The sequence below is a fragment of the Populus trichocarpa genome, chromosome 17 (assembly GCF_000002775.5).
Source record: "Populus trichocarpa isolate Nisqually-1 chromosome 17, P.trichocarpa_v4.1, whole genome shotgun sequence".
Lineage (NCBI taxonomy): Eukaryota > Viridiplantae > Streptophyta > Magnoliopsida > Malpighiales > Salicaceae > Populus > Populus trichocarpa.
The window spans coordinates 11,519,673-11,637,932 of record NC_037301.2 but is presented as its reverse complement, the minus strand read 5'-3'; the positions used below and the strand labels follow the sequence as shown (position 1 = coordinate 11,637,932).

The 118,260-nt window shown below is 34.6% G+C and overlaps 12 protein-coding genes and 2 long non-coding RNA genes across 23 annotated transcripts; 6 read left to right on the top strand and 8 right to left on the bottom strand.

The window, feature by feature from the left end:
* The first annotated feature begins 9,601 nt into the window (after positions 1-9,601).
* LOC18107446 (protein GLUTAMINE DUMPER 3) lies at positions 9,602-10,227 on the top strand. Its single transcript, XM_006373453.3, has one exon. It carries the CDS (start codon positions 9,716-9,718, stop codon positions 10,043-10,045), a length of 330 nt encoding a protein of 109 aa, XP_006373515.1. The 5' UTR covers positions 9,602-9,715; the 3' UTR covers positions 10,046-10,227.
* A 6,616-nt stretch (positions 10,228-16,843) lies between these two features.
* Positions 16,844-19,039, bottom strand: LOC112324715 (uncharacterized). The gene is made up of 4 exons (XM_024588883.2): positions 18,633-19,039; positions 17,777-17,948; positions 17,401-17,627; positions 16,844-17,288 (listed from the first exon to the last, which is right to left on the bottom strand). The coding sequence occupies exons 1-3, from the start codon at positions 18,948-18,950 to the stop codon at positions 17,608-17,610; spliced, it is 510 nt and encodes a 169-aa protein (XP_024444651.1). The 5' UTR covers positions 18,951-19,039; the 3' UTR covers positions 16,844-17,288; positions 17,401-17,607.
* Positions 19,040-24,753: 5,714 nt separating this feature from the next.
* On the top strand, positions 24,754-25,634 carry LOC18107449 (protein SOB FIVE-LIKE 4). The gene has a single exon (XM_024588820.2). It carries the CDS (start codon positions 25,025-25,027, stop codon positions 25,418-25,420), a length of 396 nt encoding a protein of 131 aa, XP_024444588.1. The 5' UTR covers positions 24,754-25,024; the 3' UTR covers positions 25,421-25,634.
* A 1,941-nt stretch (positions 25,635-27,575) lies between these two features.
* Positions 27,576-30,418, bottom strand: LOC18107450 (6-phosphogluconate dehydrogenase, decarboxylating 2). Of its 2 annotated transcripts, XM_006373457.3 has the most exons (3): positions 30,173-30,418; positions 30,011-30,061; positions 27,576-29,377 (listed from the first exon to the last, which is right to left on the bottom strand). In XM_006373457.3, exon 3 carries the CDS (start codon positions 29,368-29,370, stop codon positions 27,904-27,906), a length of 1,467 nt encoding a protein of 488 aa, XP_006373519.2. In that variant the 5' UTR covers positions 29,371-29,377; positions 30,011-30,061; positions 30,173-30,418; the 3' UTR covers positions 27,576-27,903. The 2 variants fall into 2 exon arrangements, with proteins under 2 accessions (XP_006373519.2, XP_024444587.2); XM_024588819.2 differs by lacking the exon at positions 30,011-30,061 and having other exon boundaries at positions 30,173-30,399.
* A 1,107-nt stretch (positions 30,419-31,525) lies between these two features.
* On the bottom strand, positions 31,526-36,005 carry LOC18107451 (probable galacturonosyltransferase 9). 3 transcript variants are annotated; one of them, XM_052448684.1, is made up of 4 exons: positions 35,663-36,005; positions 34,310-35,548; positions 33,894-34,218; positions 31,526-33,444 (listed from the first exon to the last, which is right to left on the bottom strand). In XM_052448684.1, exons 1-3 carry the CDS (start codon positions 35,822-35,824, stop codon positions 33,943-33,945), a joined length of 1,677 nt encoding a protein of 558 aa, XP_052304644.1. In that variant the 5' UTR covers positions 35,825-36,005; the 3' UTR covers positions 31,526-33,444; positions 33,894-33,942. The 3 variants fall into 3 exon arrangements, with proteins under 3 accessions (XP_052304644.1, XP_024445103.1, XP_024445102.1); XM_024589335.2 differs by lacking the exon at positions 31,526-33,444 and adding an exon at positions 33,753-33,786; XM_024589334.2 differs by lacking the exon at positions 31,526-33,444 and having other exon boundaries at positions 33,753-34,218.
* A 3,242-nt stretch (positions 36,006-39,247) lies between these two features.
* LOC18107453 (basic leucine zipper 43) lies at positions 39,248-40,267 on the bottom strand. The gene has a single exon (XM_006373460.3). It carries the CDS (start codon positions 40,142-40,144, stop codon positions 39,563-39,565), a length of 582 nt encoding a protein of 193 aa, XP_006373522.2. The 5' UTR covers positions 40,145-40,267; the 3' UTR covers positions 39,248-39,562.
* A 9,748-nt stretch (positions 40,268-50,015) lies between these two features.
* On the bottom strand, positions 50,016-53,616 carry LOC112324720 (uncharacterized). Its single transcript, XR_002978731.2, has 2 exons — positions 52,365-53,616; positions 50,016-50,272 (listed from the first exon to the last, which is right to left on the bottom strand). It is a non-coding gene; the product is annotated as an uncharacterized LOC112324720 (long non-coding RNA).
* A 2,299-nt stretch (positions 53,617-55,915) lies between these two features.
* On the top strand, positions 55,916-59,978 carry LOC18107455 (disease resistance protein RPM1). The gene is made up of 2 exons (XM_006373462.3): positions 55,916-56,061; positions 56,897-59,978. The coding sequence occupies exon 2, from the start codon at positions 56,972-56,974 to the stop codon at positions 59,696-59,698; it is 2,727 nt and encodes a 908-aa protein (XP_006373524.2). The 5' UTR covers positions 55,916-56,061; positions 56,897-56,971; the 3' UTR covers positions 59,699-59,978.
* Positions 59,979-61,099: 1,121 nt separating this feature from the next.
* On the bottom strand, positions 61,100-68,137 carry LOC18107456 (WPP domain-interacting tail-anchored protein 1). 2 transcript variants are annotated; one of them, XM_024588320.2, is made up of 5 exons: positions 67,981-68,137; positions 64,790-65,385; positions 63,173-64,380; positions 61,968-62,123; positions 61,100-61,479 (listed from the first exon to the last, which is right to left on the bottom strand). In XM_024588320.2, the coding sequence occupies exons 2-5, from the start codon at positions 65,352-65,354 to the stop codon at positions 61,291-61,293; spliced, it is 2,118 nt and encodes a 705-aa protein (XP_024444088.1). In that variant the 5' UTR covers positions 65,355-65,385; positions 67,981-68,137; the 3' UTR covers positions 61,100-61,290. The 2 variants fall into 2 exon arrangements, with proteins under 2 accessions (XP_024444088.1, XP_006373525.2); XM_006373463.3 differs by having other exon boundaries at positions 67,873-68,105.
* Positions 68,138-75,720: 7,583 nt separating this feature from the next.
* Positions 75,721-79,998, top strand: LOC18107457 (amino acid transporter AVT6A). The gene is made up of 6 exons (XM_006373464.3): positions 75,721-76,395; positions 76,500-77,020; positions 77,238-77,390; positions 78,018-78,221; positions 78,659-79,124; positions 79,546-79,998. The coding sequence occupies exons 2-6, from the start codon at positions 76,600-76,602 to the stop codon at positions 79,682-79,684; spliced, it is 1,383 nt and encodes a 460-aa protein (XP_006373526.1). The 5' UTR covers positions 75,721-76,395; positions 76,500-76,599; the 3' UTR covers positions 79,685-79,998.
* Positions 79,999-81,630: 1,632 nt separating this feature from the next.
* LOC18107458 (biogenesis of lysosome-related organelles complex 1 subunit 2) lies at positions 81,631-82,244 on the top strand. The gene is made up of 2 exons (XM_006373465.3): positions 81,631-81,808; positions 81,885-82,244. The coding sequence occupies exons 1-2, from the start codon at positions 81,698-81,700 to the stop codon at positions 82,164-82,166; spliced, it is 393 nt and encodes a 130-aa protein (XP_006373527.1). The 5' UTR covers positions 81,631-81,697; the 3' UTR covers positions 82,167-82,244.
* Positions 82,245-83,034: 790 nt separating this feature from the next.
* On the bottom strand, positions 83,035-101,945 carry LOC18107459 (cell morphogenesis protein PAG1). Of its 2 annotated transcripts, XM_006373467.3 has the most exons (19): positions 101,789-101,945; positions 101,568-101,703; positions 101,396-101,425; positions 101,229-101,305; positions 99,438-99,483; positions 97,412-97,484; positions 97,271-97,328; positions 96,820-96,915; positions 95,716-95,833; positions 95,375-95,641; positions 94,926-95,027; positions 94,408-94,765; positions 94,194-94,307; positions 92,907-93,532; positions 92,577-92,773; positions 91,285-91,507; positions 88,281-88,400; positions 86,539-87,306; positions 83,035-86,245 (listed from the first exon to the last, which is right to left on the bottom strand). In XM_006373467.3, the coding sequence occupies exons 2-19, from the start codon at positions 101,673-101,675 to the stop codon at positions 83,204-83,206; spliced, it is 6,423 nt and encodes a 2,140-aa protein (XP_006373529.3). In that variant the 5' UTR covers positions 101,676-101,703; positions 101,789-101,945; the 3' UTR covers positions 83,035-83,203. The 2 variants fall into 2 exon arrangements, with proteins under 2 accessions (XP_006373529.3, XP_024444807.2); XM_024589039.2 differs by lacking the exons at positions 95,716-95,833; positions 96,820-96,915; positions 97,271-97,328; ... (4 more) ...; positions 101,568-101,703; positions 101,789-101,945 and having other exon boundaries at positions 94,408-94,770; positions 95,375-95,422.
* A 3,484-nt stretch (positions 101,946-105,429) lies between these two features.
* LOC112324648 (uncharacterized) lies at positions 105,430-106,303 on the top strand. Its single transcript, XR_002978628.2, has 3 exons — positions 105,430-105,556; positions 105,680-105,765; positions 106,119-106,303. It is a non-coding gene; the product is annotated as an uncharacterized LOC112324648 (long non-coding RNA).
* Positions 106,304-107,426: 1,123 nt separating this feature from the next.
* Positions 107,427-117,542, bottom strand: LOC18107462 (DNA-directed RNA polymerase 2, chloroplastic/mitochondrial). Of its 5 annotated transcripts, XM_052448370.1 has the most exons (21): positions 116,280-117,539; positions 115,906-115,966; positions 115,119-115,357; positions 114,896-115,029; positions 114,732-114,798; positions 114,426-114,484; positions 112,712-112,829; positions 112,389-112,502; positions 112,128-112,259; positions 111,627-112,043; positions 111,190-111,240; positions 110,836-110,906; positions 109,915-109,999; positions 109,572-109,721; positions 109,395-109,469; positions 109,176-109,265; positions 108,985-109,032; positions 108,477-108,591; positions 108,285-108,388; positions 107,753-107,855; positions 107,427-107,551 (listed from the first exon to the last, which is right to left on the bottom strand). In XM_052448370.1, the coding sequence occupies exons 1-21, from the start codon at positions 117,093-117,095 to the stop codon at positions 107,508-107,510; spliced, it is 3,093 nt and encodes a 1,030-aa protein (XP_052304330.1). In that variant the 5' UTR covers positions 117,096-117,539; the 3' UTR covers positions 107,427-107,507. The 5 variants fall into 5 exon arrangements, 4 of the variants coding, with proteins under 4 accessions (XP_052304330.1, XP_052304331.1, XP_052304332.1 ...); XM_052448371.1 differs by lacking the exon at positions 115,906-115,966 and having other exon boundaries at positions 115,119-115,340; positions 116,280-117,456; XR_008057721.1 differs by lacking the exons at positions 107,427-107,551; positions 108,477-108,591 and having other exon boundaries at positions 116,280-117,541.
* Between the last annotated feature and the right edge of the window lie 718 nt (positions 117,543-118,260).

The following is a 118,260-nucleotide window of genomic DNA, read 5'->3' as shown; positions in this document are numbered from 1 at the left end:
GTCTTTGAGTTTGAGGAGCTTTCTGGCTTCTCACATCCCACATCAATAACCAAAAAGGAGCAACAGCCTTTCCATGTCCGCACTCTGCATGAGAAAAAAAAGGAAATTAGGGTCCTTCTCCCAAAACTAAGACACATGCAAAAACCAGAACAGTGTCACTCAAACTCCAGTTGCTACTCCATGCTTTAGAGTCTAAAAAATAACAAATCTCAGCAATTAAGCTCTACAAAATTAGGCTCCTGAAGTTATTCACCATTCTGTACAGTTCATTAACCATAGAGTTCATGTTTAAAATTATGTATTGAGATAAGGCGAAGTAAACGCTAGTCAGAGGCCAGCATTCGTCGAAACTCACTTGTAGAACTAAGGCTGTGCCGTGACTTAAAGAAGAAAAGACGGAGCCAACTATTCTTGAAAGCAAACTATTGCTTATATCTTGTTCATAGACTCCTATTTTTCAAAATATTGAATAACATGGCATAGAAATCATGGACTTGAAGGTCTGGCCCTCCTCCTGCAGAGCCAACATATCTACTTTCACCTAGCAGCCAAAAAAGGAAAACAGAGAGGAAAATTATTTACCATTGAGTGCATGGTATATTCTATCAAAGTATTCAGAGGTTCCTCAAAAAGGAGATTGTGACTTCTGCTGTCATGTTGTAAACAAGTGAAACAGAGGAAAAACACAATATTCAGCAAGACTGGGCTATGTAAGATGTATCTTGGATGATAACACTTCATTGGTGCGACGCTTGATAGTTGATACCTTCGTATCCTATTCAGAGAACACGGTATTCAACATATCTACTGATTGTAGACACTATGAAGTATCCATTTCTACAACGCCATTTGTCGGGTATCAGTGCTTTCTCTTCTCCACCCAGTAAGCATTGGAAACCATGATTCTTAATTTTTGTGAATGATGCTGCGTGACCGCCCACCACTCAGCAGAAATCAGATAATGACATACCTAAGGGTAAAGTGACGCTGAGAAAGAAGTTAAAAGAGTTTTTTTAACCTCCAAACACAAAAAGAAACTGGAGTTTTTCATGTTATAAAATTCCTAAATCATAAAAAATATTTCAATCCAATACAACAACGAAATAAGAAAAAAAATATATGCCCAGCCCTTTTCTTTAAAACAGACTGCACTTTTCTTACTTTCCGGTGGACGTGTGAATGACGAAGTTTTTTGCCAGAGAAAGAAACTCGTAACAATCTCAAGGCCTCACTTCAAATATAAAAAATTACGATACCCTCTTGTCTGAAATATTGGTACTTAAGCTTTTCAAGCTTTAGAGCTATTTATTTGTGTCGCTTGTCAACTTTAATGCCCTCAATCAGCAAGCTTCGTTAAAATCCTCCACTAAGTAGGAATTGGCTTCAGACTCTTGCTTGGTTGCCACTTTGTGCTTTTTCTACCACAGAAATCCACATTTAGCAGGAGTCTCTGTACGTTCAAAATTCAATGTGAATCAGTTGTCACATGTACTCACTGATGTTCTAGAAAGTCTGCTCACCTCGAGGCTCTGAGCATAAGATGTTCGTGATGAAATTCCTTTCCACAAAAGCTTGTGTCTAGTGAGATCGAATATCAGTTGCCTAATATGGACTGATAATAAGCAGGCTCTTTCAACCAAATAATGAAGTTTGGAGGAGATATAGGAAAATTTCAGACTAGGGTGTAACTCAACACAATTTCAAGACAGAATCTTCTACTGTATTCTCAGATTTATAATTCAATTCAACATATAAACCTTGATGATGCAACCTTTTCTTTGGAAATACAGAGCAATTCTTGATTTTGAAATAATGGTCCGTTGCACTTCGGATTTTGAAATGAAATATATCTGAAATAAACTTTTTAAGAATCTAAAAACCTATAAAAGCTTAAAAAAACATTTAAGGAGCATGGACTGGAACGTAGTATCAAGAAGCATGGGCTCAGGCAAACATCCCGAGTCCATACAAGGTGTATGCCCAGCGGAGATGTGACATGCTCAGCCTTGCTGGGCATGCACCCCAGCACTTTGCTCTGCGTGCTGCCCAGCACCTTTTAAACTTCTGCTGCTTTAATTTGCTTCATGTGGACATATTTAAGGAAAGATATTTTCTAAGTAATAATAACAGTAACAATTAGGAAGCACGTTCAGGTCATGTGGACATATTTAAGGAAGAAGGCTCCTTAACTGACAGCTTCAGAGGTAATGCTTTATTTGGATTTCTCATCCATTTTATATGCTAATCCATTCTTTTGGCATGTCCTACCTCTTTCGAGTAATCTTGGCAAGAGATTCCATCAACAAAATGTTCAATAGCAATTTATAAGCCCTTAACACTCATAACAAAATGTTGAGAAAGACACCTATATAACCAAATTCACAATACATAATTTCCAATTCTTTTCCATTTTGTACAATTAAAATTCGGGTAAACTAATCAATAAAATTAAACAAGAAATCATAATAAATTAATAAACATCAAGATTTTTACGTGAAAATTATCGATATAAGAAAAAATCATAAGACCGTAATCCACTCAAAAACTTTCACTATCAATAAATAATGAGATCACAAATTATTATTCATTGGTTAAAAATAAGAGCTATAATATAAATAATTAAGAACAACTTTCTCGGAATACCCCTATGTGGACTTTCTTGGGGTATTAGCTTAATTCAATGGTAAATAATAATTTTCAGCTTAATTCAATGAGAGCTATAATATAAAATTATAATTAATTTTAGCTTAATTCAATGGTAAATATCCCTATGTGGATTTTCTAGAATCAACATTACCAGCTATATTTACATATATGTGTCCATCCAACATAAAATTATTGTTTTCCAAACATAAATTAAGATTAGAAGTATCGTTGAGATATATATCTAAATATTTATTTTATTATTGATTGATGTTCTTTGCCAGAAGTGGAGAAGAACCGACAAACCACATCAATAATATAAGTTATATTTGGTCATATCAAACCTTGACATAAATCAAGTTACTATTTGCATAAACATAAGAAGCCTTTTTCATTTTATTTTTTTCTTTATCACTTGAAGGATATTATAAACAATCCTTAATGTTGAGGTTCAATTTGGAGGTGGCAAGTAAGGAAACAGGGAGGACTGTCCTTAAATGCAGCCCGAAATTCCGTAGTATTATTATTCTAACAAAATGTGAAAAGAGAATTCATGAAACACGTTTCGTTTTCAAATACCACGTTACTGTTTCTCCTCGAAAGCATGTTGCTTGCTGTAAAAAAAACCTGCTAATGTCAATTCATATTTTCTCAGAGAACGCAAGAAGTTCCAAAACTCAATTTAGTTGAGTATAAGGAAATGGAAAAGTTTTGCTTATTGAATCCATTATTTTTCCCATAGAAAATCAAGGCATACGTGAGAATAAAGGAGATGTTTAGTGGCCTTGTAAAGACGTTTAGTGGGCCTATATTACTAAATTGGATAAGCAGTGGCATTATAATTTTGAAACCCGGCTTGATGGGTCGACTTGAGACCCGATTGATCCGGAGCTGGAACCGAGCCGAGTTGAAAAAAAAATAGGGAAAGAAAAAATCCAGTGTGACCCGGTTGACCTAGCAAGACTCGGTCAAAAATCCGGTTGCAACCCATTGATTTTTGTGGGCGATCCAGTGATCCGGTCAAAATCTAAAATTCAGATCTTAAACCGGATTGAGTCTGAAAACTACGAGAAACCTTTTGGAGGTAAATTCACGCTCACTCCTATATATTCTGCCGGTGGTTTCTTCATCCCTGCAACTTGAATTTCCTATCACCAAATTTACACAAATATCCACAAATGTATTGCAATTAACTTTTCTAGAACCGTCGGCCAAATTAATTACTAACTTCTTCATATATGCTAAGCAAGTTGATATAATTAATTATCAAAATGAACATGTCTTAGTTTCTTTTCGTGGGCTTCATGCCCCTTCCTTTACTACCCTAAGAAATAAAAGAAAAGAAAATAGATTATCAAGATGAACATGTCTAGAAATTAAATCCCACCAACCTTAATCAAGAACTGAAAACGATTTTTTGTGTGGAATATAAACCAAAAGAATCTAATTAAGGCAACAAAAGTAAAATTAAAGAAAATACATACACATGAATTTAATTGGAGGTTTAATTAAAAAATGATTTTGGAGCCGCCTAAATATGCTTAACAGCAACCCAATTACTATTCTGAAGTCATATCCTCAACTTGATTTGATAGAGCTAAGGATTCATGAGTTAGTTACCAGGTTAGGCAATTGTTTTTCAGGGACAAAGAATGGTATTTTAGGCTCTTCCTTGTCAATCAATGTTCCCCTAAAGTATAAGTAGAGCCCAAGAGAGAATCATAATCATTCCATCATCTATTCTTGCCAAAACCAACGGCAATGAGATGACTTTCCTGTTCAACTCCCTTGTTCTCATCCTACCACGGTGGAACTTTAACTAATGGTGCTATAAATACAGAACGTTGCCAGCTTCATCATCCTGCACTAACAAAAAAAAGGAGAGAGTAGGAAGAACAGGAGAGGGAAGAAAAAAGACCATCTTGGAAGAGAAATTAATGAGGCCTGCGTTCAACTCTACTGCACCTGCTGTTCATGCAGGATATCAAGATAGGAATTCTCCAATCCCATACCTTTTTTCTAGTATAGGTTTAATGTTTGGACTTGTTGCAGTGGCATTGATGATTCTAGCTTGCTCCTATAGAAAATCTTCTTCGACTTCGGCTACTGATCCGGAGGTTCAAGAAAAATCTGCTAACCAAGTTGAGATGAAAGCAGAAATGGAGCCAAAGATTGTTGTCATCATGGCTGGTGACGATAGGCCTACATATTTGGCCAACCCAGTTTCTTGCAATTGCCAAAGTGATGAACAAGTTTAAGACAGTGATTTTTGTTTTAGTATTTTCTAGTTTTTTTCCTCTCGTGCTGGATTCAATATGTAAATTGATTGGAGTGGTATAAAGGGTGTTGATTTATTACATTTTTCTTTGTTCTAATTTACTAGACTTGTCGTCGTTCAAGAATAAATTTATAAGATTTACGTAATATTTGCTGGCCAAAAGGATAAATCTTGCTTTTAGGTTTGGATTGATAAATTATGCTGCAAGTTCAACCCAAGGAAGCTAAAGTTGCCGTTTGCAAACAGCTTTGAAGGCAAGGCAAGGCAAGAGATATTCGAAGAGCTACCAAGCTAGCTAGCTCCAAAGCGTTTTTTTTTTTTTGGTCTTTTCCTCTCTTGTTGTTGCATGTGGGGATTTTGAGTGAAAATGTTAACTGGGTAGAAGAACTGTTCTAAGCCATGAAATGAAATTAATTAAAATACCAGAAATCGAATCCTGAAAACTATCATCAGCAGCCTCTTACACTATCTGTGTGTTTTGTAAGGTGGTATATGGTGCTTTTTAAATATAAATTTTTAATTAAAATAATATATATTATATTAGAGTACAGATAAATGAACAAGTCATGTCAGTATTAGTCTATTTGTGTTGAAAAAGCAAGTGCAAAGTGCGTTATTTAGAGTCTATAACCATCGACTAGAAATTGAAGATTGTCTGATACGGTTAGGTGACATATATTATTATTATTAAGCCCCCTTTTACTTCTATTTTACCAATTAATTTCGTATTTTTGTTACATTTCAGAATTTTTTTAACAGTTATTTAGGTTGCTTTTAAATCGGTAAATCAACTAAATTATATTGATATAATTCTTATAAAATTTAATTTTAAATTAAGATTAGATAAGGAGTCAGGTCAAAAGATTTGTTTTGATCAATTTCATCATTTTTATTTTTATTTTTGTTCTTGGACTTTTTTTCTGGTCAGACATGTTGTTTTTGGATCGGTCAAGCTGACCGAATCACGTCGAAAAAACTCTCACACAATTTAATTTTAAAATTTATCCTAAGGTTTTTTTTTTAGTCGACCGGGTTGTTTTTATATCGGCCAAGACAACTGGGTCATATCAGACCAATTTCTACACAATTTAATTTTAAAATTAAGCTAAGCAAGGAGTTGAGGTTTTAAAGTTGACTTGTCGAATCAAATTTAATAAAAATACTAAGTAGTTTTCATGGCTTAAATATTTTTTGTTATTTTAAAAAAACATTTGATCCCTCCTATGATAGAGCAAGCTTAAAAAAAAGATCGTAACTACTTAATTACCACAAAAAAATAAAATAAAAATAATATCAAAGTGAAAAGAAATTACTCAATTTATTTAACTGTGCTATTTTACTAAAATTCTTTTGCATATATACCCCTGAATAATGTGCCCTAATCAACTTCTAATTTAAGATTTAATAGTCGACATCATGATGACTGATAGATCATATATTGTGATAGAAAATTCTCTTGTGGATAATGATGAAAGCCGAGAACCGGTACGCAGTTTCCGTCGGTAAAAGTAAAGGTAGAAAAACTGGAATTGTAGAGACATCTATCCATAAACTTTAGAAGCTGCAGGCTGACATACTCATGCCCAGGTCCTCAAATATTATCTGAAATAGTCACCGAGTGGGTCCTTACCAGCACCATTTTCTAGTGTCATTAGCCCAACTATCTTTGACAAGAGGAGGAAAGATTTGGAATTTAACTTCCTGATTAATTGCTGGATTAAACGTACGTGGCCACTCGGAATGTCTGCACGGCAGATTATGGCACCTGGAATGTCTCTTTGAAAATCCTTGAGAACTTTTGTTGACTGATGGTCTAAAGAATGGAGCCAGGATCAGGCTTCTAATTCAAACTAATTCTAATTAGAGGAAGAGATAATATAATTTTATGTTTTCATACGAATTTATCTCGTGCTTGATGAAAGCAATCATCTACTACTTGACCTAAACTTTTATATATATATATATATATATATATATATATATATATAGGTTGGAATTTTCAAATGATCAATTAAATGAAGAAACATGGATGACACTGGGTGCATGAACTTAATTTATTTTGTAAACGATTTTCTTCCCATATGGTTTCGGAGGTTAATTTTCGTTATGAGGTCTTAATTACGTACGATCTTAGGATAATCAATGTTTAAATATTGATTAAATTTCTTTCCTTTTGCGAAGCATTTTCTAGAAATTCCCTATGTCAGTACTATATATATTATATGTCCCTTACATATAACTAATATTTACCATCCCTGTATCAATTAATTAAAAATAAAAAAACTTTTTAAATACACGAACTTTCCTGCTACTCTTCTCCCAAAGCAAAACAAAAGTGGAACAACATATTTTATGCCAAACGGTGGACGAAATGTGATATCAGCAGCCAACAGATTTGGCACAGATAAAGTTTCCGAACGAGGGGATCATCAAGTTTCATAGCATGGTTGAATCTTCCCTTGATTAATCTCCACTACTTTATGTCTGGTTCATGATCTAGACTAGAAAGCAATCTATCCATATATAATCTAACATGATCTCGTGCAAGTTGTACCAAGATGTTTTCTAAGTTCTTAATATAATATTTGCCATGCCTTTTGTTGTCTGAAGTTATGGAGTACAGACTCCGGCCGGATTCGACAAGCAAATCTCAAAGGAAAGGAAACATGTGTTTGAATTTGTACATGATCGATGTCTATACTGGCCAGAAGCCGTCAAGTGGAATTGATACACAATTGAATGAATTAGCTAGAAATGTTGTGGAACTGAGGAGGCCAATCATGCAAGTGTTTCTCCTGTTCCCTCTTGGTTTGTAATAGAGATCAAGACATCTTGTTGGGAAGATGGAAATGTTGGGACGGAGAAAAGCTTTAAATTGAATTTGGGTTAATCTTAGAGCACATTTATGAAATGTATCTATATATTTATAAGATGAAAATGTGCATTTTAAATATGAAAAATGTTGATATCTTTATGGATTATTTAGCTCACTATTCTCATTAGTGGACTCCCTTTTAAAGTTATTCTTTCCCACTTCCCCACCCTCTTTGTGTAGGGCTTTAGCCTTGAGATAATAAATGAATTAAAAATCTATAAAATGTATTTCTGTTTAGGATTGTTGTTGTGAAGATGAATGTTTTTTATTTAAAAATATATTAAAATATTTTTTTAAAATTTATTTTCGAGATCAATAATTCAAAATTATTAAAAAGTTTTATCTAAAAATGAAAGGTATAATGGGTTTTGGTAATCCCATAATGTGAACTCTACGCACACCAAATGGTCCCATTCTAGCCACCTAATCACAAAAGCTTGATGGTGGGGTGAAGTTGTTTTACAATTAGAACAAAGAAAATATAAAATAAATCCCTCCACCTTAAAAAAAAACTTTAGTGGATCGATGCTCATCCACCAAGATTAATTGCCATAGCAAGTACTAACCCACATGATATGTTGGCCTAGTCATCCTCCAAAAAAAGCCTTTACTCGGTGCGCACTATAATTTAATTTAATTGTCGGTATGCCACAAAACTTGAATGATGCTAGCAGATGTTACATGATTGACAACAACGTCTAGCTAGAAGCTTATTCCAGAATATAGCAGGAGATATATATGTGGATGAGATTTATGCATATTGAAACAATTGTAAACCATGCCATGCCATGCTTTACAGATTGATTGGTTGATATATAGATGGTAACTGCGAGCAAGATAGAGGGTAAGATCTTATGCAGTGTCTCTACCGACGATATATTTCTGTTAATATCAACCGACAAAGTTAGTAATAGAAAAAATTCGGTCAATAAAGATAAATATTGATGGAAAAAATCTGTTGATATTTTCGTTTATATTTATTAATTTTCTGATAGTAATTTCAAACATTAAATTTAGTTAAATTAATAAGCTCCTCAACGCAACTTTCCTACAACATGGATGTTCAGATGAGTTCCATGTGCTATGGTGGAATGGAATCTGAAAGCGATCTAAAGCTCCCTTCAATCCCAGTGGAAGGGGCGAAACTTGCCTGGTTTAATTAAATTTAGGATTGGACCTGACAAAATGTGAAACACAGAGGGACCATGTCTGATTTTTCAGCCAGAAACTTCAATGGATAGAACAAATTGAAAAACTATAGATATGCCGGTTCAGTTTCTTTCACACACGTCTAATTTGAGTCTCATCATCTCGTATTTGAATAATATATCACATATACCTTGTGGTTTTGGTGCTTTATTTATGGCCATAGTTTCACTATGCACCCTCATGCACATTAAACATTCTAAGAATGATATTCCTCATAAAGGAAATGTGCCGCTAATCGATGTAGCCATGCCTTTGGCTAGACAGGAATCTAGCTAGCTAGGCATCTCTCATGGACTTGGTCTTTATGATTAGAGGGTATTATAATATTATTTTTGTTTTTCCTGTAATTTTCTATTTGATGTTTTCTTCCTCCCTTTTTTCTTCTTTTTTATACTATTGGTCGATTTTTGATAGTGGATGCGGCTGCTTGGAAACGCCAGCAGTTCAATGATTGTTTGCTTGAACTTGGTGGGAAAATGGGTCTTTACTAAGTGAGACAACAGTCGCAGAATTATAGTGCACACCAAGAAAGAATCAATCTTTTCTTTATAAAACCAGCGGCTTCTTGGTAACAGAACAAAAGCAACTTGTTAGTTCTAAGCACTCTACCACTTTAACTTTTGTCCTATAAATACAGGGCCTTTCATCAAGCTCATCACATTGCACTGACAAAAAAACAAGAGAGATAAAAGGAGAGGGAGTTCTTGGAAATGAGGCCAGCAACCAACCCATCAGTAGGAGGTGGCGGTGCTCATGGGGGATTCTGGCATTGGAATTCACCTGTTGCTTACGTCTTTGTTGGTCTAGCACTTATGTTGGGGCTTATAACAGTAGCGTTGATAATTCTTGCTTGTTCTTATAGAAAATCTCTGTCCAACTCTTCAAGAAGGGAGGCTGAATTAGATGAAAAACCAGCAAAGCAAGTGGAAATACAGGTTGATTTTGAGCCGAAGGTTGTTGTTATCATGGCCGGGGATGAGAATCCTACATACCTGGCAAAGCCTGTTTCTTGCAACTGCAAAATCGGCGAAAAAGCTTGAAGTCTCTCTTGCAGTCTAGCTAGCAATTTAAGTAGCTCCAATTTTGAAACTAAAGACAGGACACCGTCTTTTTGTAGTTCTGCTCTTCAATTTTGGCCCTTTTTTTATGATTCTTGCGGGAATATATATATTAAATGATGAGTATTAATAGATAAATGAAGCTATTTTTCTTGGTTCTTTCATTTCCAATTTTCCTGGTTGTGAGATTTTTTATTGCTTTGTTTCACTGGTTCTTCGATCTTAATGATGCTGCAGTTTGTCAAATAAAAAAGAAAACAAATCAAAGGAGGAAGGACTGTCTAATTTGTTATCCAATTAAATAAAGATAGATAATCTTCAATATTTGCTCATCAAAGCCGTCAGAATCAGGTTGGAGTCTGTTCAAAAAGCAGCTGCATCTAGTTATTGATCTTGTTCGGTATTAAAGTTTAGCCGTGTTTTTGAAAATTATTGATTTTTTTAAAAAATTTTAAATTAATTTTTTAAATCTACATGTTAATATCAAAAATAAATTAAAAATTAAAAATACTTCAAAAAAAACCAAAAAGCAATATATTAGGTAACCAAAGCAACGGCTGGAGAATAGAATGTAAAGTTTTGCTGGATGTGGTCACTTTTATCTTTTGGGGGGTCATAATCTATCATGCATCAAATGACAGCTACCCTCAGCTGTAAAATGTTCAAGGTCACCACACACACACAGATATATATATATATATATATATATAATCAATCAATATTAACTGTGGCTGCTTTACTATGCGAAGTAACTAGGGTTACACCTCAAATCTTTTAGTATAATAGTTAATGTATTCTTAAATTGCCATTAAAGAGACTCTTCGTTAAGAAGTTGCTGCCACGTATGGAGGCCGGAGCGGTGACCTGGATATCTGAGAACAAGATAAAAGGAAGCAGACGACGTCATAGAAGAGGTGGTCAATCGCCAATAGTGAAATATATTACAGATAAAAAATATTTGGAGTATATAGATCATGTGAAATGACCTAACACTAAAATAACCAGCTGCAGGCTCACCTTTCTCATTCCCTGGTCTTTAACGACCTCATTTTCTTGCATTATAGCCAACTATCTTTGACAAAAGGGATAAGATTTGTGCTCTTAACCTCAATATTTCCTCCTGGATAAGGTTAATAAATTAGGTGTCCACTCAATACAGATCATGATGACAGAGAAAAGAATTGAAATTAATTCTTACATGTGTTTATTTTGCAGAAAAGGGATATGGAAAGGAGAGTAATATCAAGAAAATTCAACACTTCCTTTTTATTTTGTTTGCATGTTAAAATTCTTATTAGAAATGAATGAAGGGAAGAAAAAAGTGGAGAAATTAAATTAATTTCCTTTTTATGCACGAACGTTTTTCCGTCCAAATGGAGAGGAAAGAAAAGAAAAGAAAAAGAAAAATTAATTGAATTTTATTCATTGTCTCCTTCAAAAAATTATTTTACTTTATTTTCTAGCAAAACTCAACAAGCCGCCGTGACTGATGGCAGTCAGAATGTTAGGGTGAGTTTATACAATAATCCTTGAAGCGTTGACTTCTTTTTGCTGAGGGAAGAATAATCCAGAGGGTGGAATCTCTCCACTTCAACTTCGTAGTGGGAGATACGCATATTAATTGAGCTGTTTATTTCAATAAGAAATTTCTCTCTTCATGAGCAACTCCATCATCAATTTATTCACCAAAAAAACAAATTTATACTTAGAACTTCACACAATCTTTTTCATGAACATGAAGCACATGAGGCACAGTGCTTCGAACTTCTAAGCAAAGTAATAGCATTTAATTTGTCCAATGGGTTACAAATTGAAGTATTGGCCAACAAATTTTGAATTGACACCAGTTTTCTGATGGGCTATAAGAGGCAAAGAAGAAAACAGATAGGATCATGGAAGAATTGCTGGGATACAGCAATGAAGCTTCCCTAAAATCACGACCACTTTCTGTCTGTTTCAGCTTGCCGCAAAGGTACGTAATTAATGTTCATGTAATCTACCATGTCTTGCAAGTTGTACCACGATGTTTTTGTTTTCTTCAAACTTTTGCTTAGATTTTACGGCACAGCCATCCTCCCTCCCTCTCTATCCATATTAGACGAATGAATATACAAAGAATTGGAAAATGTGTTCGGAATTGCAGACACTGGTGGTTTGGTCGACGCGCGCGGTCACCTGAATCCGTCAATTTATTCCACCACTTTGGCCCCACCAGAAATTACAAACAAAAGATAGTGGCTTTGAACTTGTTTCACATACAGGAAATATTAAAACAGAACACTAAAATCTACAGTACTATTCCAAAACTCAGTGGAAACGACCACAATATACATGCTGATCATGGCTTACGACCTGATGTCTCTCTTCTTCCGTACCGCACCTATCTCCATAATATGATGGGCCTTCGTCATCCTCCGAAAGGGTCCTATGCTGAAGTGACATGACAAGCACAGGACGCTTAATGTTAGTTGTATTTGAATTGTAGGTTAATAATTTATTGGAATGAGTAAGGAGAGCTGCTACATGAATAGCAAGAACGTCTAGCTACCCACCCATAATAGAACAGGAGATATATCTAGATAGAAATATATGCAATGCAACTGCTGTAGAACACATCACAAATTGTAAGACTTGTAAAATTACAATTAATAATGTGATGGAGTGATTTTGATTGTTATGGTAGAATATTCTTAGTTATAGGATTTAAACTTTAGATTATAATAGAAAAAAGAAAATAGGAATAGCAATGAGTGGGTATCTGAACCATTATATATGCAAATCTCATATCATACCCTATATATATATATCTTTGATTGATATTAGTTAAGTGACTAGTCTGTATTGCTTCTAGGTAAAAAAAAAAATATTAATGTAAAAAAATATTTAAGCCACAAGAAATTATTTGATATTTTTATTAAACATGTCTTAGCAGGTCGACTTGAAATCTCCCAATCCAACTACTTACATGAATTTGGTTTAAAATTAAACTATTTGAGGTTCGTTTTGATATTACATAGTTAACTTGATAAGTCCAAAAGCAACTGGACAACTGGTAATTAAAGTGTGGTTTAACTAAAAAAGCCTTAAGATGACACTCTTTTTTAAATATTGAGATGGTGATATATTAGATCAATTGAGGCTTAATCCTCCAAACCCAGGACTCAGGTCATTAACTTTATTGGGTTTAAAAACTTTGTTTTTTTAAACTGTGTTTTACTTAACTATATGATAACAAAAATAAACACTCGCAAAATCAAGTTCATGCCGAATATTAATTATAATGTTTGTTTGAAAATGTGATAACCTCAGAAAAAGCAAACCAAAACAAATTATGAAGAAAAACTAAAAATAAAAAAAATATTAAATAATGAAATTAAAAAAACAAGGAAAAAAAAAGTTGCCAATGAGGGGATGTTCATTGTTGATATGAATAATGTTTTTTGACATTATATTATTCATTGGAATAGTTTTTTTTATTTTTCTTTGTTTTTTTAATGTTTTTTATCGTAAAAAATAAAAGAGGACAATATTTTATCATACTCTGATCACATTACACTATTCACTAGAATAATATTTTTTATTTGTTTTTTTAATTTTTCAATCTATGTTTTGTTTTTCAAATTCAATTTCGTTCTTCAACATTTGATTTATTAGGGATTGATCTTCATACTTTATTTATTTATTTTTTATGATATTATCTTAGATTTATGACCGAGGCCACATGTTTGACCGGTTCACTTGGTTGATACAATTGTTTTCATTTTCTTAATTGATTTTTTTTTTAATTTTATCCTTCAACATTAGATTAATTAAAAATTAGGCTTTGGGATTTATTTATTTATTTGCTTTCTATAAGGTTATCCTCATCTCATGAATCAGGTCACGAGTTTCACAAGTTAATCCTGGTTGAGTCGAATAATTTTTTGTGTCCTTTCTTTAATCAATTTTGTTTTCTAATTCATCTTTCAACATTGGATTGATTGAGAATTGAACTTAATAATTTGTTTTAATTTACTTTCTATTGAGTTATTACAGTCTCATAAACCGGATAGTAAGTTTGATAGGTTAACTAAGTTGACTCAAGTTATATTTTTTATAATTTTTAATTGATTTTGTTTCAATATCATCATTTAAAATTGAATTTATTGGAAATTGAGTTTCATAATTTATTTAAATTTATTTTATATAGAGTTATTATAATTTCATGACTTGATATGCGGATTGACAAGTTCACCCGAATCGATCTAAAATGTTATTATCTTAATGTTTATTAAAAACATTATCTACAAAATTTATTGAGTCAAATTAAATTTAATTATTGTCTCGAAATCTTATTATGAATATATAAAAACTCACTTTAAAATTTTCCTAAAAACAAATTAATTTTTATCTTCATTTATATCTTTTTACTCAAACATATTTTAGTTCCTTATATCTTAAAACATTAACTAAACATAAACTAAATTATATTTACTAGTTAATATGATTGATAAACATTGCACTATCTTTTTCATGAACATTAAGCACATGAGGCACAGTGCTTCTCATATTGTTGGTGTACTTCTAAGCAAAGTAATAGCATTTAATTTGTCAATGGGTTACAAATTGAAGTGTTGGCCAACAAATCTGGAATTGACACCAATTTTCTGATGGGCTACAAGAGGCAAAGAAGAAAACAGATAGGATCATGGAAATATTGCTGGGATACAGCAATGAAGCTTCCCTAAAATCACGACCACTTTCTGTCTGTTTCAGCTTGCCATAAAGGTACGTAATCTACCATGTCTTGCAAGTTGTACCACGATCGATGTTTTTGTTTTCTTCGAACTTTTTCTTAGATTTTACGGCACTGCCATCCTCCCTCCCTCTCTATCCATATTAGACGAATGAATATACAAAGAATTGGAAAATGTGTTCGGAATTGCAGACACTTTGTGGCGCGCGGTGACCTGAATCCGTGGAGTGGAATTTAATTGGTGACGGCAAAGTTCAATGAATCAGAAAAGTTCTGAGATGAGGAAAACCAGTTACATATTGAAAAATAACATTAAAAGAAAGGTGAATTAACTAAAATGCATGCATATACGGGCTGATATACTTGATGGATAAAACTCCACAATTTATTCCACCACTTTGGCCCCACCAGAAATTACAAACAAAAGATAGTGGCTTTGAACTTGTTTCACATACAGGAAATATTAAAACAGAACACTAAAATCTACAGTACTATTCCAAAACTCAGTGGAAACGACCACAATATACATGCTGATCATGGCTTACGACCTGATATCTCTCTTCTTCCGTACCGCACCTATCTCCATAATATGATGGGCCTTCGTCATCCTCCGAAAGGGTCCTATGCTGAAGTGACATGGCAAGCACAGGACGCTTAATGTTAGTCGTCTTTGAATTGTAGGTTGATAATTTATTGGAATGAGTAAGGAGAGCTGCGATATGAATAGCAAGAACGTCTAGCTACCCACCCATAATAGAACAGGAGATATATGTGGATAGAATTATATGCAATGCAACTGCTTTACACCACATCACAAATTGCAAGCAATTATAGGGGTCCAAGCTTGAGAGTTATTGAAAAAACAAACAGCAAAATATCGATTAATCATTGTTGAAAAATATAGCAAAAGGAAAAAAACAATATAACCATGCCTAGAAAACTTGTATCACTAGCTATAATCACATAGAATAATAAAAAATTATAGTTTTTATTTATCATATAAGTGTAACTTATTTGGAGAAACAATTATTCTAAAATTCTTTTGAACTTGGTAGTGGACGCGGCTGCTTGGAAACGCAAACATTAATTCTAATCATGTCTTGCTTGAACTTGGTAGGAAAATGGGTATTGAGAAAATGGGACATTTGTGGGAGAATTGGTACGCCCAAGAAACAATCAATCTTTTCTTCACAAAACCATTAAATTACGAAAGCACTATTTCTTGGAAAATGCACGAAAGCACTATTGCTTTGTTCTAATCCAATATTTACTGTGGAACTCCAGCTTTCATGCTATAAATACAAGGTCCATCATCCCCATTATATTGCACTAAAAAAACTAAAGAGAGAAAAGAAGAGAGGCCCTTATTGGAGATGAGATCTGCCACCAACTCAACAGCAGTAGATGGTACTCATGGGGGATTCTGGCATTGGAATTCACCGGTTGTTTACTTCTTTGTCGGTCTAGCGTTCATGCTGGGGCTAATCACAGTTGCACTGATCATTCTTGCTTGCTCCTACAGAAAATCTTTGTCCAGTTCATCAAGAAGCGATGCTGGAGATGAAAAACCAGCAAAACATGAGGAAATTCAGGTGGATCTTGAGCCAAAGATTGCTGTAATCATGGCTGGGGATGAGAATCCTACATACTTGCTCAAGCCTGTCTCTTGCAATTGTCCCAGTGAACAAGTTTAGGCTCCCAAACATCTAGATTCAAATAATGAAGACACCGTCCTTTTGTAGTTCTCTTTAATTTGTTTCGTAGTAATTCTGTTTGTGCTTTTTTTTCAATTTTATTTTTTTTGAAATTTACGGGAATATGTAAAATCACGAGTATAGAAATGAAACGTTGGTAATTAATTATATTTTGGGATTGCTCTGTTTACTGTTTCTTTGATATCATATTAGTGCAAGAATCAAGCCGTAACTCGTCATATTCGCTGAATCATCCATCTCTTTTCTTCTGAATTCGCTAAAACAGTTGATGCTAAAGAAAGCTTGCAGGAAGCTCTCAAACATTAGCAAGACAAGGGAAAGAGAACACTATGCAGGGAAATCTTCAACATTTATTAGTGCGTTAGAATGAGGTTGTTTACATTTATTCGTTTTTGAAATTAAAGCAGGCTATTGCTAGAGATGGCTAAGGGAGAAAGGGATGAGTCTGCTACCAAGGACTAGACAAAATAGAATGAAGAATCCTCTACTGATATTGTCAGTATGCTCTTCTACGGCTCATAATCATTCACACATCAAATGACAGCTATCTGACATGTTGGTTCCATAAAATTCAAGGTTTCACATCTTGATCAGCTTAATCTATGAGAAACTGGGCACCAGCTGTATAACCTGAAAAGCATATCTTTGAGGCATGAAATTTCCTCTGGGAATTGACATCAACAGGACTATTCCAAGTGTCATTCTTTTCACGGCTTCAAAGCATGCACGAGGCACAGAATCATAAAATCTGTTCATCCATAGTAACAACAAGATCCTGTCCCAGTGTTTCATACAAATTACTGGCAATCAATATAGAAATTCTTGGTATTGCACAGTCAAAAGAAAAGACAAAAAAAAAAAAAATGAATGACAATAACGTGCCTTACCTTTTAGTACTTTAGTCACTTGCCCGTCTTCGCTCGTAATTTCTCAAAAGTCAGTCTTCAAATTATACTATTTTAATAATATTGTAGCGTTCGCAAAACTATGGCTGACGGAAGGAATGAAAAATGTGATCTGATTTCTGTATTGGATTAGGTTAACGACAGGCGTGGCGGCTCAAAAACGTATTTTGATGCTGTTAGTGATAGGAATTAGCCAAGGAAAATTGAACCTGAAAGATCAGCACAAATAGAATAGAAACAAGAGTAAGTGAAAAGAGAGTGAGTGGTACTTTTTGAAACTTGGCCTGCAAAAGTCTAAAGAAGAGTGCTTTTCCACATCATCTTTCATCAGTTCGAGCAAAATACTATGCAACAGTACCTCCATTAATCCTTCTAGAGATAGATATTGACCCACATCTTTCTGTCTTCACACGTTTTAGCCATGCCGGCGTTGCCATGAAATGAACCATTTCATGGAAACGAAACATATATATGTCTGGCGAGTCTTGCTGGGAACAGAAACTATGCCGTCGCGTGGATATAAACAAAACCTGTAATTCCCAAAATAATTTCATTAAAAAATGATAATAACAACAAAATAATCACTTAAATTATTTTGTGAGCTTTTTTTTGCATCTTCTGCCTGATGAAGACTTGGCAGATACGGGTCTTCAATCAATGAAATTTAGTAGAACGACGAGTTTCTCACTGATTCAACTCATCTATGACCATGTGTTACTACAAGTTCTTGTAAAGGAGACTCAAATTTAGGAGTTCTAGAAAGTTTAGTTTAGTTTATTAGTTTTTATCGTTGTTGCTATTAGAGGATGAATCATCAAATGTTGTCGTTCTTGTTGTTGGATCATGGAAAATACACGGTTAAGGGATGGGAGAGGATCAAGTAACATTATCTGATCTCTGGTGTTTGAGTATGAATCAGACAAACCCATAAGGAATTGAATGACACAGTCTCGGTCATATCGATCATGAAGGATTTTTAATTTCCCACATACACAATCGGGAAGGGGGTCATAAATAGCAAGTTCATCCCACAATGCTTTGAGGTGACCAAAATAGGTGCTGATATTATCTTGGTTTTGAGATAAGCTAGCTAAATCACGTTTGAGTTGAAAAATTCGAGGGCCATTTTGATGGGTAAAACGATCCCTGAGTTCCAGCCACAATACTCTTGAATCCTCAACTAAAGCAAGACTAGATTTAACAGAAGAACTTACAGAATTTTGTAGCCACGAAACAACCAAGTCATTGCATCTCTCCCAAGCTTCAAAAAGAGGATCTGAGATATCAGTAGGTTTAGACAATGTACCATTAACAAAAGCAAGTTTGTTCTTCGCGCGAAGAGCTCGAGAAATCGCACGAGACCAACTGACATAATTATCAGCAGTCAAGAGTTCAGAAACGAGAGCAGCAGCTGGGTTATCACCATTCTCAATTCGGAATGGATTGAAAGGGTCAGAGAAATTGAGGTATTTGTTTTTGGGGTTTGTATCGTTGAAGGACTGAGAATCATTTTCTGTATGAGCGTTGGCCATTGATCGGCAGCTCTGATACCATGAAACAAAAGAATGTGAAATAGAGGAAAACAGAATTGCAGAGAGAAATTCCTCATGTATATTGAATGATGCAGCTCGTCCAATTATATACAGCAAGCAAAGAATATTCTAACTAACTTATCCCATGCAATGTCAACATTACCCTTTATGTACAGCTCATTACAGAAGCAACAAATAATAAGTAACAGAGTAACAGAATTCAGGTAACCATGCCATCCTTCTCTTTAGTGACGTGGGGAGGTGATGATTCATCCTCTAATAAGGAATCTTCTTCTCAAACGCAAAGGCAATTCTATATATATAAATACATGATACACCTAGCTAGCTACCTCATTTCCCTGCACTCGCAAAACCCTCCATGCATCTCCATCTCTAGAAGACAAATAAAGAGCGACCAAGAATTCAAAGAGATAAACTGAAGAGAGAAAGATCGATGAGGCCTTCAAGTGATTCTACCTCAACCATCAATGTATGGCGTTCTCCAACACCTTACCTGTTTGGCAGCCTAGGCCTGCTGTTAGCAATCATTGCTGTGGCATTGACATCTTTGGCATGTTCTTACTACAGAAACTCATCAGGTGATGAAGAAGAAAAGCCAGCCGCGATGCTCTCAAGCATGCCGGTTCTTCATGCGGAGCCAGAGATTGTTGTCGTCATGGCCGGAGAGGACAAGCCAACGTATCTAGCAACACCATTGTGACCAGCTAGTATAGATTTCTCTTTTCTTGGCTCAATGTCAATGGCCAATACTATGCTAATATTGTAGCAGCCTTATCTATATATGTTATGACTTGACAAAGTTTTTGTTCAATTTGTAATTATGGCATTTGTTCTTCAACATTTTCAGTTTCAATCTGTTCACCTCCTCTTCTTTCATTCCTTTTTCCTCTCCAGATTCATATATTTTTTTTTTTCACCAAGTATAGGAAGAAGGTCCTTGTATACTTGGACGGGCTACAGTAATGTTGACTTATGATTACTAGCTAAAAATGAAATGAGAATGGGCAGTGACGGAGCCAGAATTTTTTAAATGAGGGGATAAATTATTAACAAATACTATATTATATAAACATGCATTAGAAATTAATTCAAAATATATATATTAATTCAAGTAAAATTAATTTAAAAATACTTTTAAAATAAAAAAACTTACATTATAATTATTCTCTTAGAATTTCAATAAACTACTCTGTCAATGCAAGAGATGTCAAGAATATTGGTTTTGCATGAATATTAATCTATTTCTTTATAATAAAAAAAACACTTAATTGATTAAATTAGCAGATTTAAACATTTATTTTGAACATATTTGAATATATTCATAACAAAACTTCTAAATTATCATAAACCCTAATATTTTTAATAACTAATTATAAAAAAATAAAATTAAAATTAGACAATAAAATAAATAGAAAAAATAAAAAAAAATTACCTAAAGCATAAATTAAAAGGCACAAAAGATTAATTGATGAGAAATTTGTGTATAGAAAAGACACAACAGCAGCTGAAAAAAACCCTCTTTATTTTGTTATACAGGAAAAGATAAAGAAATAAAAGGGAAAAGAGGAAAAATTAGGGAGCTTTTTATATATATATATATTAACATATTAACATATGAGTCAAGTTAATATTTTAATAAATAAAAAATTAAGGGGGCAATTGCCCCCTTTTGATCCATTGTGGCTCCGCCACTGAGAAGGGGACAGTTTTTCTAAAAAAAATTTAGAACAAACCATCGTTCTTTTTTTGTGTTTTCAAAGAAAATGGTCTTCAATTTGAAGCAAAATCTCAAGTTTAATCACTAAGTTTTGTAACTTAAACCCATGATTGCTTGGAAACTTAAAAGGGATCTAGGGAGATGTTGATCTTGGACTCCAATCTTTTCGTTCAAGGAAGAGATAAATTGGAAGGAAAAAAAAAAGAAATAAATAAATATATTAGTGTTCTTGATGGGAGACTAGATTCAATGAATCATGGATGCACCCTGTTGATTCTTGCTCTATTGTGACTTAAAATTGTTACGGAGATCACATTCTGAAGTTTTTTTTAATAAAAATCGATGTATTATTAAGCAAATAATCATGTGGAAAAAAGGAAGAGTTTCAGAGAATATGAACCAAAATAAATCTAAAAATTAAGAAACAGTAGGAAAAAAAATAATTTAATATATTAGTTACTCATATTTAAAGTTTTTTTTTTAATTATTAAAACTTCTTTCAAGATTGCCAAATTTTGTTAAATGATGTTGGGCAGCATTACATTGTTGATGTTGTAGTTAAAAATAATATAATAATCTCTTTATAATAAGATTTAAAAAAAAAAAAGTTATTATAAAAAAATTGATCGAGATTATTTAATCTCTCTCTCTCACACAGCATGTAAGCTAATCATCAGAGTCTAGAAAAAAAAAGGGCTTGTGGCAGAGAAATGTGGTAAAATAATAGCACGAGGGGTTGTTAAAGAGGTATTAATTAATTAGATTATGTAATTATTTTTAATTAAAAGCAGCATCAGCTTAAACATTCTGAGAATTATACCCCTTGCTGAAGAACTGACCCTTCATAGTGATCTACTATGTCGATAGAAAGATCTTCTGCCGCAAAGTCTCAGAGATTTTCTTTTCAGTCACCGGAAAATATAATTGGATAACAAGGCATCTAGACATGTGAAAGCCTTGGAGTCTATTTTCACCTAAATTCCATCACAGAGTGGTGGCTGGAAAACCATATATACTGTATTTTATTGGATGTAAAATCAATATTTTTAAATATATTTTTATTTAAAAACACTTAATAAACACTCTTAAAATCTTAATAAATTAATCTATTAAATATGAAAAACATTAAAATTAGTTAAAAACACAAAATCAACTAAAAAACAAAAAACTTTCTCAACTTCGATCTATTTTTTTCGGCAATATAAAAGATCAAAAATATATTAATAGCACTCCTCTAGTCAAGAAGAGCACATCAACACAAATTTTGCTTTTCTTTATCGACAAAACGTGATCAATCGATCATTTTCTCTCTTCTTCGTTGTTTTTTTTTATAAGTCTCTCTCTTCTTTCTCAAACTTGAAGATCAGAATGCAATAAAATAAAATTTATCAGTTTATCAAACTAAAGGGATCAGAAATGAATTTGGTCATATTCTTTTGGTGAAAATCTTCAAAAAGACGTGTTTTAAATAGTAATTAACAAATACCCAAACTCTTGCCTCGTGGTAGATCCTGTCCTCAAAATTGTTTTTATAACCAATAAAATAATATTTTTTTATATAAAAAATTAAACATCAATTCAATATTAAAAAGTTATTAATTTTATCATTAGAATTCTCCCATAAAAAAATAAATAAAAACAAATCATCCATTCCAATTCCAAATCCAATCCAATATAAAAGTTCAAACATGTTAGAAAAAAATTCAAATGACCAAAAAAGAGTGAAGAGACTTGAGTCTAGAGGTGTACAATACACAACACAGTATTTTTAACACATCCTTTAATTTTCTTTTTTCTTTTTTAATTTTATTTGACAATATTGGATAGTCTGAGTCTGAGTGGATGTGGCGGCGTGAAAACGCAAAAGGGTTAATAATGGCGTCATGGAAAAGAAGGCAGGTCTATGAACTGTGGACAGTGGGAGACATTTGTGTTCTAATAGTAGCAGTAAGTGCAAGAACTGTCTCCAGGTTTTAACATATTCTTGGGATATTCCATGCCGTATCAACTTTATAAGATTTGCATTCCGAGGAGCAAGCCAATTGATAACGGGTTGAATTTGATCCGGATATGATAATTTCTAGTGTTTGATATCATGATAATAATTATTTTTAAAAATATTTTTTATTTGAAAATTTATTAAAATAATATTCATTAAAAAAACAATAAAATACTATAAAATGACAATTTTGTCAAATATTTTTAGAAGCACCGGAGCAAACTGATTGATAATGGATTGAATTTGATCCATATATGATAATTTCACTCGAGATTATCAAGGTGGTGTTTGAGGTTATAGTAGTGGTTGTTTTTTAAAGTGTTTTTTGCTTGAAAATATATTAAAATAATTTTTTTTATTTTTTTAAATTTATTTTTATCATCAACACATCAAAATGATCTAAAATTATAAAAAAATTAATTTGAAAAAAAAAACTAAAATCTAAAAAAAAAACACTTTTTAAATGCTAAAATTGAATCTAAATCATAACAAACTTTTATAAGCAGAAGACCACAAGTCATTTGCTTTACTGAAAATAGAAGACAAATCATTTACACAACTGGGAAATAGAAGACAGGTCGTTTAGATGATTTTGGTCCTACACTATTATGTAGCCCGGGCCGCACTATCAAGTTGGAGTGGGCCTTGGGCCAATTGTATCATGGTTAGATTTGTTTGCCTCTCCTTATCAATCATATTTTGTTATATCAAGATAATATAGTTATTTTTTAAAAACAATTATTTATGATATTAATATATTAAAATAATTTAAAAACATTAAAAAATAATTTTAAAAAAATAGATTTAATTTTTTATAAAAATACTTTCCAACCGTAAAAATAAACAGAATTTAAATTTAACTTAAATAATTATTTTGTTATTCTATGTGTAGCGAGTGTTTTTAAGCCTTAAATAAATTTCTAACAATTAAATTTTTTTTTAGTAATAATCCAGGATTAAAATTGAAACACTCACTCCACTCATCATTTTCTTGCCACTGAGTTCTTGCTTTTCAATTTTGATATAATGCTCAGATGGAATTTCTCAAAAACTAAAATTATAGCAAACAAGTGCAAATCAGGGATTCACCAATCGATCTTCAATGTCTTGTTTTGAAACCGAAAACCTCTTGAATTCTAATCCTGTAAAGAAAGATTTGAACGCAGAAGCTACGACTTGTGCAATCAGTATCCATGGTTAGTCTATAGTGAGAAATATTAATCAGTGTTTTGATTTTAATAAGGTATTTTCGGATCTAATTTTATATATCAAAACTACCAGGAACATGACAGCAACCACAAGCGTCATCTTTCACTCCAGATTTTCTGCAAGTTTTTGTCGAGTCTCTGATGTAAACAGAGTAATAACACAGTAATCCTGACGTAACAAAGCCACTATCATTCATTTCCTATCAGCTTTCTTACAAATAAACAAAACTGAAAAGTGTAACGTAAATATTCTGAAAGTAGGATTGTTTCAGATGACGTTAACTTCACTTTTTAACTATGATCCAGTGAGACCAAGAAGAAGCTCTGCTTCATTCTTATCCAAGTGGCTAGAAGTCACTAGCCAGCTTTAAAAGCAGCAAACAAGAAATGACCGAACAAAAGCAAGGAGATCTTAGGTAGTCCCCATATTTTTAATGTAGAATATCAATAACCTGTTAGGTACCTCTCTGCAGATTTTGTCCACAAGAGCTGACCTTTCTTTCTGACATGAAAGAGAATTGAAGGCTTGAAAGGAAAATAACAAGTAGGGAGGCTATGCTCTAACATGCTTAAGGATAAGGGTCTCGTTTTCTTCCAGGACTGAGGAATGGGTTTTTCTGCATTATGGTTACAAGACAGAAATGTTTAAAAATCTTCAAAAAAAGAAGAGAAAAGAAGACAGAATTGATTATAAGAGATATGAAATGACCTCACCAGTTCTTCACTAAAAGCTGGTTTCTCATTTAGGTGGATGCTGACAAAATAAAAAAGATTTTATTATTTGTTTTCTATGATTATATGTAGACCATGAGAGAACCTCAATTTGTTTCGGGCTCCCTTATTTTATAGCTTCCCACATTGAGTTAGCTATGATAACCTGTATTTTGGTTGTTAAAAAGGGATAGCTTTTAGAAATATATAAAAATATAGAGAGAATGAATATGTGATGTCAAAGCTCATTCTAGCTCACCATAAATAGGGATTTTATGCAGTCTTCAGAGTGTAATTTTGTTTCACAACTCTGTCTCTCCCTCGCTTCTTTAGCCTTCCAAGATATAAAGACAGCAAAAAGTAATTCTCTCAGAGAAGCTCAACGAGACTCCCTTCATCTCTGCCCTCAGCATCAGAAATGGATTCATACAAACAAATTTTAGGCGCAGAAGGATGCAGCAGCAGCGAATCTGGGTGGACAACGTACCTTGCCTCTCCCGTGCAAGAAGATGAGGATGACGAGGGCAGTTATGATGGTAATAACTACAAGGCTCATAATGTGAGTAACAATTATCACTACGCTGCTGCTGCTGATGAAGTCAGTGATGACTCAATGGCTTCTGACGCTTCCTCCGGTCCCCATCATCAAAACATCCATGAGAACGGTCGTGGAACAGTACATTTTAAGCACAACAAGGGTGGTCATTTCAACCTCCAATCTTCCTCAGCCAAAAAAACAGGGAAAAAGGACAAGAAGTGTGATAAAAACAGTGCTAAAAAGAGCCGGAAACTTGATGCTCACAGAAAACACTAGTGGTCCTATTAGCAGAGAGCAAGATTCTTACAACTCGCCGTCACAGACAGATGAGAACATGTAATTTTTCTCATAAATGTTCTTAAAGTGAGGAAACATACTCCAGATATTTTCTATCCAAAACTTTTATGTTCCAGATTCACTGTATTCATGAAATAAATTGTGAGGCTGCACAGTCAAGAGAAACAAAATATAGGAACCATTTCTCATTTAATCACTCTTATCAGCGCAGAGAACAAAGTTTATAAATATGATTTACTGACAGTATTGACTGCAAAAGCACATGTTGATCATTGCATTGAAAAGTCTTTCCATTTTGTATCAAATTAACTTCTTGATTTACCGCAGCGACTTTTGAGATTAATGAGCATATGCAGTGTACTGTATCTGAGGGGTAAGAGGTTGAGCACATTCTGATGTATAAAAATGAAACGCAGTTTTTACATATGAGCATATGCGCGCTTGGAAATGAATTAAGTACTAGCCAACAGCTTGTGCTCTTCTGGAAAAACTAAGATCCTTTGTCTTTTTTCCCCTGGGCGGGAGGAAAGCGAGGAGAAGGTCAGCACAGAAACAAAATGAAAAGTATTGAATATTGATTTGGTTGATTGAGGTTCAAGAATAAAATGATTCCAGATTAGTTTACAAGAAAACATTACTTTCGCAGCAGGAACTTCAAGATATAGTGCATTGTATATTGTGTCCATTATGTCTTTGTGTGCGCATGCTATGAATCAACAGGGTATGTTGTGCTGGAAAGAATAGTAATCAACCTAGAAAGACAAACGCCAACCATGGGGAGAAACAAGCACATTCTAGTGACAGGATAATGGCACCAATCTGCAAGCAAGGGGGGTACAAGTGCAACAGCTAGGAAACTGCAGAGCATGGGCTGTACATCAAAAGCAAAACAATATTACAAAAAGCACACTATAAAATCTGGTATCATTGGTTTAAAAATAAAACATGTATTCAGGAAGCCTCTACTCTTCAAATGAAAACAAAGAGCAAAATATATAAAATTAGCATATTTTATGAAGACAGACAAGAACAAAACGAAAAAAAAATATGAAAACACTAAAGAGCGGTTAGCACCACTAATTAAAAGATAGAGACGTAATCAAGTTCACTACTCCTCATCAGCAATAATACACTCATATTAGGCACTGCCGCAGCATCAATGGAAGGGTTAAAATCACATTTACATAAAGTTTTGTCCTATAGTTTATGGCATTTAATCAGCATTTTCATTAAAATAGACTGATGCTCAACAGCACGTCAACAGAATGCAGCTGTAGAAAATAAAAGTCAATGAAGTGAATATCTGTCCTTCCTTCCCTCAAGCTTGGACTATATGACTAAATGAAAAGGGCAATCAGCCCTTGAATTCAATTATTGAATTGTAGTATGCCAAAGAATCTTCTGTATTGGGGAAAATTATCTAGTTAATAATTGTAGTAATAATGCAAATAAACATATAATTGGGGCACACACAACCTTCTTCATTATAATTATAGAAGCATCAACCGACTATTGTACTATTACTTCTAGATCATTAGCATCACTTTTCTGTTTCTGAAAAAAACCAGATGCAAGAGATGTTTCAAGATAAGATTCTTACTTGGTAAAAGGTTAGCATGGGTTTAATTGGATAAATGATGACAGAATTCAAGTGATAGTTGCAGCATTGAGAATTTATACATTTTCCTTGCATATATAGTCATTAAAAAAACAGCCAAACCCTGAGTTTCATCCCCTCAAAATGCCTTTTTTGATCAACTACTATACTCACGGGTTAATTTATGTCTTTTATTTGAATAATTTCAAAATTCATCACGTATTCAATGACTCAATTATCCAAATAATCTTAGTATTAAGGTGAATGAATATGTTTAAACTGGATGTCAGTTTAGAATTTCAGAACCTGACTACAAAAGACATCCCTGCTATTAAATAAGGTAGAAGATTTACACGATCCCCCATCATCTGGTGGTTGGCTCTCCTCTGGTCTTATAGAAGGCAACCAAATCTAGGACCTCATGTAAAAATTAGGCACAACAAATTCAAATGTAAAGTTGAAAAGTATAAACCAACATCGAGTGGACGGCAATATTGTAAAGTAAATATATTGCTGGTGAAGAGCAAATAAAGAAAATAACACCAAAAGAGAAAATTTATTGTTCAAACATCTGATTTCATACTACTACTCAAAAGCACCATTAAATATCTCTTTAAAAAGAAATGGGGCTACAATCCTGGATGAGGAGTCCGGTGAAAATAAAATACAAAAGCAGAACTGCCAAGAAAAACCACAACATATAAAAGTGAGACAAAGTCTAAGTACTCAATTGGATTTGATGAACCTGATTGAGATAAATTTCATGAAATAGGGGTGATGTAAGTTCTACCCAGAATAGAGTCCAGAGCAGAAGTTATTGTCTTATTGAAAGTCTTAATTAAGCTTGATAGCACCAGGAAAAGGTTTAATTCTTCAACTGCCTTGCAATCTTGAACCATTCAGTATGGAAAGATCCTTCCACATCAACCCTTTCATATGTATGAGCACCAAAATAATCTCGTTGAGCTTGGACCAAATTAGCTGGCAACCTTTCCCTTCGGAAAGTGTCAAAATAAGCCAGACTGGATGACATACCAGGAGTGCTAATACCTGAGTTGATTGCAAGACATACAACCCTGCGCCAGGCTGACTGGCGCTCAATGATTTCCTTTGCAAACTCTGGATCCACTAGAAGGTTGGCAAGATCAGGATTCCTATCATATGCCTTCTTGATTCTGTCCAGAAATACTGCTCGAATAATACAACCACCCTTCCAAATCCTAGCCAGTTCTCCCAATTCCAAGTCCCATCCCTTCTCCATACTCTTTGCACGGATCAAATTCATCCCCTGTGCATAGCTACAAATCTTGGATGCATAAAGAGCTTGCCTGACATCATCGATCAACTGCTTCTTATCCACCACTTGATCAGTCAAAATATCCCCAAAGCCACCTGCTTTGAAGACTTTAGCAGCTTCAACTCGTTCCTCCTTTAAACCACTTAGGAACCTTGCATCCAAAGAAGAGGCAATTGTAGGAGCTGCAACTGATAGATCAGCAGCTTGCTGCACGGTCCACTTACCGGTACCCTTCATGCCAGTTTTGTCCAAAACCTTGTCAACCAAATATCCTTCTCCCTTATCATCTTTAATTCCAAATATATCTGCAGTGATTTCAACCAAGAAGCTCAGAAGCTCACCCTTGTTCCATTCTGAAAAAACACTACGGAGTTCATCATTCGACAACTTTCCAACTGATTTTAGTACATCATATGCTTCAGCAATCAACTGCATATCACCATATTCAATTCCATTATGAACCATCTTGACAAAATTACCAGAACCACCTTTGCCAATGTAAGTCACACAGGGGCCACTATCAGGAACTTGAGCTGCTACTTTAAGCAGAATGTCTTCAATGTACTTGAAAGCGTCAAAGGAACCTCCAGGCATCATAGAAGGCCCATTACGTGCACCCTCTTCACCACCTGAAACTCCCATTCCAAGGTAGAGCAAGCCCAGTTCAGCCATAGCCTTTTCTCTCCTCTCAGTGTTCTCATACCACTCATTTCCACCATCAATGATACAATCACCCTTCTCCAAGTAGGCAGAAAGAGTCTTTATGGTTTGGTCAACAGGTGACCCTGCCTTAACAAGCATAATTACCACTCGAGGCTTTTGGATTGACTTCACAAAAGATTCAGGATCATGGAAGCCATATAAGGGAAGATCTCCCTCTTTTTTAGCCCTCACAACAGTCTCATCAACTTTGGAGGTAGTCCGATTATAAACAGAAATGGGGAAACCTTTCTCTGCGATATTAAGGGCCAGATTCTGGCCCATGACAGCCAGACCAGCAAGGCCTATTCTTGTTGGCTTGGGAGGTGCAGCCATAGTTACCCTGTCCAAAATGATCACTAATGAGATATTTTGTGAAAAACTGAAAACAAATTTACTGAAAAAACAATTTAACAGATTAGATTCTTAAACAAAGGCTAGCAAATATATTCCCTTCACATTCCTTTGAATATTGTTTCAATTTTGGGGCATATTGGAAGACCTAAAGTTAAAGATCACAACTTAATAACAAGAAGATCTTCACATGAAACTTAAATTCAAGCTGATACTCAGAAGGTCATGATTACCAATAAAACAATTAATCAATCAGATTAATATGAAAGCAATCAACTTGACACAAATGCTAAGCAGTTCGACAAGAATCTGATAAGCTCATCACCAAAGAAACCATGAAAAGTTAGACTTTTCAAACTGTACTACGATCACAACAAAACCAGATTCACTTGCAAGATCATACAGAGACGTACAAATCCCAGATCACCAATTCCTTAATAAACCCCGGAAACATTATAAAATACTGGAGCCTAATATGAGTTGTTATGAACTAAATCTTGACAGCTATAGAAACCCTAATGATTTGTCTTTTCTCACTAAGATCTCTAAAGCAAACAAATAGAAGACAAAAACCCACTAAAAAAATCCCATCTTTATAAAACAAAAAATAAAAAGCACACACCTTGGAAATGGATTCTGGAGAAACAAAGGAAAACCCAGGAAAATCAAAGATCTGGGAATTGAAGAGGCAGGAGAGATTAGTTGTTGTAACAACAACAATAATAATTAATGCTAAAAAAAGAAGAAAGACAGTGATAGGTACATAAGAGTTGTAGTTGCTTACAGTGCACAGATCAGTCAGGAAGAAAGGGACTAGTTAGAAGGAAACAATAACAATTGGTGACGATCTCTTCGTTTGTCCGGATTTATAAGCGGGTCAAATTTGGCCACCAAAATAGTATTCTATTTTGGTTGGTACTTGGCATTGGTAGGTAAGAACTGGGAGGTGGTCTAAATGTGACCGTTGCCTTTGATTTTGCAACCTTTCTCATGCACCCAATTTTTAGATGTGCTGTGTGATGGGCTACCTAATTTGACGATGATCATATTTTAAGTGCCCTTCTTGATTTGTCATCCATGGAAGAATGAACCAACTCTTTTATTTCTTTTTCTAAAGGAATAAAAGGGTTGAAACTTTCAAGAATGCCATGAATTGTAAGTTGACACTTGATTTTTTTTTAAAAAGGCCCGAGTGTCTTTGAAAGAAACAAAAGAGAAATCTGAAATCGAGTTTCCACCTAACCATTTATGGAGTATTTGTTTGTATTTTTATTTAATTTTAATGTGTTAATATTAAAAAAAATAAAAATATATATATATTTTAATACAAGCAACCACTATCATATTTTTAAATATTCATAAATTTTAAATCTTTATAAAAGTTGGATGGAAATTAAAATTGGAAATACACAAAAACAAAACTATAAATCTGAATTATTTGTGAAAGACAACTATTTATATTGTGTATGGACCTGAAGGTCAAGGGTAGACTCAGCCAACTTTGACTCATAATTCAAATTAGAGACCTTATTAAAAATACATTACGTTTAAAAGGGTAATAGAATATTACAAAACACTCCTAGCATGCTGCCTCCATATCTTCTTGGAGGCATATATAAAATTTATTCAATGCATGCATAATACTTTTTGTCTTTTAATTCTTGTTTTCTTAATTATAAAAAAAAAGGTATTTTTTCAAACACTATAATTTTAACCTTCATCTTTTTATTTGAATTTTGCGTTTAATACAAGTATTGAAAATAATTAAGATTGATATTTGTTAAGTGATTATAATATATAGATATTTTTAATTATTTTATTATTAATTACACATGTGAGTAGTAAATATATCATATTTCAAGTAATTGAGAAAAAATGAGATGCTTATATTTTATAAAATATACTCATAAGTTAATAATCTAAGTTTTTGAATTGAGAAAAAATGAGATGCATAAATAAAAACCCATATATTTCTTCAATATTCTTAACATTTATAAATCATAAATGTATTATGTGTCATTAGAGTATTAAATTTTGATATATATAACAAATTATATTAATTTATATCAATTTTTGGTTAATGGGTCAATCTATATTTATTTTATTTTATTGAGATAATTATTAAAAATATCATGTATAATTTTGAGCATGTGAATATTTTGCATATTCACTTTTAAAGAATTATATTTATATTTTTAATGCAAACAAAAATATGTTATTGTATGTTAATAACAAGTAAACAACCCTCTCTTTGGCATTTTGTGGAGCATTGCAAATGAAAGCCATAATTAATAACATTAATCAGGATTGTTTCTCACCACCGTTTCTCGTGCCCTTTCTTATTATTTTTCAAAGCCATACTCAATCCCATCTCAACATCGGCCATCGTCAGCCATCAACAGCGGTCTCCGCGCTGTCTCGAGTCACCACATCGGCACCAGCAGTCACACCCCCATATATACATTGTTGCCCATGACACATAAAAGACGACGACAACAGCAATAATTAACGATGACAGCAGCTGATGTGAGTTCATCGTCATGTAATATCATCTCCTTTACCTCTCCGATCTTTTTATGTATGTAGCTGTAGATTCCGGTGGCAAACCGCGGTGGCGCTTGGGATTGTTAGAGGCATGCGCGATGGTAGATTTGGTTGGTTGCATGAAAGATCTTGGAGGAGCATGGTTGAAGCAGCAGCAACAACGACGACCATCGTGACAGAAACCACAGCTACAAGTATCAATGACAGCCACCAACGACAACAACATCGTCGGCAACAGGAGCGAAAAGTAAGTCGCAACAAAATGGGTTTGCTGGGCTTTTCCACATTGACGATGGATTAGGCAGTTCTTGGAGTGTAGCAACCTCATAAATTTATGTTGGAAATACCATGAAAATCGTATTTTTTAAATAAAAAATTTGTTTGAAATTAAATTTTTTTATGTTTTTAAATTATTTTGATATGGTAATATCAAAAATAATTTTTAAAAAATAAAAAAATTATTTTAATATATTTCTAAATAAAAATTACTTTAAAGCCTATCCATTACCACAATCTCAAACACACCTTAAATAAATTTTAATTAAAACATTAAGTTTATTGATATATTAATTTAAAATTATAATTAATGATAGTTATTTTAATAATTAATAAATTTCATTGATTTAATCATTTAAATTTTAATAATAATACATAAAATTTAAATGATTAACATTAATATAATTAATAGGCTAATATTTATTATTAAATTAATTTAATATATTTAAATATTTTAAATATATTTGGTAATTGATATTTTTATTGAGTATATATATAAATGGCATGTATTCATGATGGAATATATACAAACAGTGAAGCACCTGCGTTTCTTACTCGATTTTTTTACTATATAGTATAATAATAGAAGAAAAGTAACCTGCATATAGACAAATAATTTCCAGGTCAGCAATTTACAAGCAGATTTCAACAAGTGTCCAACAAACATAGAACACCGCCAAGCAACCTCCCAAGTCCATAAGCGCGTGTCTATCGCATAGTTCTTGAAGTTGAAGCCGCTAGGCTCAAATGAAAACTTGCACAAATTTATTAAAGCAATAAAAAGCTGCGCAGAGGGTAGCCCACAAGATGTTTCATAAAAGAGCAGAATCAAGACGCAGCAGAACTCAATGAGAGAACTGCGCCAGATGGCATGATAGAAGCATACTACTAGCCGTGTCAGCATGTTACGTTTCTTAATTGCTGAAGTGTAATGTTTCTACTGGTTGTTATTGATTTAGCTTTTAATTCATTGTAGGGTGTCTTGTACTGGATCTTCTGTAGCAGTGAAATAGTTGGGCACTCTCCTATTGGTCTAACTAATGACCATTATAAGGAGCAATAGTTTCCAAGAAAGGCATGAAAACAATGTATTGAAGTCTTTCTAATTCCTAAGGCTGGCCTCTATGCTCACTTTCACTTCCATGTCTCCCCTTAGAAATCATTGTTGTTCATATTTAGCTTCCTCTTCTTCAGATGAAGAATTTTGCACTGCCCAAATAGAACTTCATACTAGATCTGTCCCCAAGTGTACAAGAATTTAAATTGAAACTACGCATACAAAAACCTCCCTTGTAACTAAATTGGGGGTATTACTAAAACTTGATTGTCCTGTTTTTAACAAAGTTTATAATCAAATCAAGAAACATGTACTGTTTTAAATGTCATTGTGTCATGATTAACTACTACTAACCCTTTCAGTAAGCTTGGATATAAGTACAGACATGCTCCAGCAAAGAACTTAATAAATAGCATTCCGGATAATAAATAAGTGATATAAACGTCAAAATACTCCATCTCATAGAGCAATATGTGAATCACTGGTGTTCGTCGAAAATATTTCATTCAAAAGAATCATTTCTGCGCGCAGAAAAACCAGTTTGGTTGGACACAGAATTTTGAAAGTTACAACTAATGATTGGATCCAAAATTATGAAATATAGAAGTAATTCAGTATGAACACTTACAGCTCGTTGCTGTCTACCTGGCCAGTAATGGAGCAGGAGCGGTGTTCGTCTAAAGACCAAAATTGCACATCTGAACAAATTCCATATCATTGTCTACATATTTAGTCCAGAGATTCTTGTATTGGTTCATAGCAATGTCAAGCCATGGTTTCATGTTTCCATTGTAATGAATGACAGCAGCGTTGCTGATCTCATCCATGCTAATACTTGGATTATATCCGAGACCAAGCACATGCCAGGATTTGTCCAGTGACTTCGTCGTGGAGTAGAAGGTAATCAAGCCAGGTGGGAGAGTACCCAATTTCCAAAGAGTACGATCCTCATTCTGTGATCAGAATTTACAGTATTACTTTTGTGACTAATGAAAAGAAAGATCTGCAAGGAATAAGTTGGAAAGGAAGCAAAGATGCACTTACCAGGCTCTGCCAATAATGATAGTGCTCTGTGCATTTCTCACGCCTCCAAGCATCAAGATCAAATATATTCATCCCAAAAGCCCAAGCACAAGCCTTGGGGTTGAACCTCTCCTTAATCAAAGGATGTGAAAAGTTCAGATACTGTGCATAACGATGAAATGACCCGAAGCAAGTCTCAACAGCTCCATTCACCTTACCATCCAGATCAACCTTCCACAACCCAGTCAAATCCTTCTGAACAACAACATCATCGTCCAAAAACAGAATCTTATGCAGCTTAGGATACATCTCAGGCAAATAAAACCGAAGATGATTCAACATTGACATATATTTAGGGTTCCTAAACTTCATATTACTCCCATCTTTGGTAGCATTCTCTGCCTGATTATCAAAATAAAACTTCTGCATTTTAGCGCTCTCAAGCTGCTTCAAAACCGGCACATACGATGAATTCAGAAAACTAAAGTCCTCCACAGCGTTAATCTCCACATGCGCACCACCTTCCACAGGCCGCATCCTAAACCAAACCTTCATAGCTGCAACATTCATCTTATCCGTAACCACATGAAAAACATGTTTCCAAGGCTCCTCCGCATTCTTCACCACAGACCTAATCACAACCGAAACCGCGATCACATTATCCGAAAAAATCGCATAATGATACAAACTCGGATCCTCAAACTCCGCCTTATACCCTTCCTCCTTGTACTTCTCCGGATGGGCAATCCTCTCCCCCACAAGCCTCATTGCCAAACAATGCAAACTCTTCGGCACCGACTTGGCAGAAATCAAGCTCGCAAACGCTCCATTCTTCTTCGCCTTGATCAACAACTCATTAACAGCAAAAATTGTATCCTTCAACTTCTGAATCTTTATCTGATTATCATAACTCTCCTTCGCTTCCGCAATCATTAACCTCGCAACTTTCACTTTCTCCTTTACTTCCTTCTCAAATTGCCTCAAAACATCCTCATCTACATCACTACCCGGCTCGAAAAGCGAGGATTTATAACTCGGTTTCAGCGGTAAATCCGTTAAATTCTTATCTAATTCATCAAACATTCTTAACTGCCTAGAAATATCAAGCTTCAGCTTTCTCGCATACGCGGCGTATGCATTAACTAACGTCATGTGATCATTTGCTTGCTTATATATCAAATCTAATCGTGTTTTCAACGGATCTGATTTGATCGCCAAAAAAGTGCGTTGCACGTAAGCATTTCCGCTACTAGGCAGTGACTGTGTTGCATTTCAGTTCAACATTCAGAGAAAAACAAAAACAATAGTCAACGAAGATGATGATTAATTATTACCGTAGAGAAACAGAATTAGAGTGAGATTCTTGAAACTTACGGGGTGGTGGTGAGGGTGAGGGGAGAAGAGAGCAGAGAGAGTGGCGAGGAATAGAAGAGTGAACGTGGCGGAGATGAAGATCCGGTGAGAGAAAAAGGCACGTAATCCACCATTGATGCCGCCGCTGCCTCCCCCTCGGATTCCTCGGACGGCCACCGCCATCGATGGATTTTAATAAGGATCTGAATTATTATTTTTTTTGTATAATTTATTTTGTGTATGGTTTTCTAGTTAGAGCTTGGAGCTGAAGGCTGAAGGCTGAAGGCTGAAGCTGGATCGCTGAAGGTTGAAAGAGAAAAAGAAGTTTCCGTTCATACCCAAAACGGAATCTGTCTAGTTTATTTTGAAGTGACGCGTCGGCGTCGGTGTTAATATTTTATTATTTGTGGGTTTTTGGTCATAACTTTGACCGAAAGTATTGTAGGGTAAACTTACATTTTAACCCTATAGATTATTCAATGTTTTATTTCCATCCTTATTATTTAAAGTCTTTCAATTTTTCCTCATACCCTTAAAATAGTTTGCTTCTTAAATTTCGTTTTTGAGTTGTTCTTTGTAGGATATTAAGAGTTTTTATAAAAATATTACAACAAAAAAATATTAAATGAATTTAACTCTTTATTTGCGGTCTGATCAAGCCAATAGAATCTTTATAATTATGATTATACTATTAAATATAAAAAGTCTCATTTTAAATATTATTCACTAAATTAACTATTTAAATTTTTATGGTCCATGTTTTTAAGTAGTGAACTAAGTTTAGTTAATAAAACCATTAAATATAGGATTTTAAGTTCTTGTGATCTATTATCATGTGTACAAGGATTTGCAAGAGAAATGAGAATAATAAGAATAGATAAAAGGATTAGGAAAATATGTTTTTTTAATTATTTAATTGTAGATGAAAAAATTAGAACTTCTTAGAAACTATAACAATGTTAAGATATTTAAAATCCATGAGTGTTGAGATGAGTTTAGCATGTGATGTAAAAAATTGAGGTTAATTTAGGTAACTCAGTAACCTAATTAAAACCCGATGATCCAGGTAAAACTTGTGATCCGGATCTTAAACTGGGTTGATCATCGGGCCTGGTTTAAAAACTCTGCTAATTTGGTTTGAATTGAAGATTGATTGTTGTTGATAGAAACTGTAGAGGTAAGAATAAGAAATTATAAAATAAGAGGATATAAGTTAAGAGTTGATGAAATAACAAGGGTGAAGATATAGTTTGTCCCCTTCTTGATGGGGAGTGCCTGCACTCAGCACCTGTTAAGATCGATCTTGTAAAATTGTCGGAGACTTGTGGAATCACTGTGATTCAGTAATCACGTGTCATGGACGTGGCACGAGGCCTGTGGGCCTGTGGCATGAGGCCTGTGGCATGAGGCCTGTGGCATGAGGCCTGTGGGCCTGTGGCCTGCGCCTTTTTTATTTTTTTTGCCCTTACTGATGTGAATACATACCGTTAAGCTTCTATAGATTAATGAAAATTTGTTAATTTATCAATATTGTTTTTTCAAAACTATCATATATTGTGATTATAAAAATATCATCGAATTATAGATTATTATTCTTTTATATATTTGTTTAACTAAAATAAGTTTGTGGTTAGTCTTATTAAATATAAATCATGGATGTATTTATTTTTGTAATAAAATAAGATTATATTCGTAATATACTTAATTAATATATTTCATGAATATTAAGTTAAACAAAAAATTAATAAAAAAATATATAGTATAAATTGATAAAACTAAATACAATAGCTTTGTTTAATCGTTGATTCTTTATTTCCTCAACTTTTAATTAAAAGTACGTTTTAATCCCTCTGTAAAAAACAAAGACATAGGACTTGATAAAAATTGATTGTTAAATTAGTCATTTACATTTAGAAAACACAAGTTTAATTGAATAAATCATAGAAAAAATGATTAATTGGTTAAATTAAAAACATAATAGTAAAAATAAGCTAAATTTATAAATGCAAAAGTAAAAGCCTTCAAAGTTCAAATCCCAAGGAAAAATAAAAGACCTTTACATTAACCCCGCTTCTAAAAAAAAAAAAAAAAATATGTGGTTGCTAATATAATCATTACTAGAGACTTATATGATCGTTAACTTTAGAATTCATGGGATTAGTTGAGATACACGCAAACTAGCCCGGACACCCACGTTAACTAAAAAAGAAAAAGAAATAGAATGATACATTTATTATACACTAACTTAAGCTAAAAATTGTTCTCTAATGCAAGTTCATCATGATTTTCATATATACCATTTTTTTTCTATTAATTTGGATAAAAATTGAATTATGAATATCATGTTAAAAAGTTAAACCGAAAATAAATAGTTTTTTTTATTAACGTGGGTGTCCGGGTCAGATTGCGCGTACCTCGATTTATCCCATGGATCCTGAAGTTAACGATCATGTAAGTTTATAGTGGTTATTATATTAGCAATCACCACTCAAAAATAAATAGTTTTTTATTGTTGATGTTGGTGTCTGAGTTTAATTCGTAGAAATTTTGGATTAGATTTAGGTTTTTCATGTCGGTGTATTGAGCTAAGAAATTTATCTAAGAAGTTATTTTCAACATAATAAGAAAGTAACTTTTTTCCGTTCATGTCGGCTAGTGCCCTAGAAGGAAAGATATGCATTATACTGACTTTGTTGAATATAGTAACTTCGCATTGAAGTGTGCGCTAGGCATCGCACATCCTAAGAATTTTCACATCTTGGTTAGGACGAGGCTAGTTTGGAATGATTGCTTGGGCTAAAGAGCAGTCCCTGAGCTAAAAAGTAGAGCAATCCACTTGGGCTGGACAGGCTGAATAGTCAGCCACCCTATCGTCTAGGCTGCGGCTGGAGGGTTGTAATTCGTATGTTTTTTTGTTTTTTTTGTTTTACTATCAGCTCATACTAAGCGTGAATGATGCAGTATTATCACATTGTCATGATGCATCACTTAGAATACTTAATGGAAGGTTTCACGCTTTCACTTTCACTGGTGATGTTAGTGCTTCAGTTTGACGAATTGGAAAGATTAAGATTGATGGGTTTTGAAATCAGTGCATGAACTTGAATTAACTGGATTATTACCTGCTATTGACATCAGTTCGTCAAACTTGTTAGGGAGTCAAGAATCAGATATACTTAGTTTCCTAGAAGGGGTTTTGCGGGGAATCTTGCAATGTCAAGTCCCTGGGGAAAATGGGTAATCTCAATTCTCTCATTCAATGCATCCACAAGTGCTCCACCCCCTGTTTTCAGTGTGTCTTGCTTGAGAGAATTTCAAGTAGATATTGTTGTGCATGAACTAATAAACGATTCCTTAGTAAGGATATTTGATTTTGGTGTTTGAGATGAAATTTATCTACTAAAGCCTCCGTGCTCTCTTTCTTTTTCTTTTCTTTTTCCTTGATTTTGTTGCTGTTTTCTGGGAGGAACTTTGCCTTGGACCCTGTATTTTATTTGTCACTCTGCTTTCTGTCTTTGATCATGCATCTCGATACTAGTTGGATATAGTTTCTTCGTTGTGATTTACAAAGTAGAAAGAAAAAAATGCAATGCAAGACTCTTCATAGATTCAAAATGGCTGTTTTTAATTATCCATCACATAATCTTGCAACACATCAGGACATAGAGAAAAAACTTTAAATCCACAGTCCAAACTAGTTTGGTCTGGTGTTCGCATGTGATGAGGTGAAAAACTTAAGAATATCCGAACATGACTGTGCAGCATCATGATTGCTCAGTTATTTAAATATAAGCTTCAATCATGTTTTTCCACTACTATTGCTCAATCTCGAACAGCTAAAACTGGGGCTAGGATTGGTTGCTTCCACAAACAGAAGAACCAAAAATGAGAAAAAAGTAAGATAAATATTTGGCGTCCATCTTAGCCTAGCAAATCTGAAGAACTTGTAATAGATTGGTTTGATGACTCAGATCCAAGGTAAGCCGTATCGCAGGTGATGTCTTCCAGGTCTTTCAACAAAGGGTAAGGGCTATTGAGTTGCATGTCAGTTAGAATTTGACGTAGTCCAGAGGTTTCCTCTTTAAGCTGAGCATTTTCGTGAACCACCCGATCATGACACTCTGATACATGGTTCAGCTTATCTAGGAGCTGGTGATTTTCGTTTCGGAACCAAACCACCTGTGACCAGAGCTCATCTAGGTGTTTCTGCTTGCGCATGCGTGATCGGCGTGCAGATTCTCTATTAGATACCATCCTTCTCTGTTTTCGCTCATTGATAAGAGAGAGTTGTTGCTCATCTGCTTCATCAGAAGTAGAGATGCTGCTCATACATGATGCTTGTAGACTGAATTCCTGAACTTGCGAAGGGATCTGGGAATTATAAGATGGATTAGTGAATTGAAACATCTGTGAGTTATTCTGAGACATGCTAAAATTAGCTGAATATGGGGATGGGCTGGAAGGAACTAGATAATGGAGTCCTGTAACCTCACTTGGCTGCATGGCTAAAAGCTGGAGAAAACTTGCAGGATCTAATCCTCGGAGTTAGAAGGTGAACTATTCTAGTTTGGTCTTGTGTTGAACGAGGTCAGAGGCTCAAGGTTCAGTCGCCCTTTATAGCGCGGGGAAGGCTTGAGGTGACCCCACTGTTAGCAATTTGGAGTAACAGGAGTAAAGTTTCTTATATCATAGACCATTAGAGCATCGTGCAGATCATGTCATTGTTTTTGTGTACCCTTCAGTACATGTATGAATACCACTGATCCGAGTTTGTGTACTGTTTACCTTCTGTGTTCATGTTATGTCTTATGCACGACTAAACTGACGTGTACTCATAATCAGGTCCTGCAATTTGTGTTGTGGATAATCATCTGAGATCCAATAATGCTGACATCAGAAGAGGGAGTTCGTATTGTGGGAAGTACAATTATTTTAATGGGAAAATGTTTGAGCAAATTAGGTTACAGAAAGTCGATCTTCAAAGTGGAGTTGTATTATTCCAAGCCAAGCTTATTTAAGCAGTTCACTTTATGTTCTTCAGCCAATAAGATCTTGCGAGGTAAGGAATTGGAGCAGAGGAAAGTATTCAAGCCATTCTCCATAATCATAACCACGAAAGATTATACAAGAGGGTTGGTGACTCGACAGCCACTTAACAGAAAAAAGATAATAGATTGGAAGTATGCCAAATTGAATTGATTTTGTGCAAGCACAAACTCTCATACGGAATACTTTAGGTATCATCCTTTATGGCATGGCATGTCATAGCAGGCCTCCTTACATTTGAGGGGGTTTCTGTAAGGTACGAGCCTGTAAATCCCCAGCAGTCGTTTTTGGAGAATGGCCAGAAATCATTTTCATCGGGTTATGATGTGCTTGAGTTCCAAGTTCTAAGAAAGGTTGCTCGGAGTTCTTGAATTCGTCATGTATGTATATGTAAACATGCATTTTAAAGATCACTAGCTTCCATGTGACATGTGATGATATAAAAACAGCCATAATCTATGATTACTATTATTATTCAGCTGATGAGATGCGAGAAAACTGTGGAAACAAGGTTGGCAACTTTCAAGTGGTAGTTACGTGTGGTCCAAGATGTTCTTCGTGCTAATTGGAAGAGGGCAATATATAGTTTTGGATTGCCACATATCTATATATCGACTATATTCTATTTTATATAATACAAAAAATACCGACCCTTAGTAGGGAGATTTGAGTGAGAATTGAGATCTTTAACAGTACTACTGGGAGAAAGTGATGGCTACTTTTATACAATCACAACGGAAACAGAAATTATTCTTTAGATGAAGCCTCATGCAACACAGAACGGCACTATTTGCTGCTGCTGATATCCTTGCCAGAATCCGATTGATAGTACAACTGCGCGCTATAAAACATAAGAGAAATACACCTGAACAGTCTTTGGGAATTCAAAGTTTTTCGAAGAAATTCACAGAAGCAAGGTTTCTCCATAAAGGGCACATACCATTAAATGTGTGGTGGGCTGTTTCATTCATTTTTTAACAGTTTTTTCCACCCAGACCACTAGTTTGAGGATATTTGCATATCCAGTGTCGCATTTAAAGCAATCTAGGGTACCCAAGTCAAATTGTGTAGGCTATATTACGAAACTGGTGGAAGATTAGCTTTGATCATAGGCGCCACCACTTAACGCGCTACTCCCATCTAGTGGAAAGGGATGATCTTCGTCCATGGTGATGGTGGGGATGGAACTGGGGTGATATGGAAGTACTTTTATAGGCAAGCAAGCACTCCACTAAATGAAAAAGCTCTCTCTGAGACATTCTGGACCAAGAATTTTACGAAGGGAAAATGCTCTCTCCCCCACACTCCAGGTTCTTGAGTGGATCAATAGGTCAACAATATCATTAGACAGATACGGACTTGTCTTTCTTTTCTTGTCTTGCGGTCGACCTAACCTTGTCGCAAATTCCTCGTATTTTTTTTTCATTCTTCTGAAGACCTGTATCCACCTTGTGGATTCTCAGAGTATAGGATGGATAAGCTTTCAAAGAATTCATGCTAGTATATCATTTTATCCATTGTACTTGTAGTGTACACAGTGAAGCGCGCAGACAGAGTTTTGGTCAATGGTGCGCCATTTGGACATGCTAACAGCTTAGTTTGACAACCTGCATGCGTGCGTTCGTCCATGCTTCCAAACAAGAATAATTAAGAGAATTACCATTCGTATTTCAGTTCCTCGTTAGTGCTGGTCAAGTGCGATTAATTCTTTGCAAAATTTGGAGTGTGCGTCAAAATTTGCCTGAACTAGATAAATTCTATGAGCTCCATTATTATACAACGATGGTGTGAACATGTTTGACTAGGGGGGAGTACATGAATGAAGGATATAGAGCTTGGATTTAAGAGTACAAGCTCTCGATGCATGGCCATCACCAGGGGTGCGTCATTAATAGATATTTTTTTTTAATTAATATAGGTGCCGATCTGGATTAGTTTGTACATATCTCAACTAATCTTATTGATTTTGAAATTAATGGCTATGTAAGTTTTCATTGATCCTAAGATTTGTAAAATTCAAATTGATAATCTTAAAAAAATAAATTTAAAATCTGACCAATTAAACACCACTTCTTAAAGTTACTATTAATGAATGCTTGAACTAGTCATGTGGATGATTAAACAACACTTCTTAGAGTTGCCATTAATGAATGCTTGAACTTAGCATTTATCATCAAAATTTATTTTTATTTTTCTTTAATTAACTCTTTTAATCCTTGCTATTTTATTAAGAAATAATTAAAAGCTCATCTTTTCCATACCAAACTTGCATGTCTTATCATGCTCTTAAATCATTTCGCATCTTTCTTCCCTATCCCAAACATAAGCAAGCTTGTTCCATGTCAGAAAATCACTTCATCGAAGAACAAGGTAGGGGTAACTTGGGAACATAAATATATCAACTAGAAAACATTTCCCTTTGGTCATGCACGGAAGGGTAAGCATCTCCCTCGACTTTTATGGTACTACAGTCACCCATGAGAGCATGTGGGACACCACAAATTTTACGTAGGCCTTATTTAGAAATGAGGCAAAAGTTTTATATTTATAAATATATTAAAATAATATATTTTTTTATTTTTTTTTATTATATTAAAAAGATTTAAAAATATAAAAAAATTGATTTGAAATTCAAATTTAATTTTTTAAAAGCATTGTTGAATCACAATGCCAAAAAAAGTTTTATACTAGCTATATAACTAGCGCTCTAGCACATGTTAAATAAAAACATTTGACTAGAAGCAATAAATTTAGAAAAACCTTATAGCCTAATTTTTAATTAATTAAATTCAAAAAAATCAAACATACAAAAGAATAAAAAGAATAACAGTTATAAGTAAAAAAAAAAAAGACCTGAACTCGCTTAGGCCAATTTGCCAAACCTACAAGTCAGATTAGAGATTGAGATAACCCAAAAAATAAAAGCAAAATGAAGAGAATCACGAAACCTAATTTTTTAAAAACCAATGTTGAATCATGAGATGAAAAAAAAATTAAAAATAGCAATTATAAGCCGATAAAAGGCTTGAACTCGCTCGGGTCAACCCGCCAAATTCACATGTCAAATCATGAGATTAAGATAACCATTCAGGGAAAGGAAAGTGAAAAAAAATCATGAAACCTAATTTTTAAAAAATCAATGTCAAATTATGAGATGAGAAAAAAATAAGTTGATAAAAAAACAATATCAACCCCTGTTAGCTTATAAAACTTGTGCCCCAAACCATTTGATTGGAAGCACCAAATATTAAAAAAAAACACGAAGGCCAAGTCCCAACAAATTAAATATTGAAGGATGAAATTAAAAGAAAAATCAATGACACAAAAGGATCCAAATGAAAAAAAAAAGTAATTAAAAGAAAAAAAGGCACGAACTCACCCGAGTTAACCTTCTAAACTCATAACCTAATTCATAAGATCGAGATAGCCCTATGAAAAACAAATGAAGAAAACCATGATGCCTATATATATAAACAATGTTGGAAAAGAAGAAAATAAGTCTAAAAAAAAGATAGAAACCCATGTGAGCTTATAAAACCTGCAAACTAAGTCATTAGATTGGAAGCACCGAACCCAAAAAAATTACGAAGCCAAATTTTTTTAAAAAACAAAATTTTAAAAGATAAGATTGAAAAAAAATCAATCACAAAAAAATTCAAAATAAAAATAGCAATTAAAATAATAAGGATCAAATTTGAAAAACAAAATAGAAAGAGGGTGGATAATTTTGGATTGAACAGCTAAATTGAAAATAAAAATTAATTTCACAAAATAATTAAAAGAAGAAATCACCGAAAGAATAAGGACCACATCTGAAAAAAAAATTAAAAAAAGCTTCAATTTTTTTATTAAAGAAAGAAATTGAAAATAATTAAAAGTTTATAAAATAGGCAAGAAAAAAATGATGAAAAACAAATTAGGATCAAATTTGAAACCAAAAAATAAAAAATCTAAATTGAAGGATGTAATTACAAAAAAATTAAAAACTTACACTAGGGTCAAGGAGAAAAATTAAAGAAACAAAAGAATGAGGACTAATACCCAAATATACCTAACCAAGGTGATTACCCTACAATTTTTAATGTCTAACGCGAATCTTGAGGGAGAAAAGACAAAGAAAACAAAAAAATAGCTTCGATGACAATTCATCCATCAAAACCCAACACGTGTTGCTTGTTATGGAAGAGGATGTTGTGAGGAATCCAATGACATGATGGAAGTGATTTTTTAATTGTTGTATGACGACGTATTGGTTGCTGAAGCACCATAGCCTCTCCCATGCACCTAATAGCCTTTTTAAAAAATACTTTTAATTGCTATAAAAGACTAATTTACCCATAAACTAATGTTGTTATAATGAAATAAAAAACCTCACTTGAAAATATTAAAATACCCCCAAAACAAGCCTAAATTAATTCTAAGATAAAGGGCAATTTCATGAATTCAATGTACTAAGAATTGGGAAAATGCACCTAAGCAAACCTTAATTAATTTTGACATAAAAAGTAAGCTAGTAATTTAAGAATGCAAAAAAAAAAAATGTAATCTCAAAAACACCCCCGACAATCAAATATCTTATTGTTTTCTTTTAAGAAAAATGAAGGTATTTCATTTTTCAGGAAAAAAAATATGTTGAAAATACCTTTGTTCCCCACTCAAAATGATAATAACAAATGAATTCTATAGAAAAGACCATTTTACACCTGAGTTTAGACTTCTTATCTAATTTGATGAAGGATAAAAATATCATTTTAATATTACAATTCACAATAAACTCTGCAGTGCTACAATAAATTTCTCATGTCCTATTTACTTTTGGTAAATTTATTTTTTAAGAATTCTTTGATCAATCTTTATATACTAAAATTATTATTATTTTTAATTTTTAAGCACTTCATGTACACCATAATAACAATAATAAGAATAATAATAACAATAAAGAAAGAAATATTATTTTTACAATCCCCCCTAAAATATGGAAAAATCTAATGACAACACAAAGATGTAATTAATAAAAATAAAATTCATTTATAAAAATTCACTATAGTTATTTTACTTTATAAGATAAACAGGACACACAAAAAAATAAAAACACATGATAAATATCACTAACAGCCCGTGCTAACATGCGCAAATGGGTGCCTTGGGGCACTACCCTAGCTCCCTATTGTTTAGCCTGTCTATTCAAAAAAAAAAAATTAAAGAGGGATGGGTCTCTCTTTTTGTAGTTGTATTTTGCTTTGCTTTGCTTCTTTTCTTCCCCCTCTTTCTTTTGGAAGAGGACCTCTTCTTGGAGGTTCTGTGCAGCATCATCCTTGCTTTGCAAATTCTTGGGTGTTGTCACTTGTACCATTTGTGCTCCCCACAAAGGCTACCTTTTCAGATTTGGTTGGATTGTGATGTAATGAAAATTCAGGGCATCAAGATTTTATTTCCTTTCGAATCTTAAATAAGTCCTCCATATATATAGAGGGATTGATTGAATTATATATATATATATAGACACACACACACACTCAATTGGGTTCCTAAAATTTTGAAAAAATGGTACGAATATTAAGTGTTTATCCTTTGATAAATTACTGTTGCGTTTATTTTTCCTAATTTTATCACAAAAAAAATAATGGCAATAATCAGAAATTAAAGGATCCTTTCAAATCACTATATAAAAAGGCAAAATCAATCATTTCAAAAGAAAAAGAAAAGAGGGCAATCGTGCTATTGCACATTCACTTTGTAATAGTAATTAACTAAGTTACTAGGTAAGTGTTGGATTAAAATCTTTTGAATGTTAAAAAAAATATAATGAACTTTTTGATATTGTTAGTGAAATAAGTCTTTGAAAATTCCTTACTCCATTTTTTTATTAAAAAATATATTGTCATCTTAACTATTATGACAGACAACCTAACATTGCCTTCTTAGAATTGGCCTCCATGAAAATGGTTGAAAAATCAACAATGATGATTTTTGGATTCAAAAATTCAATTTCAACTATTTTTTATCCGAAAACACCTAAAAACACTCTAAAGACCTAAATAAATCCCCTTCTGGTATCAAATAACTCTAAAATGGGTTGAAAAACAAAAAAACAACATGCATTTATAAAACTTCTCAAGCCTAGATTTAGCTTTTCACGGGGAAGGCTAAAGAACACCATAATGGAACCCCTCTCGTCGAATGAAATTTTTTGACACCAAGATCAATCTTTTTCATCAAGACCAACCTTTTTCATAGCTGAAATTTGTGTCAATTGACATTTTTTTCTCTTCTCATCATTTTCAGACAAGTTTTTCTCTCATCTCTATAATTTAGGAACTAAAAAATTAAAAAATAAAATAAAATTTTAGAGCAAAATAAAATATTATCATTCATATGAGGTTAACCATAAATTTTCTTTATGTTTTATATTTTAGTTCTTTATCTCCAAATGTTGTATTTTTTATCATAATCTAATGCCTAATGTCTTTTAATTAGGCTATAAAAGGGTTTGATTGAAAAAGAAAGTTAAAAAATTAATATATATATATATATATATATATATATATATATATATATATGAAATAAAATAAAAAGGAGCACTTGAGGTGATAGGTTCACTAATATTCATATGAGTGAACCACGCACCCCATGTCATTTAGTTTTTAGTATAATATAATCTTCAAAAGATTTTATACAATATGCTAAACTTACATTAGCAAAAGAGATAGTTCTTATAGCCGAGTCTCACTTTCGTAAAAAAAATCTAATAAAATCGGAGCATTCTAAAAAAACCTCATTAAAATCTCGACTAAAATACTAATTTTGGTGTTGTTTTGTTAGAGGTTTTCTTGTTCTTCTTCCTTTTTTATTTCTGAGAAAACTTCAACTTGACTATTGATGATTTAATGAATTTTCTCATGTTTAATTTGTAGTTGGATAAGTACCAATATAATTGGAACACTTGTCATGGCAATTGGAGCAAAAGCATTGAAATTTCATGCATCTTCTCCACCAGCAAGCTTGCTGTTTCCTTCCCTAAGCAAACATTTTTCTCTATTGAGCTCATGCATGAGATCTCCGGAGATTGGTTGATAGAGGATAAGCTCATCATCAGCCAACACCTTCTTCATCATTTCTCCTTTTAGATGCACTTTTGATTATGCATTATAAAAAATGCCCTTTGTTAGACTAATTTTTCTTAATTGTAAGTCATTGTTTAACGCAACAATTAGATTGAAATCGTGGGATTAATGTGTAATTAAATGTTGGTGCTTTTTTTAGTAAGACTAACTCGCACACAGATTCACTTATTGCTGCTTACGCCCTTGTTTGATTAAGGTCTTGATCCACTAACAAGTGTGGATAATAAAGGTGTTTTGTTTTTTTTATGTATTTCTAAATGGGCATTAATATATAATTATGATCGATACTTTTTCTACTTAAAAGGGTGAAAAGAGTTTCATCATCAATAGTTTATACCATATTTGCTGTTTCTGGTGTAAAGTCGACTGTCGTAGATCATCCATAATTAAGAAGTGTTCATCTTTTTTGATTTGTACACTTTATTAGGTTTTAACGTGGCTCGACTGCATCGCATATTTTACATGATTTGGTATCTCTCGTTTTCATTCCTGCTGTAAGGTCCTCTGTTGTTTCTGCAGTGGCCTAACACCATTTTAGCTGTTGATGTAATCAAATTAGAATCAAATACCATTCTCATCCAGCTGAGAAGAATCGTATACTTTTGGTGGGATCCAATATTCAGTAATCACCACAGCACCTAAACATTTCTAAACTGGAACATATTCGACTTTGATCTGTTTATATACCAAGAAAAGAAAAGAAAAGAATCGCTTGTGATCATTCTATTTTTTAGAACTATGACGGTGAGTTACACTGATTAATTCATGAGAGATCATTCTATTTTCGGAATTTTTAACTTCTGATAACCAAACAACACCTTAATCTATTTGGAAAAAAGATCATAAGAATTCTTGGACGCTTGCCTGCTGTTCACCATGGTGAAGCTAGCACTGATTCCATCAAGTTCCCCAAGTCATGCGCAGCCCATCAAATATATATTCATTATTCTATCATTTATGTGATGGGATTTTCTTAAAATTATCAGAACAATCATGAATGTATAAATCCTTGTTGATCGGTTTGCTTGTGATATGTACCCTTTCAGCTTAGACATTGCTCTACCACTTGTTGCTTGTCCATGTTTCAGTGTCCTGTGTGATTTTTGTTTCTTCTGTTATTTGCTCCAATACACAATCTTTCCGCTAATCTTTATTCTCGCTTGCTATCAAATCATCATTTATCTTCACTCCAAAGTTCTTTGACCAAAGTTTCCTATCATGCTACATCTAAATCATCCAGGGACAAAGTTGATTAGGTCATCATATACAGGAAATTTTTGGGTAGAACTAGAATAGGTCTAATCGATTTCTATGGAGAGTAGCAATTGATTGGAGTGGAGAACCGTTTCCATGACATATCCCCACTTTCCTAATGGTTAAAATCATTTATTTTGTCTACACTCGAAAGAAATTATTTCGAGTCGGCCATCCAAGACTTGCTAATTGGCCTATAAAAGGGTTTTGGTTCCTGGGGATTGGAAGAACAAATTTGTTCAATCATATTGTAACACTTTAGCAATGATTGAAGTAACATGCACTAAAGGAATCGCCCTTGCACACTATTTTTCATAGGGATAAAGCTCTAATCAACAGTTTCAAAAGGGATTTTACTTGGTTCAAGAGGGTTATTAAGCGGTTTAAATAAACTATGTATCTTATAATTCTTACTCCTCTGAGATCTTTTAGAAAATTATTGCAGTTTGCAGGGCCCATGAGTGTAGGTTTATAATTAGGTCATGATCATATCATCTTAACCTCAAGAATGGTTTGGACAAGGCAAAGTGGGTGGCTGCTGATAACTAGCTGTAAAAAAATTAGCAAAAGGATTTAACCGTGAGTAACTTGATGTGCCGAAAACAGAAGGGTGTGCCCCGCTGCAGCATCTCCTTCAGCATCATTTTCCACCCCAAAATGATTGAAGTAATAATTCTTAGTCCCTGCTCCCATTAAAAAAAAATACCATCTGGATCAGAAAGGCAAGGTGTTTTAGAAACATTGAACCAAGGCCAATCCCATGGACCATACCTATATAAACTCTCCCCATATATATGTGATGAACATGCAGTTTTTCAAGAGGGAATTATGAGTGCTTTGTTTGATTGCCTTTGTGGACACCATGAGAGCCTTAAGGCTTCTTCCATTAGTGAAAATGACTAGTTTGTTTGTTTTTCTTTTGTGTTTGGTTTTGTGTTTTGATGGTGATGTAACCCTCAAACTCATGGTTGCTAGGCAAAACACAAATGGGGACAAAAGAAGTGGCTGGACACATTAACTGCAAATCTTTGATCCAGCAGTGACCCAACTTGGAAACAAATTTTCATACAATAGATATCAATCGCTATTGTTTGTCATCAGTAGAGGAAACAGGCCTCAACTCCTTCTTTCTCTTGTGGCCTGGCATTAATTAGCAGGACACTCCTTCCTTTCCTTCCATGTTCGTACATTAAAGAAATGCAGAATCCTGCAATTTTTAAAGATGGATATATATAAAATAATACAAATAAATTAAAGAAAGGACTGTTGATCTGCCAATTCATTCTGAATAGATATCAGATAAATGCTCTGCATCTTCTCTACTGCTAAGATTCTCAGACAATGCCGAATGTCTTTCTAATAGCTTAGCAACAGATAGCAGTTCGTATTACCTGTGTTGAAAAACTTGAAATGGAAATGGAATGATCACTTTCCTAATATATGCATGCTCGTTATCAATCAGTAGGTGTTTATATGCCTACCTCCTTTTGAGTGCGCCTTTAAGCCTTCACCTCCATTTTGAGTGTGCCTTTGAGCCCTCATCCTTTTGGTAGTGTCTTTTCTAACCCTACCTCCTTTATGTATTCAATACTCCTTTTTCATAAGGTTCAAGTGCCAGCCATTTTCAGAAATCTTTCATCTATGCGGAGAAGTGCAACAAGAGAAATGTAAACATTCATGTCTTTTGGAAAGCCAAGAACAACTAATCTAATTGAACGTAGCAAATAAGATCAAGAAGATTTTGTTAGGAGATTCAATGAATGAGCCTTTCCGATTACAAGGGCAACCGATGCCAAATCCTGACAGAAGCATATGTTCTGTTGTAAGATATCTGATTTAATCAAACAATGAAAGAAGGAATCAGCAAAAAATAACGTAGAGAACATTCAAAAGAGGAGAGGCTAGCTAATTCAAAAATCGTAAATAAAACTTCATTGGCCAATAATTTTACTGGAAGTGTTTTACGAAATGCAGCCTTCCACACCGGACATTCTGAATAGAAAGTTGAAAAATATGCTCAAAAGACATCAAAATGTGATGTATCTACATATTTTTAAAAATTAGTTTTTAGGCTAAGTTTTTTTTTTAAAAAAAACAAAAGATAAAATGAAGAGTGATAATTCAATGATAAGTGGGTAGAGCTTACATCCATACTTAACATCCTTATGCTTTACAAAATCACATTTAATATTCTTGAGTTCAGTTATGCATTGAATTTAAACAAACATAGATCTAGCATGCTGTCAAACTTAACATTTTTGAGTTCAGCTACACTCTAAGCCTAAATGAATATGAGTCTAGTAATCTGCCAGATCCAATATTCTTAGGATCAGTTATGCACTAAGCCTAAACAGACATGGATATGGGTCTAGCAAATTATCAGATCCACTACTCGTGGGCTTGACATCAAGCCAAGCCCAAGTGTGTATGAGTTTAGCAAGCTGCCAGACTTATCGCCCTTAGACTTGGTTACGTGTTAAGCCCAATGATAAGTGGGTGGAGCTTGCGTACATACTTAACATCTCTATGCTTGGCAAAATGTCAAATTTAAATGACATTAATCTTGCTTACTTCAAGGCCAAATGTCCTTGGGCGTGGCTACGAGCCAAGCCCAAATTGACATAAGTCTGACAAGCTATCATACTCAATTTTCTTGAGTTCAGTTATATACTAAGTCCAAACAAATATGGATCTGGCAAGCTATCATACTCAAAAGCCTTGAGTTCAGCTACACTTTGAACCCAAACAGACATGGATCTGGCGAACTACCAGACCTAATATTTTTTAGTTCAGCTACGTGCAGAGCCTAAGCAAATAATGGTCTAGCAAACTATCAAATTCACTGTATGTGGGCTTGGCATCGAGCCAAGCCCAAGTGTGTATGAGTCTAGCGAGCTGTCAGACTCATCGCCCTTAGACTTTGGCAATACGCCAAGCGCAAAGGAGTAAAGGTATGAAGATCAATATAGACCTCATGTTAGACCATAAAACTTCGATTGTTTATTCTTCTGATTTTTTAACATAAAATATTAAGGATATTTATCTTCCATAAATGTCCTACCCTTATTTCATTTCATGAATATAGGTTTATAATTAGATCATGACTATATCTTCTTAACATACATTTTCTTCACCCCATAATTAACCTTTCCATCTAATAAACGATCACAAATGGTTTTTTAAAAAAGGGAGAGATCAGTTGTTTTCTTCGAGTAATTATACGACAGCAAACAATAAAAGGGATTATAAAGCTCATAACAGACGAAATTGACCATGGTAAAAAATATAAGAACCCTAACCTCAGCAATGGTTTGGACAAGGCAAGGTGGGTGGGTGGCTGCTGATAACACGCTGTAAAAAAAAATTAGCACGAGGATTTAACCGTGAGTAACTTGATATGAGGAAAACAAAAGGGTGTGCCCTGGTACTGCAGCGTCTCCTTGGCCATCATTTTCCACCCCAAAATGATTGAAGTACTAATTCCTATTCCCTACACCCTTTAAGAAGAAACACCATCTGAATCAGAAAGACAAGGTGTTTGTAGAAACATTGAACCAAAGCCACTCCCAAGGGCCATAACTATATAAACTCCCCATATGCGATCACCATGCAGTTTTTCAAGAGGGAATTATGAGTGCTTCGTTTGATTGCCCTTGTGGACACCATGATTGCCTTGAGGCTTCTTCCATTAGTGAAAATGACGAGTTTGGCTGTTTTTCTTTCGTGTTTGGTCGTGTGTTTTGATGGTGATGTAACCCACAAACTCATGGTTGCTTGGAAAAACACAAATGGGGACAAAAGAAGTGGGTCCATACATTAACTGCAATGTAATGTAATTTAAAGTGACTGAGATTGTTGTAATAATTGTTTTTTAATTTAATTTTTTTAAAAATATATTTTTAAAATATAAAAACAAACAATATTTTCATCTTTGATCCTGCAGTGACCCAACTTGGAAACAAATTTTCATACAATAGATATCAATCACTATTGTTTGTCATCAGTAGTGGACACAGGCCTCAACTCCTGTCTTTCTCTTGCGGCCTGGCGTTAATTAGCAGGACATTCCTTCCTTTCCTTCCATGTTCGTACATTAAAGAAATGCAGAATCCTGCAATTTTTAAAGATGGATATAAATCAAATAATACAAATAAATTAAAGAAAGGACTGTTAATCTGCCAATTCATTCTGAATAGATATCAGATAAATGCTCTGCATCTTCTCTACTGCGAAGATTCTCAGACAATGCCGAATGTCTTTCTAATAGCTTAGCAACAGACATTACTTCCTTCCTTCCTTTCCTTCCATGTTCATACGTTGGACATTACTACAATGCTGTAGCTAAAATGATGACAGTTAAATTAGTAACTACAGAGTGCATTAAGTGCTGAACATTCCTTGCAAAGGTGTGTAGTACTGTCATGTTGTGCAATTCAATCAGGGCCTCAAGATGCTTAGTCCCCAGATAAAATATCCAATATACCTGCATTTACATATAGAAATGGAAGGATGAACAATAACGATTTGAAAATCAAAACAACATGAAAACAAAATAACATGAAATGAAGTTGCCATATGTTCTCTTTTTTTTTTGCTTTTCTGCAATGCTTACCAGATCAAATTTACCATTTATTTTTCTCCTTCTGTTGATTCATAAGAAGGCATGGAGCATTAAGCTAAACATGGGGGATATCTCTTTAATTGGGATTGTTTTTGCAAATACTTAAGGCTTTACTGTTAATTTAGTGTTTCCTGAACTTACGAGAAGAAAATCATCTACCTAATCTTGATTAATCTATTATTATATAAATATTACGCCAGATCTGGATTTTAAAAGGCAGCGGCGACGGCAGCAACAAGAATAGCATTTTCGAGAGATGGGCTAAATGCATCTGTGATGGTGTTAATATTAACAAATCTCTTTGACAATTATTCACCATCATAAGAAATCTCTCTGCAGCCTTTTGCACCTTTGATATTAACAATTATTTTGCACTCAGCCCTTTTATGTTTGTTCCATTCAGTGGTCTTCATAATTGTGATGCTCAATTTGTGTGCCTTGATAGTAAGATTTGTGATATGGCAGGTGTCTCCATTAATTACAAAGATTTTATTTTATATTTATTTTATAAAATTATTTTAATTTCATGATTTTGTATTTTTTTTCTTGATTTTAATATTTAATATTAAATCTTTATAAATTTTTTTATTTTTTTTTAACGAAGTTATCTTTGTTTCATGACTCAGATCACGAGTTTAATAGATTAATCAGGATTGATTTAGAATATTTTTTTTAATTGATTTTTTTTTATCTTATCTTTCAACATTAAATTAGTTGAGAATTGGGCTTCATGTTTTTTTTCTTTCTATGAGATTATTCTAATCTCATAATTCGAGTCGTGGATTTGACAAATTAACCCAGATTGACTCTTGTAGTTTTTTCTTCTCCTTTTTTTTAATTTAATATTTTTTTTCAATTTTTTCCTTCAATATTAGTTTAGGTTGATTAAGAATTGTACTTATTGATTTATTTTAATTTTCTTTCTAAGATTGTTATGGCCTCGTGACTCGAGTTACAGATTTGCAGAGACGAAGCTAGAATAATTTTTTAGGGGGGCAAAACTAATATAACAAGATATAAATTTATTTTTCTAATCTACCATTCATGGATTATAAACATAAAAACACCTCATAATTTAGTTTTATACAAAGAAAAACATAGAATGATATAAAATTTACTACAGACAAAATAAGTAATGTAAGAACTTACTATAAACATGGAACGACCTTTATATGGGCTAAGAGGCTAATAGCCATACCAAATTAAATCAAAGCTAAGAACTTAATTTTATCTTCATAATAGATCTATCACTTTAATTTTATTGATCTTCATACCTATCAAATATAAACATATAAAGTTTATAAATAGCATTAACTGGAACGAAACACTATTTTTATTTGGTAAATTTTTTAAATAAATACAATAAAATAAAATAATAAACAAAGTTTCTTAGATATTGTGCTCATTGTTCTTTTATAAAATAAAAATTATTAATTATTATATTTATTGAGAATCTTTTAATAATATCTTTTTCTATAGAAACAATCAAATAAAAAAAAATCATTCTCCATCAACATTTTTCTTTTTTTCTCAAAAATAAGAATCAATCTTTCTTAAATAAAATAGACAAACTTTAATTAAAAAAATTCAAGATCTAAAATTAAAAACAACAATACAGATGAAGATCATAAATTGAGTATTCTTAATTTCATTCAAATTCACAAAAACGCAATCAAAATTAAAAATTAATGAGTCTAAAAACAAAATAGAATTTCGATAAAACAACACAAAAGTAATAAGAGACAGTAAAAACAAGAAGAAGAAAAAAGATTTTGAGTTTAGTTACCTTATTTTAATGGAAGAGAGGTAGAGACAGATTCTTTTGGCATGGGAAGTGTAGAGAGAGAGAGAGAGAGAGAGAGAGCAGGTGGCTATGTTTTTTACTAATATATATTTTTAAGCTAGGATAAAAAAAAAAAAAAAAATCAGCTTCGTGGACAGGCCTTTAACTGCCACCACAGATTTGACTGCCATATATATGCATTATATTTAAAATTTAAAATTTAAATAAAATTTTAATTTAATTTTTTTTCCCGTTCCAGGCATTATAGACTTTAATTTTCAGGTGTGGATGGAATTTTACGTTCCAGCCTCTTTCTGGGCGTAATAATTTAATTTTACAGCAGTAATTACCTTTTTTTTAATTTGAAGAAAAAAAAACCAATAAAATGAATATAGGTAAATCTTACAGCAGTGATTACATTTTCAATTAAAAAAAGAAAGCTAATATTCTTACAAGTAATTACTTTTTCACTCACCTCTGACAAAAAGGAAAAAAAGAAAGAGAACCCAACATTTTGAAGGCATGACGGAGGAGGAAGGAGGCTTCAAATTCTCTCCATTCTCGCCATCTTTGGATCTCAATAAACCCTATGGTTTCTCTTCTCTTTCTTATCTCTCATATTTGGCATTCTTAGCATTCACTGTGTTTGTTTGTTTTTTAATTAGTTTTTGTTAGGGGTCTTATACTACCTTAATGGCTGTGCCTGGAATCTTGATTATCCCTCAAGATCTTGATTTTTACATTTTGGGATTCGCTTCTTTCATTATATTCTTTCAGTTTCATTACTGTACAGTGGCTGATGTAAACCTGCTAAACAATCATGGGTGCGTTTTCTTTTTTAATGAGTTTGCATAAATGCGGTTCCAAAACACAGACTGTAGATATTACCAAAGCATTTTTTTTAAAAAAAAATCTTTTTAATGGGTTGCTTTCAAGATTGGTGATTGTTTAAGATGAGGACATTGGATTCTTGGCAGACTTGAGCATTAGACTTGAAAAATGATGTCTTTTACTTAGTTGAGGCGGAGAGAAATTTTGATTTTTGAACCTCGAATCCCTTTTATTTCTGGCAGTTCCTCTTGGAAGTGCTAGTTAAAAAAACTAGTTCAGCCATCATTTTTTGTTCTAGTAAGTGCTTTTATAGTTTATTTTGATTCAGTTTCCAGCTGAATTCCATGATGCCAAAAAATGGGCTTGAGTTCTCTGGATTACGAGGCTGTTAAAAATCGATGTAGATTGTGAAATAAATGCAAGTGCCTTTATTCATTTTTTTCCATCTTTTACTTTTCAATTGCGTTGGAAGATTATTATAATTTTTATGAGCATATCTTTTTGTATATTGTTATTTGATTTGACAGAAAGATTAGATGAGGAGACTTTTTCTTTCTGTTGTATTTGTGACATTTTTCCTTTCAAACTGGTGGCAGAATGGTGACATTGTGCACAGAGGTGATTCTCAAAAAAATATTATAACATAAAAGGACATCGCATACATGTGAAACATGGCTGAGGTAGCGGTGGAGTACCTTGTTAGAAAATTGAAGGATCGAATTTTATTTGAAACTGACAGACGAAGTGCGGCAGAATTAAATAGCATCAAGATTGAGTTTGAAAAACTCAGGCCATTTCTGAAAAATGCAGATTGGAGAAAGATGATGGTGGCTGACAACACAATTGTGAAATGGGTGACAGATGTAATAAACCTGGTGTATGAGATTGAAGATGTCGTTGACAAGGATTGCATTGGAAGAAAGGAGTCATATGGGTCTCTGTCCTCACTTGTTGATTTTGTGAGTGAATTTTTTAACTATGGGACCACATCAAATAAACCGCAGACTAGTTACAAGTCATTGCTGGTGCATGTCTCAGATAGGATTAAAGAACTAGAAGCCACAAGGAAGCATCTAAGCTTGTTAGGAGACATCACTAAAGCCAAACATGAAAACCTGATACAACATTCAAAGTCCTCCCATAAGCTTCCATTGACCAATATGATTGGAAGGAGCAAAGAATTTATGATGCTCAAGGAATTGCTTCTTCATGTGGTCGAGGCTGATAGGCCATATCTTGTTGCTGTAACCGGAAATGAAGGTGTTGGCAAAACAACACTTGTCCTAAGAGTGTATGAGAGTGTGCAGAGACATTTTGACTGTTCTGCCTGGATTTCTGTTTGTGGGCGTTCAATCACTGGAATTTTAAGAAACATGGCTACAGATTTTTCCAGAAGCCATTCAGTAATGAAGCTGGTGAGTAATTTGGATAAAAAGGGTGACAAGGATTTAGCAAACATGATCTGTGACTACTTAGGTGGTAAGAACTTCTTGCTAGTCTTAGATGGCTTAGATACCTTAGATACCTTTGAAGATATTAAGCGTGCATTACCCGCTAGATGCAGAGGGAAGGTGGTGGTGACAACCTGTAATTCAGCAATTCCTGCAGTTATATGCAGGCATGTTCTCCATCTTGATCCACTACTGGCAGAAGATGGTCTGAGGCTTCTTCGCGGACGAGCACTCTTGCAGCAATATGACCTTGGTGAGGTGCCTTGGCCTTCTTCAGTGAAATTGGTTGAAAAGAAGATTTTGCATATTTGTGAAGGCATCCCCCTATCAATTGCCACTATGGGGAGCTTGCTTTCAACAATCAACCTAGAAGAAGTTGGGAATTGGAATGAGGTCCTTCATATGCTGGAGGAAGCTAATCAGTGTATGCCTCAGTCCAATTTGATCAAGAAAGTCATCACAGTATGTTACTTTAGCCTGCCAGCAATGCTGAAATGCTGCTTCCTTTATTGTGGAATGTTTCCCCGCCATTGTGACATCCAATGTAAGAGGCTGATTCGGTTATGGGTGGCAGAGGGCTTTACAGGAAGACAGCTATTTGGGATAACAGAAGAGGAATCTGCCAAATACCTCTTAGAAGAGCTTATCCAAAGGAATTTGCTTCAAGTGGCACGTGTAGGTGTAAATGGGGAGGTGGAATCTTGTACACTCCTGCAGCCAGTGCATGATTTCATCTGTGACATGTCACAAAAGGACCAGATATTTTCTGTATATGAGAGCACCCAGCAGGTTTGGCCATTAAAGGCATCACGTTTTGTTGCCATACAAGGAGAAATTGATAATAGAACACCTAATTCCCTCCCTAGAGAGATCCGTTCTTTGCATTTCTTTGGGGGGAGGCCAAACCAGATGGCTATCTTGTTGAACTTGGTATTGAAAGTTAAACTCCTGCATGTGCTGGATTTGCAAAATATTCCTATTGACACCTTGCCTGATGAAATTGGCGATCTTGTTGAGTTGCGCTATCTAGACCTGAGGAACACGAGGCTACATGAGCTTCCACCATCCCTTCAAAATCTGTGTGAGCTACAGACACTTGATGTTAGAAACACACCGGTAAGGGCTTTGCCTAGTGGCTTTGATAGCCTCAAGATGTTGAAGCACCTTCTTCTTGCCGATTCATATGGCAACAGGGTAGTGAAGTTGGATGCTGAAATCATGTTTCTTAAAGACCTCCAGACACTAGCAGGTGTGAAACTTACACAAAATGTCGCTGTAGGACTAAACCACCTTCCTAAACTTCTGAAGCTATCAGTGGGAGAGGTAGAAGGTGGAAAAAATTCTCTTTGTCTGTCAGAATCCATCAATCAGATGAAAGACCTCAGTTCCCTGACCATAAAATGCGCTTGGAGGAAGGAAATTCAAATTCAGATATCAAATCCTCTTGAGAATTTGGAAAAGTTACGTGTTGGAGGTTGGATTAGAGATTTGCTGAGGTGGATAAGCAGGCTAAGCTCCCTCAAGTATTTGCATCTATGGGACTGTATGTTGAATCAAGACCCCATCTCAAGCCTCCAGCATTTGCCCAATCTTGTTGTCCTTTCATTGTCCAAGGCTTTCAAAGGGAAGCAGATAAGTTGTGATAATATTGCTGGATTTCCGAAGCTCAAGAGACTATCAATTTTTCACTTTGAAGAATTAACTGAATGGACAAAGATAGAGGAAGGATCAATGGAAAAGCTTCAGATTTTAACCATTGGTTGGTGTCGTAAACTAAAATTGCCTCCAAGAGGCCTTGAAAGTCTTAAGGATCTTGAAACACTGCAGATAACCAGCATGTATCCAGAATTTGCAGAAGAGGCAAAAGTGATCTCTCGTTGTTCAGGCTTAAACTTTTCAGTTGTTGAACAAGTTGCTTCTCAAACTCGTCAACAGAATCTTACCTAACAAATAATCAACTGAGCTAATGGTGGGATTAAAAGGGTTGCTGCAAGCTATTTTTACGAATTGCTTGGGGCCAGGAAAACTACTCAGCAGAAACTCTGTTATCATTTATTGTGGACACTTACAAAAGAAGAATGACAGTTTATGGATTTACTGGCCTTGTAATCTTCTGCCTTTTGATTTCATGGTCACCATATAGTGAACATCTTTGTCATGTGCTACATTAACTTTTAATTACACTACTGTAATCTAATAAAATTCTACTCTTTTACTTGATTCAAAATTCTTGGTTCTGAGGTGGCTTGTTGCAGGTTATTGTTTTTGGATGAGTAATCAACGCATGAACTGGTTATGATATTAGATATTGTCAGATTTAAGAATCCCTCTGAAAATGTTAGTTGACAATTGGGTATAGTCTCGACATTCTCATACAAGATTGGAATCTTAAGGAGGCCACAAAAAATTTATTTTTTGTGTTAAATATAGATGGTCTGCTTGAAATTAAATCAAAATGGATCGAACAACTGAGGCAATCATCAATCTCTCCCTCCCCCTTCTCTCTACGAACTGAAACCAATCAAAATGGATCAAAACTCTTGTGAGCATGTTACGGAACCAAAATAAGTGTTGGGAGAAGTCCCCAGGATTCAACAAGAAAAATCTACGCAACATAGCTTTTTTGTACGGAACAACAGAGAGCCTACACCCAATCACAGATTACTGGAGACCCTTCCCTTTTTCCAATTGTGGCATACTCTTGGGAAGTCCTGGAAGGTGGAAACAGCAGCAGTTGAATTATTACAAAAAAAAAAAAAGACGTGGATCAGAAACGAGGCTGGAACACTGGCTATCAAATAGAACCAGAAAAATTATGTTTCGGAAGACCTTCAAGATTGTACGTTGCATTCTTCTGTCCTTTCAGTGATGTGTTATTGTGGCTACCCATAAATTTGAGGACAAAGATCTTGAAATTATGCCTCTGCAATTCTTTTATTGTTTCACTGGTTCCTGAGAGATTATGTAGGTCGCCGTTAATTCAGAAGCCCTATATGTTCTGCCTAGACATGGACCACGGTGGTTGATGCCCTTCATTCTCTAATAGGGTGAAAATGGAACCCTCCTTCCACTTTCTTGTTCAGTTGCGATTTTCCATGCCTGCTTGTTTGCCAGATTTATGATGGACCATCCCATCATCAATACTCGCTTGGAACTGCATCTGTTGCTCAATGTGAAGTCATGAATCTGACCATTTTTCTTTTGTAGAATTGCTTGCTTTCTTCTCTAAAGGAACTGTTTATGATTTAGCCCTGCCCTTGGGTTAAAAACAAAATATAGAGAGCAAGATTGGCTCTTGGTATAGCGCACAGGAGTGAAAATGACCAACTAATTACTGTTCAGAAGAACTAAAAAATTCGATCTTAAATGAGATTGAACGTAACAGAACTCTTTATCGTTTCCAAAATTTTCCTCCTGATTCGTTTTGTTACAGAAAAACAAGTAAGAAAACAAGCTCTTCAAGGTCATTCTTGATCTGTCTGAAAAGTGTATACCTAATGCTGCTCTTTTAGGCTTCTAGCACAAGAATATAGCTCGCATCATAACGGTAGCTTTTGTGGTGGAAAAACGTAAACTATTGCTGAAATGAGTAATATAAGCATTGCCATGATAGCATGCTTAAAGCTGAGTCCTGCATCTATTCTTCTCACGGTCTCAAGTTCAGATGTGGAATCTGCTGGTGCCACCTTAGTTTCACTAACAGGTTCATTTTTCTGGGCCTTGTCCAGCTGTAAACAGAAAAGGAAATGAAGAGAGGAATTTAGAACACAACACCTACTCCATGACACAGGTTCTAGTAATTGCAGTACATGCAGAAACAGAAAAGAATTGGAAAGGGTGTGCATTAAGAAGAAGTGAAGTCTTCCCAAAATTTTAGACACCACAAGGATCATGCTTCCTTCTGCTACTTCCTATTGATGCCTTCTACATTTAATGGAGGTCAGGGGTGTATAAAATTAGTCTCAAAGGCTAGGAGATCGCAAAGTTTCTAGACTAAATGTTCAAATTAAGGACTTCAATGTTGTACGAAGACACAACAGGCCCAAAAAGTAGAGCTTTTCGACATTTTTTTTTTAAATTAGTGATTTAGTCAGTATTTAAGACTCTTGAAACAAACAGGATAGTTGAGATTCAGGTGAAGACAGATCAGGGTTTCACCGCTTCCAATGATTAACGTGAAAGCCAACTTATTCAGAATGTAACATATAATACCCACCTCAGAAATAGTAGCTGAGAATTTGGATACGTCATGCTCAGTAAACAAAAACTTTTCACCACTTCCTTTGTTATGATACTTGGTGTCTACAGCATCTTTACTTGTCTGCTGTAACTTCATCACCAGAGTTTGGTTCTGCAGTGCTAGTGATGCTATCTGCATGTACATACAACACGTCAGAAACAGAAAACCTGAGAGGAAATTTCTTGTAATTGCAAGCTCATACAGCATGGAATTCATGAAATTTCCTGCAAAGTGACAAATGCCGAGAACTTTAAAAATAAATCTCAAGCAAACAAGACCAGCTATTCTCGGCTAAACAAGTATGCTTGCCTTTGGAGCTTCTTTCAAAACATTCTCTGATTTATCAAAATGAAAAAAAGAAGAAGGAAAAAGAAAATAATATGCTAGGTATCTTCCCAATGCTGTTTATAGCATGGGAGGACAAAAGTCAGATCACTATCCTCTCACTTCTTAATAGTGAAATGTAGTAAATAATGAAGAGACAATAACAAACTCTGTCAAAAGAATTGACCTGAGTGATCCATCCTTTCTACCTTTTTTTCCAAGGCATTTTTTTTCTAATTTTGCATCAAACATTCTAGACTGAAAACAGTTATTTGCTTCGGTAGAGTTAGTGTCAAAATTTACTTTCCTTCTAGGAGAATGGGGTTTAAGTTGTTTAATTACCCTTTGTTCTACCAATAGGCCTATGACCCAGTGGTGTCAACCTCCTGCCTCATGCAAGAGGTAGTGCGTTCGACTACGGGCCTCTCTCTCCCCTTCCCCCAGTTGTAAAGGCCAAAAACAACTATTCACTGTTTTTTTGGGGGGTGCCAGTTCTAATTCTTGCTTCATTTGATTGATCTTCTGTTTGTAGACCTAAGATTGTTCATTTCCTAAATTTCTTGTCTATTAAACCTGACTAAACTTTCTTCTAAATTATAGCTTCTATTCAGGTTTTAAGGCCTAGTCTCTGTGTGCGCATCCATGTGCAAAATGACAGCTTTATTTACACGTGTTGGGTTGAAGAGAGATAGACAGGACACTAAGAGTAATTATTTGATGAAATTCAAGAAATACAACATGACATAATTCATTGGTGGTCTATAGCCTTCAAAAATTTTAATTTTCTTTGATACCTAAATATAAAAATCTAGGCAAGATCGTGATCAGCTGAAAGTTGAGATAGGAAAAGTGTGGACCTGTTTATGAAGGCGTTCCCTTTCGATAGCAAGCTGCATCACCAAATCTGTTATCACTTTAGATCGAATGCAGATATCTTTTGCAGTTGCCATTTTTTTTTCTTCGGCTTGATTCAAAGATGCCTCCAAGCACTCAAGTCGACCCCTCAAGAAGCTCAATTCTTCATTTAGATCTGAATTAGTTTCAGATAATATGATGCACTTATCCTCCACACTGTCTGCTCGGCTTTCAGCTTTTGAAACTTTTGACTTCAAGCCCTCAATTAAATTTTCCATATCTCTAATTGTAGCATACAGCATATTTTGCTTCTCCTGACTGGCTTCTGCAGATGCCACCGCATGCTGGAGCCTAAAATCAGATTCCCTCAGCTGTCTCTCCAAGGAATCAACCTTCTCAGAAGTGTCTTTAAGATGGCCCAACTCCTCATCAAGTTTCATGTTAGTCTCTTCCAATAACTTTAACTTGGCTTCTGCATTGTCTGCCCTACTTTCTGCTTTAGATAGTTTTTCTTTCACAGTATCAGTTACATTCTTCATTTCATTGATTTCAGAACATAAATATGCATTATGCTGTTCCTGAGTTCCATCCGCAGAGACCTTTGCAGACAGCTGAAATTCAGATTCTATCAGCTGGTTCTCAAGTGAAGTCACTTTCTCCCTCAAAGTTAAGGCCTCGGAATTAGCAAGGCCTAAATTATTTTCAGCTTCTGACAAGCTGGCTTTTAAGCTATCAGTCTTTGCTACAAGCAGACTGAGTTTTGTACTGCTGCTATCGAACTTCTGCAAAGCAATTTCTTTAGCTTCCAACTGCTCAATAGAATTTTCAAGCTTTGATCTTAACTCGGCTTCTCTCTTCACAGAACCATTCAAATTTAACTGGAATATTTGGAGTCGTCCCAGTAGTTCTTTTGATATCCCCATCAAAACCTCAGCAGCATTTTCTGTTTCAAACCATTTTTCATAAACATCCATTGTTTCTTCCTCTATGAAGAATACTTGTTGCTGGAAAGAGAGTACTCTATCTTTTAGCTCTTCTTCTAGTTGTCTTGATTCGGTTAGCTTCTTTTCAAGGTCCATCTCTCTTGCCAAAGACTTCTCCAGCATCCTCAAGAAATGCCTTTGTTGTTCTGCAGTTTGCATGTTGATCTTTGAATTCATGCTTGACAGTTGGTTGTCTTCTAAGAAGTTTGAGCCCTTGTCAGCACTCCCTTTTAATATGCACACATAAGAATGTGAAGCAAAAAATTACAACCAGTAAGTAATTGATCTTTCCTTGACACCAAAGTTCAAAACAGTGAAATAAAAAGGCAAAAATTTAAACATCAGTTTCCAAAGCAGCAGAATTAGCCTGTCAAATACAAGAATTCCCTGAAAATATTGCATGCATGGTTCCAAAATACCTGCATAAATGCACATATATCCATATCCATCACCCACCCCCCCCCCCCCCCCAAAAAAAAAAAAAAAAAAAAAAAAACACAACCAGCAGGCTGCACAATTCAAGAACAAACATAATAGCCTGGGTTCGTTTTCTGAATTCTAAGGCGGCCCAGCACCAAAGCAGGTGTAAATAAAATTAAGTTATATTAAATTAAATTTTTGGGATCTATAGCTTACAATTTTCTTCCCCATGCAGACATGAAAATGTCCTCTGGAACTTGGCAGATTGTGCCCTAATCTCTGAGACTTGATCTTTTGACTGCTTCAATGATTCTTGAGAATCACGCAACTTTTCTTCCAGTGCCATGAAAGTTTCCCCTGGTCCATTTGATGATATTATTTCTCCAACCTCAAAAATATATTTTTGTATATTCATCATTAACTTATCCAGTTCCATTGTCTCAGCATCCAAAATCTCAGACAAGAAATCAAATTCCAAAGCCTTCTCCACTGAATCAGCCAATATATCGTTAGATGAGGCAAAGGCTTCAAAATCAGTTTCCTTGGTTGCAACATGCATCATAAGCACGCTTAAGTTAACCAACTTCTCTGCAACACAAGCCAAATCTAATTCAACTCCTGTCAGAATCCCACCCGCAGTTTCTAATTCTCTACTCTTGTCTCCATTAGAAGATGCCTCTACAACTAAGTCAGTATTAATTGACTCGACGTCCAGATCACAAGTTCCAACATCTTCAAGAGAAACTTTAGCTTCATGTACAGAATCAGTATCCATGTTCATTGCAAACTTGTCTTTCTGGCAGCCTCAAAACCTGAGTATCAACCATTAAAATAGTAAATAAAATGAAAGGAATTGATGCTAGTCAAAATACAAGTGTTGGTGGAACTAATGAGTATTGCTAAATGATAGCATTTCATAAGCTAGCAGGTACTGGGATGCGCACACAAATGGCGATCAATGCCCATTAAAATAATAAATAAAAAAGAAAAGCAAAAAAAAAAATAAGTGCTAGTCACGACAATTATAGATGGCGCTAATGTTATTGCTATATAATAGTAGCATGTCATAAGCTAACAGGCACTGAGAAAAACAGCATTGCATTACAAACATCAAATGCTGCTTATTTTACTTCTACTTGAACTATAAACAATGAACAATTTGCTTGACCTTACTCTACAACAATAAACATAATGCTCCAACATAAATTGAGCAAGGCTCAGGCACAATTGGTGAGTAAGTCCAAAGGCATGAAATCTTAAGCAGAGGTTTTCAGAACACATCTTACAAGGCTAATCATAATCTCAAAGTCAAGCTGGATACACAACGTGAAGCGTTATGGCTTGAGTTGCCATAAAATGCATGTAAGTTAAATGCACCTTACCATACCCAATTAAACCCCTTCTGATATAATATATATATATATATATATATATATATATATATATATAGATGCCTTATATTACAAAGTTTACAAGGAAGAGAAGCAGTTTTCACTGACTTATGGTAAATTTAAAAGAAGTATTTTGTGCTAAGAAAAGAGTATCATCCGAATAGAGCAAGGGGAGCAGTTTTGTGGCAGCCAAGCAGGTGAGAGAATATAGCATAGGAATTTGCTATTTGAGAAAAAGTATTTTTGGTATAAGTTGTGGTCTTGCTGTTTGGCAATTTTGAGATAATTTTGTTGTGAGAGTCTTGGGTGTGATTGAGGCTTAGGGCTTGTGAGTGTGAGGTAGTCTTGAGAGGTTAATTTCTTAAGGAAGATTTGCTGTACTGGTAACAGTAGAAACAAAAATTTTCAGTAACAGTTGTGGTCTATAGAGGTAACCACATTAAACTTTGAGTGCCTTTATTTTGTGTTGTTGCTTGATTTGTATGGGTTCTGCACAACTTGATCAACTGCCAAAAAAAAATCAAGTCTTTAAAAGTGTTAGTGCTATTCTTAAATGAGATCCAAACCAACTTGCTACCAGCCCAAATCAACATCAGAAATTGATATAAAAATTTGTTGACAACACATGCTACAACTTCAAAAATATACTTCTTACGATTCATATGCCAAATGCCTCAGAACTCTATCACATAAAAGATACCATCACCAGTACACAACTTCGCTTAGGGGCTCTGTTCAATAGTTTTGGTATCATTTCTAGTTAATTTCTTGGGTAGACCAGCACAGCCCCTCATCAAAATATGACATATAAAGCTGGTACGGTACTACAACTTCAAATGTTTCATACATACCAAACATCCATTAAAAATCCAAAAATACCATCATAATTTACTAAGATGACTTGGCCCGGGGGAGCTGTTTTAAATGGCCATTGTATCATTCCAGTTATTTTCTTATTTAGATGCCCTACTTGTTAAGGAGCCGCAGTGCTATTAGTAAGCTTACTTCTATGAATCACAGTCTAATTTCAGCTTCAAAATAACCTAATCATTGGATAAGCGAGTCCCTAATTTCATATACCTCACATCCTAACAATAATTCCTCACCATGTAGTAAACTCAATATTCTCAAAGATGTGCTGCAAAATTCCAAGTGCAAGACTATTCTCATTGTTCTCCTCCAAACAATTAAGATAATAGGACTGGGACACCATCCAAAGTGAATAACCAAGTCCAGCACTTCATAAGAAAACTTAGATGCAATTTACTTATGTAGCAGCAATTAAATATCTCAAAGGCCCGCTTACTGTAATAAAACCCATGCTTACAACATTACCAAAGCTAGTTCACAATGAAATCTAAATCTAACTAGATTAACCTCCTCATTCCAATTCCCACTCGCAACCAGTTCTCGCTACATCTACCTCCCATTCATCAGAGCAAGCAAGATAATCGCGCCAGCCCTTCAAATTCTAGACTTGGTTATTGTTTCACACAGGCTTCCTCAAGTTCCAATTTCGGCTGATGATTGATTCAATGAATAATAATAAAAATAAATAAAAATAAAGATATCCATCCCTTCATTAATAATTCACGATCATTAACTAATCCACATCAGGGTCACTTGCTTCCACTGCAAAACAAAACAAAAACCCTCTGATCTGGAAAATTCAAAAAAAAAAACCAAAAACATTTCCACAATATTAAATCAGTCTTATCTCCATCTCAAACTCTAATAAACAACAACAATCTTTCCATAACTGTATATAAAAAAGAAAACCCACCTCGGGTATACCAAAAGGAAAAACTGAACAAAACAAAACAAAAAAGAATCTGACATGCCTACATAAGTTTCTGTCACTCTCAACAAGGGAAGAAGAGAAAAGACGAAAATAATTGAAGAACGTACCCTTTAGAAAGACGAAACTGAGTTGTGTTGACAGGGAAATAGTAAGTACTGTGCAAAGAAGAGAATATAGTTGTATGTTGATGAGAGAGGAAAACAACAACAGACTACCTCTTGTTGTTGGCTGTTGCTACTGGTTATGCCTGTCTTCTTCGCAGACACGGCGGGGTTGAAGGCGGACAGGTAAGTTAAAAACGAAGCTGCGAACTTCACTGCCGCATGTTAACGTGCGCTTAGGACTTCTTTACACCTGTCCCTCCAGTCGAGTGAGTGACACGTGTTTTTTTCCCTCTTTCGTTTTTTAACTGTAATTAATATTTCTTTTTTCGGTAATCTTGGAGAAAGACTTCGATTTCAATTTCGATTAGGCGTCTGGTTTCATTTCTTCAGTAGCCCACTCTTGCAATTGCCGAAGCCCAAACTTGGCCCAATATAGATTTAGTTAAGACGGTTCTGGGTCCATGTTGAAAGCCCATGAGATATTTAGTGATTTTCCTCTGTTGTAAACCCTGATCCAAAACAGTGCCCCCACACCCCAATATTTTCCTTCTTTTTTTTTCTCTTTTGTTTACCTTTCGGGGCAGCAGTGGAACATACTTTTAAAACTTGGTTGAACCTGTCAAGTTGATGCAAGACTTGGATAACTAGGGATTAAAATATGGTTGAATTAAAAAAAAAAAAAAATAGGATGTGACTTGGCTGACCCGACGACCTAGTAAGATCAAGTTAAAAATTCAATAGCAATCCATTGACTTTTATTTTTTTATTAAAACAATATCATTTTAATTTTTAAAAAAAATTACCCGAACAACTCGATAGCCTGGTCAAAATCCAAAACTCAGACCTTGAACTAAGTCAAAGTCTAAAAACTATGAGCAAGAGTATCCTCAGCTAACTTCTATGCACCAAAATTAAATTCCCTTTTTATTTTTATCTTACGGAAGTTATCCATATCAAGATTGGTGCTTTTATAAGAAAATCCATTTATTTTAATGATTGTTTGGTATTGAATTGATAATTGTATTTGAATATATTTTAAAAATGTAATTACCTTGAAAAATTACTAAATTAATTTTTTAAAATACTTTTCAATATTTTTAATGTCTTGATATTAAAATTATTTTTATATATTTTCAAAAAAAAAAATCTACACCACAATACCATCTTAACCTAAAGAATAGTTATGGCGACGATAGAAAGTTGCTTGTTTTGCTGACATTCTACTATCTATTATCATTTAATTAAAAAAAAATAACTAAGCTAAATCTGTAAGAAAAATATTAGAAAAAGATATTTTTAGTTTTTGGGTTTAATGATCATAATGTCCTTGAATATTGACTTTCGCATTTAAAGATTTTTTTTTCCTAATTGGATGTAAGCCAGTCATCCAATCAAACTAGAATAGTAAGAGAAAATTTCTTTCAAATGGATTAAAGTAATTATTTCGGTTACTTTTTTATAGTAAATTATATACATCGAACATTCATATTTCGAAAGGTTGTCTCCATCCCTCTCAAGAATGAAAATGTCCAAAACAGTGTGGTCAGGGAGGAACTAGAATTTCTTTACTAATATCCTGTTTAATTTATATTTTAAAAGTATTTTAAAAAAAATTAATTTTTATTTTATTTTTTTCCTGACTTTAAAATAATTGTTTTTTGTTTTTCCAGATCGTTTTAATGTATTGATATTAAAAATAATTTTTAAAAAATAAAAAATATTATTTTAATATATTTCCGAGCGAAAAAACACTTTAAAAAACAATCATTATTATATTAACAATAAAATAGTTAGGAGATATCATGATAAAGGTTGACTAAGATGATTTTATTGCCTCAAATTTTATGAGGTTTGGTGGTGTCACGAAGATATCTAGAATAGAAATGTAGTTGTTTTTTTTATGAAATCTATATTAAATGTATGTATTTATTATTTTTACAAGGTGTAATTTATATTTTTAAAAAATTATACCTGTAAAAAAAAATCAATAATATCTCTAAATCAAATACACATTAGCCGTAGATTCGCCCTTGAGAGGGTGGTGATGCATCTAGGCAGGCTGCTAGGGCTGCAAGAGCATCCATACTCTGACCAGACTCCATGGCACCATAACTAGCATAGCAAAAGAGACTGGAAGTAGTTTCAATGTCAATAATAATGTTATGTGTGCACGTTTCGAACTTACATAGCTAGATAAAGCATCCACGTATTAGACTCGGGTGCTATATTCTACACACCAGTGTTTATCTAGAACCTTTCTAGGAAAAACACAATTGTAGACTTTGGAGCTCTTTCAAAGACTTGGAGTCTTTGTTTTCCAAGGATGCCTCGAGTATTCCTTGAACAATTCTTACGTTTAAAAACTATTTTTTTTTAGTTGAATTTGCTCCAATTAAATAAACAAATTTAATGTTGAGAGATTTTCTCACGGGTATTTATAATTTGAATTCAAAATAATAATATTAAAAACAAATTTGTTGACTATATCATTGAGATATATACTTCAATGAATGAAAATTTAAATCTGAAATATTGTAGTCATGGGTATGAAATATGTATTAATTTTGGAGTGAATATCAAAAGGATATGTAAATTCATAAGTGACGGGATAAATACGAGTGTTTCTGTTTTTTAATGTTTTTAAAAGTGTTTTTAATTTAAAATAACATTAAATTAATGTTTTTTTAATATTTTTTAAGTATTAATGTAAAAATTTTAAAAAAATACTTTAATATATTATAAATAAAGAGCTATCTTGAAAACTTCATACACACAAAAATTCAAGCATTGCCGCATTGCGACACGTGTTATCATTTTCTTAGACGAAAATTCCCTCTCTTTTACGTGTCCCCGCGTCCAAGCGAAGATGCATGGACCACACCCTTCACCGTCACACCGCATAATTTCTATCGTGGCTCGGACAGGTGAAAGAGAGGAAGCTTCGGTTCTTGAGCTCTTTTCCTTCGTTCCAACAACTACAGCCTCCATAATTGTGATTTAGCTTCTGTTTTGTAATAAACTAATCTTAGATCTTTCCCATGAATCAATAAACTTGCAATGTGTGAAGCTAAATCAAAATCATGAAGATCATTACAGCTGGTTCAACCATAACCTCATGTTTATTATAGAATAATAATAATAATAATAATAATAATGAGTGCTCTTACATGTTTTTTTCTTAATCCTCCATGATTGATCACGGCGATCAAGGCTGCCTATGGTTTAAAAAATATATATGAATGAGACAAGAGACAATATTTAACTAATGGGGTTGGGGAAATGGTCTCCAAATTTATTGCTATAATTAGGCATATAATTGCTGGGAAAATGTGTAAATATTAAAAATAAATTAAAAAATATATATTATTTTAATATATTTCTAAACAAAAAAATACTTTAAAATATAAAAGCATTGTTCAACCATTCTCAATTTTTTTTTATCAAAAATAGAATTCTCAAAAAAAATAAAATAAACAAGTTATAAATAAATTCAAGTCCAAGCATTTTGTTTGTAGGTGTCTACCTTGATTAGATCGGGGGATCAAATTGATTATAGAAACATGAGTTTAATTAGTTGATTTATTAGTGAATAAAAAAAAATTATTTAGATGGGTGAATAAATTAACTTTAAAACAATAACGATTAATTATTATTGTTATAAAACAAGATCGTATTTTATCTTCATTATCCTTTTTTAATAATAAAAGATAATTTGAAAAAAAAATTAGATAAAGTAAAAGAAAATAAATACCTTTGACTTGAATTTATATTCAAGTTTTTTTGAGTATATATTCAAGGAGATTTTATAGTATTTGGTTTTATATAATAAAATATCGTTTTATATTTTCCTTGAGGATTAAAAGGATTATCATATTTCTAATTAAAAGTAAAATTAAGAGTAGCCGTTCAGGACAAGGTGCGTTGTCAGCACCCCAAGTGGTGACCTTACGAATCTTGGCTCGTCCATGATCAGACATGTCCCTGGTCGGTGCTAGCTGTGGCTAAGAAGGCATGAAAGGCCAGGAAGAATTATTGCCAAAGGGTAAAGATGGCTCTTCGTATTAAATAATTTATTTTCTTTTCTTTTTCTTTTCACAGAATGACCGAGGAAGGGAAAAACAGTGGGTTTGGTCCCTCTGGGGGGATTTAAATATTCCGAGCCCCCCTTCCTTCGCCCCCCTTATTGAACATAAAATTTAATTCCTAAACCATATATTTTTTTATTTTTTTTATAGCCACTTAGTATTTTCAATCCCGCTTGCATGCTCGGTTGGCGATCCAATTAAGACTAGAGAATTAAAATAATAATATTTTACGACCCAAGTTGAGTTTTGAATATGCATTTAAAATTGTAAAAAAATCTAAATTTTGTTTTCTTTTTTTTTCGATAATCCCAAATCTTGTCACTAAATTTAATGATTTCAGTGGTTTAGATAATTATAGATATAAAATTTATGATTTTGTTTGGTTTGTGGTTCTCAATATTTGAGAATTTGTTTTTTGTGTTGATTATATGTTTTTGTTCAAGAACCCATGATGAATCAGAGTATGGATTTACAATTTCAAGTCGCAGAGTTATCATATTTATAGTTGAAAAGAAGTTTCGGTGCCTTTTTTATAGTTTTGTTTCTTCTGTTAATGGAACTGTTGTAGTTTTATAATGATTAATCTTCTTGGTATTTTTTTTTAATTAACATAAATATTCGGGTCAATTTATACGTATTTTAACTTATTTTATAGACCCTGAAGTTAACGACTATATAAACCTTCAGTGATCTTGAGGTTTATAGGACTCGAACTGGTGATCTATAGGAAGCACACCTAAAATCTAACCAATTAAACTACATCTATTAGAGTTAATTAACTTAATGGTTTCTTTTATAAATTAATATAATTTATTTTTATATAAACACTATTTGTTTTTGAGATAGTTTAAACACAAAGGTTTATCAATCAATTTAAACATAAATATTAATTAATATGGCTTTATAGTTTAATAATCATGATTAAGTTGGTTGGATAAATTTTATTTTTTTAATTAAAATGAATGTTCGGATTAATTTATATATATTTTAATTAATTAATGATCATCGTGAGAATCTAATTTATAAAAAATTTATTGTTAATGGGACAGCTCACGGTAAAGGAACTGTAGGAGTGTGGAGGCAGCAAGTCTCCCATCTTCTTGTTCCTTTCAATGGCATGATTTGCCTAGTCGGTCCAACCTCTATTATATAGTTGTCTTCATATTAATAAATTTCGACCTTCACATGCAACACGTTGGATTTTGGACTTTTCTAATTCGTGGTCTTACGATCATACTTTTCTTTTTTTTTTTTTTTAATATATAAGTTTAAGTTGAATATGATTTGGTCAAATAAAATAAAATTACCCGTTTATCAATGATTTTGTTTTCACACCAATAATTTTTCTTTTCCCTTGCTGCTCGACTCTTTTATAGTTTGGCTAAAAATAATACCCTCGTGTGTGTATATATGTTGTTAAATAACTTTGTCAATTAAATTATCTAGGTTAAAAAAAAAGCACACAGACTAAATCATATATTATAATGAAAATCATTGAATTTTATCTATATATTTTATATTTATCAGTGTAATTTGTGAATGGTATAATAGTAGTCTAGTAAATAGTTTTTCCTCAAAACACTTATAAGAGATTGGTAATTAATATTAGTTAAATGACATAACAAATAGATATTTCACATTTTAGAAATATTTTATTTTTAAAAAAAAAATGAATTAACTCAAAGATATAAACATTATACAAATCTACCTATATCCTACCATGACAATAGAATCCAAATATAATAAGTAACTTAAATTGTTGTGCCAACCCACCACAAGTTTCCAACAAAACTATCTCATCAATGAATCATTAAAAAAAAAAAAATTAATTGGAAATTAGATATTTTTTTATTTTAAAAATAAAAATTTCAAGTCTATTTATAATATTAATAGTCAACTAGTTAAGATTTGAGATTTCATATATTTCACATTTAAATATATTTAAGAAAAATAAATAGACAAAAAAAAACATAACAAATATACTAAAAGATGAGGGGTTTTAATAGTGTGTGTTTTTACTATAGTGTTATAAACAATTCAGTATGGACTACAACAATAAAATTACTAATTTTCCTCTCATTCAAATAACAAATAGTCTTGCTAAGGAGGGTATTAGGATCTTTTTGTACGAACAGTGAAAATACTAAAATGTCATGGGAGACAACAAAGTTTATGCTTTTAGTCCAACGGTATTATTGATTTTTTATATTTTACGATACGGTTATATTATTAAAATACTATTTAAGTCAAAAAAATCAAAGCTTTTAATCAAGGGATATTTATATCTTTTCAAGATGGTTATTTTGTTATTTTTTTGTTTTATTAAGGACATTATTGTATTTTACTAAAATAAAATAATATTAAAATTTAAAAAACTGTTAGTACGTGAGTTGCACGCACCAGCACATGGGAGGTGCCCACACATTTAGGGCGGCGCATGCAGCGCCTCTTGATGGTTAAATCTAATCATTTTCTGTGTAGTTAGATGCGTCGTTGTGTTTTTGTTCAGTAGGAGCGACATGTGTCATCAATGGATGGTTGGTTTGTCGCTGGTGAACCTTTTTTTTTCCTTATTTTCTCTCTCCTCTTCAAAAAATTATTGATTAGTCTTCTTTGTGTTTTGGTACTTGTGATTTGATTTTTTTTCTTTTGATTTTTTATTTTTGTCCATTGACTCTTGCATAAGATTTTTTTTTCTTTTCATTCCAGTCCTTCAATTCCAGTTTGTAATATACTATGCTTTTCAATTTGGTCTTTATTCTTTTGATTTCTAATTTTTTTAGTCAATCCTTTTATAGAAGTTTTTTTTTTCAATTTCACCATTCAATCCAAGTTTATTTTGTGTTGTTTTTTTCAATTTGATCCTAATTTTTTTGGGTTATTTTTCTCTTCAATTTAACCCTCCAAACAAAACTTTTGTGTCCCTTTTCCTTTTAATTTATTTTTTTCATCATTTGCTCTTTTGTATATGTGTTATTTCTTTTCTATTTAATCCTTCAACTTCAATTTTTCATATATTTCTTTGTTTATTTGGTCCTTATTTTTTGAATTTCTTTTTTTTTTCTTAACTCTTTTATAAAATTTTTATTGGTTTTCAATCTTACATTTTAATCAAAATTCATATTGTGTTATTTTTTTTTCATTCTTTTATTTGTTTTGTTTGAGTTATTTTTGTTTTCAATTTAACCCTCCGATTGAAAAAATTTAGTTGCCCTTTAATTGATTTTTTATTTTGATTTTCACTTTTATTATTTTAATTATTTTTTTAATTTTTGTGTATAGTTAATTTTTCTTCAATATTTATTCACTCGATTTTTATCATTTTTTTTATCTAATTTCATTTTCCTATTATTGTTTTTCTTTTTTTTTCTGGTATATTGATCTTTGTTTTTTTATAAAAGTCGTTAGGTTAATATTATTATTATTTTTTTATTTAATTAAAATAAAATTAATTTGTTAATATGTTATAAGTTGAATTATTAATCACTCTTATTTGTTTTTAAATAAATTTACTTGACTTGAATATTATTTTTTATTAAAAAAATATAAACTCACAGCGTAATGGATGTCGTTTCTAATTATCCACTTAACATTAACAAAAATACTAATACCGCTGTTTCCTATGATGTCAGAACATAAACATTATTTGCTGTCGTTAATTTTCATTAACAGTTGCTTTAAAAAAATTCTCCAAAATCATCATTACAATTTTACAATAACCAATCACCATAGCGACGGTTAGAATTCCACAAAAGAAATCCAAGTATGCAATGAGAAAAAGGCTGCTCTTTCCTTGCAGCCATCATCAATTTTCAATTCTTCTTATGTATCATCAATTTTACAGACAGACCGTACATACATACGACAATTTTTATTTTTTTTTGCGATTGCGTGTGTGGCTCTCTTTCCCTTTCCTTTTTTCTATCTTTCTTTTATAGATCAAAGCCAAGACATCAATCATTTGACATCTTTCCCTCTCTCTGTATAATAAACACCACTACTTTTTATCTTCTTACATTTGGCTCCCGTGGTTCTGTCAAATTCTTGTCTTTTAAAGCTCTAAATCTTGATTTTCTTTCCTCCAGGTCTTCAATAGTTGCTGTTTCATCTCTGGAAATTGATTGTTTTAGTGGGTTGTATTTGGTGAATTTAAAGATTTGGCCATCTGGGGTTTTGGTTTTGATAGCAAAGATCATAGCTTTGATGATTGTGAATATTTTGTTGTCTTTATAGTTTGAAAAGGTTGAGCTTTTGTTATCTGGGTTGGTTTTGTAGCTGATTTTGTGTCTTCAAGGGAAAAAAATCTCTTTTTGAAAGATATTTATAACTGGGATTTGCAAAATTTACTGTCGGGGACGATTGGGTTTTATAGTTGTTCTTGATAAGCTCATTTGGAATCCAAAGCACTGAGTTCCAACTCTGGTTCTACAGAAGCACACAGGTCAGGATTCTTTGAGTTGGTTAATTACTTGAATTTAATATTCAAGCTTATTGTACAGTTTTGAAGCTGATTTGGGTTTTTTCTTCTTCTTTTTATTGTCACAGATATCTTTGGAGTAGATATACTTGGAGGCTGAGCTGCTTTGTAGATTTTGTATAAAGTTTTAAATTGTTTTTGGAGAAATTATTTTAAGAGAATAGAAAGATGACAATTGGAAATATTCCTCCAAAGAAGGAGAGGAAATCAAGGAGGACCAAGCCAGTTGATGAGAATGCTCCTTTATTGCCTAAAAGGCAAGAGGATGCTGGTTTTGATGAGTTTAATGGAGCTTCCTTTACTGGGGCGGTGTTTAATTTATCGACTACAATAGTTGGTGCTGGAATCATGGCATTGCCGGCAACCATGAAAGTCTTAGGCCTGATTCTCGGGGTCGCCATGATCATCTTTATGGCTTTCTTGACAGAGGCTTCTATTGAATTGTTGCTGAGGTTTAGCAAGGCAGGGAAGTCTGCTTCTTATGGAGGACTTATGGGGGATGCTTTTGGAAAGACTGGAAGGATTCTTTTGCAAGCTGCTGTTTTAGTCAATAACATTGGTGTACTCATTGTGTACATGATTATTATTGGTATGGGCACTTTCCATCATTTTTGTCGTTAAATTGTTGCTATATTTCTATTTTCTCAATAACTGCCTATATGTTCTCGTGAAGTTATATATAGTTAGTGGATCTTTTTTTGTTTTATTTTGTTTATGTTTTTGTGTTTCTTATTTTTGTTCCACTTGGATCATGCTGAATTTTAGTTGTAAGACCTGAAATTTGTTTTGTGTTTGCTTAACTGAAGGTGACGTGCTGTCTGGAACATCTTCAAGTGGAGCTCACCATACAGGTGTGCTTGAAGGGTGGTTTGGAGAACACTGGTGGAACGCCCGTGCCTTTGTTCTTCTTATCACAACACTTTTTGTATTTTCTCCACTGGCTTGCTTTAAGCGAATTGGTAAGTTGTCATGTACTTGGTCAGAAAGAGTTAATGTGTTAGCTGCTTTCTCCCTTTTTTTTTTTCGCGTGTATCTTCTTCAACTCCGAAGGAAAAAAAATGATTTAGCAATTTTTGACGCTGAACTACGGGTTACATCTACTTACTTTTGGCACTTTGAACAGATTCTGGTGATTTGGAGTGGTCTGATGGCATTCTTTACTAGTATTTCCCTTTTTCCTCCTCTTATTAGTGAAAGAGCAATTATTTACTGGAAACTTTCAATGTACAAGGAGCTACAGGAAGAGCATAAATTGTAAAATGGATTATACATGCCTTTCCTCTTTTCAAGTTTCTTTTTATGTTGGAAGGGTTAGGATTAATATTTTTCGTTCTAGCCTTTTGTTCTTTGACTTGTAAACTATGCTTGATATGGATGCTTTTAACTTCCATATAGCATATGTTATTCATTGACTTGTTCTGCTATTTTGATTGCTTTGTTATGTGGAATCTGAAAATTATATCTTTTCCAGCACAATTTTATCCCACATTAACATTTAGTTGCTTGTACAAGTAATTGCATCATTGTTTTGCCCTTAATATTTGTTTCTTCATTATGGAGAATGATTGTGCCATTTATCTTTGCAGATTCTTTAAGTTATACATCTGCCTTGTCAGTCGCTCTAGCAGTTGTATTTCTTGTCATCACTGTGGGGATCACAATTGTCAAGTTGATAAATGGAAGTATAGCAATGCCCAGATTGATGCCCGATGTTACAGATATGACATCCTTCTGGAAACTCTTCACTACAGTCCCTGTTCTTGTCACTGCATTTATCTGCCATTACAATGGTATGCAATATTTATCTCTAACTTACTTGGGAGCTAAAGTTTTTTAATCCTGTATTCTTAGAATTGGTGATCGATAAAAATAGGATTTAGGTTGATGAATATTTGGGGAGTAGCAACACTCTTAGTAACTGCTAGCAACACCCTCCAAAAAAAAAAAACAAAGTTGAAGATACATGTATTCTCTATTTTAAGCAGCATATTAAAAATTTTCCGAGTCTGAAATTCTGAGTGATGTCTTGCAATAATCAGATTGTTTGTCTGCTCATGAACTGAGAATTTTTCCTCATAATTCTATTCAATAACCTTTTTAGTTTACCTACATTACTGTAATTAAATTTGGTAATATCTGTCCTTATGATTGGGTATAGATCTGTAAATACCTGACCTGAATTTAAACCAGTGATTAAAGTACTGATCTTTGAGTGCATCATTTCCAGTTCACAGCATAGATAATGAACTTGAAGACTCTGCTCAGATAAAACCAGTTGTGCGAACAGCACTTGCTTTATGCTCGACTGTGTACATAATGACAAGCATCTTTGGGTTCCTTCTATTTGGTGATGCAACTCTTGATGATGTGCTTGCCAACTTCGATATGGACCTCGGCATTCCCTACAGTTCTCTGCTTAATGATGCTGTTCGTGTTAGTTATGCTGCTCATCTTATGCTAGTGTTTCCAATTGTCTTCTTTCCATTACGGCTCAACTTGGATGGCCTACTCTTTCCTTCAGCACGACCTTTTCATCAGGCAAACATGAGATTTGCATTACTCACCATTGGGCTTATCACTACAATCTTCTTGGGTGCAAATTTCATTCCAAGCATCTGGGACGCTTTCCAATTCACTGGAGCAACTGCTGCAGTTTGCCTTGGTTTCATTTTTCCAGCTTCCATTACTCTCAGGTGAGTTCTTCACTGGCATTTGCAATTTCAGCTACTATCCTTTTCTTTTCATAATTTGTTTCTTTTAATGTGTTGTTATAATTTATATGTTGTTGTTTGTAGATATCCCATTCAGGATAAATATTGACAGTTGATTTGATCAATAACTTTTTTCTATAAGTGATCACGATAGGTCATCAAAATTATGAAGAAAGATTTAACTTGCTAGCCGGTGATTTCCTGTGAAATAAAATAGACTGTTGGACAATCTGTGACACTGAATGCTTACATAATCTTTTGAATAAGGACATTGAGTAGCTGTGGCAGAACAAGAATATATTTTCCTATTATTGTTTGATTTCTGTCGAGTTTGATCATTGTCTTGTAATCTTGGAATACTGCCTAACCAATTTATTTATTCTATTGTTTTGCCTTGTTTCAGGGATCGCCACAATATAGCAACAAAGAGAGACAAGATCTTATGTATTTTTATGATTGTGCTTGCTGTCTTCTCCAATGCGGTGGCCATCTATAGTGATGCCTATGCCTTGATCAAGAGGAATCCATCGCATAGTGAATGATCTGCCTAGCTGTTCAAAGTTGGCGAATGGACATTTTTCCAATGCGGACATTTTTCCAGTGCAAGAGGCCTAGTGGCAGAAGAATCCTTTTTGGTCTCAAGTTGGAAAATGCAAGTCCCTCGACAATATGCAAATAGAACTTCAATAAGAACACTGAGTCGATGTATAAAATCAATTTGCTGAAGGAGTGTGAGATCTATCCTTTTGGACCTCCTAGTATGTGCATTAGTGTGCTGCGTTGTGCTTGAATTTGCTTTGTTGATGAAAATGAAACTATAAAAATAAAGATTCATGATATATATGATTTTGCTTTCTTCCTTGAGTATTTTGGCCATGGTAGACTAGCTAGTTATGGCTTCCTTTCGAGTATTTTAGCTCCAGTTGTAAAAATTTTAGGGAACGTAAGCTCATGCTATTTGTGCCAAATTCTTCACAATGAGGCTTAGTGCTTCAGCAATTAAGGAACTTCATGTATTATTCTTACAATACTGTATTATCTGCTTTATACGAGATAATTAAAAGGATTTAAAAAAAATACATCAAGAGTTTTTTAAGAATTAAAATCAAGGCTACTATGAATTGATATAAGCAATTTTACATAACATTTCATTCTGAAACTACTTTTAAATAAACCTCCTACATTGAATGAGTATATCATGTGCTGAATGAGTGGATCTCCTTAAAGAATCCCTAAGATTTCATACATACATATATATATCCACGAACATGTTCGAGAGCCATCAAAACTTAGCAAACTGATCTTGAATATTATTTTCGAGGTCAATATGAAACTTAGCTCGAGTCTCAATTCTAAGCAATCAAAATACCTACTCGATCGACTTAAATCAATCACAGCCCTATAGAAGATGCACTGACTCAGTACTATTGAAACTTTTAGAAGCTTTGATGGTGTCCGTGATGGTCCTGCCACTGAGTTTAGGGTCTGGTTTTTCAGTTTCTCCGTTGCTACCATCTTACCATAATTAGACTTCCATAACTCACATGAAGAACAACCAACAACATAGTTACATTGTACGATCTTGAATTTTTTGCTTGAATTCCAACTAGGGTTTTGGTTGTTGGTGACATACAAAATTGAAGAACACTTCTTTCTTGGAAAAAAAGAGAGTGAGATATGCAGAAGAGAGTTGTGGTGGTGATCATGGCCATGGTGCTATGGATGGAGGTGTATTTGTGTTTGAGTACCGGTAGAATATGAAATTTAGTATTTATTTATTTAAGAGGCATTTAAGCTATACCCATTTCAATGTGTAAAATAGACCGAGTTGCAGATTTTTTATTTAGAAAATCTTGTATTATTTTTTATGTTGTACAATATTTATTTAGAGGGATAGAAAATAAAAAAAAGTAATAAATTATTTTAGAAAATCTTTTTTGGTTAATATATTGTGAGTAATTAACCTTACATAAAGTTTCTTCCTGCATTTGCTGTGAATCTTACTATCAAATCTTATAAATCCAATTATTGAATTTTTTAGGAAGAATATTAGATAAGGTTAGTATTATTTATTATTGATATTGAAAAATATATTATTAATTAAAAAGTAAATGAAAATCATGATTTTATTTATTTATTAACAAGTTCAAGATGGACAACAAAGAAAAGAAATTAATAAACAAATATAATATTTGTTCTGTACATTAGGGCATGTTTAGGGTTACAGTGAAATGGTGGATAGGAGGATATTTGAGAATAAAATAATAATTGTTTTTTAAAATATTTTTTACTTAAAAATATATTAATTTTTTTTATTTTTAAAATTTATTTTTAATATAAATACATTAAAATGATCCAAACATACTAAATAAAATTAATTAAAATAAATTGTTTTCAAATTTTAACGAAACTCAACGTGAAACACCTCCTTAATCCAAGATAAAAAGGTACAGGGGCCAGATTAACATATTTAGAATTATACAGGTACCGGATGCACTTTAATAGGAAAGAAAGCCCAGCCATTTCTAATCAAATCGGCGTCCCTGCACCAAGCCATGGCGTGTCCAAATGAGAAAGAAGCGGGGATGCAACAGCAAGACAACCTCGCGGATTCACTCAACGATCTCTTCACTAGCGTATCAAACATGGTCAAATCTGAACTCCAGGTATCAAAACAAGAAAACCCATTTCCCCATGTTGTTTAATTCCAATTAATTTACGTTGCTTTTGGTTTTTTATTAGGGGACAAGCAATCAGTTGGAGCTACTGGAGAAGATGAATGTAAGAGTGAGCGAAGAGTACAAAGGGTTCGGTGATGTGGCATCTGGGCTAAGGGTATATGTGGAGCAATTGAAGGGCAAGAGTGGTAATTTTGAGGAGTATGTGCATCAAATTGAGGAGATAGAGAAACAAGTTACTGAATTTGAAGCTGTTATTTCAGTTCTTGACAAGTATGTTTCGTTGTTGGAATCTAAAGTTAAATTTGTGTATCAACAACAGCAGCACCCTCCTCCTACTTCTTAACTAAATATTGGGTTTTGTTTGTTTGTATTGATTTGGGTAAATTCAACTTTGTTGAGAATAATTGGGAAAGTTTCGTTCTCTCTGGTTTCAATCAGCAATACATTTATTTTCCTTGTGACTTGGGACAGACATAAATCCACTTATTTGTCGTCTGCAAGTAAAAGAAAAGCCACATGCCAAGGAAGATTTAGCTGCCCTTGATGGTCCCTCCACGGGGCTTAAACTTCTGGCCTTCAAGTTCTGCGGATCAAATACTATGTTCACCTGAGAACGTGGAAAAATCCTTAGCTTGCAATTCCTGCTCAGCTCGACAACGTTATACGTAGACTCAAAGCTAGAAATTGCTTGTGTTCACAGGTAGGAAATTGAAACAAAGAAACTGTACAGTGGCATTGACATAGGGTGAAATAAACAAGGATGTTGCTGCATATCCAAGCTGTTCCACGAGGCTGGAACAACCTGCTAGATGAGAGTGTTTTTTTATGAGCCCAACTTTCTTTACCGAAGCAAGGGGCGTAACAGGGAATATGAGGATTTAGGAGGACAGATGCTAGAATCACTTCCATCGGGAGTTGTTAATCACACATGGGAAATCTATTTTATTTATTTTTTTGTTGTAGGAGAGGAAGTGAAGATTGAAAAAAGTAGATGGTCGCATTTATAACATGTATGCACAAGCAAATAGTCTGGGAATTTTCTGGAAAGACTAGAAAGGGTAGCATACAGGGAAGAACTGGGAAGAGCAAGGCAAAGAAACCAGCACTGAAATTTGAACTGATCAAATAGTGAGTTGGTGAATTGATTAGAACCATTATTCTCAGCACACAGGAGCTCATATATTTCTGCAAACCAAAAGCTTGTACAGAGCTGCAAAATATTGCGATATCTATTGATCATATGATAACACTAACTATCATCACTAATTTATGATTAACTATTTATAGCTAAAACATGATGACCATTTACAAACCAGTCCAAAGTTTTTCGCTCGTGGAGATGCCTTAATTTACATTTGTAATTAATAATTGTAAGCACCACTATGGGTTTCCAATATTTGTTACAAAAGGCACTAGCCTCCTAAAATCCCTTTTCCTCACTAAAGCACAGTTGTCAAGTACTCGCCCAAGGATAAGGCGCGTGTTCTGCAACGCCACCTCTCTAGATGGAATCCCTGATTCAGCCCCCCCTTGTGCTGCTGGCATGTGACCCGTACCAAATCCTGAACCCATAGCATATTGCAAGGGCCCGCTCCGAGCCTTGAAAGAGGTCTGAGGAGCTAACAGCTTTTCATCAGCTCCGTTGTCATATGACCCTGGCTCAGGAGGGTGGGAACCGGTCAATGAACTGCAGCTCTGCAAAAGGGCTTCCAGTACACTCAGTGCCTCGAAGCACAAAGAGCTCTCCACCAGCTGGGACACAATTGCATACATACGTGGACTTTGAGAAGCATCCATGGGAGTGTGCTGGAGCAATGACTTGAGCGTTAGCAGTATCACACGCTGATACTCAACAGGCCCTTTCTCAAGTAGCTGAAGCAAGTGTCCAAAAGCCAGGGCAGAATGTTTTGGAAACCACTCATTGCACATTAGAGGGGAGACACAAGCGAGAAGGGTATCGATGCTTTTGATCTCTCCATGGGCATAAATCACAAAAACAGTGGCTAATCCATCCAATGATTTTGCTCGACACCAATGTGCAATGTTGTTAGCAACAGAGCAAGCCTTCTGCCATTGCTGTTGGAGTGGCAAAGCAGGCACTGTCACTGTATCCTTACTGAGCTGCAAGCAGAGCCAGGGAAGTAAGCCTGTGATGTGCATGAGGAGCCTTGTCTCTCCATCCCCAAATATTGAGTCACATGAATGCACTGTGATCCGTGACAGGACCTCAATGGAGACGCCATGACTGACAGTAGACATGAGCCCTTTAAGCACAAGCGGCTGCAACCCTTCAAATGCTGGCAAATTCCCACTGGGTGATGCCAGCGATTCAATTCTTTGAAAATCCCCAATGTCACCACCAGTGTCAAGCTCATCACGAGGCATGCTTGAAAGCAGCACGTTTTCTGTTGTTTGGTCCTCGAATGATAAACGATCAATTACGCGCGAGCAGAGCTCAAGCACCTGGCAGTACACATGAACAAAATCTGTGTGCATCATGGCCACACAACCCCAAAAGAGTTGGGGGTAAAGTATCACCTTTTCTGGCTCCATATTTTCCACCATTACTTGCAGTGTCAACAGAATTTCCATGATGAATCCCAAAACTGGGGGTGCTGGGTTTCCTAGGCACCTATGGAGGCATTTAAGTAGTAATACACATGTGTCACTTGTGACACTAGGCCGCAATGCACGATATATCTGGTGTGAGCGACATGCAAGGTGTCTTGCCGTGCACTCCATGGCCCATTTGAGTGCCTCAGCACCCCAAGTCTCACGGAGATCTCCTTGGAAGAAGATTGCATCAACCATACTCTGAACTAGCGCAGACAGGAGCGCTGCACTTGGAAGTTCAGATCTCACAACAGTGGGATCCTCATTTTCCCACATCATGCTCCCACGCTTTGACTGGACATACTTGATTAGGCTCACAACCTGCTGTTTGTTCTCTCCGTCATTGTTTTCCACCTCATACAATTCCAAGTGTCGGCCTGCAAGTGAGTATAAGAGATTAACAAGCAAATTCTGGCAGTGCTCTAGCACAATATCTTCTGAGCTATCCATCGAAACAAATGTGACATGAAAAAGAAGAGGCAAATGTTCGCGAAAATCTTCATCATTCTCGTATGCAATTTCTGCCAGTAGAATCAACGCTATATCAGCATGAGTGAGTGAATGTTGATGCCCTTGCAAGGCCGACTGGAGCTCTTTGGCACTGACACCATGCATACCAACTCCAGGATGCAACCCATCTTCACCAGAGTTTGGAGTGTCAATGAGGTAATCCCCACTATCCCGAGAAACATGCCGACTTCGCAAACTTCCTGTTGAACTTCTAACTCCCATTAAAGGACCTGACATGTTCACCAAAGCTGGAAGAAGCTGGCCTGACCTTCCTGCGGTTACAGGAACAATGTTCAACTCAGGAGGCATTGGACTTAGAGGGCCTGAGACACTTCGTCCCGTCACACCAGCTGTTCGCCAGCTCAGACTTCCACTAGTATTCCTGAGGGGACCATCAAGTGAACCCCGAACGAGTAATGGTGACATATGTGGCTGGGTGTCCACAACAGTTGAAATTTGGGCTGCTGCAGGCCCCTGAGAGAATTCCAACACAAAATTTCCATTTGCCTCACCCTTACTTGCACTTGGCACAACTGGTTCAACGCTATCTTCTAACATCCGCTGAGCCAATTGATAAACCAGGTGATCAATTGTGCGCTGTGGACATATTCGTGCTAAATATAGACTCACCCGCTTTGCAACAGAGAAATATGTGGCAAATGCACCGCTTATTTCAGCAGATGCATTTGAATCACAATCTTCAATCCCTTTTGTTATTAAGAAATCTAAAACTGGACTAATATTCCTGGGCTTGCTAGCAATTGTGCTCCATAGTTTTTCAATTTCATCAGGGAACTGATCCCCATGTCGCCAGGTCACATAGTAGAGGCTCTTCAATAATCTTTCACTCCAACCTGAGTCCTTGAGTTTCCAGAAATTGAGGTTCTCAATCCATGGAGCCATGCAGGTTAAGACTTGATGTTGTGCTATTATATCAACAGCATCAAGTTGCCTCTGCATGATCTCCTCACAGAGAAGCTGGCTTAATTCAGGATGATCTTTGGCAAGTTTGCAAGAGAGCTTATACTGGAATTGTTGGTAGGAATCGGGGAGGTTACCAACAACAGCAGCTCGATAGCTTCCTGAACCCTCAATGCCATCCCCAGCCCACTCGCGGACAGAAAGTGTCTCTAGCATTTGAAGGGCATCGTCACGGATCTGTCTATTTGGGTCAACGACTTTATAGAGGATAAGGCTCAAGAGCCTCTGTATTTCACATTTTGGTATCTCTTGGCACATGTAGACCTCAGCAAGCACACTGAAGTAACCATCGGCTATAGCAGCATCAGAGTAGTAGCACTGGACAAAATTTTTGAGATAATTAGTTTCTTATTATGGATACTACTGTATCATTTATGATCTAATAATAAACAAAAATGTAAGCTCGCTCAGTGCTGCATAATTAGATTGGCCTAGAGAGAAAAAGCTAGCCAACCTTGAGAATACCAAAGGTATTGTGTGCATGTGCCATCTCATTTTCAATCCTAATTGAGATGCTGATATTGTTTTCCATATTGTTAAAAATGAAAAACAGTAACTTCATAATCCAGGCATGTGGTTCTACTGTACATGCACAAAGGGAAAAGGAGTACCTGATCAATGCAAGCGGGAAAAAGGTCCAAGTTTGTGAGGAGAAGGTTCTTTAAAGCCAATTTTGCTAAAGAGACACGATGGTGACTACCCCTTTGTCTATCACGACCAGCAGCTCCACGCCCACTTTCTACATACTTGGAATAAGATGGGGTTGATGGAGAGTAACCAAATGGAGCCCTAGGAGCAGGATCATTGAACAAACTATTGATCCAAGATATCACCCGACCACTCATTTTTCTTGCATTGTCATCAAAGCAAGGCCCATGTAAAAGTGAAGCCATTGCATTCATGGAAGCCCACTGGATTGCCTCAATTTGTTCATTCAGTTCTTTATCAAATGAAATTTTGTCTATTGAATCTTTTGAACGGCTATGCTGCGAGGCCTTATAGCGCTCAACTTCACGTCGGTAATCACTAACTCCATCCTGCCCCCATGTGCTGCCAGTGTCATCACTCCAAGAGAGGAGAAGATCAAAGAGTCGTTTTCTAGTTCGGAGATCGAACTTCTCGGACCTTGCCTCAACAAATTCAGGTGCAAGGGATCTCAGAACAGAAGCAAGTGCATAGCGGAGAGGTTGCATTTCTTGGAAGCTCTCAGGGGGTGCTGATAAGATCTGCCTTGTTGTTTCATCAATGAACCTGAGATAATGGAGACGGAAAAGTCGTTTATGCCCCAGTGTGCCAGGCCAGATATTCTCAGCAACAGTTCGGTATATATTCGCAATGTGAATGCGCAGTTCCTCACGGCGAGGTTTTTGACTTTGTACCTTGTGAGAATGAGATATCCAATTAGTATGGACTGAAATCCAAAATTTGAGAAATTAAAAAAGAAAAAAATTGAATGATATGGCAGAAAAGGACATTGTTATCAGCCATTTCACATTGGGTGATGATTATATTTTAGTATGTTGGCAAGAAGATAGGTCCAAACCCAGCCTACACCCTACAGTAACACTCAGATGGAGCTTGACAACGTAGGCTAAAAGAGAGAACATATCTCTAATCCTCGATCAATTCTTCAATTCAATGTTTAATGACATCTTAGATTGATAGAAAACTGAGAACAACTTTAAAATTAACAAGAAATGGGTCGGTCCAGAAACAAAGTAAAGAAAGTTTTGCTCAAATGTTTGGTTTAACCAACAACAACAACCAAGCCTCAATCCCAAACTAGCTTGGGTCAGCTATGCAGATCCTTTTGCACCATTCCACTTAATAGTTCAAATGTTTGTTTGACTTTTCAAAATCAACATTCTTGGGATATCAATTGAACACTTTTAAAGAATGACTATAAAGAAAATGCCATAGCTTCAGATTGAGGAGGACATGGAACACTGGGAGCACACAAAGGGAAGCTATGCTAATTTTCATAGATAGAAAACCTGAAGGTGACAACACTTTGATTTTTGCAACTTATCAAGGAATGACATCAAACACTGGAAACAGACAGCAGGATTACAATTTTAAACATCTACTCTCCTATGTCTATGCTGACAAGTAATACGAGTTTAATCATGATGATTGAAGATGTTTGTTGCATGGCAGAAAACTGCTTGGATTTTTTCCCTTTTGGTATATTGACTCATCTTTGGGTACCAGCAATAACATACTTTTCCCCAGAATTTATGACACAAATATTAAATGAATTGCACTAGGGGTTATGCCCCACACTTCATGAACTTACAAATAACATCCATGAAAATCAAACATATCATGTTTAATGCATTTATATACTCCGTACCTTCCATTTAGGTTTTCCCTCAGTTTCCAAAGATATCTCATCAATAAATGATGACAGCTCACTAAACATTATTTCACAAGCTTCCAGATGTGAGTGGCCAAGAGCCATGGTTGCTGCATGCTGTTGAAGGAACCAATTTGAGCATTAGCAATAAATAAATAACAAATAAATTATTTGGGCATGAAAGTTAACAATATCGAAGTCCTCTAATTGTTTATTAATTGTTTGTAGTGAGTATGTCTACTGGAGAAAACCACCCTCTCTTCCCATTGGTGACCAATTAACACTTTCACCTTTGCGATAATAATGGCATGTAATGGCATAGATTGGGACATCGCATGTTTAGCACACAGCAACTGGTAACAGATTCAAGTTCAATAGAAGAGAGCAGCGGGTTCAATTCTCTTCAGCATCCACAAAGGGATAAAGTTACAAGCACAAGACATATTGCAATATTCCTGGGAAAAAGAGGAATGGGAAAGACAAAGCAATCTGACAAATACATGACAGCAAACCCAGCCAAATAGTGTGCTCACTATAAATAAACACACAAATTTCAGGTCACACAAGGTAGACTGAAGTGACTAAATTTCTACCATCAGATGTCAGTCATATATGGGCTAGCACCTGCCTCACCAATCAATGATTAGCCCTTAAATGTAATTTGATAAAAGAAAACTTTATTAGAAGAAGAAAAAAAGACAGAAGAAGATAAGGAATCTTGCATGACCAAAGCACGAGATCTGAAAAAAATAAAATAAAATGGAAGGTTGATGTAGGACCAGATGAGCAAAATCAACAAAACAAGATAGCTAATATAGAATAGAAATCAAAATCACCAACAAGGGAGACAGACTTGATCTTGAAGGGATCAAAAAACGAGAGACTCGCTTGGTTTTGACAAAACAAACCACGAGAGACACACTCGATCTTGGAGAAAGCAATACAAGAGAGACGCAATCAATCTTGAAGAAAACTCTGTTTATTTTATTCAACAATTCAACCATTAACATAACTGAATGTCCAGGTGCTTATTAATGTCCAGGTGCTTATTTTATTCAACAACTCAACCATTCAACAATAACATTAATATGCACCAACACAAATATAATAGAAAAACCTAATAATTCTTAATTCAATAAGGAAACTAAATCCTAATTTAACTACTAAATATAAATCCTAATATTCCCTATTTAATAAAATCTAAAATGGTCATACAATATTAAAATTCCTAAATAAATAAAAACCAATTCCCATTGTTGCCTTCATTCTCCATCAAAGGACCTTCTATTCCCAAAGCATATCAACTAAAGATAATCCTCTAAATAGCAGTACATCACAAGGAAGCTAAAAAACATGTCCAATCCCACAACAATTATTTTAAGAGCAAATACTTCTTGGATTACAAAACTTATTTCCATTCATACAGAACATGTCCAATCCCACAACAATTATTTTAAGAACAAATAATTCTTTGATTAAAAAACTTATTTCCATTCACACAGTCTGAATTACAACAAACATAGCACAAACACATAAAAATCGCAACAGCTCCCCCTCTCAAAAAAAAAAAATAGTAGCGACTTCACTCTGCTCAGGATACCCATTGCTCCCCTCAAAAAGAAAAGATCCTGGTTCAAGCTACAGGAAAAAACTCCTGAGGTCCCCTACCATTGTCGCTGGATTCCCTAACGATGACTATGTTTTATCATAGATATTAGGTAACAATGCCTAGAGAGATTCCGTAAGTGTTCATCTCATCAAGAGCTGCTCTCCAAAGACAGTCCATGTTCATCTCATCAAGAACTGCAGTCCAAAGACAGTCCTCAACATCTTGCTTTTTTAGATACAATGTGAAAAAGAGAAGGATTTGGAGACTAAGAAAGATGTTTAAAATAAATATCTATAGCAAAGATATCCAGACACCCAAAGGCCACATCCTTTTAACCTATTCTTAAATTAAAGGGAGTTTAGAATCTCAAAATGTAAACAAAGCTCATAAGGTTTCCACTCATTTGGCTTCTGTAAAGATGAATCTCCCAAGAAATATTTCTCAATACTCAATTGATGAAAAAGGCTAGAGATGGAGGCATAATACAATCTGGATGAACGACAAAGGTGGAAAGTAAAGTATAAGGCTTCCCCATACCCAAGGTCCTACTAGAAACGAATGTGAAGATCATTAGGAGCTTTATATTTTGATAGAGACATGGTGAGAAACAAGTGATGCTAAGTGACATACTCTAGCCTTCACATACCAACCATTTGAATGAACATCATGCTCATGTTCATTGCAAATAACCTAGTGCCAAAATGAGTCATGTTCTAATATAATAAGCAGAACTTCCCCATAAAGGCAATGTTTTTTTTTCCTGAACAAAAAGAGACCAGTGCCAACTCTCCCTTAATCTTAGATGTATAACATACTTTATATCAAGTTTGTGATATAGGTTACATCGTATTCTCAGCAAAGGACAACCAGATAAATAAAATAAGACCTCATGATTCTCTAACTTGGTTACCGTTAACATTAAGAATCACACATTTTTAACCCACCAACTTCCTCTGGCTTTAGTTTGCTCTTTCAATTGCTAAACATTCACTGACAACCTGACACAAACAGATTGCTAACAGAAACACAGGTACATTTAGAAAACATGCAACAAGAAAATAAACACTTTTAGTGGACTCCCACCTAAATTTAATCCATGTTGACATTACCATCCTGATGGGACTGATGACATAAAGTTTACCTTCATGCTGATTTTTTCCCCAAGAAAGAAGAGATATTAAGGTCCAGTTAAAGAACAGAGGTTGGTTGGAGAATTAAATGTCTAAGCATCTTATTTTAAGCCTAAAAATACAAAAAAAAATGTTAATGCACCCTTTCCTCACTTTGACACTCACTTTTAGATAGTGGCTCATAACAAACTTACTCAAAATAAAAGAAGCAAACGAATACAAATCCATTGAACTAGAAGAATTGGTAGTAACATGTACTTACTATGTTTGTTTCAGATCCAGATTTTAGAGAGAGGAAAATAAGATGGTAGAGATCTTTGGTAGCTGTTAAGCCACCAGATTCTCTACTATCTGGTGGACATGAACATGCAAACATTGCATACATGAGCCATTGATCCAGTTTGTTATCTGCATCTTGTGACTGATGAGCCTTCCCACCTAACTCAATGGGAGTAATGTGAGCAAGGCGTTGGATGACCTCCACCCTGCCAATTAAAATTGAGTACAAAATGACATCATCCATATCTAGTTTTCTTGAAAATAAACAGATATGAAGAGCTTCATTAAACACGAAAAGTATGTGAACAACAGTGTCAAGAACAAACCAGCATCATAACCAGAGTTCAATTCATTTCTTCAGCTAAATAGTCATATCTCAATTCAAAAGATAGATTTGACATGAGAACCTAAAGTGCCGTGGGGAAATTTCTTCCATGTTCTTGGTATAATAATGTTTATGCATTATTTTATTAATGGTTAAGATTTTTAGATTTTGATGAGTTTAAGAAGAGTCCAAGATGTAGTTTGGTAAATAAAACATAACTTTTAATTTGATCATTAGATCAAACTAAAATTTTAACAGAAAATTTTGAAGGCCCTGTTTTCTTACTGGGTTAAAATTTCATGATGATTGAAGATTAGGAAGGCCTTCAAATAAAGCTTGGAAGTTACTGTGTGAGATTGTCTTTATTTACCTTGTATTTAGATTATTTTTTCTATTTAGCTTAGGACTTTTAATTTAATTAGTATCTTACTATATAAAAATTCTAATACCAGATGAATTCTATTAGTTAGGTAAGTTTTAATTAGGAATCTTTTTCTACAAGGATAAGGATGTCTAGTTTCTTTTATAAAAAGGCAGACTATTATTCAAACTTTTAATAAAACACTACAGAGTTTTCTCTAAATTTCTCTATAGCTTGGGTCTGTAACTTTAGGGCTTGAGAACCCTAATTTCTATCCACGCTACACGTCGCGTCATAAAAGCTTATGCTACACTTCTAGTCAAGTAGTCAAAGATCAAGAGAACCTAATAAAACCAACACATTCATACACAACCACAACCTATACACCTTTTCAATTTAGTAAATCAAATAACGAATAACTCAAAAACCCACAATGGGAATACTGCATCGGTTAACAATTCTATGGTAAAAAATATTGCAGATGGCAGCAATGGACAAATGACGGTAGAAGTAAATGCAACAATTCAACATGTAAAATTGGGGAAAAAAACCAGTGATACTACTAATATATCAATCAAAATCTACTCACTTTGCATCCTGAACAGAGCTTGGGCATAGATCAGCAGCATATTTGACGAGTTCACTAAGACACCTAGCCCACCTATTCTTATCAGGAGTCTCAAATATGATCGATTGAAGTGTCACTTCAGGAGGAATTGCATCGGATTCTCGTCTCATATCAAATGGGCGCCCAGTGTCCCAATAACAGCTCTGAACAATGTCATCCTGTAATTTTGAAACCTCTAAGTTGTGAATATGATAAGGAAATTTGCATTCAAAGGACTGCTACTTGCATGAAATTAAAGAACAGAAACAAAAAAATATCAAAGATGGAAAACTACAAATTAGGATGTCTCACCCCATGTTCTTCAAGGACATCAATCACAAATATTGGTTCCACTTCATTTCTTAAATTATGGTCCAGTTGCTCACGTAATGTACGGTCTCGTATGTCATTCCTTAAAGCACGTACACAACGCAATAACTCCAATGCTGTATGCCTAATCTGGCTGTCCACAGAACTAAGGAAGATGAGACCAACTGCATCAATCTCCGATGCACGAAACTCTATCACTTCAGATTGTTGGAAAGAAGACTTCTTAAATCCATCATTTCGCTGCACTCCACGCTTTGCATCATCAGCCTGGAATTCTAGATCATTGTTCAAACAACTTCTCCAAAAGCGCATTAGTTCCAGCAGGCGCCCCAATGATGTTTGGATGAGAAGAGGGAATTCATCGGGAAGCCGAAGGATAAAGTTGGCCATCCCTCTCATAACTGCAAATCTACGATGTGGAAGATAGCTAACAATGCGGTTCAATACTTGCACTGCTTCCTCGCGAACACCAGGATCAATGCTTATTCCATGTTGTGGAATTATTTCAGTAATTCTATCACTTCTGCCAACTTCCTCTATCAGGTATGGTATACACTTCAGGACTGACCGGAAAAGATATCCCTGAGACTTTTCCTTGGTTACAGCATCTAAGGAAGCATAAATTTTTATTTCATATAAGCCATTTGCATCTAAGAATAGCACAAATTGAAAGCAATGTACAGGAAAAAAAAACAAGAAAGTAACAAGGAGAATAGCCAGGAGTTCATGAATGCAATGGATGTTGTGGCAAGTATACACGCAAGACCAGAGGAAAAAAAAACACCATCATAACACAGATCAATCTCTTTTGAACCCTACACGGTCAAGTCCATGGAAAATGAGAATCATAACCCATCATTCATATTATTATTCACCTCTCTCCATTTGGTTGAAAGAAAAGGCATATAAGGATATGTTTACATTTGTTACTGCTAGCAGTAGTCAATTGTTGCCTCTAAAAGCTAAATAACTCAACTCAACTAAATCTTCATCCCATACTAATTAATGTTGTCTAATCAAGGTCAGTTTGGGCTCAAATGCTCAAATTACAAGGCTTTATTGACAATCATCCAAAACTCATTGGATATCCATCAAGTGTCCGTCAGTGCAAGTAAAACAGCCTATCCTAAAACAAAGGGCTGGAATAAAAAATATCCCCATCATGAATCAATGGAATAAGATGCTAAACTACATTTCAAGTCCATTTATTACTTCATGAACAAGCTGCTAAGCACAACTGATTCTAGACATTTTTTAAAAACATATTACCAATTGTGGTCTTTGAGGAAGTCAAAAGTGCCTGACTGTAGATCCTGTGACAAGATCTCAAAATTGATTCGATTGCAGCCTTCACTTTTGGAATGTAATGGCCGATATCATGCCCTGTTTATGCAATTAAGTCAAAATGATGCTCAGTTAGATAGTTCTTAACAAAACTGAACTGATAATATATACATGTTATAGGACCAGCTATCAAGTGTACCTTTAAATATTTCTAAGCCGATGTGCTCGCTTGAAGGTGACATAACTATGGCAAGCAAAGCACGGAGACCAATCACTTTTGCTTCACTTGGACTGTCTTGCTTCAGCAATTCTAATATCATATGGTTCATGGCAAAATCAAGGTTATGTTCAGCAATAGTTACACAAAATTCAACAAGTTTGTCATGTTGGACATCCTGAGTAAGCATTCCTTTCTTCAGAACTGTTAAGAGTTGAGAAGTCACACTGTCTAAGTAGTCCCATATACGGTTTAGGGCCTGGCTAGCTGCATGAACACTTAAGTAGAACCTCAAAACTCGATGAAGGCAGTCCAAGGACATGAATCGGTGGTTCTTGTCCTGCACTAGCAAAAGCAACAATAGAAATGAAAGCCCATAAAGATATGCCTCTGATCCCTCAACAAATCAACCTAATGAGACAGCCAGTTGTCAAAAAATATATAAACCATATCTTCTCTTGCCTTCCCCCATACTTAACTTAAACCAAACTTAAACTCACTCTTAAAAGCTTATAGAGTTGCTCCATGTGAGGGCTCAAGTTATTGTGGAATACTTGAGGATCACCAAGACAGAGAAGAAGAGTCACCAGAGGGTACCCAACCTAACAAATTGAAAAGATCACACAAAAGCACAAGCCAGGGATACTGTTAGAGAAAACGAGAGAGATGACATAATCCGGGAAATTCCAAACAGATTGATAACAAAGAAACAGAAACAGGAGGAGAGCCAAGAAAACAAGATGTCAATTAAACATAGGACAAAGTGCAAATGCAAACTCCCCGAGAAAAAAATTGCTGAAAATATAATGAAAGAGAAGTAGCTGAACAGGCTAGAGATCTAGAAACATACTGTGAAAGAAACTGATAAGAAATTCAAATATTGAGTTAAAAGGCAACCAAACACCTGGAACTCCATATAAAAAGAGGATATTCTCTGAAATCATCTTACAGCTATATGTTTGCTTTGTCTGTCCATCCAAGGGATAAGCACCCCTCTTATTCGTCCAACAGCTTCATACCACAAAGTAAGTGCATTTTCCACACCTGTTGGGGGCCATTGGCCCTTTCCACAATCTGCTAGTGGAGCCAAAATGTTTGAAAGCATATTACACAGTGCATGGTGAAGCTCACTTTTGCGTTTAGGAGGAAAACGGCTAAGAGGATTTGCTTTCGCCACAAAGGAAGCTGATGCATTCAGTCCCCCTTCAGTCTTAACCTGTAAACTATCACATTATCAAGACCTTGTTTTATGCCATTCACTTCAGGAATAAGTGAATCACACACACATACCCCAAGCTTCAGGTAACGCATCCCATTAATGATGCTGAGTGTTTCACTACGGGCAACACTAGTGTCAATTCGACGTGTATTTAGTTCCATGAAAAAGCGTTCAGTTACAGAACTAAACCTGTGGAAGAAAACAGAAAGGACCATAAAAATTGTACATGGCTTTACTCAGGAAGTATAAGGAGAAAAGAGAGAAGCCAATAACGTTTGCTTCAAAGATTACTGATGAAAGTAACTGAGAAGCCAATAAGGTGCTGCTGTTGGTTCTGTTACTGTTATTACTTTCTAGAGCATGCATGTCAAAGCTTCCAGTTACTCACAACTACAACTTCCTCGATTAAATATAGTATGTAACCTTTTTTTCTATTTCAACAATCAAATGATATAGAAAGAGACGAAATTGAGAGGAAATATTTTCTCTCTGTATTGTGTCATTTTCCTTTTCGGTCAACAAAAACCCACCCGTATTGGTCCAAGACAGAAAGGGGAAATGTCCATATTGGACAAGGAAAAGGGAAGATATGACAGAAACCACTAGCAGGAGTGCCTGGAAAATGATAAAAAGAAGGCGGGCACTGTAGCCAGATCCTGGAACCCTAACTATATCATGCCAGCAAAGGTACAATAGCAATGCATTAAGAGGAGGGGGAATTCAAAATTTCACCACAGTTCCAAAACTTTAGATAAAACTGAATGCAACTGAAGGTAGGAAGATAGACTGACTCAGATTTCATTATAACCAACCACAGCCTTGAACATCACAATCCCAGAAGTAAAATGCTGGCCCAAGTTAGTAATCATCTCACAAATATGCAGTGACAAGGAAAGAACTTCTTTGTTTCTTTTCCCTTCATGACTTGGTAGATAAGCTAATATTCTACAATGAGACAAACTCACTTGACCAGAGAGTGGGTTATTGCTAAATTAAGCTTGAAATAACATAAAACTGTCATCATTATTCAATCGCACAAACTCCATTTTGCCTTTCCTTTCTATGAGTCTAAATGCCAAATGTGCAAATACAAAGACACATCAAACAATATATAAAAAGTGCTTTGTCAAATAATACTATCAATATCAGGTATCATACTGTAATGAAATGGTTACCTGATACGAGATAAGGCACCTAAGAGCTGAGCGACTAAGTCCAGAAGAAGCCCTCGCGAATCAACCAATGAGGGATATTCAACCTGGCTAACAACCCTATAACAAAGATATAATTGAATGCACAACAAGAAAGGAAGAACATGAGAACCGTTTAATCACATATATTTTATGACTGTTCCTCAAAGTTTCTATTAGTGTTTCATTGACTTCAATATCTCAATTCTGAATGTCTTCATTACATGCTTCAGTCTAGATCAAGGCACTGTCATGCTTAAGTAATCATTTTAATCTATCAAATATCATATCCCAGTTAATACAGCTGACACAAAATCAGCCCCGTGCCAGCCTGATGTTTCAGTAGAACAGATATTGGCGACTCACTTCATATACATGACGCAGATAATTCAATTCACCACACATATTTTAGAAGTTCCTAAATCCATAGCTTTACCTGTCAGCATTAATCAGCCAGTCAAAAACAAAATTTTCGAGCCCAGACCACAGCTTCTCTGCAATGAAGAACAGCCATTTAAACTAGCTAGAAAAAATACAATTCAAGCAGAAAAGTAACATAACTGGATAGTGAACAAACCAGTGAGTCCCTCCTGTGGGCAGCATTCCACAAAACGGATACATGCTGAACAAAAAATGCACTCCACTGCAAGCTGAGCACAAGTAACGTAAATTAATCTCTGAATCAAACAACAACATTATCAAGATAAATCATGGCATTTCATGTTTTCAGACTAAACAAGTTAAGAATGAAGAATTTATGGCATATGATGTATTTCCTACCAAATGAGTTACCCTGGTGAAATATGCATGACAAGAAAAATCATCTACAATTTTAAAACTTTACAAGTTGAACACAAAGGACAAACAGCTTGAAAGTTGCACGATGAATAAGACACTAATCCAGTGCATCTATTGTTACCCAGTACATGCCTCATTCTTCAACATTATTGAATTTGCAATAATTATGACTCCTATTTACAGTATAGCCTGAAATTTAATATTAGAGGGTGTTTCAGAGAATAATCATATAAAAGGTTCATAACATTACATTGTGCATATATGTTCCAGACGCATGGATTGAATGGGATGGAGATAAAGATAATTCCTTAACCTTGTCATTTGATAGGCCAAACTTTTCTTGTCCGTCCACTCACTAAAATTTGTTATGAAACATTGTAAAATCTAGTCATCTTGCTCTCATCTGAGATATTTTTTTAAACCATAAATTGGAGGGCATCCCAAAATACACGAGAAGTGCACCTGTCAATCAGGTAAGTATTATCTCATTATAGAGGAAGGGTCCAGTTTTAAGTTTGTAGGAGGGGAGAATTTTTGGTAGGTTCATAGAACAACAGAAATCCCCATAAAACAAGAGCGAAATGGGATATAGAAATTGCTAAGGATGATGAATCAAATGTATGGCCAAGATTGCATACGAGGATCCAAAAGAATAGCATACTTATTCATGCAACCATCTATATCAATCTCCAGAGACTGAAATAAATAAAAGAGAATTGTAAAAAATGAAATGAAGAAACTGAATGCAGTTCAGTTGCTGCCAATGCATAAGGATGAGAGTGCATTTACTTTCAATGCTTAATATGTTGAGATTTTTTGACAACCAATGACCTTGCCCAGGGAAAAAAAAAGGCATTTGCTTACTCTCTCATCATTCCTGAAGGAAACAAGAAATCATACCTAAATACTAAAATCTCCTTATAATAGCAGAAATAAGCAAGATTATAATTTGACTGGTGACATCTTATTATAGAGGTTAAACCATTCAAGAATAAAAACTTTAAGGTATGCACAGTACAAAATTGTATCTCTAAGTTGAAATCATAATGAACATTTCTTCAGTTAAATATTGACAATCAATGCATTTTTGGGCCAGGTGAATGTCAACTAAATCCAAAGCTTGGGCTGCAGCTGGGTGTCAGCATGTGAACTCAATTCAAAACTGGACTGAGCTTGATACAAGGATTATCAGAATGGCCTCCCATGCTGCTAAATGGTAGGGTGCACTTGTATGAGCTAACAAATACAAACACATGAGCGTTGACATACAATGCTCAATAAGTATTTCACAAAGCTATGCTCTCCGAAACCATCATTTTTCATCAATTCTCGCATTCCCTTAAGTTTCACTTCATTGCTGACTTACTTTTCATTTTAATCATTTTCAAAGTGCTTTGGTTTTGTTTTTGACTTTTTTTTCCCACTATGATCCAACACGTTTTAACAAAATATCTTTTCAGAATATAATTTGGATTCAAGGACATCACATTGGTAATAATGATGATGTTGTTGAAGATCAAGATGAGGGGTCATTAAGAGGTTGAGTATATTGAGCTTTAAGAGTTAGTTTTATTCAACAATGTTACCAAGATGATCTGAATGTGTTGACGCAAGAGTGTAGGAAAACTTTTGGATGCTCAACAATATAATTCCTCTAATGTATGTAAAAAAAATGTGTTTAAAGAATGCTTTAAAGTTACATCTTTTATGAAAATAACTTCAATTTTATTTCTAATGATGTAGAACGTTACTGGTATCAGAAATGACAGTGTACTATACTGATTATACAGTTATCCTTGACAAACCTTTCTTTGGAATGTAGACGCATCATTTGCACCCTTTGGAGATTCACTGCAACAAAAATCCAACGAAGAGAGGGAAAAAATGAGAAATTGTTAGAGAAAATTACCACTCAAAAAAAAAAAAAAAAAAAAAACAAAACTAATGCTTCTTGTGTCTATCTATTCTTTATAACATAGGGTCAGGTAAAATTTTAGGTCTGCCTAATCCATGCCCTGTTCATGTTTGGACAATATTGGTAGTTCTTCAACCCTTGATTTACATTTTTTGGTGCACATTTTATCCAGCACTCATGTCTGTTAATGAAGTGGACAACAATGTTTCCTATTAACTGAAAGTTGAAGGTTGGTCCAATCTAGACAACAACGTGGCCCTGGGTTACTGTAAATAGATGGTTGGATAATAAGTGCTTCCCTATGGCAACAAGTTTCCAAGTCGAAAAGGTTGGTGCCCACACATATGGTGAATCTTAAACAGAGAAACAGATCTGTTAAAGATGGCTAGAGAGTGGAACCTATTTCCTATGAAGGATGCATCTCATGAGGCAGGCTAACAAGAAAATACAGGCTGTTAGTCTTGAAATGGACTGAACAGGCATTGTTACCCTACAAGATTGAGGGTAAAAGTTGAAAGTCCTTGGATCCACAAGTTCAATTTCACACTGGTTTCAGCTTCTTTTGTTTTTAAATTTTCCCGATTTTTTTCACATGCAGAGTCCCTTTGTGTAACATCCAGCCAATGACTTCTATTTCTGAAGAACGAAGTATCAGGACAAATCAACCACTACAAAAAATGAACCACAATAAACCTTGCATATGACTACAAGATTTGTTGCCTTCAATTGGAACATTTTTTTCATTCATACCAGTCAATCAAACCACAACAGACAACAGAGTTTAGGATCATCAGCACCATGTCAAATTTCATACTAAAAGCATGACATTGTTTACAATCAAACCACAACAGACAACAGAGTTTAGGATCATCAGCACCATGTCAAATTTCATACTAAAAGCATGACATTGTTTACAATCAGTCCCCATTTTCTCAACATAAGATGTCCTATCTCAAATCTCAAATTTCTTTCTAACACCTCCAACAGTCTTTTGTCCAACAAACCTGACTTGTTTACTGACAGAGCACAGGAATCAGCCTTCCATTTCCTGGACAAAAAGAACAGAAATCCTTTGCAAGTGAAGTGATTAACTAGTATCTCTCTTCCCATTTTACCTAGCATTTGGCCATCAAGATGTGTGCACATCAGGAACAATTACATTGCTATGTTGACAAACTAATCTTGGTCTCTTCTTCGTCAAATGCCATTCTCTTCAATTATTCTCATCAAACAACTTACTCTCATCAACTACTCTAAATTATCTTCTTCAAACTCCTCACTATAAACAAGAAGTTCAGGAAAAAACCTTCTCTTTTTGGCTTAGAAAAAAAAAATCCCTGTCTCAAACAACACAGTGCTTCAACTTCCTCATGTGTCTCTTAACTTACAAATAGTGATATTCCCCATGTATGAAATACATTGTTGCCAGAGAGATAAAGCCAATCAAATTTCAAATTCTGCCTGAATGAAAGAGGTCAAGAGGTAAATTTTTGTGATTTTATTTTTTCTTTTCCAGGCAACGAAGTATCAACTATAGGTCGTATTGAACCCAAGAAGCAAATTATACAATTTCCTAAGGGGAGCTAACAATGAGAAGCTAGAACAAGCCTACCATCATATTATCGCGATGAAAAATAATAAATAATCAATCATTAACTAAGCAAACCGAACATTACATTACCTCTCTCTCCATTTAAGAAGAGCTTCGAGAAGAGGAACGGGAGTATGGCGTGCAATCATAGCCAAAGAATCCAAAACCTGTTCATAGGATGGGTTAGATGGTCCATCCAACATTTTGCCCATTCCAGGACGGCAATAGGAAAAAAAGTTTTTAAAATATCCACGTACCAGCATCCATGAGTTATCAATCACCATATTCTGCACACACACGCGAGCAAATTAAATAAAATTACTACTACTTCAAAATTCAACCAAGAAATAAAATTTTCCTTTCGCATTATTTCTATTAATTTTTTATATAAGTAAAATAATTTCAATCATTTGGTTAGAAAAAATTGACCTGAGCTTGAGCGGTTTCGATACGGCGTCTTGCGAGAGGGAGAAACCGCTGAAGCAGCGAATCCACAATCTGCTTCGCAGCACCGGCGCCGGTGCCTCCTGCTTTCATCTTTTTAATAATAATAATTTATGAACTCCTAACAAAATCAAATCACCAAAGAAATTGATTAGATTTTGAAAATTGGACGGATAGAAGAGTGATTGCAAATGAGAGAGAGAAACCTGAAGAGAGGAAATTAGGGATTAGGGATTTGGAGGCATTGGTTTTGTTTAGTTTCTTGAGTGTGAGATGATCTGAGTGGGAGAGGGGGGGAAGGGGGGCAGTTTTTTCTTTTTCTTTCTTGTTTTTTTGTTAATTAATGGAGGAATATATTTTTAAAAAATGACTTGTCGTTTGAGCTTAACGGTATGATAAGTGGGTGCCAGCTAACAGATGCGAACAATCTGCTTTACTAATGGGAAGGGCAACATTATAATAAGAGAAAAAAAACAAATGGATCTTAAATGAAGTTATTGATATTAAAATTAAGTAGTAAAAAGTTATTTTTAAGAAATATTGAAGCATTAGTTTTGGTTATTTTCATAAAACAGAAAAATATTTAAGTGTTTATATTTTTATTTTAAAAATATAAAAATTAATACGTAAACTATTATAAAGATTTTTTTTCAATAAACATTTCTATTTCTTTCCATGTATACGAAACCTTAATCTTAAATGTAAAGTAGACGAAGTTGCTAAGCTCATCCAACTTAGCTCAATAAAGTATTTAGAAGGTATTTAAAAGTATGGTTCAACTATATTTTAAAAAAAAAAAAAAAAATTTATTTTCAATTAATTTTTTTAGTATTTTTTATTATTTTAATGATTGATATAAAAAATAATTTTTTTTAAAAAAAAACATTATTATAAGAAGGCTTAAAAGTCTAGCTAATCATAAGTCATAACTTCAAAAGTACAACGCAAAAATTAGAGCAATTTAATTATAGGCTCAAATTGTACGTAAAAAATTACTTGCTATGCTTTCTCTTGAGGATATTAAGTTAGTTAAACTAAGTAACTTCATAATTAATCAGTTTCGGCTATTTTGAGCTTGTGACCAGCATTACATGCTATACTACTAGCAGCATTATATTATAGGTTCGATATTTTTTGAAACATCTGCCTGTCCCATAAATCTCAAGATCATGAACAATTAAAAGCCATGAACCTGGCTGCCTGCAGACAGGAATGTTTCTGTATCTGTTGGTATTTAGCTAACTTATCTGTTGATATAGACTTTGTTACGCTCTAGTTTGTAAGTTTATATAAATTGCTGCTAACTTCCTGTTCCCATTTCCATTTCCAAAGCCACGAGCTGCTCAACAACATTGTAATCATTTTTCTTTCTCTTGTGAGACTGCCATTGCCAAAGGAATTATCAATAAATATCTTCCGAGAAGTGGGTTTACAGAGTTGGACTTTCTTGCTCTTCTTCTTTTTACCCTTTCCCTTTCATTTTTTTCCTTCCTACCAAGTACATAGGTGTTTAACTTGAAGATTATGTGGGTTATTTTATGCCCGAATCGTGTACAGTATTTGTGAAGCTTATTTTCTTAGAGAACTATATTGTTTTTCTTTTTTGTTTCTAGCTGTATGGTTATAGTGATTATGTCGCTTTCCATGTTATAGAATCCGTGTATCTCTGCGTGGATATCTGGGATAGATGGGCTGAGAAAATCTCATTCATTGGGACTTCAAGCATGCAGTTGTTGACAGCTTCCTTGATAATATTGTAGATGCTGGGGATCATTGTTTAACAATTTGTTCTCTCTTTCCCAGTTCTCCAGTTCAAAAGAAATGGAGATGCCTATCTTTATGACCTCGGCAGCACGCATGGCACCTTTATTAACAAGAATCGGGTCAGCAAAAATACGCTTTTTATATTTAAATTGTATGCGTTTCTTAAAAGGTCTGATGCAAGTGATACACTGATACTGTCGAGGGAACTTCGGATGTGTAATCCATCACATGTTATCCAATATATACCTGGCTATACAAGTCATCTACTCATCTAGAAATCTTTGATTTATTGTTTGATTGGATGATATTTTCGAACTAAAGGAGGATCTGGTCATGTATGTGGGACATGATCTTGTCCAAATAAACCCATATAGTGAATTATTTGCTTACTTGATACCAAGGAAATCATCGAGGACTGAAATATAAGCACAATACAAAAGAAAAGGCAACTTGGTGAGAATGTAATGTGCTTTACACCATACATGTTCGTGCCAACAGAAAATCTCCTGGATCCTGAAGAAGGAATTAAAAGAAAAGCAAGGTAAGATGACAGTTTGAAGAAACTTCCAAAGAATTGATTGCTAGCCTCTCCTGTTTTACAATCTCAATATAACTTCAAGAGGCAGAAAATGTATTCTAATTGGGACTCTGAGTACTCTGATTGCTAAACAAAAGAAATCCTAACAAAAAATTAAGTACACTGCATAGGATGCTCTAAATACTAGTGACTTATTGGACAAGGATTCCAATTCTGAGCAAACATTTTCAATGGCCAACCAGCATTTTTTCCAGTAACATACACTCTGGCTAGTTGAAAGAATCTTTTCTTGTCATGTCTGCTCAGTTGATCTAGAGTCTTCTAGCAGAAAGAATCCTAACCTTCAAGGCTAATTCATCCAGCTGATTAACCATGTCATCTTTAAGTCTTTTCATGTTTTTAACACGAAATGACAAAAACTAGCTCTGGCTTATCATCGGCCAAATTAGCCAAGTTTATGTTCTTCAATTTCATGAATTTAGCATTTGGTTACATGGATTTAATCTTCTACTCTATAGTTTTGATTTGAATCTGAAGTTGTCCTGTGCCAGGACCCAAGGAAGGGAGGAGTTGACCCCATAAAACGAATTGCGTATTTATTAGCTGACAATCTTGTAGAAGAAAGCCTTGCTCTCAGGTAGTGAAGGAGTGTGCAGGATAGCTTCTTCCTTTGAAATTTCCTGCTTAAAAGATTTATGTAGAATATGTTTGTGTATTTTAATGATGTGCTGCTGCTAAAAAAGTTTCCTTCCAGTGGGTGGTGGTTTTTTGTTGCATTCTTAGTTGCTTTCCTTTTCTGTATCCCAGGCGGAGAAGACAGTTTATGTGGCATTGCATGTTGGCGATGTTATTCGATTTGGCCAGTGAGTAACTTTTTTCCTTGATTCCTCGACTTATCCATTCTTCTGTATCTTTCATGCCTCTGGTATTTTCTCCCGACTGTTCATCACCTGGCATCATTGTCTGCTTCACTTAACACCACTGTAACCTGTGATGTTGAACCACAATTCATAATGCATATTGGGGCCATTGGCCACAGACTGTATCTAGGATTCATGGTCAAAGTCTTTAATAAGCTTTGGTTCACATATTCTTTTTTCGATATATACTGAGATTGTTTCAGCGTGTCTTACATATAGTGTTATATTATGAGTGTTATTGTTTGAAAAGACATGAATTAGGAACGAAGCAACTGTTTCTGCATTATTGTCCTTGCATATTTCTGAAATTTCCTCGTGTTCTTTCCTTGCACAGTTCATCTCAACTGTACATTTTTCAAGGACCTTCTGTCTTGATGCCACTGGTAAGATTGCTGTCACCATACACACATAAATAGTGCTCGATAGATATCTTAGATTTTGTGTACTTGGACATTACTCCTTGTTTCTCTCCTTTTTCTTTTAATTGACCTTTTCTGAATAAAGTTTGTGCGTTTGTATGCACTTTTGTGCAAAGAGAATTGCTTAAAACTATTATTAGTAGTGTTTGTTGGACAATAGTAGTGTTTGTTTATAGCTGTCAACACTCTTGTCAGTCTTACCTCCTCAGAAATTATGCTTTTTTAGCAATCCAGAAAAAGAAAAAAGATAATCATTGAGAATTTGTCGTTTCAATCCCACCTAGGAACTTGAAGACCAACTAGTTTACGTACTCGTGTCAAATTTACCTCCAGGTCTATTTCATTTTTTGGCATTATCTTGTATACCAGAACTTCTATAAATCCTAAATTAGACTCTTTCGCATGATAAAAAGCTGATACTCTTCTCTGTGTTTTTATGTTGTTTTGGATAAGTAGGATGATGGTGATGAAGTAGCATGGCACACCTACAAAGGGCAGCTTACAGAGAAGCAGGAGAAAACCCGTGACAAAATAATAAAAAGGTAAGTGGTTTTACGTTTCATACTTCGAGTTCCTCATTTCTAGATATTTGATGTCAAATACAATTGTGATTTCGGTTACCTTGAACACGAGACCAATCTGCATCCAGTTTTTCAATCCCCTTCAGATTTATGTTCTAGTGTCATTTAAAATGTTCATTTACCTGTACTCCAAATCGAAGGGCTATTTTTAGTGATGACTTCTTTCCTTTTCTCTTTCTTCTCACTGTCATGCCTTGCTTTTTCGCTAGTATTAGAAGTGTTAAATCTAAATGGTTGTATGCTTTATTGATGGAGAAGAAACAAACATTTCATCATCGCTGCATTAATCGCTCATTTCCTGATTTTCTTGTCAGTGCTGAATAAAACTGTGCAGCTCGGAAAGGAACTATCCTCTCTACAATCTGAACTGGGCAGGATCTTGTTTCTACTGAAGATTGCTGACCCATCAGGAGAAGCTGATCAGAAAACGATTCGCAAGTGAAGGATAAGAAACCTGATAAAACAGAGGTGCCTGTTTCTGCCACCAAAAAGCAACCACCCACCCATGGGACCAAAGAAAAGTAGTGCATCGGGAAAACCGACCGATGTCTCCATGCAGAGGCAGAAAACTGAAGTTGCTGTGGTTGCTGAAATGGAATTGAATATTATGACAGAAACTGACTAGATTCTGCTGCTAAATTGAAAATTATAAAATTATTATAATTATAAAATTTTTATTATATCAAAACATTGTTCGTAAATGTTCATAATTAATATTTTATTAAGATTAAACATTGAAAAAAATAATTGCTTTCATAAATTGAGATATAAAGAATTTCTAGAATTAATATGCAGATGTTTATCAAATGATAAGTATATTGAGCTGACTCTTAAGAGAATTTTATATAAAAATATCATTTATGTTTATAAAAAAGCTCACATAATAATTATATAAATGATCACTAGACTTAAAATAACTAAATTATTATATATAAAGAATATAATATTTTGATTCTGACCCTGCGTTATTATAATTAAAGGTAATAAACAAGCAAATATTAAACATAACAAATATTTCAAAACTTTTTTTACATCACATTAATCTTTTCAAGCAGTTCCTCTAAAGAGTTACCTAAGACTTATTCTATAACTAAAGAGCGCAAACACAATAAACTCTCCTTGAACCTCGTTTAGAAACTTATTTGCACTTATTATGTTACTCACACTTGCATCTTCAGATGGTTTAACTACAAAGTTTTCAAAAATTTCCTCAACAACTAAACCAGACGCAATAGAGTCTTCCTTGATTTTTTTTCACAATCTCACTTGGACTTATTGTATAAAGTCCCTTTTCTTTCACACTATTTTTTCTTGTTTTTATGGTCAGGTCTTAGAGATAATCCAAAGAGATAGATATTTCTATTCTTAAAAATGAAAGAACATGAATATAATTTACTAGAAATGGTGATGCCCATATCATATAGCCATGACTTATTCAAAATGACATGTTGTATATTCATTGAGGAGAATATGATTATTGCTGGTATGGATTGATTTGTGATGGTGAATCTCAAATGCGGCTATCTGGTGGTTGTTAGTGTTTTGTTTTCTGTATGTGGTGGTGGCTAATGGGTGTTTCTTTGGTGGTTAAGAAGATGGATTGGAATTATGGTGGGTCACAATGATCACAAGTCTCTTCATTCATTCTTGTTCAATGCAAGAACCCAGCGAGGCCTATTCCCAGAACAAAATAAATATGCTTGCTATACAACAGCATTCAGAGCTGAGTCAAAACTCACAGACCAAATGAAGATCTTCAATGCTTGACGACTCCTTTCAAGATACTATATACAATAGAGAGGCTAGTCTCTAGCAGGAAGTTCTTCATTAGATCACAGCTTTCCATAGCCAGGCTTGGCAAGGAACAAAGAATTAATGACATCCATAAAAGAAGGGGGCCACGTTGGTGTAGCAATGAGAGGAGGACCCCTTGCACTGAATCAGTTAAAGAAATAAGGTGATTCCAACACTTCCCTCAGCTCAAAGTCTCCCCGGTCAGGCAAAGGCGGAAAAGACAACGTGGGAAAAGACTTTTCAAAGCTCTCCAACAACTGCATACAAATCCAACAGTATAAATGATGAGTTCTGCTTTAAAAAAGGCCCTCAGACTTGGATTTGACACTGCACAATTCTTTTAAATGCTAATTCAAGTTGAAATTTATAGGCATTTTTTTATCCCAAAACATAATTGAAACAGCAGATGAGAACAGATTATAAAGAATGCTTTAATTAGCTGCAACAAGTGTTGTTTCTTTAAACATATGGTACGTATCTCTTTTCTTTGTTCTTTTATTCACAACCAAAACAACCACAATCGAATAAAGCTAGTAAAAAATAATTAATTTCCTCTTATCCGCTCTGCCAAATAAACTTCAAAAATATTGTATTGGGTTTTTGCCTTCTACAAATATATAATGATGCCAATGAATGGGCCATTGCCCTTATAAGTTTTAGAACAATATAGCAGTGCTAATACTTACATTCTCCAATATAGGTGTTTCATAGAGTTCAACAAACTTTTCCCTCAGTATCCTGTTCATTTCATCCACATCACATGCATGCGTCCAATATGAATCGTGAACTCCTGTGATGGTATGCGATATGCAGTAATGAGAAATCAAAACTAGGAATAGGACAGCAATTGAGACAAAATCCATCAATGAGTGAAAAACCTGCAAAGTTTAAGCCTGCCCCTTTGCAGGCAACTGCAGTCATCATCATATGAGAACTATCAAGGGAATGAACAAAATTTGGTGGGAAAGCTGTTCTCTGTCGTTGGACCATAACCTGTAACAGTAAAAGAACTGCCAAATTTGAGATCCAAGACCCGGAAGGTACAACCTTTTCCCCCTTTGTTTTAGTATTTTGGTCACAGTCCAGACTGAATAAAGAAAAAAAATCAGGGCAATTTAGCTAGACAAAAAGCCAAGGCACCCGCTGAAGTCTACCAGAAATCATGTTCAGAAAAATTGGTTCAGAAAATTGGGAAACAGCTAGCAGAATGTACCAATGTAAGATACTATATACTCAAACAACATTTCAGCAATAAAAACAGGTTATTTCAGATTTTTCACAATTTCATGTGTTATCAACATCTTAGCACAGACTCGAAGTCAAAGTAAATATTATGGAATCTTGATTACCAAAGCAGAAATGAGCAACAAAGATAAGTAACGTTACCTTGTCAGTTTCTTTTTGTAGTATTAAAACCTGTAGGGAAGTTTTGATCTGCAGCAATTGCACAAAAGGAAGATAAGAGTACTCAAAATGCCCTCTCTATTGATACGAATGTAACAAAATGCCAATCATTTTTTTTTTTCCTGTCAGTACTATATGATCTACTATGCTTCTGCAAATGTTATAGAACTCACACTTCGCGTCCCTAATTTACGATAAGGTTGTACAACAGGAAGTCCTAGGGGAGTTGTCCACCGCACTGGCTCATTTTCAGATGCGATAATCTGGTCAGGTAAAATGCAAAGAGAAAATGTAAACAGAATTTCAGTTGTTGGTATAGAAACTAGATAAAAAATTAACCAAAAAAAGAAAATCAACATAAAGGAAAAACAAATAAATTGAGACAGACTCACCTTTGCACAATCCCCAAGCCAGTTCATGATACTTCGTGCAGCTTCAAACATCTCTCCTAAGGCAGTTAAGGTTACCTGATCAAGCAACAATATAAAATATTGTCAGTGACATGTTTTATGAAAAAGAGTAAAGCTAAGGAATTATGAATCATCACTGTTGGGACGCTCCCTTCACACCTTTGCAGCATAGCAAGAACAACCAAAGATATCTGACTCCTCTGTGATACCACGTTCCTTTAACCTCCTTTTGATCTGGTCTCTAGCACCAATGTAAGTTACACCATATACAGATGTCATCACTGTCTGTTTCACCAATTTCCTATCCACCTAGATGGAATCAAACCACCATTAGTTTGAAAGTAAAAGAGCTTATCCACATTGAAAAATGGCAAGGTACGCCCTATCTTTTGAACGGGCCAAAAAAAAGGAAAAGCATGAAACAGTGTTGACCCAATAGTAACTAAGCAATCCCTTAGTGACAGGAGACCACTATGATCAACAATCAAAGCATGCAGAAAACCTGGTTAATTAATTCTTTTGCACGCAATGCATCAGGAAAAACATCTGGATCTTTCTGTGCATCCCTCCGCATGATATCAAGTACTCTGCATCGCAAAAGTGCATGTTTATCACAGCATCCTTTTGCAGATATCTGCTTGCTTCACATCCAGAAATGCACTACAGAAATATAGGATTGAAAAAGAAAAATTCTTGTAGAGGCTTTACAAATTTGGCTCCAATCAAACATATCCAATGAATACTACAGGACTTTGACTACTGCACACGAAGGGCTAACATATGGATCTGGTCATAGGCCATGAAATAAGAGCATTGCTGACTAAAGTTTTGCTTTGATTGAATTGAAACAAATTAAAGTTCCTAATTTAAGCAGAAATATTAACCTTCGATTGGATGTTACTACTTCATTACAAATGCCTGGATTTCCTTGAAAGCCAGAAAACTTGGCCAGTGAAATACATTCTTCTTTTAGTTTTGTGAGAGTAGGGCTTCCAAACTCTTAGTCTTTGGGATGATAATGTTAGTTGCAGATTTCTATTCGATCCAATACATGCTGGTAGGTATGTTTCAGAAAAACTGGGACCCAATTAGGAAGCATTTTTGGTTTATATCCCTACGATGATATTTGCGGGTCATCCTATTAAGAGTTGGTTATAAATCTAAAAATTCAGATTCTGTCCTCATGTAATTAAATGGAACTTCAGATTTAAAGAAGAGTATCCCTTTATTAAGCCCACTAACCAAGAGTTTCCACAATTTTCAGCACAAGTTTTTTAGTTTCTCAAAAAATCTCTGCGTTTTCAAATCTTCGACCTAATCTTTAAATCAGTCCGAGTAAAAACAACCAGCTCCATTGGTTTGCTTCAACAAAAGCTCGTCTTAGCTCAAATCTTTTCTACTGTATCATGAGGAAACCCCTTACCTAGCAGCTATTCCCGAGTAGACATCTGCAGGCTTCTCTCCTGCAACTAGATTAACAGCAGCTGCTCCCAACTGTTCAAGATTCCAATGATTTAACAAAAGCAGAGGGATTCAAAATATAATCAAATGCATTACTTTCCTTTTTCAAAAATAAAAACGAAGTTTAAAAAATAAAAGTTTGCAGACCACTTCTAAAAAACACGACTTGAATTCAACAATGATTGGCATCAGCATAGTGCCTTAGGAAACGAAAATCAGACAAACAGATTGCACATATTGGGTTTTGTTTATCAGCAGTAATCATAAAGAAAAGAAAAACTTCATAACATCATCCAATTCAAGTTAAGGACGTTACCTTGTCTCTTCCAAGTGCAGCGTAGTGTTGTAGGCCATTGCAGGAACCATCCTACAAAAAACCATAAGAGGGAAGGGGTACATCAGAAGGCAGAACAGGTTATGAGAAAAATTATAGGCCAGAAGAACAAAGATAAGCCCAGGGAAGAGTACTTAAGTTGATTGTCCCAAGTAGTCCAACAGTTTTTTATGTAATAGAACCAATAGAAACCACTCAAGCTTATCATTTTATTTGTTTTCCTAAAGCATACAAGGTACAACAACAAAGAATCTTGACTCTCCTTTTACCATTCATCTTCCTAACACCTCTGCCTCTCTCAATCCATTCCCTACCATTCCAGTAAAACTGTGCTCAATTGGGTAGGATGCTTTACAATCCTTAAAAAATGTCCATAAAAAGTTTATATGAGCACAATGCAATACATTGATAAGTTATACCTGATGAACAGGAATATGTGAAATATATGTTTCTGGCGAGGAGCTTCTCAAAGCTTCAGTTAGGTTAATGCACACAGCCAAGAACTGAAATGGATCTTCTGCATGCAACCACCAACGCTTTCCGTCAAGTGGTTTGTCTGCGGAATCAAATATATCATCAAGGTGATTCTCAGTAAAAGCTATCCGTCCCTCATAAGATAGCTTGTCTACACCACCAGCAAATAAATTTGCAATGTGTATCTTCAGCCAGCGTAAGCCTGACTTTCCAAGAGGGCGTCCCTCTGCGAACTCCAAAATCCCCCGGCACAGATCTGATCCAAGATGGTTTAAGTATGGGTGCATGGGGTAGGCACGCCCACGAAAGTCAATATTGTGTGGATAATAGAAACCCTCTTCATCTTTCATCTTCCGTGCTACCTGGAGCCAATTAAGAATGATGGCATGAACGCCATCAAGAAGATTGAAAGTGTACTGTTTAAAATAAAGTAAATTGAGTCTTACAGCAAGTTTAAGTTCTATGTCACAACGCTGTGCATGTCTTTCCTTGTTCTCTTTTTTCACTCCTCTGAGTTTCCACTTCCACTTCTTAAGTAGTGCTTCATCTTCTGTTTCTGGCTTCTCAGGTAAAGGAACCTGAAATGAAGAAATTAAATGAGAAAGGTTTTTTAGTTGCTATCATGATCAATTCTTGGAACACAAAGGTAAAGGTAAAGGAGTTTCTCAGAAAAAAAAAAGTTAAGGAAAGTTAGAAAAGATACTCACATCACTGTGGTCTACTAAATCAGCAAGACAGCCTCCATTACTCCATATTCTATCAACAACACTAAGTACCCTCTTATTTACCCTCCATCTGGTATTCCCTAGCGTATCCAGGGCCTGGAAAATTAATTCAAACAAAAGAGAATCCTTGTTAAACCAGAAGCTAAGCTGGTAAAATCTACACATGTGATAGCATGTGAAGGTATACACAATTATTAGTATAAGATTGTGTTCGAAGAACATCACATATTAGTACCAAAAGATGATTTAGTTCAAACAATAAAATACGCATCAGTAACCATGCAATGCATCTAATGTGTACAGACCTCAAAAACTGGTCGTAGCTGCTTCCTAGGTGCCCTCTTAACTGCTTCACGTTGCTGTTTAGCACCATGTATCCGCATGACATAGGATGGTAAGAACAAGTGAGCTCCTTTATCATAACTGCAAAGGGCATTGAGGTTATGCTCGACAGGAGTAAGAGAGAGGTAAATATCACAAGCTATGACACAATTATATAAGAAGAGCTTAGAACACACCAAAAAGCTACTTAAATGCCAGGTCCTGATTTGTTACTAGAAGCAATAGTGGTGTTAAGAGTTGTAACAACTACATGGGAACCAGAATCCAACCACACTCATTAAATGCCAGATTAAAGTAGCGTATGTAAGGAACATGTATGAAGAATTTGTATCTTCCAAATTTGTATACAAGGATCTAAAATTAATTTTAGTGGGGACTATGCTAATGTGCCTCCTGCAACTTGCATGATGACTGAGTGAAAGAGCCGAGACCCACTATAAACTTGCTAGTAAACAAAGTGCTCTTTCCCCAAAACCAATTCATGAAATGGTTTTCATCTGATGCTCAATCTGATCAAATTAAGATATTCAGAGTGCAATCACTGGTTTAAATCTTTTTTTTTTGTAGATAGAAAGTGTGTCTAGGAATCTCAGTCCTAATGGGCAATTTACAACAAAAAGCGCTAGGGAGCTTATCAGATTTAAAGGAAAAAGGTTGAATGGCAGAAGCTGCCATAGAGGCCTCTTCATATTCCAAAGCATGTGTAGTTTTTCCAATGAGGATTGTGATCACCTATTCATGAAAAACTTAACCAAAGTCCATGAAAAACATATCCTAACTAACTTGCCAAACAATAAGGTTCAAAAATCTCAGTTTGACAGCAGAGATCCGTCTGTGCCATTTCTCCCATGTAATCATCTGTTGTCTCCTTGCGCTTCTGGCACAATTGAAATTTGAAATAGATACCTATATATGAATCATCACCTAAAGAAAATAAACTACTTCAATCAAGTTCTCTATGTACTATCCTAATCCTAAATTAGCTACATGTCTGACTTCACATGAAAACAACAATTCGATACTCTTATCTTTTCTTGCGCTAAAATAATCTACCACAGCATCCTTGAAGAAAACCTAACACCTTTTCTTTCTCTATATTTTATCTCTAACTGCCAACCATTCTTTTCCATGAAGCATACCTCTCCCTTTAACATCAAAAACATTATAATAAAGAATTCCATAGCAATCCCTAAATTCTCCTGCCTGTGGCAATAATGTTAATTTTCCGGTATTAGGCATGGCTGTGATTAGCAAATGCTCTTCAATGTTTAAAGACAGTGTTCTCCATTTTGTTGAGAATCCTAGACAAAACCTTCCATCTCATATCTCAATTCACCATGTTTTCAATAAAAACCTGCAAGACAATTAGTTTCCCTTCCAATGGAGGTTACAGAAATGGAGAGGCAGAGCCTTGAAACATGCTGAAATGTTAATTTCAATTCACTGAAATTGGGATTGGAATTCCAGTCTTTATAATCAGAGAGTTATCCCTTCATCTATTATACCATTTTAAGCATTTAACTTGGCATGAAAATTGAAAACATCTCCAGGCATCAAGCAGAAGTAACCAAAACACTATGTTAATATTTCTGAACTTGGAATATATCCAACTAAAAAATATAAAATTAAAAGAAGACAATCGTGGAAAAACTGTAAATATAAAACAAGTTAACATACCCTCTCCATCTAAGTGGTGGCACCAACATTGGCATATAAGGAATCACCATGTGCCTAGCCTGTTTGGAGAAACAACATTTTTATGACTTCTTGTGCAAGAAAAAAGAATGAAAGACAAACATCTGCAACTTAAGAGGCACCATGGAAATTGCCTACAAATCTTATCTGTTTCAGCTCTAAAATCTAGAAACTAACCTATCTGCTTTGAAAGTATATGGCACCCCGACACAAGTTCATGTCATAAAGGATGATAAAATATGAAAACTAGATATCACTAGAAGTACAAAATATGACAGGGTTACTCACAGTTTTCTCTAGGCCTTTGAGGACTAGTGGGTCACATTGAATAACACCATATTTTTTCGCGCCCTTCCTGTTTAAGAAAAGGCCATTGTGCATCAGTTAGGAGCAATTACAAGGAAGAAAAGATAAATTGAGCTCATCGAGTCAATTAAAGAATGACTCCATACTTATTTTCATATGACACAGTTCTGAATGTATGTACAAATGCAGGTCGAGGTTCAGATGGACTATCAGCTAACTGATCACAGGGAGGCTGTATATAAGCTGTTTGTAACAGCAATTCAATTAGACGGCTTCCAACCTGCAAAGTGCAAGGACAGAAATCAAATTCATACACAATACATTTGTTCAAGAAAATTAGCCTTTATCAATGATTACAAGCACACAAACCTTAGCCCTAGCATCTGCATTCCATGGTTTTGAATCATCCTTCCCCTTCACAATCTTCCTCACAGCTGGCAGCTTTTGTTTTTTAATCAAATCAGTGACCTTTTTTCTTAGGTTTTCTTGTTCCTTCATGACAGCAGGGGATTCACCTTCTACACCATTCTTGCTATCATAAGTCTTTTCCTTTTTCTTCCTTGTTTTCTCCAAGATATTGTGTATTCTAATCTGTTTCATCACAGAAACTGTTACAGATTCAGTCCTCAGTTCAAAGAAAGAGAACAAGACTGAAGAGTTAGGAGTTCCAAAAAATGGATTAAGAATGGTACACCTAAATATCTCTTCATTGTATAGTTCTTTTTTAAAAAGAAAAAAAGGAAAAGAAAAGAGGAAGCAACTCCCATAGTCAGAAGAGACAGTAGAGCAAAGTGTGACGCGTGCCTTTAACGTCTAAACTAAGAGAAAAACTTAAACAACTTACAAAACAAAGGCACAAACAAGAACACACAAAATTGAAATGATACAGATAATTGCTGTCCCCAACAGGGAAATGCAAAAGTATAAATCCATAGTGAAACAATGTCGAAACATGAGATGAGCTCTGACGAAGGAAAGTTGAATGTCACTCTTATGAGTCCACCATGCCCATGCTTTGAGGAAATTGTAGCTCAAAAAAGAAAGGCGTAATAGAATATTCAGCCTAATAAGGCCCGTGATATGAAAAGTTTAACACAATGAAAAAATTGTAAAAACTTAGTATCTAAAGGATCTTACACTACATTGTTTTTCGTACCTACATTTAGTGTCCTCCCTGGAACCATGAACAGCAGAAGAACTTGGACGGAAAGTAAAAACTATAGATATATAAAAAAGAAATCCAGAAAAACCCCATTCAACATTCGACAAAACTTTACGGAACGTAACTTCAAAATCTAATTTTCCAGGCACTACTAGCTCCATAGCTGATTTTTATCTCATAATTGTACATAGTAACTTTCATCTTTCTTCCTAGTTCATCACCTCAGATGAAGGTTGTCTAAAAGTAAATTTAAGAAACTTTATGTTTTCCCTTATCTTTCAATAGTTTTATATGGGCACTCATTATCCTCTGTCTACAAATCAAACCGAAAGTAAAAATAAGCAAATAAAACATTAAAAATTACTTACCTCCTGCTCAATTGCATCACCAATCATACAAGCAGCAGTCACAACTCTTGCACATCCATGTTCCCCACCTGTCATTACCATTGCTGCGAGTTGATGCATTGCAATAACAGACATCTTGTCAGCTGGCAACAGATCAAAATACGGAGCATAACCCTGCCTACTCTTCCCCGTTCTAATCAACTCCTGCTCTTTCGCAATTGCGTCTCTAAAAGGCTCAAACCAACCAAGGAACAAACTCTTCATATATGGCAAATTAGGAGCCAACTTATGCTCACACATATCCTTCAAAAGCTCCTTATATTCTTTCGTTGCCAGTTCCCATGCTTCCGCCTCAATCTTCACTTGCCTTCTCCTTAAGACCCTATGCTTCCTTGACCCTACTCCAGGGTTAGCATGTAGCCTCCTCCTCCTAAAGTGCTCCTCTTTCTCCTCTTCTTTCCTCATTTCTGGCAGCAATTCTTGCACTTCATCCGCACCATACACATTATCTTCAACATCTGTTGATGACACTGCCTCAGCTACACTCACATACCCTCTTGGACAAAATCCAGCACACCAATTCCCATTAGTACTATCACTATTTCTCAAAAAAATAAAACTGGGTTTTCCCATAAAATCTTCATGGGTTGATATTTCGCCAATTGCTCGAAAACTCAGTCGTGGACTTGTGTTATTAAGCGAATGGAACTTCAGTTTCTCAAAAAAGATGGGTTCTTTAGAGGCTCCTAAAAAGCTGTAAGTTCTTGGAAATGAAGGGAAATTGAGGGACTTTGATTGGGATTTCAAAGTGGCTTGTTTTGCGACGTTTCTCCACATAACTGTGGATGGTTTAGAGATAGAATTGTGGGTTTCTTATCAAAAGTAATCAAAGGATCAAAATTTTTGGTAGAAAATATACGGGAGTTGGCACTCTAATTAAAGGAAAAGAAAAAAAGAAATGGAATTGAAGTGATTGAGAGATGAATTAAAATGCGCGGGTAATGCAATTTGAGAAAGGAAATGAGTTCATAGAGAGGGTATGATAGTGGTCTTAGCATACCGGCCGCCTTAAACCCTGCATAAACCTTTTTTGGGTTTTTTGGCTAAATCGTCTTGTTTGTTTCTCTCTTTTCACTACTTGTGTTGCCATGAATCCAGGACTAGAAGGGGCATTTGTATCATCTCAAAAGTTTCCAAGGGCTTGGGGTTATAAATTGCAAGTCCTGGGTGGATTCTTAAGATAAAGTGGGGCCAATTTGAAATAACAAAGAAAAATAATTTTGGCATATAATTTTATTTAATCTTTATTGTTTGTAATTTGCAGAGCATAATTAGGAATGGAGAATTAAATTTTATTATTTTTGTCTCAAACCAGTTACAAACGAAGCAAGTCCAATTTTGGAGTAAGTGATTATACATATTAATATTTATGTGTTTATATAGTTGTAAATATAAAGCTATTAATAATAATAATTGTTGGTGCATCTAAGAGAAAAGTGTAGAAGTTTATTAATTACTAAAGAAATACCTTCCGAAATTCATATTCTATTTAAAAGCATGCCTACCAAAGCGACAATTTGTCAGGCTTATAAAAACAAATTGTTACTAAATTAATTTTTTTATTAGAGTAAAGATATTATGAATTTATATTTACATGTATGTTGTGTTTGTTTAGTAAAAAAAAATAAAAATATATTTAACTAAAAAATAAAAGGAAATGTTGCATTGCACATCGAAGGTGGTTTTCTGTTTTTGAGAAGAAATAACAAACACTTTTAACATAAAAGTAACCAATTAAAGATGCCGCCTTTCCTAATGATTTGATCTAATAGGTTGTCGGGTAGATTGTTTGTTTGTATTTGCATTTTAAAAAAATTAAGTTTATTATTTTAATTTTTTATTTTAAATTAAGTTTTTTATATATATTATTTTAATGTAATGATATAAAAATAATTTTTTAATAATAATAAAAATATTATTTCAATGTATTTTTAAATAAAAA

What these genes read in the sequence shown, in the direction of transcription:
- LOC18107450 (XM_006373457.3), bottom strand. Translation starts at nt 29,370, where the DNA reads ATGGCTGCACCTCCCAAGCCAACAAGAATAGGCCTTGCTGGTCTGGCT.
- LOC18107457 (XM_006373464.3), top strand. Translation starts at nt 76,600, where the DNA reads ATGACAATTGGAAATATTCCTCCAAAGAAGGAGAGGAAATCAAGGAGG. An exon ending in GGCTTGCTTTAAGCGAATTG is followed by an intron (nt 77,391 to 78,017) that starts GTAAGTTGTCAT and finishes TTATCTTTGCAG; the next exon opens with ATTCTTTAAGTTATACATCT. An exon ending in CCAGCTTCCATTACTCTCAG is followed by an intron (nt 79,125 to 79,545) that starts GTGAGTTCTTCA and finishes GCCTTGTTTCAG; the next exon opens with GGATCGCCACAATATAGCAA.
- LOC18107453 (XM_006373460.3), bottom strand. Translation starts at nt 40,144, where the DNA reads ATGCAGCCAAGTGAGGTTACAGGACTCCATTATCTAGTTCCTTCCAGC.
- LOC18107451 (XM_052448684.1), bottom strand. Translation starts at nt 35,824, where the DNA reads ATGGCGGTGGCCGTCCGAGGAATCCGAGGGGGAGGCAGCGGCGGCATC. An exon ending in CTCACCCTCACCACCACCCC is followed by an intron (nt 35,549 to 35,662) that starts GTAAGTTTCAAG and finishes AATGCAACACAG; the next exon opens with TCACTGCCTAGTAGCGGAAA. An exon ending in ATCATTATTGGCAGAGCCTG is followed by an intron (nt 34,219 to 34,309) that starts GTAAGTGCATCT and finishes TTCTGATCACAG; the next exon opens with AATGAGGATCGTACTCTTTG.
- LOC18107459 (XM_006373467.3), bottom strand. Translation starts at nt 101,675, where the DNA reads ATGAAAGCAGGAGGCACCGGCGCCGGTGCTGCGAAGCAGATTGTGGAT. An exon ending in TGCGTTACCTGAAGCTTGGG is followed by an intron (nt 95,642 to 95,715) that starts GTATGTGTGTGT and finishes GATAGTTTACAG; the next exon opens with GTTAAGACTGAAGGGGGACT. An exon ending in TTCCCGCTTGCATTGATCAG is followed by an intron (nt 86,246 to 86,538) that starts GTACTCCTTTTC and finishes AATTTTGTCCAG; the next exon opens with TGCTACTACTCTGATGCTGC.
- LOC18107446 (XM_006373453.3), top strand. Translation starts at nt 9,716, where the DNA reads ATGAGGCCAGCAACCAACCCATCAGTAGGAGGTGGCGGTGCTCATGGG.
- LOC18107455 (XM_006373462.3), top strand. Translation starts at nt 56,972, where the DNA reads ATGGCTGAGGTAGCGGTGGAGTACCTTGTTAGAAAATTGAAGGATCGA.
- LOC18107462 (XM_052448370.1), bottom strand. Translation starts at nt 117,095, where the DNA reads ATGTGGAGAAACGTCGCAAAACAAGCCACTTTGAAATCCCAATCAAAG. An exon ending in AGGGAGGACACTAAATGTAG is followed by an intron (nt 115,358 to 115,905) that starts GTACGAAAAACA and finishes AATCTGTAACAG; the next exon opens with TTTCTGTGATGAAACAGATT. An exon ending in AGCTACGACCAGTTTTTGAG is followed by an intron (nt 112,503 to 112,711) that starts GTCTGTACACAT and finishes TTAATTTTCCAG; the next exon opens with GCCCTGGATACGCTAGGGAA.
- LOC18107449 (XM_024588820.2), top strand. Translation starts at nt 25,025, where the DNA reads ATGGATTCATACAAACAAATTTTAGGCGCAGAAGGATGCAGCAGCAGC.
- LOC18107456 (XM_024588320.2), bottom strand. Translation starts at nt 65,354, where the DNA reads ATGAACATGGATACTGATTCTGTACATGAAGCTAAAGTTTCTCTTGAA. An exon ending in GGGAACGCCTTCATAAACAG is followed by an intron (nt 62,124 to 63,172) that starts GTCCACACTTTT and finishes ATGTACATGCAG; the next exon opens with ATAGCATCACTAGCACTGCA. An exon ending in TCTCAGCTACTATTTCTGAG is followed by an intron (nt 61,480 to 61,967) that starts GTGGGTATTATA and finishes TTCTGTTTACAG; the next exon opens with CTGGACAAGGCCCAGAAAAA.
- LOC18107458 (XM_006373465.3), top strand. Translation starts at nt 81,698, where the DNA reads ATGGCGTGTCCAAATGAGAAAGAAGCGGGGATGCAACAGCAAGACAAC. An exon ending in TGGTCAAATCTGAACTCCAG is followed by an intron (nt 81,809 to 81,884) that starts GTATCAAAACAA and finishes GTTTTTTATTAG; the next exon opens with GGGACAAGCAATCAGTTGGA.
- LOC112324715 (XM_024588883.2), bottom strand. Translation starts at nt 18,950, where the DNA reads ATGGCCAACGCTCATACAGAAAATGATTCTCAGTCCTTCAACGATACA. An exon ending in TTTCGTGGCTACAAAATTCT is followed by an intron (nt 17,949 to 18,632) that starts GTAAGTTCTTCT and finishes TGGGAATTACAG; the next exon opens with GTTTTGTTTATATCCACGCG. An exon ending in CTCTAGAAGGATTAATGGAG is followed by an intron (nt 17,628 to 17,776) that starts GTACTGTTGCAT and finishes CTGATCTTTCAG; the next exon opens with GTTCAATTTTCCTTGGCTAA.